The sequence below is a fragment of the Phaethon aethereus genome (genome assembly GCF_964289735.1).
Source record: "Phaethon aethereus genome assembly, chromosome: 23".
Lineage (NCBI taxonomy): Eukaryota > Metazoa > Chordata > Aves > Phaethontiformes > Phaethontidae > Phaethon > Phaethon aethereus.
Window position 1 is genome coordinate 2,259,447 of NC_138599.1, and position 139,145 is coordinate 2,398,591.

Here is a 139,145-nt window from a genome sequence, read left to right on the forward strand (position 1 = left end):
TTTGTTGCTGCCCTAGGCACCCAGATAGCTGAAGCTACCTGCACCCCCACTTCTTTCCACAGCACTCCTTTCCCTCTGCCCAGATGTTGGCCTTATATTGGAGTTTATTTGCATTTTCCCCTAATTCAGACTATTTGCTCTTGCTGCAGAAATTGGCCCCTGACTTCTTGCATGCTTCAGCACTGGCCTGCCCTGTGTGCTGTAAGTGGTGGGGTTTCAGTGTGTGGTAGAATGACACAGTTTTTGGATAACCATCACTATACAGTACTGATATATTTGGGGTTTTTAGGCTGCGTTTAAACTTTTCCCTGGGCACCACAGTCTCTGCCGTGCCCCGGGAATAGCCGGCTGAGGCAGAAAGCAGGCCAGGCTGTTAATAATCTACCAGCAGTTGTTTGACTATTGTTGCTGCTGAATCCTTTTTTTCTTTTCCTTTAAGTTGAACAAATACACTTGATTTCTGTGGGGAGTGGTCGCCACGGTGATGCCATTCCTTGCACTGAAATGTACCTCTGCAGCTCCTGGTAGGCCAAGCCTTGCTGAAGCAGCTCTGGTACGCTTCCCCCAGGCCTCTCTGGAGAGGAACCTTCTCCCTCCACCTGGGATGCAGGAAAAGGAGTGTGCTGTGCTGGGGGCGTTGCAGAGGGGGAGTTGCGGGCGGGGGGACGTGTCGCAGGGCTGTGTGTGCTAAGTGATTTGGGACCTGACGCCCTTGCACTGCTGGGTCTGCTTCCCACTGAAGCATGGGTGGTGGGTAGAATCCGGTGAGGCCACGGACACTGTGCAGGAGAGCCGGCACTCTCGGGAGGCGGGGTAATGTTTACCTCTGTAACCAGAGACCACAGAGCAGAGCATGCAAGCTGCTCAGCTTGAGTCCTGACTGAGCTCTGTGCGTCTTAAGGGAACATGAAGCACCCATGTTCAGGGTGTTCCTGCATGTCCTGGGTTTCAGCATTTCCAGGCTCACAGAGACCCAGCCTTGGTTAGGAGCTGAATGCCAGAGTGGGTCAAACACTTCCAAGACAGCTCAAAAAACCTTTTGTCCCTGCTCCTCCCTCAGAGCCTGACAGGAATGCAGCCAGACTGACCCCGGTGTCCCTGTCCATGCAAGGCCCTTGGAGAAGGTACAGCTAAGAAAGCTGACAATGATTGCTCTTGCCACTTTGTCAAACAGCAGCTAGGCACAGCAATTCAGCCTGGTGGTGTTGTCAGCTGTCGTGTGGAACAAGCCTGCGGGCTCGTGCAATCCTCAGGTTTGGGGGCACAGTGGCTAGGTGTGGGGCAAGGAGATCTGCACACACCCCGAGATGCTCTGGAGCTCCTTGCCTTGCCCTGGCTCGTGGCCAGGGGAGCAGCTCTGGCTGAGTGGGTGCTACCCCAGGATGCTCCACACCACAGCTGACAATGCCCACAGACCAAACGGGGAGGCAGCCGGGCTCACCTCGCCCTGCGCTTAGCACGGCGCCCTGGCTGCTGGCTCTTTCCCTGAGCGCAGCTTCCCATCTCTCCAGGGCCCGACTAGCAAAAGGAAGGGCGCAGCCGGTGGGGTGGGGCAGAGGCGAGATTTGAGGCACTGAGAGCCGCTGGAGTTGGCTTTTCCGAGCAGGTCTGAGCGAGGCTGGGGATCGGGAAGCCTCGGCAGGGACCCCAGCCCAGCCGGGGTCGGAGCTGGGTGCTCCCGGCCAGCCTCGAGCCTCCGCCCGAGCCAGGGCCCCGAACGCTCGGCCCCGGGAAAGCCGGGGCGCAGGCCAGCGGCTGGCCCGGGGGTCCGGGGCGGGGGGGCCGAGCGTCGCACGGCCGGGGCTGGCCGCGGCCGGGACGCGGAGACGGCTCCCGGCCGCTGCCCCGGGAGCGCAGCGACGCCTGCGGGCGGGCCCCTGGCCCCGCCGCCCGCTGCTGGGGCGCGCTGCGGGTCTAGGCCGCGGGCGCGCTGAGCTGCTGGAGACGTAAATGGGCCCGGCCGAGCACGTTGCACCAGAGCTGCTGGCGCTCCGGCTCTTGCAGCTGCTTCTCAGCTGTGCTGCGAGGGGTCAGCGTGAGAGACCTGTCCCCGGGCAGCCTGTGCAGAGCCTTCCCTTTCGGGGCAGCTGCCAAGATCCTTTGTTCCATCCTTTGATGCCAGAACATACCCTCATTGGTTTTGCAGGTGCCTGAACAGCCAGGGAGGTATTGTCTGCCAGGTGTGCACTGAGCAAGCGGCTTGTATGGTTGCTGTGTGTGCACTGAGGTGCGGGGACACTCCTGAGCTACATGATGAGGGTGCCAGGCATGGTGCCAGGTAGTATGCCTGTGAAAGGAAGGGCTTGGTGTAGAAGGACTGGCCTGGCCTGCTTGGCAGCTCTCTGCAGTGCTGCTTACAGGGGCTTGATATTGCTGCCTGTTTCTAGGTGCACTGCTGTGTCCCCAGTCTATGTTCCCCCACAGAGAGGTGCCTGCAGGCAGCACGGCATGAAGCGATGCTCTGGGCTAGATCCTGTGACTCTAGTGCCATTTATGATCCCTGGAGGGTGCTGAGAAGGCTCCAATCAGCCACAGGATAGCCACATCAGCCCCATCAGCCATAGCATTTGAGGCAAAAAGGCGAGGAGGGCCTTAAAGCATCTCATCACTACACACTCTCTGGCCTGTTCTTCCTCAGTGAGGCTTTTGTTGCTGTGTCTGTGAGTGCCAGGCTAGAGGACGAGATGGGGCAAAGTGGGTAGCCTCCACCGGGTATGGACGCAGCTGGCAGGACTGACTGCAGCAGTGAGCGTTGCACAGGTCTCCTCAGGGCTTGTGAGTGTTTGCGTGTGCAGAGCTACCTCTAGTGGCCATTGGGCCCGGCCTGGCACTGGGACTTAAATCAGCCTTGTTCCAAATTACAGCCCTAGGTGGATGCCGGTGGCAAGGGGCTGGGAGCAGTCTGCCTTATGCCCTCTGACACAAGGCTTCGGGTCACGTCACTTGTATTTATCTGGCGTAGGCAAGAGGGGAAACAGCTCTATGTTTTCTTCAGGGCAAGAGGAGAATTGGGAAGGATGTGTATTGTGCATTGCAGGTGCAAAGGATGGTGAGGCTTCCTCGTGCACAGATCAGTAGGCAGGACGGTGCCCCGTCAGTCCGTGCCAACACCCTAAGCTGTCTGCCAGGCCCTGGTGTTGCATGGTGAACTTTATTTGGTTGTAGCCCTCTGTACTGTAGGTTCAAATGTGCCGTGCCTTTGCTTCTCTTGCCATAACTGTTGCCCAAGACAATGCCATGTTTACAGCATGCTAGTGTTAGGAACGTGCATTGATCCTGCTAGGTAACCAGATGCCATTATACAGACCCTGTACTCTTAAGGAGGACTTCCCCCAGCCCCTGCCTTGCTCCTCAGGCTTCCCAAATCTCTTCTGGTAACATCACTCTGTAGATGTAGTTTCAGGGTCAGAGCAAGTTGTTTTCTCATCATCTGAAAAGAAGTACCCGAGATCCTTGTTTGTAGGAAAGGCTCATAGAGTGCAGATATTTTTCATGCTATGTATTTTACTTGTAGCACAGTGGAACCGTGAGCAATGACCTTCTTAAGGCGCTAGAAGGCACCACAGTAGGCTAAAAGTGGTATATCCAAGTGCTTGTATTGCTAAACAGAGCATGAAGCATTGCATGTTGCTAGTATCCTCTGTTTCAAGGACCAGCTTTAGGAAAAAGCATACAAGTAATTAATTTGCTTCAATAATGGTCCATTTTTCTTTTCCTCCAGCTCTTTATCTCTCATCAATAATTTCTCCGGCCTTCATAAGTCCCCCAGATGGGACTTCCATCCTCTTTTGCCCAGGCAGAGTTATCATGAAGGGGCAGCATCTCCGAGGACTGCTCTGGCGAGAGGTGGCTCATCCTGGAGGTAAGCTCGTTTGCCACAGTCATAAATGGTGAGAAGGAATAGGATGAGGTGGCAGCACAGCTAGGGGAGTAGTGGACATCTTCGAGAGGATGCAGAGGGCAGGGTTGGGCTCCAGGGATGGCTGGGGTCCAACCTGAGCTTCGGTATGGGGAAATGCCTCCAGACTCATGGGAGGAGAGGCAGCTGGCACTGGCAGGCAGTGCTTGCAGAGGGTCTGAGCACGCACTATCCGACTGGCTGAAACTGTCAGGTGAGGTCTGCTCCCAGGGCTCTCTCTGCATGGAAGTGGGGAGAGAAGGCAAGAAAGACCCTTAAGAATAAAAGCTTGTCCTGGCAGTAATGGCATATCTAGCTTGGCTTCACCAAGCCAAGCTGTCCGCAGAGCTTCGCTGGGAACACTCACAAGGGTTTCTGTTGCTCTGGAGCAGTATTTGGTGTTAAAAGTGCTGAAAGGAAACATCCATGCTGTCAATAGCGGGCAGGACCTGGAATAGGCTCCTGCAGGGCCCAGGAGCTCTGCCCTGGGGGTGTGAATGGAGCTGGCTCCTGGGAAGTGGCAGGAGTTGGGATAGGCAACTGTCTGGAGCTGACAAAGGATGTTTCTAGAAACTTAAGGAGCGTAATGGAGTTGCTGTTTTGGGGACCAGGGAAGGTTGTTAATTTAGGAGCTGATCTCTAACAGGAAGAGGGAATAATTAGACAGAGGACGGGAACAAAGAAAAAAACAGTTCGCACTCAGCCCAGCCCCATCTGCTGTGGCTGCCTCCTGTAACACCCACATCCTTCCTGCACAAGTCCCCCTGACTTAACCCCAGCTTTAAATAGGGTAATCTTTCATTGGATGACTGAGAACCATAGACTCACTCACTAGTAGAAAATGCGCTGTGTCATTAGGGAAGGATGGCAGGAGAGGGGGCACAGAAGAAGGACTGAAGAAGGAGCTGGTACCAGCTGTGAGGGAAGTAGCACGGTAATCCCCATATTGGTCAGTGAGATATGGGTCCAGAAGTGCCGGGTAGCCCTGAGTGGCAGAGGAGTCACACGAGAAGGGCCTGGACCCTAGAGGGGATGCGTAGACATCACTGACAAACTGCTTTGTGTTGTGGAAATCCAACTCAGTTGTGAAGGATCTCCTGATGCCGTAGTAACCAGCCGTGGTAGGTGAGCCTGTGGTGGTCAGAAAAAAAGGTTGGCTAAAGGGAAACTGTAACAGCAGCATCTCGGGATCCATGGAGCTGTGGACCTCTGCAGGTGCAAAGGAGAGCCCTTTTCTCTCTAGCATTGCCTTGGGCAGGAGTCAATCCTGTCTTGAAAGAGGTGTGTCAGCCCAAGTGCTTTCAGAACCACGGACTGCCCTGATCCAGCTGATGGCCTCCATCTGCAGCAAACCAAATGTGATTTGGGAAGCTTCGAGCATGAGGCCAGGGGGATGGAGGTTAGATTTGCCAGCCTTTGCATCTTCTTTGCTCTGCTGCAACCCCTGGGGAGGAGGATGGGGTTACAGCTGCAAAACCACCTGCCTCTCTTCCAGGCTCATTCCCCTTTCCCTGCCCAAGAGCTTAAGGGACAAAACTGGCCAGCTCCTGGTTTCATACTTTTTCTCTTCAGCTCCAGGGAAAACTGGAAGATGCAGAGCGAAAAGAAGGGGTTCTGTGTGGCATCTGTATCAAAAGAGGTGGGAACTGCTTTATATTACTTTTCTTTCCCCTCTTTGGGAATTTCATACAGGACTACAGGGGCCTTTCTTTCACTATTGCTGTTCCTGTTTTGACTCTCACAATTACTTTTCTCCTGGGCTCTCTCTGAGGGGTGGCTCTGCTCCTTTGCTCACTTCATGTCCTTTGGAGGAGAAGAGATAGGAGCAGTGTCAACTGTCCAACCTGCACAGAAGGTATTTATCAGTGGAGGAAAACTCACCTGGCATTTGGACAAATGGTGATTGCGGTGTGCTGGTGCTGCCCTGTAAAAGATAAAGACATGTTATAAAATGTCTTTTCAAAGCAAGGCAGCTCTCTAAGCATGTAGTTTGGGAAGGTGTTGGCATAATTCAGATGTGCTATTTGAGCCTTGGTGCTATCAGTATGAAGAGCTTAACTACAAGATTTCAAGCTGGGGCCTCTGAGGTATTAGCAGATGTAGGCTAAGAAGAGATTTTTGAAGGTCTTGTGTAGAGCTGATAACAGTAAAAATATCAAGATAACTGGCTGCTTTCTCAGGTGCTGCAGGGTCCCTTACTGAAGGCATAATGCTGAGCAGTCATTTTGGTGTTGGTGCAAAACAGACCTCAATAAGCTGGTGTCTAAGTACTTGGCTGGTCAAAACCGGCAGATTCTGCACTGCTCACGTTCTAGCACAGCTCTCCCGTGCTGCATCTTACCTGCCACAGTGCTGCTTTAGCTGGGCCCTCCTAGCAGAACAAGCAGACTATGCATAGAAGGCAGTTGTTTCTAGCTCCTATTTGGGTGCTACAGCAATACTGATAATAATAATAATCTCCTCTTGGTAGCCCTGAGTGACCTTGGTGTTCACAGTGGCTAATTCCTCACAAAGCACGGTGGCAAAGGCATCTGATCCTCTGGAGCAGAGCTCATACATGGAGTTTCACTGAGTTCTGTCTCCAGACCTCCAAACCCACAAAGCAGAAATACAGTGCCCACGGCTGCCTTTACCTCAGCTGTGCTGTTGCCCTGGCCAGTGATGGTGGCACGCTATTTACAGTTTGCATAGTGCAAACAGGAGGTTCCTGCCATAGCAAGCAACCAAATTTAGAGGTTTAGATTTGAATTAAATTTGCCAGTGCTAGGACTTCCTTTTACAGCTGAGGAAGGTTTGCAGCTGCTCCCTGCTCTGTCATGAAAATTAGCTGAGCCCACACAAGTCACACGGGCTTCAGGAGTGATAGGAGGTGTCAGGAAGGAGCCCTTTGGCTTGCGGGCAGATGAGAGTGTTCACACAGCAGGGTCAGGGCTGGGGCTTGCACCTGCCTCTAGCTGGGCAATATTTGGCTGCAGACCTCAGTGAGGGTCATAACTGATAATGCATGCTGCCCTGCAAAGCTAAAACCTCCACATGCAAACCTGGTCTCAGCAGACACCCTTCTCTCAGCACACATGTCACTTCAGTGGTACCTTCTCCTGCTGTAGGATTTTCCACCTCCTCTGCCTGCCAGTGGCCATTGTATCCTGCAGCCAGCTTGTTTCTGCATTCACTGAGGAGGAATCTCTTTGAAAGTAATGGTGTAGGCCTCTGCACTAGTTTTTAGACCCCAGTCTTAACACTCCTCTGGGAAATAGTCTAGTACTGTTGTCTGGCACCCCTAATAGTGTGTTTGAGGAAAAAGTTGAGTTAGGAGATGCAGGTAGCACAGATGCTGCCTACAGGTCAAAGGGCTGCAGTGATGAGAGCTGGGGTGCTTCACTGGAAGGACAGGAAGATCCCTGGGCTCAGCTGCCAGCCTCTAGTATGGAACACTTACAAATTACCCATGCATCTAAGTTCTTCTTTGATCCTGTCTGTTCCACAGCCACTGAAACTATCTGACTGTATGTCACAAGCAGCAGGTCCTCTTACACATACGCATGATGGATAGCCACAGAGCTGACATTAGCTGCAAGGGCTTTACCTGCCTTAATTACATTGCAAGAGCCTCTGCAGCAGCTCATCTTTGGCCTTCATCATAGCAGGCACCTGCATACTTGCAGAGAGATACGTTTCACTTGTGTCCTGGCTCCTTATCAGGTGATGAATGGCTTGGCTTAATTTAAGCCCATTAGTTCATTTCCTCCCTGCATTACTTCCTTTCAGTGCTGTGGGACTGGAGTAGCTGGATCTTCTGCAACACATCAGTGTGTCTGTTTAGCATCACCTGAGCCCACGGCACATTCAGCCGACAATAAGCTTGGTCTCAGCCTGCCTTGCACATGATTGGGCAGAGATACTGGCTAGGGGTGCTCCAGAGAGCTGTGTGGCTTCCCTGCCTTGGTAACCCAGGGGCTTGTTTAGTTACAAGGCTGCCTTAGGGGAGTAAATATAAGGATCCAGGTCAAAATAATGACTTGGCCCTGTAACAGGGACCTGTCATGTCCTTTGACCATCCTTTGGCTTCAGTGAAAGTCCTCTCTGGGCCCAATCTGTAGTACAGCAGCTGAAGTAATAAAAAATTAATAATAAAATCAAAGTTTAGTCTGCGCAGTGTACCTTACTGCTTTGCTGACAGCAAGTTTGCTGAATGAACTGTCCCTGGCCTCTGAGTGCTGCTGGGCATAGTGCTTCATCTGTGAACGTACCAGTTTCCTCACCTGAGAAAATACAGTAGTCCTTTTATCCTGTAGAAGGTAACTGCTGGTTCATGCCTATGCAGTGGATGAGCCAAAGGAAAAAATGTCAGACCCTCCCTAAAGCTCAGGACCAAGCCCTTCTGACCTGCAGTTGGTGGGAACTCAGAATCCCAAATTGTGTGGTTTTCATCATGATACACACTGGTTTCCTATCATTTGATGTGTGCAGGGCCTGGCTGTCATGAAATTTTTGCTGTTCTGCTGCCTCAATAAAGAGCCTAGCAGCTCACCTCTGATGGGCAATGACCTTTCCTTAGCAGCACAGATCTCCTCCATAGACCTCCCCTTGCACAACAAAGGCTTACTGTTTTTTGGAGCAAAGATCACGTTCAAACAAAAGATGCAGCTAAATTACACTGCATCATAAATATACAAAGGGGTGTTCAGTTATCTGCCGTTTGCTTTGATTCTGGATTATATTACGTCAGATAAACAGAGCTGCACTTACAGCTGTTCTTTTCATGATACGTTCAAGCAAATACGGATGTTTGCTCTGCACAATAATTTTTCATCTCTCATAGGGAACTAGCAACAGGGCTGATTTTACATTAGATAGACACAGAACTGCTAAGCTTTGGAATACAAAGCAAAGGGCAATAAAGCAAGCTGTTTAAAACACAACAGTGTTTTACAGTTCCTAGGGCTTTTGATTGCAGCCGTTGAAGCTGCCGCCTCCAGAAAGGGAGCAGGTAAAGCATGATAGCCATCAACCAGGATCTGTTTTCTCAGTAAATGCAAACACACCAGCTGCTTCCTGCTGCTCCCCAAAGTGATCTTCCAAAATGCCTGTCTGGTGGGAGCATGGGTTTCCCAGTGACTGTCCCTGGCTCCGGGGATCTTCTGCCTTTCTGCATTAGCTGAAGTCTGTGAAGAGATCTATGGCTAGAACTTCTTTTAGTAATGCCAATGCTGTTTTTCAGCCTGTTTTGTTACACAGAGTTAACATGTATGAAAGTAATAGTGAGAAAAATACTTGCAAGTCCCTTGCAGGTCTCTCTGTTTTGCTGCAGGCAGAAAGCCTGACGCAAATGGCTTGGGGGGAAAGAGCATCAAAACTCCTAATATGTGTCTTCTGCTGCCAGTAATTTGGGTCTCTGCTCCCACCCTTTCCTTCCAGGACACAGATTCAGCAGCTTGACTGCATCTCCTCATCTGTCAGTGGCCCCATTGCTCCCAATCAGCCTGGAAGTGAAGTGTGGCTGCTTGGTAAAGGTGAGTCTTGAGAGCACATAGGGAATGGCTTACTGTGCCACTGGATGCCACGTGCTGGCGCCTGCAATATTGTGTCCCTTCTGGGGACAGCATCGCTTCTCTGGCTAGTAACTGAGAAAAAACAATGTAGCGTACTATAATTTGACTTAGGTTTCCTGTTGCCATAGAACAACCTTAAAAAGAAATCATCTCTTACAAACTGATGCTTGGCCTCTTTCCAGACTATAACATCACTGCATCTCCCCTGGCGCTCTAGTATGCCAGAGAGGAGCTGGAAGGAGCATAACATTCAGGGAAGAACATCTATTTTTGTGGCACTGAGTTGTTCAAATATAGTTAGTGAAAAAGGAAGTTGACTTAGAAAGGTGTCATATGCAGGATGTGAAAGGAATGAGAAATTTAGCATTACTAATTTGCTAAAAAGAAAATAAATTACTTTAAGCCCTCAAAGGTTCCCTGATGTAAAAAATCAAGGAGCCATCTGTGATCTTTTGGGGCAAACACTAGTGTTGCAAATGTTTTTGCTATTCCCTGTCAATGTTGGCAGTGCCTTGAACTCAACATAAATGCTCTTTAAACCAGAGGATTACATGCCATGACTTTTCCAGTTTTATATTAAAAAAAAGGCAGAGGGGGTGACTTACACTGAAGCAGGAGCCACTGCTCTGCCTGGATCGTTTTTCAGCAAGAAGATCTTTGACTGTGTGTTTCACTCGCACTCCTTGGTACACCCGTTTGCCAAAATCTGTAGGGACTGAGGGAATGAAATGAGCGTTAGAGGACTTCACTGAAAGCATAGGGCAGCTGGAAGAGGTTGTTATGGAAGAAGCAAATTCATTGCCTCTGTACACCAAGTTAGGAAGGAAGCACATAAGACTGCTATTATTAATACAAAATCATCCCTTAGGAGCCCAACAGTGAGTGCTGCTCATTTGCAGAGAACAAAGACTGAGGTGCCCTACCCTATATTTCAGCACTGGGTGCTATATGGTTTCCTTGCAGCTCCCTCTGTACCAGATACGGCTGGCTGATGGTTTTGGGCCTTTGTTTTTCCAAAGAGATCTCTGGGGGATCCTGCATTTCCCCTCTGGGTCAGCAAAATTTGATTTAACCGTACGGCCCCTATTGCCTTCAGCAGAGGTGCTGTGGTTTAGCCCCTCCTTGCCCTCTGGAGTTGCTGGCTTTCAGCACATTGCTGGGAGCTTTGATCTCAGTGCAGAAAAGGTGCAGACAGTTGGAGTGACTCCTCTGAATGGTGATGTGAATCACAGTGCAGATCTTAGGAAAGGAAAAGGAGCTGGCCCCTCAGCCTGCTGCAAGTACAGACAGGTACCTGGGGACTCTTGCTTTATCAAGGTTAAAGAGGAAGGCACAAAGAGGGGTACAGCGTCTTGGCCATGTCACCCAAGAGGCTGATGGCAGGCCTGGCTCCGTTTTCTTGACCTTCCTGCAACACAGCATAACCTGTCCATAGGGTCTGTGTGACTTTTGGTGTGAGGTATCTGTCCTCTTCCTCTGCCTGGATAAAGCTTTGTGAGATCTGCCTTGTGTACAGGCGTTTCGGCACAAGTGAGGGCAGAGAGGTACAAGGTACAATACCAGGGATAGTTCTTTAATCTTGGCTAGCAGGCTGTGCCTGAACAGAGAGCTCGCACACGTGTAGCCAGGGAGGAGTGTCCATACGGGCTTTTACTGCAATCTTCCAGACAAGAACTTAACTTTGAAGCTAATCCCTTGGAAAACATGCAGCCATGTTCTCCTGAGGGAACACAAACAGCCATTCCACAGCTGATGTGTTTGATCTCTAAAACTGTGATTTATCATTTTGCCCTTCTGCTTTTCAGGATGTGTCATTTGGCTCCATTTGTCACTTTCATTCATGTGGCCTTGTGTCCCCAGGTGCACATACACATGGAGAGCTTAGAAAAAGGAGGAGTAAAGGGTTCAAACAACACAGAATCTCAGTGCTGGCTTGGGGTTACCCCAAATGTTTGCTGTTGGGCCATGACAGTTGCAATTTTGGGCAACTGCAACTTGATTTTGGTGTCTGAGTACTAACTGGAGAGACTTCAGCCAAGACTGGGCACAAGACAAAGACATTGCAGGAGACAACGCCCCAAAAAGCTTATGATCAAAATGGTCAAAATAGAGTTGAACACTGAGTCTGCATACTGACCAGCAAGTATCTGTGGACAAGCCAGGACACAGCCAGAAAGGGATATAAACTCTTGCAGCTGAGAGGAATCTATATACTATGGCTGGCTCTTCTCCATGGCCCACGGAAGACATCTCCCTCCTGTGGTCCCTTTTCAGGGCTGTTTTTACTGAGAGCAGTTGCAAGCACAGGTACCCAGTGTCCACATGTAGCTGCACTTCAAAAGCTGTGGAGAGCAGGTAGAACTGGCAGAAACAGCTATGCTTTCTGCATCAGAAACTTCATATCTTTGCATGAGAGTTCCTTTAGAGATAACAGCGTTGCAATTTGATGGAAAAGCCTGAGCTGTATAGCACAGTTCATTGAGCTCCATCATGGTTTGATACCTGTGATAATTCATGCAGCCTTTGCTAGCTGCATGCAGTTGAAGATAGAGGCCTTGATTCAGCACAGAACTTTTGGAGGAGGACCGAAGCCAAGGAGACGGTCTTATATTTAATTTTCAGAATGGGGATATTTCTAAAATAGCATCACTGGAAAAGCTGTGAGCAGCTTTTATTCTTTTATTCTGCAGTTTGATATTGCCAAATCTTACAACCTTAGGATTAACTGACCTTGCTTCTCTGTGATCATTTCTAGCAAGTGTCTGATGCTCTGTACTTCTGCAGTACTGTTTTCCCAACATCTTTACTATGGTCTAAAGACACTAGAAATACGCTTCCACACCTCCTTACTTTTACACTTGGGTGCTGTGCTATTGAAGTTACTTCAGTCATATACTCACAGTTATTCCTCTGCTCAAATTCTTATAAGCAAGCAATGTAATAGCTCTGTTCTCAAACCCTGTTTTTAATTTAGCAGTCCAGCCTCATATAACTAAACCTGTTGCTTTCACAGTTATTCAGCAGGATCTGATGCTGAGCTCTTAAAACTCCAGATAAAACTGCTATTGACAGCATCAGGGAAGGGAATGCTAATTTAGGCCTGAGTTTACACAATTTTCAAGCAAATTGAATTATATTTCACATCACTTTGATCTAACTGCCTTTTGGAAAAATATTGCATTGTGAAGGCATATAAATTCAGCCTAGAGAAGGCAGAACATGCTAACAGATAATACTACATTCTTGGGACGTTAAAGATGCCACACATTGATTTTAGAAAATTCCTCTTTCTGATTTTTTTTTTAATATGAGCCCAAGAACAGCAGGGTATGTTCTTTCCATGATATTTCCATGAAGATGCATCTTTAGGCTTGTGAAAAGTCAAGGTGCTGAAACTCACCTGTTTCCATTGTCGTCACTGCTGACAAGTCCCAGCTGTCAGATTCTGCAAGACTTTGGAAAAGAGCTGTCTCTCATGAGCTTCCCAGCACAGAGTGAAGTCAGTGCTCATACTCCACTGGTAAAGTTCCAACTGCGCCTGACAGAAATATGTTTTCTACAATTTAGTGGTGTCTCCATGATACCTTGTTTGGGATTTGCTTAAATGCAAATCTCTTGATGTGTGTTTCACTCCAATTTGCATGGTCAATGTGGATCATTCCTGGAGAATCTCTTTCCTGTCTGAGCTGATGTTTCACGGATGAAAACTGAGATGAGGTTTACTGATGGAAACATCTCGGGTTAAAGTGAAAGGCTGGTAAGTCTTGCAGTGATGAGCCATCTTACAGGTGAGGAACTTGGCTGAGGCTTGGGACAAGAGCATCTTCTCGTGTGTGAGATACCTGTGTGCTGTTGAAGATGCCCAAAGCAGGCCTTCCTCGGGGAGTAGTGCTGTCTCTCTGGGACCCCACAGGCTAGCTTGTGCATTACACAACTGAAACGATCTTTGGACACTGAACCCAGGAGGTTTTGCATGGCATTCACTAGCACCTGCAGGGAGAGGAGTAGCACGCAGACAGGGACAGCATGCTTGTGGACCGGCAGGAATAGCCTTTAGCAAAGCCATATGTTCCTGAGAGGGAAGCCAGGGTTTGGCTCTCTGTTATCAAACAAGGGGTCCCCTTTCTGAAGGTCTGAAGTTAGTCTCCAGTGAGGTGCCAGGAGGGGAAACAGCAGCCAGGAAAGGACCTGTTCTTACACTGCTGCTGGACCCAGATTAAAGGGACCTTTGGCCAGACCTGCTATAGCAGCCTCCAAATGGTAATAAATCTGTTTCTGCAATATCTGAGCCAAGAAGCAGAGTTAAGCTTTTAAATTCTTCTTTAAGCACTTTAGCTTATATCTTGGTTCTGAAACATACCTGCATTTGCTGTAAGAGAGACATTTCCTTGCAACATGGCTGGCACAACCTATCAATATGGTGAGGACAGGCTGTGGTGAGGCAGATGATCTCTGGGGCATTTTGTGTACAAGCAGAGTGGGCTGGTGGGCAGTATTGCTGTGCTCATCTTACATGACCAGGACAAGACTGGCGCCAATACGTTCCTCATAATTAAATATTTCTCCTCTTCTGGAGTCTGCTGCCAGCTTGTGAGTCTGTTAGGTAAGATCCATCCCTCTTAGTAATTCCATGCACTTTCCCCAGTGTTGGCCCGGAGGTGAATTTGGTCTGTCACGTGAACTGCCTTCCTGAGGAAGGCTATTGGTTTTTTAAGCGCAATTATTCTTTTCCTTCAGAAGAAAAATAAAATACAGAGACCAGCAGCTGGCAAAGGCTGCATCTGCTCAGGCCGTCAGGGCAATGGGGGAAGCCCAGAGCTGAAATAACATCCTGAATAATTCCCACTATTCTTGACTTGCAGAACGGCTCAGGTGTTCTGCCTGCTCAGACGCAGAGCTCAGGACCAAGAGGACATCACACAATCAAGTTCACGGAAGACTTGAGCTCCTGTATAAGGAGTCTTTCACCATGTATATATGCCCTCTTATATAAGACAAGTCTTATTTTGTCCTGTCCATTCCTGGCCACCCCCTCCTGGTACCCACAGGTGTCTGGGATTTGGCTGACAGGTAATAGAATGGGCAGAAAGCACCAGGTGGGGTGGGGAGGCCTGGGCAGATGTAAAGTTGCAAGAGAAGAGGGCTGTATTTGCTTTGTCGGCAATAGGCTTGGTCTGCCACCTGCCTCCTGGCAGGCTTTACAGATAGTTTTGCCTCCTATGCTGGATGTTTATATACTTTGGTTAGGATATACAAGTTAAATGCCAGCCCCATTCAAGCTAATAGCTTTGCACTGTCTAGCCAGTCCAGGTGTTTTCTGTGCTGATTACAAAATAATTACATTGAAAACAACAGATCCTGCAGAAAACAGTTAAACAGAGGTAAAATAAAAACTCAACCAGCCTTCTTTTACATGAGATCCATCTCTTACCTTACATTTTCATTTGAAAAAGCATCAGACACAGATTTTCTATATAGTGTCATGAATTTGGTCATGTACTTTCTGTTTACGTCAGAGGGGAGAGCTGGTGTGTATTACAGGAGTTACAGAAGCAATTGTGTAGGCAAGGTATGCTTCGTGGCACGTTTTATACAATCCCATTTGGTTTTAGCATGGAATTTACCTGTGCCAAAGCAAACTTTCTGAGAATTGTATCTGCATTTTGTGTTAACAAAAGCCTGGAACAGCAGATGTAATAGTCAACATGTGTTTAATTCAAACTGTAATTTCATTCTGTCCTCTCATTGCTGAGAAAAGACACTATGTAACATTATCTCACAGCAGGAACCACCATACTGGTGGGTTTTGTATTAGGCGCTTGGCCGGGATGCCCAGCTGTGTGCATTTTGACTGTGATCTTTGCGCTCGGAGGACTCTTGTTTACATGGGGAACAATTCTGGAGGCACCAGAAATTAACGTATGGGGCAGTAGCAAAGCCTGTGCTGGTCTTAGCGCTCCACCACTGCAAAGCCGGGTCCCGTGCCAAACTTTGTAGTAACAAAAGTGGTCCCGGCTCCCCTGGTGCGGGTTTCCCAAAACCAAACGCGAGTTAGTCCGGCGGGTGTGTGAAAGTATTTCGCTCGCGGGTCAGCGCCAAACGGCCTGGGAACCCTTATGAGCCGGCGCCGCTTCCCGGCGGGCCCGCTCGGCTGCTGCACACGCGGACCCGGCTCCTGCTCAGGGATTGGTCGGCGGCCCGGCGCGGGCGGCTGCTATTGGACAGACAGGCGAGCGCGGTCCATTGGGTTCCGGCGCCCCCCGGCGGGGGTAGGGGCGGGCGGAGGGGGAGTGGGGCGCTCTACTGCGCCCTGCTCTGTCCGGCGTCCCGGGGCTGCCTCCTGCCTCCTCCGCCTGTTCGGTGCTGCTGGACTCGGAGGCCCGCCGCGCTGGCTCAACCCCGGCTCCGGCCGCCGCTGCCCCCACCGAGGCCTGCCGGACAAGCGCCCGGGCCGGTTTCGGGCAGTGGGTGACTGCGACAGTGAGGGGAACCCTCGGCGTCTCTGCCCTGCCCTTCGGGGCCGACGGCCCCGGCCATGCCGCCCACCAAGGCCGGCGGCAAGGGGGCCTTGGTGCTGCAGTGCGAGTGGGACGTGTGCACCTACGTGGCCTCGAAGATGGAGGAGTTCTGCGAGCACCTGGCCCAGCACCTGCAGCAGCACCTTCCTGGGGAACACCGGGACGAGGTGGACCCTCTCGGTAAGGAGCTAGCAGCCTCGACTACTGCAGCTCACAAGCCCTCCCTCTTCTCTGAGATATTTCATTGTGAGAGAATCTTCCTCTCCCTGAGGAGAGCGGCACTGCCTGTTGCAGGACTGGAATCTCATGAAAAAAGCCATGGTGTTTCTTTGTCTGCAGGAACATGAGCTTTACTTGGTGAGTTTCCATCAGACCATGATGGCCTGTATATCTCCTGTTTGTGTTGCAGAGGAATACGCGTGTTTGTGGCAGGAATGTGGTTTCTGCTCCCCAGAGAGCTCAGCTGACCTCATTCGCCATGTCTATTTCCACTGCTACCACACTAAGCTGAAGCAGTGGGGGCTGCGGGCCCTGCAGAGCCAGTCAGATGTGAGCCATTGCCAGCTGGACTTCCAGAGCCGCAACATCATCCCTGAGATCCAGGAGAACTTTCTGTGTCTGTGGGAGTACTGTGAGGTGAGAACAGGGGACCCAGTTTCGCTTTCCTATGTGTTAGCTGTGATGTGGCAGCCAAGGGAAGGAGAGCTGGTTTTATGTTACAGGCTCGCCCGCATGCCTGACTGTTGGCTGTGTTTGTACCTGTGTGAAAGCTGTCTGTTGTGCTCTGGCTGAGGCCAGGTCATGCTGATCTCTTCACGCTGTTCTGTCTGCCCTTGTTCCCCATCAGAGATCATTTGATAATCCCGAATGGTTCTATAGGCATGTGGAGGATCACAGCTTCTGTTCCGAGTACAAGGCAGCAGGAAAGGAGAACCACGTGGTCCTCTGTGGCTGGAAAGGTTAGTGGGTGCATGCAAGGCCTCTCTAGAGAGCTTTGCACAGGGCTAGATTGCAAACGTTGTACAGGAGAACTCTGCACTCCTTCTCAGGGTTTCAGAGAGCCTCTTGAACTTCAGAAATATGTGTTCATGGTCCTAACAGTGAAATGTTCCTGCAGGGGATCCAGTTGAGTACTTCAATATTGAACTTTTCATTTCTATTTAATTAGTATCTAGAAGAAAAGGGTCCAATTTATTTTTTTCAATAATTTCTCTCTCCTGTGTTTGCAGTGGTGGGGGAGGGCATGCCAGTTGTACCACTAGTGATCTCATCCTGCTATGATCCTGCTCTTTGGGCTTTTTGGAGCAGGGAATTGATCCTTGCTAGTCAAAACAGAAGCAAGAAGCCTGCCATTCAGTCAGGTTGTGGATTGTGGTCCACATGTGAAGGATCTTAATGGCATTTGGTTGTTTCTCTTTAGACTGCGATTGCACCTTCAAGGGGCGCTGCAAACTGCGGGAGCATTTGCGCAGCCACACACAGGAGAAGGTGGTGGCCTGCCCTACCTGTGGGGGGATGTTTGCCAACAACACCAAGTTCTTTGACCATATCCGCCGACAGACTGCGCTGGACCGTAAGCTCCTGTGGGCAGGGGAGGAGTGAGTTGTGAGCAGTTCTCTGGCTGGGCCATTTGGTTTGCTAGAGCTGCCTGTTCTCTACGAGCAAAGGGCATGGGTGTGCTTGGAAACAGCCTCGCTTCTCTGCTGACTGGGAACTCGGACACTGATGAATCTCTGAGAAGCGTCTTCTTGCAGAGGCACGAGGGTTGGAGGCATCAGCCTTGTCAAAGGCTGCACAGGGCTCACACTGCTGCAGCCAGAGCTATTCCTCCTGTAGGGACTCAGGACTGAAGTCAAAGTCAGCAGCCAGGCACTTGCAGCAGCACTGGGATTTGCTTGTTGAGTTCCCTTGTACTGGTGATGTGTGTGATGGTTGCTCCCCAGGTCTTGCACTAGCAGCACGAGGAGGCTGTGTGAAGGGGAGGCAGATTGGTCTTTGCAAGTGTTTTTCTTTGGCTTTGTAGCCAGTGCTACCTCTGCCTGGAGAGGAGGGTTCCCACCTCCGCTGTAGTTACTTCTTTTTCTCACTTGCTGCTTTTTTGTGCTGTTCTCTCTGCTTTGATCTCTTTTCTTACCACCACCTCTCCTTTCTCCCTGGCCCTGATGTTGCAGAGCAGAGGTTTCAGTGTTCTCACTGCTCCAAGAGGTTTGCCACAGAGAGGCTGCTCCGTGACCACATGAGGAACCACGGTGAGTAAAGGCCCCCATCTCCCAACTGAGGCTCTTCAGGAGTGTGTGGTCTCACCTGCTTTGTGGTAATGTTTTCCACCCATTCTTTCACACAGTGAATCATTACAAGTGCCCTCTGTGTGACATGACCTGCCCACTGCCCTCCTCCCTGCGCAATCACATTCGTTTTCGGCACAGTGAGGAGCGGCCATTCAAGTGTGACTACTGTGACTACAGGTGAGAACCAGGGCTTTCTGTCTTCCCAGACTGGCGATGGAGAAGCACCCAGAGGCACGCGTGTGTGTGTGTGCTACACAGTGTTCAGCATTGTTCCCTTGTCATTTCCTTGTAGCTGCAAGAATCTCATTGACTTGAGGAAACATCTGGACACGCACAGCAAAGAGCCAGCCTATCGCTGCGAGTTTGAGGCTTGCAGCTTCACTGCACGTTCCCTGTGCTCCATCAAACTGCACTACCGGAAAGTCCATGAGGTGGGAAGTGAGCAGAGGGCTATTCTGCTGTGTACTCTCTCCCAGTGAGGCTGAGAACTACTAAGTGCAACATGCTGTACAGAAGCATGAGGAAAAAGGCTAAAGTCACGTAAAGTGCCCCAGGCTGACCAGGGCTATAGGAACGTGAGGTCAGGTTGCATTCCTCTCTTACTGCTGCAATGATACATCATGTCAGTCTTCTCAGAGAACCTGAATCCCCCTTCCATGCACGTGTGTGGGTACTAGGCCCTCTGATCAGGCTCCTGGCGTATTCACATCCCTCTCTCTGCCCTTCAGGGTGACTCAGAACCCCGGTACAAGTGCCATGTCTGTGACAAGTGCTTCACACGTGGAAACAACCTCACTGTCCACCTCAGGAAGAAACACCAGTTCAAATGGCCCTCAGGGCATCCTCGCTTCAGGTACTGTTTGTCCTTAGCTTCTCACTACCTCCTCTCTAGTGCAAGAAACAGCTGGAGCTGCATCCTGCATCTTGCTGGAGCAGAGACCTGGCAGTGCTTGGGCTCTACCATTTGCTTGTAATGTGCTCAAGACCCATTTCCCAGTGGCTGGGAGGCACTGGGCAGCAAATGTTTGGTGGGATCTGGCACAGCGACAGAGCAGTGCTGGGTGGTAGCTCCAGCAGTGGGTCAGAGATTAGGGGCAAGGGCAGCAGTGGTGCCATCACAGCTGCATGTAGTGGGACGCTTCTGAGCTTGGCAGGGTCTGGGTCCAGGTGTTCCACTCTAAAGAGAGCTGCTGCAGATCAGTCTCTTAACAGATGACTCTGCTGCATCCTCTGTAGGAAACTCCAGAGCCTAAAAGCTAGGAGGGGAAGAGGATGGACTTCAGATGCTCCCAGTGAAACAGAGTGGTGGAAGCAGATGGGCTTGGGAGATGATAGACGTCTGGCAGAAAGCTCAGAAGCTGTCCAATGGATGTGCTTTTAGGGGTACAGGCTGAAGAGTTTTTATCTTACTTGCCCCGTATCATCTGTGTAGCACTAGGCATTGGAACATAGAATATGGTACCCCTTGGCTGCTGCTTTGGGCTGCTGCCTGTCTCTTGGGAAGGGGTTGCAGTGTGACTGTCTCCATCACTTCTGCCTATCTCTGCTCAGGTACAAGGAACATGAGGATGGCTACATGAGGCTGCAGCTGGTGCGTTATGAGAGCGTGGAGCTGACAGAGCAGCTACTGAAGGACAGAGAGAAGCGAGGAGAGGCACTGGATGGCTCAGCTGAGTGTGTGGTGCTGTCTGAGGGTGAGGGCAACCTGCAGGGTATCATTCTGGAGGCCCAGGCAGAGGCTCCCCTGGTGGAGAAGAGTATTGCTGAGCTGCAAGGGGCCCCGCTGTGCCCAGCAGCTTGCTCTGCTGACAACCCTAAGCCAGCACGGCCGAGTGCCTTCCCAGGAGCAGCGCTGTCATCAGTGCAAGAACCTGGCACCCCAGCCAACCCCATCATTCGTGTGGTGAACCGGACCAACGAGCATGGGGAGAGTGAGACTGTGTATTATGTCATGGCCAGCACATCCTCAGAGGAGCAGGTGGCAGCACCTGGCGGGCTGGCTGTGGAGCTGGAGGAGAATGTCATGGACCGTCTGCAGAAGACGGCTGAGGAGCTGGGCATCCAGATCGTGTGAGGTGCTCATCTTTCCTCTCTGCATGAGGAAAACTTGGGCCTCTGTGGGATGTGCTGGTGGGGGAGGTTGGGAGGTGCTTGGGGGGAGAGGTCTGAGCTTGTCTTCTCCTAGCTGCAGCTGGCTAACTTCCCTCTCTGCTGCCCCAGCTTCACAGGCTGCCGGTTCTGGTCAGCCTGAGGAGAGGGGAAGGACAGGTCTCTCTTAGTTGTGGGTTAAGTGATCTGAGCTGGAAAGAGCAAAGAGCTGTCTCCTCCTTCTGGGAATTAGGGACTAGCGAGCCTCTCCCACCCTTCCAGGAGGTTTCGCCTTAGCCTGACACAGGCATTCCCCTCTTGGTCACTCACTGGTGATGTCCCTGCTGCTGTGCAGCAAAGTTGTCAGCCCTTGCTGAACCTGGTCCTCAGCTAGGCACTCCCCAGACAGGCTGGCATGCTGAGCAGACACTGTGGCTGAAGCCTCTTCCCTGGAGAGATGTGTGGCCCTTAGCAGGCCTGTTCTCCCCCATCGATACTTTGTTCTCCAAGGGATGGCATGGTCTACTTCTGCCTTTATCAGCACTTTTGTGCATGTCATCTTTCCTAGGTTCTTCAGCTGGTGCTGTTGATGGTGTTTGCACCACTGATCCCATTACACTGCACTGATCGCTGTGAGGAGAGGGCTGGAGGTGCTGTCCTTTGCAGGCCACTGCTACTCTGCAGCACTGGGGGATTGGGAGCTTCTTACTGCTTTTGTCCTTCCCTGGGTTTCCTCCCCAGTTGGGGTTTGGGCTTCTGGTTAGGCAAAGTGTACTTTGGCAAGACAAATAAAAGTCAGACTGCCAGGCCAACCAGTCTCTGGTGTCTGTTTGAGCCCCATCCCTGACAGCTGTGGCATGTTGTGGTGAGAGGATGAGACTGAGTTGCCTAGAGCCTGCAGTGTGGGAGGCGGGCACTGAAGAGCTCCTAGGATCTCTTGACATGTCCTACGTGCTGTGCTTGGTGCAGCAGGCGACTGCTTTGGGCAGTATTGTTCCATGTCCCCATAGGTAGCACTGGAAGGGCAGGTTTAGCTCTGGCGCTCTTGTTCCCTGCTGTCCTGATGTGGGTTTGAGTTTTTGCCACCTCCTTCAAGGTGTGCATGTCAGCTGCCTGCGATGTCATTTTTTGAATATAGGGAGTAGCCTGGGCTTGTGAGCAGAGCCAGCTTGCCCTTTGTTGAGTGATTTGGATGAGGAGAGTGTGAAGCTGGTGTCCCTGGGGTGATACTCAGGCCCTCACCAGCCTGTGTGTGGAGGTGATGTGCCCAGACGGAGGCAGGACACATCACCCTGCTGATGTCCTGGGCTGGACACTGACTTTTTCCCCCTCTCTTCCTTTCTCAAGTAGTTCAGCAAAAGCTGCTGGAATTCCAGGTTAATGGAGGAAATCACTTTATACTAAACTCTTGGCCATCTGCTCGCTCTCTTAATTACAAACACTGCGGGTGTGACTTGTGGCTGTGACCTTGGGATGGGGTGATAGGAGCAGCCCCTTTAGGCCTGCACCCTGGGTGAGGGACAGAATGCTCTGCAGTTGCCATATGCAGGGGCTGGGTGAGGAGCAGGGATAAAGTGGGCAGAGCTGCCTGCTGCAGGCTATGTGGGAAGGCTTCCTGGAGCTGGATCCGTGTGTGAAGGGCAGTGTGCATGCCTACACCCCAGTACTGCTCTCTCCAGGGGCATGCACACAAGAGTGCCTCCCATGGGCCAGTGAAATGCAGCTGGGGCCATGCGCTGGGTACCCTGTGCTCAGGGTGAGGCAGGTGGAGGCAGCTGGCTGTCCCAGCATCCTTGACAGCATGCACTGCAGGAGGATGCCACTGTCTCTGGGGAGAGCATCCCTGGGCTGCCAGCCTGCGATGTGGCCAGGCCTTGCCCAGCTTTCCCCACCCCTGCCTGGCCCTTGCTCCCTGGTATTTGGCAGAGCTGGGCCGAGGATACCTTCAAGAGAAGGGCCTCATGCCAGGTTTGCATTTGCAGCACTTCCAGCTTTGCCCTCTTTCCAACATGCAGGCCTTGGGGCTCTGCTGCCAAAGCCATGGCTGTGCCTGCATTATCTGGGACTACAGTGCTCCTGCACTAGATGAGTGCTAGGTGTTGGGAGTGGAGGTGAGGCTGTGGTGGCTGGGAGGAGTTGTCCCTTTAAACACTTGGGTACGGGGAGGGTAATCTGCCAGAGATTATCTGCTGAGGGGAGGATTGGCATTAAAGGGAATGTCTCCTCCCTTCCCCCACGTCCTGCAGCATCCCCTGTCCTGTATGGAAACCAAGTTCACTTTCTTCTGGGCAAGCAGAGAGAGGCCCTCCCCTTGATTTGAGGGGCAAGGGGAGGAGGGAAGAGTGTGCACTATGGGACTGGGCCTCCTCTTCCTCGCTGTGCTGGCTACGCTGGTCTCCTGTGAGGACCCAGAAGGTAACAGGGTGTTTGGGGGAAGAGGGGCTTACAGGGTGCCCCAGAGCTGCTGGCACCTGGCTGGATTGGTCTTTTCCAGCAGGGAGCAAGACCTTTGTCATGTCCCTGTGCCGAGGCTTGGCACAAGGGGAGCGGGAGCTGGCTTGCAGAAGAGCTGGGGGCTGCAAGTGGATCCGCTTCTCACCACAGCAGGGGTCGGGGGGTGGGCTGAGATGAGCCTTCACTGGCCTTGTACCACCTCCCTGCAGGTCTCTGAGGGCTGGGGAGCTGGTGGGAAGGGTGGTCCTCGGCCCCCTGCCCCAGCCCTGCTCTGTCTTGTTCCCTGCGGCACCAGGAGACCTGGATACTTACTGGTCTGGCACAGCGCCCATCTGCTTGGGGGGCTGCAAGGGGAAGCACAAGGAACTGAAGAGGAGCCAGTGTGGGAATGGCAGCTGCTGCTGGCTGGGCTACAAGTCCTTCTGCCGAGGTACAGCCAGATGGGGGAGACCGGGGGGGCCCTGGGGATAGCTGCAGGGCTTGGCACAGCCAGCCTGGGAAGGGCAGATTTTGTGCCGTGCACACATCCATGGAGTTTCTCCAGCAGCCAGGTCCTCGGGCCACAAGGGCACACAGCCTGGGGCAACTGCAGAGCCTTCTCAGCACCCTGGTCCTTGCCCAGGACCCACAACCGTCTCCAGGTGCATGTCTTGGGCTGCCATTCTGCCAAGCAGGCTGCACAGGGTGCTAGCCCTGTGCTGCCTGTGGAAACCTCCCTGTCCCCAGTGAACTGTGGGCGACCCGAAGCGGATTTCAACTCAGTGGTGTACGGCAACGACTGGTGGGTTGGCTCGGTGGTGCGGTACAGCTGCCGGCCTGGGTTCCTGCTGCTGGGTGACCCAGCCAGCGCCTGCCAGTCCAACGGCCGCTGGACCCCCAAGCCCACCTGCCTCCGTGAGTACCACTGGATGTCACACTGAGCCCAAGGGGGCACCCTGCTTGCGTGGGCAAAGGGCGGGAGGGCTGCAGGCATGCCTCCGATCCCTCTTTTCCCCTAGCCTGCTGGAGGAGGGCTGTAGGGCTGGTGGCTCCCAGTGACGTGCTCTGGCCCTGCTCTTGCAGGGATCTGCCTGCGAGGTCGGATTGAAATCAGTGAGCGGGACATTACCGGGAGGTGCTCCTCATCCTGCAACACCCAGGCCCATCTGGGAGCCTTCCTCAACCGTGGCTGCATCAAGATCTCAGCCTGTGTCACCAAGCACTCCAGCTGGGCCCGCTGGTTCCTGCGCTGTGACATCTGTGAGTGTGACTGCCACATCCCATGCGGTGAGTCCCGGTGGTGGCTGCCCACCTTTGTAAGGGCCTGTCTCACTGTTTTGTGGGAAGGGTTGGCCCTGAGAGCTGTGGGCTGCCAAACAGCTCAGAATCTGCTGCTCTTGCTCTCATTACAGCTTCCTCTGGATAGAGCTGGGCCGTCCAGGGCTGTGGCTGCTGGCCACATGCCAAGGGAGGCTTCAACCCTGGATGTCTGCTTCCCTTTGCCACGTCTCTCCATCGCTGTGCTCCTTCCCTAAGCTCTGTCAGTCCCAAGGCTGTCATCTGAGAGGAGAGGAGACATTCTGGACTCGCTGTCTCGCAGGGCTGCCTTCTTGCCTGGCCCCATCCTGTCGCTGTCCAGTGCCAGGGGATGCTCTGTGAGCAGCAGGTGCTGGGGAGCTGCATATGTTTCCTGCAGCTGGACTTGGGGACGTTGGTGTCTTGGCCTCTGTTTGCCTGGCTGCTTCCTAGAGGAGGCTCATATCCCCTTTTAGGGGATATGTGCCTGATAACAGGCACATGTGTGCCTGTGCCTGTTGCAGAAGTATCTCTGCTGCAGGTTGTGATTCCCCCCTGCCAGGTATTTCCTGTCCCAGGCCAGGCCCTGGACTGGGAGGTAGATCTGCCCTCTGAGTTCACTGCAGCCGTCAGACAGAGCTGGAGCGTGGCACCTGCCCACTATCCCCATGCCACCGGCAGAGCTCGCAGGGCAGAGCAGCCTGGCCAGGAGTTGCTGAGCAATTAAGTGTTACAGTGGGACAAACTGCCGGACAGCTAACTGTGTGTGGGAAGGTCTCAGCTCCCAGGTGCAAAGTCTTTTCTATCGCCTGGTCCACACACTGGTTGCAGGGACCTTCCAGGAGTCTACAGTCTTGCTCTAAGACCCCCTTTCCCCAGGGACTTCTCTCCCAGTAGCTTGGAGCCACAAGGAGTTGTGGTAGCCGATGCCCTGCCACCAAGATGGGTAAGGAAATATAAGGTGGGTGTCCTGACCACAGCAGGGCCCTCTTTGGTCCTGTAGCTGCAGAAAAACATGTGGGGAGTGGGCCCACAAGGACTCATTCCAGGCACTTGAGAAGGGAGCTGGGGCTGTGGGGTCCCACTGCCTACTGTGGGACCTGTTAGCCTGTGCACCACTGCTATTAATATGGCCCTTGGCAGGAGCAGCCATCATGGGCACTGCTGTAACCCTGTGCTATGCCACCTCTCTTCTCAGGAGTGCATTTCTGACCGAGCTCCCTTCCCTAAACTCTTTGTTCTCCCGACTGGCCCTTCACTTCTCACTGGTGCAATGCTCAGTGAGTTGCATTCATGCTGGTGCTGGCACATGGCTCCAGCCAGGAACAGCCTTGTGCTCCCTGGGGACCACCCTGGCTCCCTCTGAAGCAGCAATAGAAAAGCCAGAATTTTTATTCCCCCGGGGAAGGACAAGGTGGTCTGGAGCACATGTGATGGGATTGCCAGGGAAGCTAGAGGACCAGCAGCACTACCATGGGTAATTAAAAACATTTTTACAGGAAATCACACAGGTTTTCTAGTCATGCAAAGAGATTCTGCTGCCTGCTCTGGCCCTGGAGCCCTGGACCTCCATGACAGAGCCAGGACAGGCTCCTTCTGCCACTGATACTGTCCTGGACATGTGAGCCACCATAGGGACACAGCTGTGGTCAAGACCACTGTAAGAAGGTCCTAGCTAGGGACCAGCTGAATGCTGAATGTGCTTACGGCACTGGCCACCAAGACTTTCTGGGCACTAGACTACCATCTGGACTGGCCTTCCACCTTTGAAATGACTTCACAGCAGGATGCTGCAGCAGCTGCTGGTTGCTGTATGGCTACCAGCTTGGTCTCAGGAGCTCCCAACCCAGCCTTGAGCAGCTGAGAAGGAAGGGGCTTTAGCATCAAGGGCGTTTACCCCCAGGCCCTGCTTGGCTTGTGCTCAGCTGGAGGGAAGCAGGGCTGTTTTGTGCTTTGCAGAGCGGGCCTGGGCTGAGACCTGCTGACAGTGAGTGCCTTGGGGATGGGAGTCAGCATGCTGAACACAGAGCAAACTGGATGGGTCCAGTGTGCCTTTTGCTCCATGAGGAGATGACTTAAGACCTCCATATAGAGCTTGGTTCCACGACTACCTCCTTGTGCCTCCCCCTGCCCAGGGCTGCCTTGTTCCACAGTGTCTCCTCTGGCTGTATCCTGCTCCACCAAGAAGCCAAATCACTACCCTAAGCTCTGTCACAGCCCAAGGCTGGCTGTGGGAGGGGAAAGCTTTCCTTGCCTCAAAAGATGTTTTTTTAATTAATACTCTCGTTAGTGCCACTCATTTCCATATGTCTTTCATGTTTAAGTACTGTGATGGGTGAGAGGTGTGAGTAACAGGGAGGATGGAGCCAGGCATGGCGCTGCAGAGGGTGGAGGTGCAGGGGGATGGATGGCAGGTCCCCCATGATGAGCCACTGAGGGGAGTGTGTGCTGGGGGCAAAGTCCTGGGCAGGGGCACCCTCCTCTCAAGGCCCTTTTGTGCCAGCTGTAACCCCATCAGTCCTGGCTCTTGATGCCTGCTGTGGGCTTCCCAGGCTGTTTTCTGTGTGGCAGCCCGAGTTTCACCCAGCTTGTGCCTTCATTGGGGTGGCTACACAGAGGTGCTGCCCCTGTCCCAAGTCAGTGCAGGACTGAGCAGAGTCCAGGAGCATCCCGGGTGTGAGCAGACTTAGGGGTGTTGGGACCACGGGGTTTTGGGCTGAGGTGGGAGGGAGCTGCGGTGTGCTGTGCTCCATCTGTGAACAGCAGCGGGGAGCGGTGCTGTGGGGCTGCGGTGACAGGGCTGTCAAACCCCAGGCCTGTGCGCTGGGGATGCTCGGGGCCTTCTGGCTTGCGGGGAGAGGAAATAGGGCCGGTCCCTTTAAGCGGATTTTTCGCTGCCTGGCAGTGCTGCCCGCCTGGGCAGCCCATCCTGCCGCCCCGACAGGCGGCAGCGGCAGGGACGAAGCCGGCGGAGAGGAGCACTGCCGGGCGGCTGGGCCCGTGTGGCTGAGAGCCCCCTCCCCCGCCCTGCCCGTCTGCCGCCCAGCCCAGCCCTGCGGAGCGATGGGGAGCGGACCCCGGCTGGGGACCCGCGGAGACAGAGCCCAGCGCGGGTCCCGGCGTTGAGGACCGCCCGGCTGCCGCCGAGCCGCTCCCTGCCCGGCCGGGGCGCCCGGCGCCGTCCCGCAGCCCCCGCCGCGGGCATCGCCCCTTTGTCTGCGGAGGAGGGAGAGGCGGGGGCTCTGCGGCGGAGGCACGGCCGGGCGCTGGGCGCGGAGAGGCGGCGGGGCACAGCCACTGCCGGCGGGGAGAGGAGCCGCCGCGCCGGCAGCCTGCCAGGTGAGCCTGCGGGGAGAGCCTGCGGGCGCCCGTTCCTCGGAGGAGCCCCCACTCCAGCCCGGGGCGGGGGGCTGCGGGCGCCCGTGGCGGCCGGGGATGGCGGGGGCTGGCAGGGAGCCGGGATGAAGGGGGAATATCCTCGGCAAGGCTGCCTTCTCCCACCCCTCGCCTCGGGATGGGCTAAGCCGCGGAGAGCGGCTTGCGGGGTTTAGCGCTCGTTGTGACGCCCGGCCGAAGGAGTCAAGGTGAGCCCGAGGGCGCTTTGTGCCCGGAACCCCCCCGTTCCCGCTCGCCCGCACCCCGGGATGGAGCCACTGTGCCACGCGTGCCCCAGACCCCGCGGCTGCTGAGAGGAGGATCTGAGTGCTGGGGTCCCGCAGCCCTCGCTCCCACCTCTTCTTCCGCAGGTCTGGGGCTGGCTTGCTTCCAGTCCCGAAAGGGAGCTGTCTGCAACGGGGAGAGGGTTGGGAATATCTCGGCGCAGCTCTTTGTGAAGCCGGTGCCCCTTTGAGGCGATTGTGTGTGTGCATTGCAGCTGTAACAAGGAGCTGCCTGCAGCCTGCGCCTCGGCAAAATGTAGGTTAGCAAAGCATTAGGACCCTAGCCTTGGAGGCGAGATGGGTGCTGGGCCCAGCCCGCTCAGGCACAGCTCAGGCTCTTTTTGCCGGTGTCGTGGAGATCACCAACCCCCTCCCAGTCCGTGGTGCTGCAGTGGGACCTGGGGTTAGTGTGCTCCCCACCCTGCTTGGCTCAACATCCCCCAGCACCGCAGAGAGTCCTCAAGCCAAGCAGGGACACGGGGAGCTTGGCCGTGCCGCAGCTGGCTGTGGGGAGGACTGCAGGCAGAAGACACTGTCCAGCAGGAGAGCGTTTGGGCAGGTGTGTGCATCATGTAGTAGCCCGAGTTAAGGACTGGCCTGGTCTCTGAGGCTGTGCTGGTAAAAGCCAGGAAGGTGAAATGAGTTAAGGGAGGCAGAGAAGGACTGGCACAGTGGGGTCCTCTCCCTGTTCTATTAAGCCTCTCTCAGCAAGCCCATGGGGACCCCAGACACCAGCGGAGGATCTAATCTAGACAGGACTGCACTGCCCCGGGAGCCTGGGTGAGGCACAGTATGCTTTGTCTGAGGAACTGGCTAGAACAGTCTGCTTGCTTGGCACCCCATACCTGTGTTCCTCAAGCCCTGGCCAGGCCAGGCAGAGGTAATTCCTGGCAAGGCCTTTTGGACATCTAGGCACAGCTGCGTGTTCCCCATTGAGGTCAGAACATCAGCTCTCCCACCTCCCATCCTATGCCCACCATGGTGGACAGGAGCGGGGTAGGGAGCCCAGCAGCAATGGGGCTGGGGGAGCTGAACAGCCTGCCAGCACTGCTGCCAGAGCTGTATCCAGCCACAGGAGGTGCATGAATTACTGACTGTGGAGCTGATCAGCTGCCCTGGTCAGGTCCATCCTTCCATCTAGTTGTGGGTGCCAGATCACAGCTGGGCAGTGTATCACAGGACAGAGTGGGGCAGTGAGGCCTGGAGCTAGCAGGAAAGGATGGGAGAGGACTTGCTGTGGGCTGGTCCCTGGCCCTTGCAGTCCCTGGCCCTGTGAGAGGGGCCTGCTGTGAGTCAATCCCTGTATGTTTCCTACAGAGCGGCAGGATGGCAGAGAAGGGTATGGATCCTGCGTGTGTCTCCATTGCGCTGGAAGACACGGTGTGCCACACCAGCCCCCCAGATGCCCCGCTCCTCACCACTCACTTGAAAAAGGTAGAGAACCACATCACAGAGGCCCAGAGGTTTTCCCACCTCCCGAAGCGCTCGGCCGTCAACATTGAGTTCATTGACCTGTCCTACTCTGTGCGTGAAGGCTCTTGGTGGAGGAAGAGAGGTAGGAGCTGCTGGCTGGGGAAGGGCAAGGGAGGGGACCTGCAGGGCTGTTGCACCCTCTCCTGTTCTGTATCCCTTGATCTCACCCAGGCGCCCAGCATCTCCCTCTGTGCCAGACTCATCGCTTCTCTGTCCATGCCTGCTCCAGGCAGCCCCAGCCTCTGCAAACACAGAGTGCCTCAGCTCTCTGCCTGTCTGCAGGAGCTTGCCTCAGTACCCGGCAGTGGGGCTGCACACAGGGAGCCACAGCTGGAGATGCTGGAGCTGCTCACCCTGCACTCACCCTGCTGTCTCCTGCAGCAGTGGGGGGCCTGCTGGGTGGTCGGGCTGTCTGGCCCCGTGGTCTGAGTGTGAGGTGCTGTTTGCAGTCATGTAGTGGCTGGCTGTCCTTGCTGGGTGCCCATGGGCAGAGGGCAGGCTTGTGTCCCATAGCAGTTGCTGCATGCCTCTGCTGTGCAATGCTGGAGAAAAGCAAATCCCATCCCAGGGAAGCCTCTGGCCAGGGCTGCATGGGGGAGATGGGGCAGATTTCCTGGTTCAGGGGCAGCCAGGACGGAGTAATTTCCCCAGAACTGTTGTTTGGGGTATGATGGCTGTGTGTGACATGCCAACAGCAGGAGACCCCAAGGTGCCTCAGCTCAGAGCCTGGCAAGGACAGTATGTGTGATTTGCAGGGGATTTCCTCGCCAGCAGCTCCATGTGCAGCTGGAGCCATGGTCCTCTTTCCTGTGTGTGACTCTGGCCGAGAGCTCAGGGCGGAGAGAGGGGAGGCAGATGGCAGCTGGTGGGTGGTAGTCTGCTTTAATTAGCTCTTTCAGTTAATGGGATGCCAATCAGGCAGCCCCATGAGATGGAGGGGGACCTGATCTGCAGAAGCTGAAGGCAGGCAGGGATGAGCAGGGGCCTGGGGTGAGCAGACTGAGGGCACAGGGCTGCTCAGGAGGGTGCCCTGCCAGCCAGGAGCACCAGATGAGGCCTCTGACCCTGTCTCCAGCCAGGGTCTGCAGCTAGGGAAACTGAGGCACTGAAAGATAGTGGGACAAGCCCTGACATCCCCTAGGATGAGCTTTGCCTGTTTGGGATGCTGAGGAAGCATCCCAGGAGGAGTGTGCTGTAGCACCCAGGAGTCTTGGGGACTGGCTGCTTGCCGGTGGTCCAGCTGCCCTGCAGGGAGGGAGGGGGAAAGGGCAGCTGGACCCGAGAGGAGCATGCTGGGATCCCGGGTTAGCAGTGCAAGGGACTCTCCTCTCCCCCAGGCCAGGCACAGGTGGAAGAGCTGGCAGCGAGCTCCCGGTGCCTTTGGCCACAGCCCCCAGGATCCAGCCAGGCCACCCCGCTCTGCTGAAGCAGGAGGTTACTAGCAGTCAATGAACGGAAGTAACCGCTGCGCAAGCTGCAGTGGCGCCGACGTGAGCAGCATGCACGGTGCCGGAGCCGTGTGCGTGGTGCCGAGGTGCGCCGGGGGGCTGCTGGGCATGCTCGCTCTGCTGTCGTCATGCTCAGCCCCGGCCCTCGCTGCCCTCTGTCAGCAGGGCCCGCTCCTGGATGCAGGGCACCTGACTCTGAGGGATGCAAAGGAGGAACCGGGCCCCTGTGGTGCCGGACTCCCTGTCCTGGGGATGCACAGGCCAGAAGGGCTGCCCCCCTAGTGTGGTGTTAGGACTGTGAGCTGGTCTGGGCCAGAGGCTTGCCCCAGCCTGTGGACAGGGGAAGGACATGTTGCTCTCGCCCAATACCAGCTGCCACCACAGGGCACATGCGGGGCATATTTCCAGCAGGGAGGTGCACAGACCTGGTCCATGGTTCAGCTTGGTCCTAGCACCCTGTATACCATTGCTGTCCTGCCAGGGCTGTGTTTTGAGGGCAGCTCCTGAGAGCCTGAGGCTGTGCCTGTTCCGTAGTCCCAACACATCATGTTCCCTCTGCCAGAAAATGCTAATCAGCTGCGTTTAAAGCAGAGATAATTCCAGGTGTGATTAGCAGTGGCTGCTGCCAGGTATCACAGCATGAATGCCAATGAAGGCAACAGCCAGGCATCCAGCAGGCTTGAGGACTCCGCCTGCCCTGTGCTACCCTGCTTCTCGCTGCCCCTCTCTGTTGGCCCTAGGGACTGGGATCTGACAACATGCCCAGGACCAATGTCACAGCCTGGTAATCTTCCTCAGCAGCTACATGCCCTGACCCAGGGATTTCCATGGTCTTTGCCGTGATCCAGGACATGTGCCTTTTTGGCACTGGAAATAGGTGGGGCCAGCCAAGGACCAGGGTCAAGGATCATGCTGGTAATGACAGCTGCTGTGTCTATAGCCCTGGTGATGATGATGGATACAGTCTCCAGGCACATGCGGTCCTTGGCACGATGCATGGAGGTCCTGAGGTCCCCCAGGTACTGGGACAGCATCGTGGTCCCTGTAGTGCTGCTGTTCTTTGAAAGCCAAACCCATGCTACTCTCCCTCCAGGGTACAAGACTCTCCTCAAATGCCTGTCAGGGAAGTTCTGCCAGCAGGAGCTCATTGGGATCATGGGGCCCTCAGGTGCTGGGAAGTCCACACTCATGAACATCCTGGCTGGCTACAGGTGAGGCTGGGAGGAAGCCAGTGGGTCTAGGAGTGCAGGGCTGGGGGTCCTGTGCTACATCCCCCCATGCCTCTTTCCTGCAGGGAGACAGGCATGAAGGGCCAGATCCTGGTGAACGGCCGGCCACGGGACCTGCGTACCTTCCGCAAGATGTCCTGCTACATCATGCAGGACGACATGCTCCTGCCACACCTCACTGTGCTGGAGGCTATGATGGTGAGCAATGTGGGAGCCTGGCAGCCTTCATCTGCAGACTGTGTCCTCGGGCACTGAGCCCACACTGACATCAGGCATTTCCAAGGGCTCTGGGACACAGGAACAAAATCCTGCTGTTCTTGCTCCCTTCATGCTGAGCCACTGCTCCCAGCCCTCAGCCGGGCAGGGACGGGGCCACAGTGTAGCCGATTCTGTTCCCTACATCTGACATGTCTCCCTGCCCATCCTCTCCCTGCAGGTCTCTGCTAACCTGAAGCTGAGTGAGAAGCAGGAGGTGAAGAAGGAGTTGGTAAGTGCAGAGGAAGGTGGGCCCAGGCCCTCTCGTCTCTCTCCAAGATGGGGACAGTAGGGAAGAGAGGGCTCTGAGGGGACCAGGGAATGCGAGGGGCTCCCAGTGATGGACGTCTGAAAGGAGGTGGCAGGGAGGGGGTGAGGGTCCATGGGAGCCCATGGTGAATGAGGCTGTCTCACAGGTGAACGAGATCCTGACGGCCCTGGGGCTGCTGGAGTGCTCCTACACCCGCACCATCTCACTGTCGGGGGGCCAGCGCAAGCGCCTGGCCATCGCCCTGGAGCTGGTGAACAACCCTCCAGTCATGTTCTTCGATGAGCCCACAAGGTGAGGCTGCAGGGGCTGGTGCTCCCTTGCACTGCCTGCCCAGCTGGGCTTCCCCTGCCAGGGGACGCCAGGATGGCTGGCACCCTCTGGAGCACAGCAGGGCTCTGAGACCTGAGGGTGGGATGTGACTGCCTGCCAGGGCTCCAAGAGGGCTGGTGCATGGCAGGGCTGGGGCTGCAAAGGGATGCTCTCCTCTATCGACCTGGGAGGAGGGTGCCCACAAGGGGAGACAAGTGGGGGCATCTTTAGGATGTACTTCTCCCCCTCTCAGCTCTCCCCTTCTCTCTCTGCTGTCTCTTTCTCCTCCACCCCATCCTGCGTGGCCACAGCGGTCTGGACAGTGCCTCCTGCTTCCAGGTGGTTTCCCTGATGCGGTCCCTGGCTCAGGGTGGGCGCACCATCATCTGCACCATCCACCAGCCCAGCGCCAAGCTCTTTGAGATGTTCGACAAGGTTTGGGCTGGGCTAGGATGCAGGACTCCTCAGGGGTGTGGGGTCCCTCTGGCCCCAAGACCCAGGAGAGAGGCCATGGGAGGGATGGGCTGCAGACATTTGACCTGGGGCTTGTATGGCACACAGCCCTGATGGCTGGGGTCTGGCAAGGGTGCCCTGTGTCACCCTAGGACAGGGAAGTGGGTAGGAGCAGGTGACAGTGCCCTTGGCTACTCTGCATCTGCCATATCATGGCTTTTTCTTGCAGCTGTACATCCTGAGCCAGGGCCAGTGCATCTTCAAAGGCGTCGTCACCAACCTCATCCCCTACCTGAAGGGTCTTGGCCTCCACTGCCCCACATACCACAACCCTGCTGACTTCAGTGAGTGCCCCTGCCCCAGCTGGGGCCATGGTGAGGAGCAGAGGGTGGCAAGGTCCAAACCCAGTGCCTAAGCCCTAGGGGCTGCCTGGCATTCCCCTGGGTTGCCCAGAGAGCAGGGCTGCCCATGCCCTTCCTGTGAGGTGCTGGCTGGGCAGTGCTGCAGTGTGATGCTGCATCATGGAGTGGAGGTTGAGCTGGGCTCCCACTCCCCTGCCCCATGGGGTCATGGTCTGGGCAGGCCAAGCAAAGCAATAGCAAGGACTGTCTCAGCACCTCTCAGGGGTCCTGTCCTCCTCCACAGTTATCGAGGTGGCCTCAGGAGAGTATGGGGACCTCAACCCCGTCCTGTTCCGCGCCGTCCAGAATGGCATGTGCACCATGGCTGAGAAGAAGAGCAGCCCTGACAAGGCAGATCCATCATGCCCGGCACACTGTGTGACGGTGAGTGGGAATGAGAGGAGCTTCCCACGGTGATGGGGAGTGGCAGGTAATGGAGTGCCCACCCAGGGACACCTCAGTCCCCCCTGCCCACAGTGCACAGATATCCTGTGATGTCTGTAGAGCGCCTTGGACACGGGAGGTGTTCAGCCAGCAGCCACTTGTCTTGAGCAACAGCTCTGTGCTTGCAGCTGGCAGTGCCTGTTCTTACCAGGGGTGCTCACAAGAGGCACCCTGGGAGCTTTTGGGTGCCATCTTAGTAGGGGGCCCACGTTGTGAACTTGACCCATGTCCCTGACTTGCCTGTGGTCTTGCAGGACGTGGACCACATTGAGAGCCACACGTTTGCCACCAGCACTTCAACGCAGTTCTGCATCCTCTTCAAGAGAACCTTTATCTGCATCCTAAGGGACACGGTGAGGGCAGTGGAGACTGGGCCAGGGCTGAGGGGATGGGGCCTGTTGGTCACTGGGGGCAGGCAGAATGGGGGCTGGAGTGGGTCTCACCCTTGAGGAGCAGGCAGGTTGTCCTCTGCTCCCCTGGGGTGCTCATAGGATGCGGTCCTGCCTTGCTGAGTCCCTGTACCCTCTCTACCTGTAGGTGCTGACCCACCTGCGGTTCATGTCCCACATCTGCATTGGGGTGCTGATCGGGCTGCTCTACCTGCACATCGGCAATGACGCAGGCAAAGTCTTCAACAACACTGGCTTTCTCTTCTTCTCTATGCTCTTCCTCATGTTTGCTGCGCTAATGCCCACCATCCTCACCTGTAAGGAGCTCCTTCCCCCAACACCCATTCACTGCTCCCAATCCTTGCGGCAGAGGGGTGTGCTCCAGCTGTGTGGGAGTGTGTCTGCTGGGTGGTGTATGGTGAAGCCAGATGAATTGGACAAAAGAGGGGAAATATGAGAGGGAAAAAAATCAAAGAAAGAGGGGGAAAACTTCTGTTTGGGTATATTGCAGTTTTGCCCTTTATTTAATGTTTGACTATAATGTACTTGCTGGCTCAAAGCAGAATGCTGGATTTTTTTTTTTTTCTGAGAAAATATCCATAAAGCTGCATTTTCAGCTGCTTCACCCCCCTTTCACTTCCTTAAAAAGGTTTGCCTGAAAACCTCCAGCCAAGCTGACTTTTCCATGCAGAAAGTTCCTAAAGTCACTGGCTTTTTTCCCTGTTAAAGATTTGAGCACCTGCTCCTGGCACAAGCAGGAGCTGCCTGGTGCTCTGTGCTAGGGCAGCATCACATCTGCCTGCACCTGGGCAGGTGGGAGTAGGGGCTGGCGCAGCCCGGGCCAGGCACTGCTGGCTGCTAACTCCTTGTTTCCATGCAGTCCCCCAGGAGATGTCTGTATTCCTGCGAGAGCACTTGAACTACTGGTACAGCCTGAAAGCCTATTATCTGGCAAAGACCATGGCGGATGTGCCCTTCCAGGTGAGCTTGTGGCTGGACTAAAGTGTGGCCCCAATGCTGATGGGCCTTTTTTGGCACAGCCAATTGCCTGGCTACCCCAATATCCCAAGCTGGCCTTTGAGGGTTCCCTGTAGCCCTCCATCCCCCAGGGAGGGTCTGTGGGGTGAGGATGGCTATGAGTCCAGCAGAGTGGTCTCTTTGCTTGCCCCTCTCCAGGTGATCTGCCCCATCGCATACTGCAGCATCGTGTACTGGATGACGGGCCAGCCACCCGAAGCCACGCGCTTCCTCCTCTTCTCTGCCCTGGCCACCGCCACAGCGCTGGTGGCCCAGTCCCTTGGGCTTCTCATTGGAGCTGCTTCTACTTCCCTACAGGTCAGATGGGGCCCTGGCTTTGCCTGTTATGTGGAGGCAGGAGGACAGTTGCAGGGGGTCCCACGACAAGGAGGGGTGGAGGGAAGCGTTGCCCATAGGTGGGTGTGTGAGGGCCACAGGTGGTGCGCCCAGGGACAGGGACATGATGTCCAGTGGCCTCTGCTCCCCAGGTGGCCACCTTTGTGGGACCCGTCACTGCCATCCCTGTCCTGCTCTTCTCGGGCTTCTTCGTCAGCTTCAAGACCATCCCCACCTACCTGCAGTGGAGCTCCTACGTCTCCTATGTCAGGTGGGACTTCATACTCTGGCCAGAAGATCCCTGTCCTGGGCTCCCGTGGACTGGAGAGAGAATGGGGCTGCCTGGGGCACGCAATGACTTTCATGATGTCCTCTGCCCTAGGTATGGCTTCGAGGGTGTCATTCTCACCATCTATGCCATGGAGCGAGAGGACTTGGAGTGCCTTGAAGACTTCTGTCCTTTCCAAAAACCCATCAAGATCCTGCAGGAGCTGGATGTGGAGGAGGCCAAGCTCTACCTGGACTTCCTCATCCTGGGCATCTTCTTCATCATCCTGCGGCTTCTGGCTTACCTGGTCCTCAGGTACAAAGTCAAGTCAGAGAGATAAAGGGGCTGCAGGGCCCCAGTGCCGTTCCCGGGCCTGGCCTGCTGTGAGAGACGGTTCTGCAGATGGACACAGTGCTCCAGCAGGTCACAGACTGTGGTGGAGGTGTTGGTAGGTGCCAGCCAGGCCTGGCTCAGTCGAGAAGGGTTTTGAGATATCTCGGAACTGTTTTAACCTTTCCACACACTCTTCATTGCAAAAGTTTTGTACAGCCCTGGCATGTGCCGTCGTCTCCCCCAGGACTGCCAAACCCCACGGAACTTGGATTCCCTCTTGTCAGGCCTGCCCAACACTCCCCTTCTCTGCCAAACACATTGGGACATCGGGGACAGTGCCATAGAGGCAGCTGTCTGCCGAGCAAGGCCAAGAGGAGTGGTCTGCTCCGGGCAGGAGGGGAGCGGTGCCATGGGGCTGCCTGATCCTGGGGCTGAAGCCGGGAAGAGACACCTGCAGAGCATGGATCGGTAGCGCAGTACATAGCCCCGTTGCTTGCCCTGGCCAGCAGCATGTGTAAGTGCTAAGAAGAGCCCCAAGATGCAATAGACCAAATTGCACAAGGCTTTAGTGTTTCCTGTTGCTGTAGCCACAGAAATTGCTTCATCCCCTTTTTCTTTTTGCATAACCCCCTCCTTTTTTTCTTTTCTTTTTTTTTTTTTATAAACCCCACTGCTTCCCAGTCTTCATCGAGGAGAAGGGGAGCCAGCAGGCGCAGAAGGACCTGGGGCTCTGTCTCAGGCTACTGCTCAGATGCTATCCTCAGAGATGGGATCTTCAAACCTAGGGATGTGGCAGGGACTGTGGGAATGGAACAGTATTCTCAGACTTTAGGGAGTCTCACATTCAGTCCCTGTTGTCTTTGGGGTCTGAGCCAAGAGGATAAAATCAACCAACATGGAGAGAAGTGACTGGTCCCTTCAAGTGCCACATGGAGTGGGGAGGATTTAGGTTCCCATGCCCTGCCGGTGCCAGGCAGCTGAAAAGCAGGGTTGGGTTCAGCCATGCCATCGCTGGAGCCTCTACTGCAGGAGAAGAGCTGGCCCTGAGCCCTTGCCTTGCACTGTCTCGCTCCTCGCTCCTCTACCCCCGGCACAACTGTGGCTGTCTCAGCAGAACAGGGAGGATGAGCACCGCTCAGTGCTGGCTGTGCAAGGAGGGGTTGCCAGCCCCAGGGACGCCCGGCCTCATCACAGTGCAAACCTCCCAGGGTAACACTGTGCAGAAGCGGGTTCCAGAAGTGCCAGAGCTGGAAAGCAGGTGAGATCCTGGAGCAATTTGTTTGTATTGGGCAGCCCTGACACAGGGAAGGGCTTTGCACTTTGTGACTGGTATCAGGAAAAGGTCCCTTTTTGCAAGCGTCTCTGGTGGCTCCTCCAAAGTCACCTGCCTTTCCACACCCCTTGCAGAGGGAAGGCATTTTGGCACCTTGCTTGCATTCCATAGGAACAGAGCTGAGACCACAGCTGGTGGGGCATCTGCACACACTGCCATGCTGGGAGCACAGCACTGTGCTTAGCCACATAGCACAGGCCTGTTCTCTGTGGGTGTGCTGGCACTGGTGTTGCAGGGCTGCACTGGTTACCCACATGCAAGGGAACCCACTGCTTTTTAATGAGCACGGACATGGGGAAAGCAGCTTTGCCCCATCCTGGCATGCTGGGCCCTGGTTCAAATGCAGTCTGTGAGATGCTGCTGCTGGCACACTCTGAGCAGCAGGGGATTGCAGGGCAAATGCCAGACTTCAGCAAAATCCTTGAGAATATTCTTTGCTCTTACTGGCTCATGTTGGGACTGCTCCACGCAGCAGGGTCTGGCTGGCCTGCAGGTGGACAGCAGACGTATGGCAGCACTGATGCTGGGCACTCAGCAAGGTCAGGTTTCCCTTGCCTGGACAGCATCACTGAGGAACTTGTAGCCTTGGGGCTCTCCTGCACAGAGGGTCTGGAAGTAGGACATGCCCTGATGCCCTTTCTGTGCTGAGCATTGGAGTTTTCCCCAGGGACTCTTGTCTGACATATCACTGTCCCTCACAAAATTCCCTTCTGCTCCTGGATCTTCCTTCACTGACAGCCCTGTGCCATCCTCTGCAATGGAGCTGTGCCAGCTTGGGAGGCTGCAGTCCCCTGGGCATGACGCTGCCAATCACAGCTGCAGGAGCACAGTTGAGTGGGGAACAGTCCCCATGTCTGCTCTGTCATGAGGTGGATGGATGGGCAGGGAGCCAGGGGAATGGTGGAGCTGCGGGCTGTCACCTTTCTCCATCTTACTGTCCTTGGGGTTGATGGGACCGGTGCCCCACTTATGTCCTGCTCTTGGGTTGTGGCTAGTTAAGCCTTGCCCAGTGCAGAGCGTGTACTGCTGGGCTGAGGGTTTTTCCCTGTTTGGACACCAAGTCATCAGAAGTGCCAATGGTGCAGCTTTGCACAGCTCCTGCCTCCTGCTTGCTCCCTGGCATCGGGAACTCTTGTGATGGGTCCTGCTTCCTGCACGCTGGAGGCACTGCCATCCCCAGCACTGTGTCCTGCTGCTGTCTTCACCCAGGACACGGTGCCTCCTGGGACAGCCCGGTGCCATCGCAGCCAGCACCACCACTACTCCCAGAAGAACCAGGACAAGACAGATTAGCGATGGCCCATGTGTGGAGCAGACGGGGTTACCAGCAGGCACCTGTGACTGCCACTGCCCATGTCCCCCACGCACAAGGATGCTGCAACAGAAGCCTTCACTGGCTAGCCTCTGCTGCTTGCAGAGAAACCCCATGGGACAGGCTACCCAAGCTTAGCATGGATGAAGTGAGACTGCTGGGGCAGGTAGCTCCACAAGCGGCTGCTTGGACCAGCCTGTCTGGGATGGGGCAGTTGGCAGCATCCAGGACAGTTCAGCACAGCCTGGGCCTCCTGCACCAGTGAGTGTGTGGGTTGCAGAGTTCTGGCTGACCAGGTATGCAGCCACTGCGGAGCAGAGGGCCAGGGCAAACCCTGGAGATGGAGCATGGCTGTGTCCCCAGGCTGAGCAAGGGTGCTGGGGAGCAGGGGTCATGGGGCAGGTGCCCCTCGTCCCCAGGGCCCAGGCAGCGGGAAGCCTGGGGCGCCCCGGAGGAGGGCACCATCACTCTCAGTGGATCTGGCGAGTGAATGTGTTGGTACAGAGGGACTGCAAGGAGTAAGGGATCTGGGCACCCCGTGGCATGTCTGGCAGACCCTGCCCCCAGCAAAGGCACCCTTGGTGCTGCCCAAGGGGAAATGGTGCTGGAGGCATCAACTGAGACAAGGTGCCAGAACAATGGTGCCATCCATTGCTCCTTCCCTCTCAGTGAGGACAATCCCAGAGACAGTGGAAGGCACAGAGAAATGCAAAGGGCATTTCAAAAAGCCTGTTTGCACTGAGCCCTGCAGGCTAGCATGGCTGGGCTGAGCACCTGGGGTTTATTGCCCGTTTGCTAACTGAGTGGCCACCTGCCCCACAGGAGCAGGGCAAGAGGGTTTGTCTGCCCTGGCACAGCAGATGAAGGGGGTGCAGCCACCCCTTGCTCTAGGGGAGCAAGGCTGGGCTGCTCCAGCCCACGGGCTAGTGGTCACCTCTCTGATACAGTCTCTTCGGGGCAAGATAGGCACTGAGCTGAGCTGTGGTGGGACATGTTGGCAATAATACTGGTTGTTTTGTGGTATGGTGCCAGGGGTGCCCAGGCTGGGTCTTGCCTTGTCCTGAGTGGGTGGGTGGCACCCACGTTGCTGGTCTGGCACACAGCAGCGAGGATGCACTTTATGAGAGCAGGGGAGCAGGGCCGTGGGTGCTTCTGGCTGCAGAAATCCCACCAGGGAATGCATCTGGATAATCATGAGGAGTGTGATGGGGGAGAGCAGGCTTCTTCCCCCACACCTCCTCTCCCCTCCTGCCCCCTGCCTTCCCTTGCAATGCACTTTGAATGGATGAGGATGTGGTTCAGGCCATGGTTCCAGCTCCCTGGGAGCACTGATTGAACCTTCAGCCCATCTAAAACTGCTTCAGACCCTTAGCCTGGCTCCTTCAGCCCACAAGCACGGTTGTGTCAGGTATTGCCTCTCTCTCATGCGTGCTGTGAATGCAGGCAGGCAAGCAGGGGTATGGCCTCTCACTTCCACGCATGTCCAGGCCACCTTTGTCACATGCACAAGAAGAGCAAATGCATTATCACCGGGCTGGTGCTAGGGTTCGCTGGAGGGGAGACTTGGGCTAGCGCAGGGAGGGGATGGGGCTTCTCCCAGGGTTTCACCCCTCTCTCAAATCAGGCAATAAAACAGTGTTCCGTTCTCACTGTGTGTGGACACCATTTGTCCTGTCCCTCTGCCACAGGAGCTCCTGGTGCCACAGGCAGTCTGCAGCTGCCTGGGATCTCTGCGTGTGTCCCTGCCACACTGGACCCTGTGGTCTTCCAGCTTTTGCCTTGTCCACATGTGCAGAGGAGTTTGTACAGTGGGGTGCACATGTGATGCAGGGTGGGGGTGGACCATGTAGGGAGGTGCAGATGTTGAAACTTGCTGCCAGGTGACCGGAGGTGAGCTGTTTTTTTCCTGGGACCGTCTGCCAAAATAAAATGCAGATAACAGCTCAAAGGCTAAGGGAGTCTGCTCACACAGCCATAGCTCTGCTGCTGTAGCCACGTGTGGGTGGCATTTGCCTGGGTCCTTCTGCCTTGCTGGGGGAGGCTGCAAAGCAGGGCCAGGGCACCGCTGCCCACAGCTGCAGCCTGGCAGGAACCAGGCAGGGTGGAGGTGAGCCCCTGGGCTCTGTGGGGAGCATGGGGATGCTGACAGGGCCCTGCTGGCTCTCCAAGCTTTGCTGCACACGCAGGTAAGTGCCCCACAGGGACAGGGTGTCCAGGTCCCTGCTTGCTGCTCATACCCACCAGTGTCCAGAGGGCCCCAGGAGCTGATGAGCAGGTGGAGATGTTGCGGCTTATTTCAGTTTTTCCGAGATGCCAGCTGTACTTGTTGGATTTCACACATCAATAAAACTTATATTTATAGTGTACTGCTTGGATGCCTCTCCTCCCTGAGCGGCCAGAAGGCATGCATGTGAGGGTAGAGGTGCATGCCTGGGTACACTGATGGGCATCCCCCTGTCAGGGTGTGGAGGCAGGTGGCTGCAGACATTGCTGGGCACAGGTGCTGAGTGTGTGCAAAGGCATGCAGGGACATGCACGTCCATGTGAGCTCTGTGCAGGCCTTTGGGGTGCAAGTGTGGCCGGGGGTGAACCCTCGGCCCCAGCACCCCTGGCTCAGCACTGCCTGTGGGTGGCTGGAGTGGGCTGGTGCTTCGTGGGACAGGACACCAGCGACTCAGCAGGGTGCACGGGGCCCTGCACATACTGCTGGCTCTGGTCTCGGCACCGCCTTACTGGGTTGCCAGAGAAGATCTGCAAGCAGCGAGAAGGTAGGTATGTATGTATCTGTGTGTGTGTACATCCATGCATGTGTGTTACACAGCCAGGCAAAAGCAGGCGGTGCTGGGCTGCCCTGCCAGCACGGCTTCCTCCAGGCTCTTTTCACCGTGAGGCTGCTGCTGCCCTGCTCCCTGCACCACGCCCTGTGGGAGGCAGCCGCAGCTGAGCCCAGGGGGATTTCATACCAGAGCAGGACTTGTCCTTCGGGCTCTTGTTGCACAGCTGGCCACCAGCTGGGGATGCAGAGCCACCAGCTGTGTCTGGAGGAAACCTCCCTTTGCAGCATTGCTGGTAAGTCCCCAGGACCCCCCATACAGTGTGTGTCCCTGTGTGTGGGCGCACAGGTGTTTTTTGCTGCTGTTGTGCCTGCCGGCCCACGCTCCCCGCCCTGCTTGGCAGAGCTGGCAGCCGCTGCGCGCGGGGCGGGACGGGATGGCGTCGCAGGAAGTTACAGTTGCAAAACAGCCGCCTCCGGAGAGGAGCCTCTTCCTGGGACAGGGATGGAAGGAGGCAGCTGAGCAGCACCGGGCTCTCCTCCGTGGGCCCCACAGGCTCAGCGCCGGGCAGCATGAGCACAGGGAGCTGTTGGCTCAGCTTCCCTGGCAAGGAGTCCTGCTGGAGGTAACCCTTCCGCTTTTGTCGCGGCCATTGCTCTCGCCTTGTTTGGCGCCAGCCTCACCATTTCCCTGGGCTCCAGATCCCGACACCACCAGGGCCTCGGCCACTGTGTCCCTCCGGACACGGAAGCAGGGAGGCGGAGGCCTCGGTAACCAGAGAGCGAGAGCGTGTGGGCTGGGCGCGCACCAGGGATCCCCAAAGGGGGACTGCAGCAGGCGGGCGGCGTGGGGCCCTCCACTCGGCAGCGTGCCCTGGGTGGCAGAGGCTGCCAGGAAAGGGCCGAAAGCCAAGCATGGGACGCATTTGGGTTCACTTGCTGCAAAAGCCTCAAGGCCAGGACACCCAGGTTCAAGGTCAGCTCCACTGCTCCCACTCCCGTCCCTCAGTTGCTCCATCTGGATAACACGATGAGGGACTGCAAAAAGCCCAGGCTGTCAGAGCTGTGAGCAAGCCATTGCCCTGCTCATCGTCTCCTGAGAGAGACCTAATGCAGAGAGATTTGCACACTGCCCCTTCCTATCTGCTGGGGTTTGCTTACACCCTCCCCGCACGCCTCAGTTTCTCAGGATGTTGGCAGCTGTGAACACAATCTGCGCTCCTGAAGGATCACCCCGCTGAGCTGGAGCAGGAGCTTGAGTCAGTGCCGGCACAGCCGGTTCTGCCGGATCGGACCGTATCGGGGCAGGTAAGGCTGGGCAGTGCGCTGCTCCACCACATCCCCGGGGAGCAGAGCTGCTGACCCCGTCCTGCTGTGCCCCGCCGGGCCCAAGGGAGACAGGTGCCCGAGTACCCTGATCTGCTGGGCCCCGGGGACTTGGCCTGGGAACAATCACCCGGTGCAGCCTGGAGGGACCAGCTGAGCCCCCGCGGCCCCCGCCAGCCTGTGCGCCGGCTACTGCTGGCTGCAGGTCCAGCCTCCGGCTGCTTTAAACAGCAGGAGGCTGCGCTCCGCACCCCTGCACGCTGGCAGACCGAGCGAGAGGGTTCCGCGGCTGCCGAGGACGCGGCAAGGGCTGCCCGCCGGGGGACAGCATGGCTCGGCAGGGCCAGCTGCCACGGGCAGCCCCGGGGCACGCCAGTGCCGGGCAGGGGGAAGCCACTGTGCATTTGGATGTGGGATCACCTTTGTTTTCTGCCTTTCCTAAGTCCCTCCTTGCTGTCTTCTCCCAGCCCCAGCTCCTAGTTTTACAAGATTTCATGGCAGTTTGGGGAGGACGGTTGGTTTGTTCTAATATAAAGCCCTAAAATGTCAATGTTCTAATATAAAGCCCTAAAAAGTCCTGAGAGGAGGAGGAGAGCCTGCCCTTTCCGCAGCATTTTTGTTCTCTTGGTTATGGTAGTTACAGCTATACTGTTACAGCCGAGTCTAGGCTGGTGACTTTTGGCTGCTAACAGGGAGGAGATCGTCCCCTGCCCCTTGTGCCCCCAGTGAATTAGGTGGCTGGTCCCAACTGAGGCGCTGGGGCGTGGGTTTGGGGGGCAGACAGGGTTGCCTGACAGGGTGAATACCTCCTTGAGGTCCTGCTTTGCTGCTCTCTTGGCTGCAGCCCAGGTGAGGCAATGTCCAGGTAGGTCTCTGAAGGGTGCTGGAGGGGGAGTCCGAGGCAGGATGTGCTTCTGCCAGCTCAGCTCTGCTTCAGCCACCCTGCCGGCCAGCCCACCGCTGCTCCCCATGGCCACTGGGTTTGTGGGGTCAGATGTGGGAACGGGTCGTTCCTGATCCAGGCATCCCTGGGCTGGGGTAGGAGTAAGTACAGCCTCAGGCTGCAAAGCTGGGCTGGGGCAGGGAACCAGCAGGTCCAGGAACCCAGCCTGCCTCATGGGCTGTCCCCTTTCTTTCAGGCAGAGGATGTCACGAGCCATGCAGTGCCAGACCTGCTTGCCCTGGGGCAGCTGGACGCAGCTGCGTCAATCCCTGCCAGGAAGCAGGGGGACCCGGAGTGTGTATCTGTGTGCCTCTTCAGTGCCAGGTGAGCTGGGCTCTGTGCCTGTGGGAATGTGACCCTGAACCTGTCCTGCCCCCAGGGAAGCCCTGTCCCTGGTGGACATCCCTCCGCAGCTGCATAGTGGAGCCTGTGCACTCTGTGGGTCACCCCAGCAAGATGTGAAGCCAGTGAGCTTGACGGTGTTAGCTCTACTGGGCTGGAGAAGGCCATCCCTGACCATGTGCATTCTTCTTCCCCTCCAGGAGCTGCAGACAACTACTTGTGTGGAGGAAGGAAGATCCTTTGCACAAGTGGCATCTCCCTCCCCAGGTACAGTGCCACACAGCTGGGGCCTGGCCCATTCTGCCTTGTGGCTGTTTGCCATGGGACCTGGGTGGCTGAGCTGGCCGCCTTGGGACGCTCGGGGCTCTGTGGGCAGAGGCACTGCTTTGCGTCCATCTGGGAAACAACCCAGACCCAACTCCCTGCCTACTCCGAGTTCAGCCCAACTTCTCTGCCTTGCCACAGGTTTGCTGGGGATGCCCAGTGCATGGCCTGCTGACCTCTCTTCGTTTCCCAGCCATGCCCTTGCTCCAGCCCTGCACTCTCCCTTGGTGTGAGGGATGGAAGGGGTGAGCTGGCTCTACTCAGCACTTCCCACAGCACTCACATGTGATCTGCCCACCTTGTCCTCAGGCAGGGCTTGGAGCTGCTGGCCCCTGCCCTCATCATGACCCTCTCCCTCCTCTTATAGGGTCTGTGTTCGCTACCAGGGAGGGTTCCAGGAGCACTCTGTCCAGCCCAGGTCCTCTCGCCATGGCCTGTCCCAGCTGAGGAACGTGGCCTCTTCTGGTAAGCTTGCAGCCCTGCACTGAAGAGGATGGAGGGTCCTACAAGTTGGGGGCAGCTACTGTCCCAGGCAGTGTGAGGGCTAGCAAGAACTGGGTTCTGTCCTCCTCTCTGTAGCCACCTCACTACAGTGGCTTGGGGCAGGCAACTTTTCCAGTACCCTACCAGTGAGAAGTCCTTGTCTTGTCAAGCACCTTCTTCTTCCTAGATGCCATCAAGAAACACCAGAAGAGCCTGTCTGCATGGTTCAGCCACCAGCCCAATGAAGAGAGGCAGTTTGGCCCATCCTTCTCGCTGGGTGCAGTCCATGTGGACCCAGTGATCCGGGAAAGCTCCCTAGAGGAGATCCTGAAGCCCTCTCCTGACCTGACCATCCAGAACCAGCTCCAGCAGTCCTGCAGCCAGATTATCAGCCTCCAGAACCTTTTCGATGTGGATGCTTGTGGGCGGCAGGTGAAGAATGTGGTGCTGTACGGCACCGTGGGCACGGGGAAGAGCACCCTCATCAAGAAGATGGTGGTGGACTGGTGCCATGGTCGCCTACCCCGCTTTGAGCTGGTCATCCCCTTCTCCTGTGAGGACCTGTCCCATAGTCATGCCCCCATCTCCCTGCGGCGCCTCATAACCAAGAAGTACCAGCACCTCCGGGACGTGGTGCCAATGCTGGGCGCTTCCAACCTCAAGGTGCTTTTCATCCTCAACGGCCTGGAGCGCCTCAACTTGGACTTCCGACTGGCTGGCACGGAGCTATGCTGTGACCCCAATGAGCCTGTGCCTCCCTCTGCCATCGTGGTCAACCTGCTGCGAAAATACCTCCTGCCAGAGGTCAGTGTCTCCCTCCAGCTCCTTCATGCTGGAGAAAGGCTGGGGGTGAGCCCTGGGGCATTGCAGGCATGGCTATTGTGTTAATTGCTTGTAGTTCAGCTTGGCTGTGAGCAAACAGGCAGCCTACATTCCTGGAGGGACTCACCAAGGTGGCCTCATGTCACTGTTACTGGTTTGTCTCTGTGGAATCTTTGCGGAGGCCTGGTAAGGCAAAGAAGGCAGTCTGCTGGGCTGTGGTCTTTCAGACTTGATATATGTCCAGCAGGGGATGGGGAAAGCTCTTCTGTCTCCTCTGCCTGGGACAGATTTGAACCAACACCCTTTGGGCAGCGGCTTCTTGAACCCCAGTCCGTGGGTAGTGTGATCCTTGTGCACCTATATGTGGGTTGTGCACTTGGGACCCTGCTGAGCTTAGATCAAAGCCACAGAGGGAGCACCTCCAAACTCACCCAGCCCTCTGCTTCCAGGCCAGCATCATCATCACCACACGCCCATCAGCGGTACGCCGGATCCCTGGCAAGTATGTGGGCCGCTATGCTGAGATCTGTGGCTTCTCTGACACCAACCTGCAGAAGCTGTACTTCCAGATGCGCCTCAGCCAGCCTGGCTGCAGTGGAGAGGACAGTGTGGGTAGCAGCTCAGGTGACCAGGAAAACTTGGTGGAGATGTTGTCAAGGAACTTAGAGCGCCACAACCAAATAGCTGCTGCCTGCTTCTTGCCCTCTTACTGCTGGCTGGTGTGCACCACACTGCACTTCCTCTACTTCACTAGGACAGTGCCTCCCAGCCAGACCCTAACGGGCATCTACACCAGCTTCCTGAGGCTGAACTTCAGTGGGGAGGTGCTGGACAGCACCGACCCCACAAACATCTCCATGATGAAGTACGTGGCCAAGACAGTGGGCAAGCTGGCCTATGAAGGCGTGATGTCCCGCAAGACCTGCTTCTCAGAGGATGACCTGCAGCAGTGCTTTGAGGTGGCGATGAAGACTGAAAGTGAGCTCAACCTCCTGGAGGTCTTCCGCAGCGACGTCTTCCGCTTCTTCCTCACTCCGTGTGTGCAGCCAGGCAAAGAGCACACCTTTGTCTTCACCATCCCTGCTATGCAGGAGTACCTGGCAGCCCTGTATGTGGTGCTGGGTGAGAAGAAGACCCTGGCACAGAGAGTGGGGAAGGAGCTGTCAGAGGTCATTGGGAAGGTGAGTGAAGATGTCGCTGTTGTTCTGAATATCATCTCCAAGGTGCTGCCCTTGCGCTTCCTGCCAGTGCTCTTCAACCTGCTCAAAATCTTCCCTCGCTACTTCTCCCGACTGAGTGGTAAGGACCGGGATGCTATTGCCCACACTATGGCAGAGGAGCTGTTCAAAGAGGAGGACTACTACAATGATGATGTCTTGGACCAGATCAATTCCAGCATCCTGGGCGTGGAGGGCCCCATGCGCCACCCTGATGAGGCCCCTGATGATGAGGTCTTTGAGCTCTTCCCCATCTTCATGGGTGGGATACTGTCCCGCCGTAACCGCGCCATCCTTGAGCAGCTGGGTTGCTCCATCAAGAACCTGGCAGCTTTTGAGATTGCCAAAGCCATGAAGAAGACAGTCATCAGGAACAGCCGCAAGGGGCTGCCCCCCTCTGAGCTGATGGACTACCTCTTCTTCCTGCATGAGTTCCAGAACGAGCGCTTCACAGCTGAGGCCATCCGCTCCCTCCGGACTGTCAACCTCTCATCCGTCAAGATGACCCCTCTCAAGTGCTCTGTCCTGGCATCTGTCATGGGCACCACTTGCCACGAGGTGGAGGAGCTGAACCTGACCTCCTGCAACCTTGACACGAGCAGCTTGAGGATCCTCTTCCCTGTCCTTCTGCGATGCAAAACTCTCCAGTGAGTACCATTTTCAGTGCTCAAAACTTGGGCTCTCCCTCACCTCTGCCCATTACCAGGATACACCAGGAGCCCGAGCGTGGCAAAGGTAGGGAAGGACATGCATGCCCTTCTTTATCCCCGGCACAGACCTAGGGGACTACCTCTTCCAACATCCAACACTCCTTGAGCAGCCTTGCTAGGGCACTGCATGCTGGGATTTGCAGTCCCAGCACACCCTCCCGTGGAACTCTGGGCTGCTCTCTTTGTCTGGTACCACAGGCTGGGCAGCCAGGTCCCTCCCATTGCTTGGTACCACAGAGCCACCCAGCATGCCCATGTAGCTAGCTCTGCTACTACTAACTCTGGGCAGGAGATATGCAGCCCAAGGCTTCCTCAGTCTGGGCTGTGCAAAGGAATGGGTTCTGTTCCAGTCCATTTCTGGAACTGCAGTCTTCCTGTCGCCCAGGGGGTGGCGAGCCATGCTCAGCAGAGATGGACTCGGCTGTGCAGCGGGGCTGTGCAGCACTTCCTTCCTCCAGATGCTCAGGAGGGCTTGATGGGGTCCTGATCCTTCCTCAGACTTTCACCCAGCCCCTGAGGACCCTGCAACCTTTTCCCCTCCCTTGCATCTGCTGGCACTGGCTCTGTTGGCTGATGCTACCCCAGCTCTGGTGTGGTTTCAGTGTGCTTCCTTTTGGAGACGAAGCCTTGCATGGCCTTTTCTGGGGAGCCCGGGCAGGATGGTGATGGGGAGGGCCAGGGAAAATGGAGAGACCAGGGATGCCAGCCACACAAGTAGCAGCCATTTCAGTCCTGCCACCCCCATGTCTCACTCTGCATCAGTCTGCAGCTCAACAGCCTGGGCTCTGACGCCTGCAAGGATATCCGTGACCTGCTCTTGCATGACAAGTGTGTCGTGAGCAACCTGCGGTGAGTACTGCGTTTATCCTTGTGTGAAACTGTCTCTGCTGCCCACCATGTTCCCTGACCCTGGGCCCCCTGCCCAGCCTCAGCATTGCTCTGAGCTCCTGTGTCCACAGGCTGGCAAATAACCCTGTGGGCGAGCAGGGGGCACAATACCTGGCCGAGGCACTGGCAGGCAACCGCTCGCTGACCCATTTGTCCCTGCTACACACCGCACTGGGGGACCAGGGCGCCAAGGTCATTGCTCAGCATCTGGCCGAGAACCAGCACCTTCAGGAGCTCAACTTGGGCTACAATTCCCTGACAGACACAGCTGCCCTGCATGTGGTGGAGGTGGCCAAAAAGCATGCAACGCTGGACAAAGTGCAGTGAGTTCACTCTGCCCCAACTCTCCCCTCTTGCAGGCAATACCTCTGACCCGGTGTCCCTCCCCATGGCAGTGAGTGGGGAGTCCTTGTCTGCCTCTGTCCTGTCTCCCAGCCCTCACAGTGTCTCCCTCTCCTTTCCTCTCAACCCACAGTCTGTACTTCAACGACATCAGTGAGGATGGCAAGCGGGCACTTCACAGCCTGCGCATGGACCGGGATGGTGTCAGGGCACTGGTTTTCCTTACAGCAGGCACCGACGTCTCCGACTACTGGTCCAATATCCTGAATGTGGTGCAGAGGAACCTGCCTTTCTGGGATCGAGAGCGGGTTCGTCAGCACCTTGCCCTCATCCTGCAGGACCTGGAGAGCAGCCGGAGACAGACTGCCAACCCCTGGAGGAAAGCCAAGTTCCTACGAGTCGAGAGTGAGGTCAAGAAGATGCTGGGGAAACTGCAGCATGGGACCCTCTAACCTGCTGTCCATCCACCTGGCCAGGGAGGGAGCACTGCTGCTGGGGAGGAAACACTGGAGTGTGCCCCAGCAGCACATCCCCTGTGCCCTTACTCATATGGAGATGCCTAGTGGTCAGGTGCTACCAAGGCTGTCAAAGGTGCTGGGTGCGTGGGGCTCAGCCTTCATCTACGGGCAAGGCTGAAGTGTGAGAACTGGACAGAGACCAGGCCACGAGCAAATGGGACTTGTTCTTCTGGGCTTGTAGAGACCCAGCCCCTGCACCCCGGCCACTGCTGGCCTGGCCATGAGCCACAGCAGTGGCAGAGGGGCAGGACACAGGCTTGCTTGTGAAACCTTTGGTAGCATTAAAGTGCACCGCTTTGTTTCCACTGAAGCACACTAGTGCCAAGACTTGATCTCTTCTGCAAGCCCTTTGAGGGGGAGGAATGCGGAGACGCTGGTGCAGCTGTCCCTCCAGCAGTTGGAGTGGAGGGCTCTGGCCCTTCCCTGTCTCATGGGCTTAGGATGGGGCAGCCCACGCCAAACCAGTTGGTCTTCCCTGCCATGGGCTGCACTTGGGAGCAGCTGGAAGCTGGGACACCAGGATCTGTTCCTAAGCTGGGTGTCCTAGGGTGCTGGTCCCGGCTCTCAGCTCTCTCTTCTGGGTGAGGGCTGGCAGTGCCCTGGGGCTGGGAGGGCAGGGGAGACATCGCAGCTGTTTAACCATTAAACCTGGGGTGTCTTGGAAGAGGCGGGGACACTGGCTTCCTTGCCACTTCACCCTGTACCTTGCTCCCTCTCGCATTCCCTGCAACCATGAAGCAAACAAAAGGTATGTGCTGGGGCAGTGGGGCTTCGTGATTCGGAGGCCCTTCCCCACATGCATGTCTCCAGACCCTGCTTCTGCACGGAGCAAGGCAATATCAGAGCCCAGGCAGGCCATGGAAAGGAGCTAGAGGCATCCCAGAAAATGCAGATGGACATTGTGGGGGTGCTTAGCAGGAATCCCCTTTCCTTGGGTTTGGGGGTCGTTGTGCTAGAAGAGGTAGGGAGGGATTTTATGTGGAGGTGCACAGGGGAAGGCCTCTGTCTCCATCTCCTGGCTCCAGCCAGCTCTCTGGGGCCCTGGTGACCCTTCTCATCCCTCACTCAAAAGCCCTGTAAACTCCCAGGACTAACCTCCATCTGCATACTGCCGCCTGGCCCTACTTTGCCCATGGTGCTGCAGGACCCCACTGGGCTGGGCAGCGGTACCCAGTGGACCCAAGCAGCAGGTGTCCTGCTGCTTTGAAATGCAAGAGGACACTGGTGGCGGGGCCAAGAGCTGAGCTGTGCCCGGGCACAGGCTGTAGCTGGGGGGTAGAGGGGCTGGGGGTGCTGTGTGGACTTGACAAACCCACCTCACGTGGCATGGCATGCTCAGCCTGAGAGTGGACAAGCCCTGAGTGCTCGAGAGCGTGAGGTCTTCTCCCAGCCTGCCGCCTCCTGCACTGACCTCTCCTCTCCCTCTGCAGGGCTCGAGGGTGACAAGGAGTCCATCATGTAAGTGCTGAGCTCTCCCTGTCTGTGTGCTTTCTGGGGCTCATGGCTCCACAACCAGGTTGTGCTGGGGCACATCCTCAGCTGAGGTGGTGTGGGTCATGGCTGCCAATCCCAGCTGCCTGCCCCAGCAAGGTCTTCCCTGAGTTGTTGATGCAGAAGAGATGTGGGGTACAGTCCAAGAGGGAGATCTCTTCCTGGTTTTCCCCAGGGAATAGGAGGCACTGGAGCTGTGGCCCCAGCTGGCCCTTTCTGGGAGGAACAGTGCTCCCCATGGCAGGGCTGGGGAGGTTGGGTGGAAGGCCATGCTGCTGCACTAACGTGGCCTCTCCTGCCCTTTATCATTTCAGAAAATTTGAATTTAACCCAAAAGATGGGATCGACAACCCTGCCTTGTCACTGACTGAGGACATGGGTAAATACCCTTATCTCCCCAGGGCGCCTCTGTGTCAGCATGGGATTGTGGCAGCTGAGCGTCACTGGGGTCCTGGGTTGTCTTATGCTGGGGAGCTATGGGGAGGTGAACATGTAATGCAGTGGGGATGGGGAGACCCCCAGCCCAGGATGGGGCAGAGAACTTGTGTTAGGATCACTGCAGGGCCCTGTTCATGGGCTGTGCCCTCATGCAGATGGTGAGGGCATGGGGGAGCCTCGCTTCTATCTCCTGAGCAAGGGCAGTGCGGAGACCTTCGGCTTCTGCCTCCACGAGGAGCTGGGCTGCCGGGGCCATGTCATCCGGCAGGTGGAACTGGGGGGGCTGGCCCAGCGCAGGGGGCTGCAAGACGGGGACCGGCTCCTCCAGGTCAATGGCCACTTCGTGGACCATATGGACCACTGCAGGGTAAGCTGGGATTGTGAGAATGCCTGAGCCCTCCCCAGCCAGGGGCACAGAGGGTGCGGGTCCCTGCTGCCCCCAGAGCCCTGATCTCACAGGCTGTGGCTGGAGGGGCACCCTGCCCAGGGCTCACATCCTGGGTCCTTCCAGGTGGTGCAGAAGATCAAGGCCAGCGGGAACCAGGTCCTACTGGCAGTGCTGGATGGCGACTCCTACGAAGCAGCCAAAGCCCTGGGCAGGGACCTGTCCCAGATGCTGCCAGCTGACGTCCGCCCACGCCTCTGCCACATCACGCGGGACAAAAGCGGTTTTGGCTTCAGTGTGTCGGGTCCAGAAGGTAAAGTGAGCAGCGGGATGCCGGTGCCACGAGCCTCCCCAGTGCAGCACCCTGCTCACCCCAGACTGCCTCTTCTGCTTCCTGCAGGCATAAAAGGCACCTTCCAGCTGTCGGTGCGGCAGGATGGGCCAGCGGAGAGAGCAGGGGTGCCACAAGGCTCCTGGCTCCTGGAGCTGAACGGGGCCAGCGTGAAGAGCTACTCGCACGCACAGCTTGCCAGAAAGGTGAGTGCTCCTGGCACAGGTGGGTGGGGGACCAGGATCAGCAATGTCGCTGAGCACCCTGTGTTTCCCATCCAGCTTAAGCAGAGTGGCAGCAAGGTGACGCTGCTGGTGGCGTCCAGTGCCGTGGAGGAGTTTTACCGCCTGCAGGGCCTGCGGGTCACAGCTGCCTTGGCGGACACCTCCTGGCTCCCCTTCAAGGTCCGGGAGCTGCACATGGTGAAGGGTCCGGCTGGCTACGGGTTTCTGCTCAAGGAGGATGACTGTAGCTCAGGGGCCACCGGTGAGGGGGCTGAGGGGGGCAGCCCATACCTGAGCAAGGCATGTCTGAGGGTCCAGAATAGCTGCAAGCCCTATACCCACAGCAGGACCCTGTCCCCACCTGCACACAGGGGTCAGCGGTGCCAGTTCCCATCTGTCTGAATGCCTCTGTGAGCACCTCCCCTTCCTCCCTCTGTCCCGCTGCGGCAGGCCAGTTCCTGTGGGAAGTGGATGTGGGGCTGCCAGCTGAGCAGGCAGGGATGAAGGAAGGGGACCGTCTCCTGGCTGTGAATGGTGAGAGCATCGAGGGGCTGGACCACCAGCAGACAGTGCTCAGGATCCGTGCCCGTGATGACCAGGTGACGCTGCTGGTCATCGACCCTGCTGGCAATGAGTTCTACCAGTCGGTAGGTTTTGGGGACCCAGTGTGGTCCCGCCCTGGCTGGGGGGTCCTGGGGTGCTGTGAGGCTGGATGATGGAATGGGTATCTTGCCCCCAGCCCTGCACAGTGAGGTCCTCTCCAGGGGACCTGGCTGGCCGTGGCGCACCAGGAGCCGTACAGCTATCCCTCTTCTGCTCTTCCAGATCGGGCTGTCCCCTCTGCTGTTCCTTGAGGACAGTGACCCTGCCTCAGGCTCCCGCACGCCCTCCCTGCCCTCTCCTAGTGGCTCACCTGGACTCTGTCACATTGAGGTGGGACCAAAGGGACCTGGCTCCTTGCTGGTGGCTGCTGCCAACAGTATAGGGATCACACAGGTAACCTCTCTTGCCAGGCCCTTGTGAGCAGCTAGGCAGTGCTGCTCACAGCCCAGTACTGCTCTGAGTCCTGGCACCCTCCTGCCCTGCCTGACCTAATATTTCCCTGGCACCTGTGAGGCTGGCAGGAGGGGGTTGCATGGTTCCCTGGCCACAAGGACCAGGCAGAAAGACCCCTCCAACATGCCCATGGGGGAAGGGTGGAGTGTGGTGGGGTGGGTGGGTGTGTACTACCCACAATGCCCCCGCTGTGTCCCCACAGAGCCCACGCCAGGAGGAACAGAGGAGGCTGCACCATGCGTTCTAGTGGCCCAGGAGCACCTTGCCTCTGGCCATGCTCCCACACACAGCGCCTTGACCCAGGCCAGGTCCAGCCCATTGGTGCGCTCTGCCCGGCTATCCAGAGACCACAGCACTGCTCAGCATGGCTGTTCCACACAGAGCTGCTGTGTCTCCATGCCCTCGATGGGACTGACAGCATCACACCTCGCAGAGACTCATCTCCACTGACCAAGGCTGGCCCCTAGCTTTTATTAACCATGATGGTGTCTTCTTGTAACCTGAAGACAGACCTGTGCCTTTGCCTGCCCAGCTGCCTCCAGGGGTATCTAGAGACATGGCACTGAAGCCATTGCCCAGATCCAGGCTCTGGAAGCTCCCAGGAGAGCCAAGGCACTGCCCTCCACGCCATGACCCAGGGGATTGGGAAGCCTGGGGCTTGGCTCAGACCACGACTGGCCTTTGGGCCACTGTTCAGAGGGGAAAGGGATCAGCAGAGGCCAACCGGGCACTGGAGGAACCCCCATCTCTCAGCCTGTTGGCTCAGGTCTGCCCCTGCATGGACAACTCTCTTGTGCTCCTCCTCTCATCCTCCCTGTGAACCCGTGTACAGTGAGTGTCTGTCCCCCATCACAGCACTGTTCCTGCGTCACCCATTTGAGGTGTGATTAAAGGACAAATCCACCCTGCTGTTCATGTGGGTAATGTTATGGAGACAACTGTGAGTCAACAGTGCATCCCAGGGCTAGACAAGACCCTCTTACTTAGCTTGGGGCAGCTGGGGTGGTGGGCGGTGGATGTGGGAAGCTCTCCAAGTGTGCTGATAGGGAGGTAGGGGCTGATAGCCTGTCCTGTCCCGGGAGCCCCATGGCGCTATATCTCCAGGGGGTTGAGGCCGAACTTCTGTAGGTACTCCTTGTGCTCCGTGGCAGTGGTCATGCCTACCTCTTCCCAGTGCTGGCTGGCCTCTGCCATCTTGGCCAGCACAAGGTCCAGGCTACCCTGGCAGGAAAGAGGACTGTGAGGAAGGGGGACCTTGCTGCCAGGGGGAGCCACCCACAGCCACATCCCCACTCACGTGAAGGATCTTCTCATACTCCCTCTCCATGGCATCAAGCCTGCCCTGTAGTTGGGCGATGGCCATGTCCATCTCTACTAGTGCCTGGGTGGCAGTCTCCTGGGTCTGGTGGCCCTCCTGGAGCCTTGTGGCTGTGGGGTACAGGGACAGAGGCAGGAGACACTGAGCACTTGGGCACAGGAGCCTGGTACTGTGTGACCAGTGCACAGGAGGGTGTGGGCAGTGTGTGGCACAGCCCCTGACCAATCCTCCTCATTCCTCGGGTGGCAGAGGGCTCTGGGACAGGGGTGGAATCAAAGCATGCCCTTTGTGGTCAGCATCTCCCAAGACTGGGGATGCTCTGGGTCAGGCTTTGCCTTCAGCTGCTGCCGTGCTGACAGCACAGGGTGAATGACTCCCATCTCCCCTTGCTCCCCCCACGTACACTTTGCTGCCCTGGAGTGAACTCCATCCCCACCCCACTGGTGAGGGGCAGGCATGCCGGCGGGCCATACTGAGCTGCTCCTGCAGGCTCTTCACCTTCGCCTCCAAGCGCTGGCTGTGGGCTGCTGTCTGCTTCTGCAGCTCCTGATATTGCTGGGTCATTTCTGGAAGCCAAAGAGGGGACAAACATGGTGACTATAGGAGATACAGGCAGTCCCTGTGCTCAGATCTCAGCACCTGTGACCAGGCAGGGGCTCCAGCAAGTCTGGGCCTGAGGGCTCCCCTTGCAGGGTGACACATCAGAAGCAGCCGTCCGTGCACCCCCTCCCTGCCTGGCAAGGCTGGGACAGTGCTGGGGGGAGCGCTGGAGGGAAAATTTTACCTCTCTGTTGAGCGTGGGAGAGTGAAAATGAGCACAGAGTTTTGCATGTGGCAAAGACCACAAACCTCTGGCTGAGGTTTTACCTCTGCTAAAATGAGCCCCTTGTTGAGCACTAACGGAAATGGCAAGTCTATGACTTTTGCCAGCAGGGAAGTCTCTGCCTCTGTGGTCTCCTCTGCTGGTGCTGAGTACAGGCACCTGGGGTGCAACAAGTCCATGTCCAGAGCCTTTGCATGCTGACAGCATGGGAGGGAGCAGGGCTAGCCAAAAGCAGGGTGATTTGGGGCTGAGCGGTCAAGGCTGAAGAGAGAGGTGAGGTAAGCTCAGCAGCAGCAGTGTGGGGTCCTGCATCTGTCTCACTGCCCCCTCCCACCTCTGTGCTGACCTTCATGAATCTCTCGCTTGTCTTCCTGCGCCTGCTCCAGTGCCTTCTCCAGGTCCCACAGCCTCCGCTTGAGCCCTTCGTTGTCAGCTTTTGCTTGCCAGGTCATGACCCTCCAGGGAACTATGAGCCAGAGACATACAGGACTGCCATGGGGCCAACAAGCTTCCTGACAGGTAACCCACACCATGACCCTGGCCTGAGCACAGTCAGCCAAAGGGCACCAGCCAAACCATACTGGGTGGCTATTCCCTGCCCAGTACCTCCTTGGTACCTTGGCCCACCAGTGACTTTGTCAAGCCTTTGACAGTATCTCCCACAGCATTCTCCTGGAGAAACTGGCGTCTCGTGACTTAGACAGGCGTACTCTTCGCTGGGTAAAGAACTGGCTGGACGGCCGGGCCCAAAGAGTTGTGGTGAATGGCGTTAAATCCAGCTGGCAGCCAGTCACAAGCAGTGTTCCCAGGGTTCAGTACTGGGGCTGGTCTTGTTTAATATCTTTATTGATGATCTGGATGAGGGGATCGAGTGCTCCCTCAGTAAGTTTGCAGCCAACACCAACTTGGGTGTGAGTGTTGATCTGTTGGAGGGTAGGAGGGCTCTGCAGAGGGATCTGGACAGGCTGGATCGATGGGCTGAGGTCAATTGTATGAGGTTTAATAAGGCCAAATGCTGGGTCTTGCATTTGGGTCACAAAAACCCCATGCAACGCTACAGGCTTGGGGAAGAGTGGCTAGAAAGCTGCCTGGTGGAAAAGGACCTGGGGATGCTGGTCAACAGCCAGCTGAACATGGCCAAGAAGGCCAACAGCATCCTGGCCTGTATCAGCAATAGTGTGGCCAGCAGGAGCAGGGCAGGGATCGTGCCCCTGTACTCGGCACTGGTGAGGCTGCACCTCGAATCCTGTGTTCAGTGTTGGGCCCCTCACGACAAGAAGGACGTTGAGGTGCTCGAGCGCATCCAGAGAAGGGCAACGAAGCTGGTGAGGGATCTGGAAAACAAGTCTGATGAGGAGCGGCTGAGGGAACTGGGATTGTTCAATCTGGAGAAGAGGAGGCTGAGGGGAGACCTCATCACTCTCTACAGCTACCTGAAAGGGGGTTATGGTGAGGTGGGTGTTGGTCTCTTCTCCCAAGTAACTAGCGACAGAATGAGAGGAAATGGCCTCAAGTTGCGCCAGGGGAGGTTTAGACTGGATATTAAGAAAAATTTCTTTACGGAGATAGTGGTCAAACATTGGAACAAGCTGCCCAGGGAGGTGGTGGAGTCACCACCACTGGCAGCGTTCAAAAAACGTGTGGATGTGGCACTTCAGGGCATGGTTTAGTGGGCATGGTGGTGTTGGATTGATGGTTGGACTTGATGATCTTAAAGGTCTTTTCCAACCTTAATGATTCTGTCATTCAGTGGCTTATCCCTAGCCTGTCTCTGCTCCCAAAGCCAGGGTGATGTGGACACCTCCCCAGCCTATGCTTGTTCCCAAGCCCTGCCTGAACCAGAGTGAATGTCATAGCAAGAAACCCCCCGCTTTGCTTTAGCCCAGCAGTGTGCTGGGGAAGTATTTCCAGGGCAGTGCCCCACTGCAGCATCCCTACCACATCCCATCTGCTTTCTGTATCACTCCTCTTTTTCTCTGCCATCTCTGCAGCATTGCTGGCCTCTGTAAGCAGCTTCTGCGCTGCACACCTAGGACTCGCGGGACAGCACAGGCAGCCCCTGGGGCTGGACCCCACATGCAAGGGAGGCCATGTGCCATCCTCTGGCAGGACTTGCCGCTGGGACAGGCTAGTCCCTAGGAAGTACATGCAGGGCAGCAGGCATCCCTTGCTTGCCCCAGCTTCTGACTCCTCCTGACCTTACCCAGATGCTCTTTCGGCATGTCAACCTCCAGTGCTGCTTTCCTGTACTTCTCTTCAGCTTGACTTTCTGCAGCCAGAGGGAGGAAGGAAGGGACAGAGTCAAGAGCAGCTCTTTAATGAGGGCTGGCCCAGGGGAAGCCTGCCTTGGGATGTTCACCCCGGGAAATCTTGGCTGAGACACATCTGCAGCTCAAACACTGGCACCAGGGCAGTATTTATGCAGACACCTGTCAGACACAGAGTCAAGGTATAGCCGGTTTTACTTGAAGCATCTGCCCTGGAGAGATGCACACTCATTTGGGACTAAGGGCTGGGATTTTGCAGTGAAGATGGGGCAGTAACCACAGTGCACAGAGGCTTGGGGACCCCTTCAAAAACCCCATCCCAGACACTCCTCCAGCCTGGCCCACGCCTGCACTTTCAGAGGCATGTAGGAGAGGCTGGGGCCTGGCAGAGCCACTCTCTTTGACCTCCCCCCTGGATCCTGCTGGGCTACAGGTGCAGTGGGGTGCAGGGTGCTTCGGGGAGGGCCCTGGACCCCCCTGTCTCCTGTATCTCATCAGGTGTAACTGTGCTGCTGTCCTGGCGTGGGGTGAGCAGCGCCAAGAGAGATGCAAAAGCCGCAGCCAAGGCTGTCCCATGGGGCCCCGGTGTGATCGTTCAGCCTGGTGCTCCCAGCTCCCGCTTCCAGCAGCCCCCATGATATCTGCCCTCGCTGGGGCCAGGAAGCAGCAGGGAAGGGACAGGAGGGGCACATCGCTGCTGGCTGGAAGGAGACAAGACCCCAGACTCACCTGCTATGTTTCTCTTCTGCTGCTGCTTCACTCCTTTCCTCCCTTACCCTTTGCTCTTTGGAGGCATCCTCCTGCAAAGTGATACCAGTGCTCCCTCTTAGCAACGGTGATCATGCACTGGACTTTTGGACGGGAAAAGGGAGGCAGTGGGCCCCCCCAGCACATAGAGGAAAAGGCCTCTCCTTCCCCAGGAAGCAGGACCCACAGATGTGGAGCTGCAGTGCCTCCACCAGGTTGGCTGTCCTGCCAGCACCTGTCCCGGCTGCTAGCACGGACCGCAGTCCCTCAAGATGTCTTCAAGCTAATCCCTGCTGTTGTAGCAACTATCTGCAACGAAGGCATGTTGTTTTCTGGCCCAAAACCTGCCTCTGCCTTGCAGCAGCTGAGCATCTCATTCCTGTGACAGAGCCATGGATCGGATGCACCCCGTGTCCAGTGCAGCACCAGGGTGGTCTGGAGCCTGCCCCGCTCCCCAGCACTAAACTGGTCATGTTTGGCTGCAGGATTGTGGGACACAGCTCCCATCAGGTAGGCTGGACCTCGTCCCGCTCACATCCCAGAGCAGCAGTCCCAGAGCAGCCCTAGCACAGATCCAGCTGAGCTGTGGGGAAATGGGGACATGGCGGGGAGGGTTACTCTCCCAGGTCACAACCTGAAACGAGCCCGGCATCTTCCTCCCTTCCTGCCCTGGCTCTCCCCTCCGGCATACCTTCTGGCTCAGCACTACAAGTTTTGCCCAGGGGACTGCAGCTGGATTTGGATCTTCTTTATAAAACAGGAGAGGAAGGAAGGGAGAGGACTTTAAACTGCTCGGGACGCAATGAACCCCAAATACCTGGGGGCGAGCCGACGTTTCCTGGGTGCACTGCAATTCTTCAGCAGGACGCGGATGTTGCTGCGTTGCGTGGGCAGGGCAGCAGGAGCCAGGCAGGCAGCAGCAGCAGGAAGCTGCTGCATGGGGAGGCTGCAGGGCCATCGGCTGCCAGGGCAACCCAGGGATGCCGGGCAGGGACACGAGGTCCTGCCCCAGGAGCTGGCAGGGCGGCTGGCTGGGCGTGGAGAGGCAGTGGAGCTGGGCCTGGGCCAGGGACGACGGTGTGGACTGTTCCGCTGTGCAGATGTGCACCACAGGAGCTGGCGTGCACCTTGTGCACACCCGTGCACACGCAGCTGAAACCACTGCCCAGCCACGCAGAGCTGAGCAGGGGGGGAGGCGTCGTGTGTGCAGGGCTGGCGGCTGGCTGGCGGGCACACAGAAGGAAGGGGAGCACACGCTTATGCCAGCCTTGGCTGGCATGACCAGCAAGGAATCTAGACATGGCTCTCGCCCACAACCACATGAGACACACACGGGGCCAGAGGCACCCAGGCACCCAGACGTACTCTCGGCTGCCAGCTGCCAGGGTGGAGGGAAGCGATTTCAAAACAACCAGTGTGACGTGGCTTTCTGGTGCAGAGGAGGTGAGTGACCGCTGTGCTGAGCATGGCCCCAGCAGGGGCCCAAGCAACAGAAGCAAATGGAAGTCCTGCAAAGGGGTGCTGGACTCCTCTTTCCTGCAGGGAGGGAACAGTCCCAAGCAAAAGCAACCTTTGCTTGAAGTCTTACATGTAAATACAGCCACGACTTGGAGTGAATCACGCCCAGAGAAGCAGATAGTTCGGAATGTAATTGCTCAAGCATGTTCCCTGATCTCTTTGGATTAGGGCCATGGTTTTTATATTTGGCTCCACGAAGCTGGTGTAACTCTCCCCAGCCCTCTCTCCAGGTACTTGTGGTATCCCAGAGCTGGCCAGGGCACCCTCCGGTGGTCAATCCAGCTTGACTATTAGCCAGAATTCATTAGCATCTAATGGGAAAACCTCAGGAACATAGCCTCAATAAATGTTGACATATTTGAGGTCAATATAATCCTTAGGAAAATCTGCCCAGGTAATTAAATCCAGACAAGGAGCTGCCTGTCCCAGAAATATTTACCAAGCTTTACCAAAGGCAGTAAAATCAAGACAGTTTTATAACCGATCTATGCAGGGCTCCCTTGCTGTATCTAGTGCTGCATGCTGCTTCCTGCTGTCCTGCTCATCTGATGCCTCAGCAAGCCATGTGCTATGCAGGAACTCATTATGAGCCAACAGGCAGCCCTGGTCCTGTGCAGAGACTCATGGAAGAAACCAGCGCTGGAGCTGGGCTGGTGTGCAGCAAGTACAGTGCTTTGCCATGACAGAAACAGGCTGATGTACGATGTGCATGCGCAGACAGGGCAGGGATGGGAGGAGAGGGATGGCATGTACAAACCCCCTGTTTGCAGCACTGCAGCCTGAGCACAGAGCCCTGTGGCCATGCCCCAGGCTGGCAGGGCTGAGCAGCAGCAGCAGCACAAGGCACATCCCTCTTGCAGCAGATGGTGTGCCAAGGCAGTGACTTTTCCATGCTGTTGTGGGTTTGCACACCTGGCACCCCAGGGGTCCTGGATCCCATGCAAGAGTGGGTGCATGTGTGCCGCTGGGGAAGCAAAGGGGTGAGATCTGTCACGGGGTTCATCTCCAGTGTGGATCCCAGCTCCCTAGAGGCTGAGTCTGTGCTGTCCAGCCTGCAGGCCTAAGCCCAGTCTCTGGGCGCTCACACTTCCCAAAGTGAGGCTGGCCAAACTGCAGCATTTGTTGGTTTGTTTTGCCGCCTTTCCTCCTTGAAGCCTGTGCTGTGAGACTGATGCTGTGCTGTACCAGCCTCAGCTGTTTTTTTCACAAGGGAAGTGTTCTGCCTGGGAAAGGAGGCTGAAAAGAGGATCTGAAGGCAGCAAAGAAACAGAACTGAACTTACTTGCGAGCCCATGTTGTAATTTTTGAAGGTTTGGTGTTGTCAGCTCTGCCAAAAGATTGACCTACTCCCTGGTCTTCTTTTCTCTCCCTGTTGTTCTGTCTGCTCCCACCCCCAGAGACCTGTTGGAGCCGGGCTGCAACTGAGGGGGGGGATAGCAGCTCCAGAGGGCTTTTCCCACCTTTGCAGAGGGAGGTGCCTCAAAGACACCAACAGCAGCCAGGTGCCTTCCATCTGCACCAGAACGCTCCTACCATTTCCCATTCCCATCCATGCAAAGAGGATGTTGGTTCAGGTCCGCGGCTGACTTTGCTTCTGCCCGGTGTCGCCGCTGGCCGCAGCCCCAGCCGCGCAGGGAGCAGTGCCGCAGGAGGGCCGTGCCCCCGCAGCAGGGCCAGCGCCCGGGGTGCTGCTGCACCCTGCATCCTCCATCCTGCACCTTTCATCCTCCGCCTTGCATCCTGCACCCTCCTTCCTGCGCCCTGCATCCCCCGCAGCACCCCCTGGTGCGGTCCCGGTCGCTCCGGGGTAGGTTGGGGTCGGTTCCTCTGCAGCGGCGGCCGGCAGCCCTGCTGCCGAGGGCTCATGTTTGGGGCGCAGCCCCCTTCCCGACGCGCGGTGGCCGAGCAGGCTGAGGGCCGGCTTCTCGTTCCCGCGGCCGGGGCAATGAAGCCTGCAGGGCGAGGGCGTTTTGCCAGCCCGGTGCGGAGGGCGGCGGGGCCCGCCAGCGCCAGCTGCCGCAAGGGACGGGCGGGGCAGAGGCCGCCCGGTCGGGGAGCAGCGCCGTTCCCGCGGCCGCTTCCCCCTTTCCAGGCTGGACATCGGCCATTCGGAGAAAAGGGAACCCGGCTGCTGGAAAGGGGAAACGATGCCGTTTTGCAACCTCCGAAACCGGTGCAGCGGGCCGGGGAAGGGAACCGCGGGCGAGCGGCCGCCGGGCCCGGGTCTATCCCCGCCGCGCTACCGCACCCTGGGGGCGGTGGGACCGGGGCGGCGCGCTCCGAATGCCGGGCGCTGCCCTCGCCGTTCCCATGGCGGCCCCGCCCCGGCCCGCGCCCCGGCCCGCGCCCCGCCCCGGCCCGCGCCCCGCCCCGGCCCGCACCAAACATGGCTGCTGCACCGCCCTCGCGTCCGCCGTGCGCCTGCCCCATGGCTGCGGGGCGGGGCCTCGCGGCCGGGCCGCGGCTCGCCCCTCTCCCCCTGCTCCGGGCGCGGGCGTCGGCCAATCGGCGCCGGCTCCTCCCCGGCGGAGGGGGAGGTCACGGGCGCGTGGAGGGGCGGTCCGCCAATCGGCGCGCGGCGTGGCCGGGGCGGAGGGCGGAGCGGCGCAGGAACCGGGCGCCCCCGCCGCTGCCGACGCCACCGCCCGCGGCTCCCGCTGCCGTCGCCTACCCTGCCCTGCTTTACCCGGCCCGGCCCGCGGGAGCGCCTCCACGCCAGGTTGCCCTGCAGGGCCGCGGCCCGGTGCCGGACGGGGGCGACGGGCCGGGCGCGGGTGTGGGCGCGCTCGCGTCCGCCCCCGCGCCGCCCTCATGTCGGCGCCGCTGAAGAAGGGCCCCGGGGGGCTGATCGGGCTCATGAAGGACGCTTTCCAGCCGCATCATCACCACCTCGGCCCGCACCAGCCTGGCGCCGTGGACAAGAAGATGGTGGAGAAGTGCTGGAAGCTCATGGACAAGGTGGGCCCGGCGGGGGTTTCGGGCCGCCCTGGGCAGGCGGGGAGGGCTGTGGGGCGGCCTTGGGGGGTCGGGCTGGAGGGGAAGTGGCCGCTGTGTGTGGAGGTAGGGTTGAGGCAAAAGGCTGCGGGCTGGGTCTGAGTAGAGGAGCTGGGGTCGGGGGGTGCGCTGGGCTGAAGCGCTTGGGGAGTGGGTGGGAATAGGGTTGGGCTGAAGAGTTTGGGGCGATGGGGTGGCTCTGGGGGCAGAGGGGGCCCTGTGGGGTGGGTTGAGCCTGGAACTGTAGGGTTTTGCAGGGTTGGCTGGGGTGGGGCTGGGGTGAAATGGTGGGGACGAGAGCTGTATGGGCGCCGGATAGAGGGCAGCTTTGGTGGGGGGGAGATGTGGGAGCTGGTGGAGGGGTGTGCGGTGGAGGAGAGGCCTGAGGCAGCATGGGAGTGGGATGTGAAGGTTGGAAGGTGTGGAGGGAGAACAGCGGCTCTGCAAGGGATAAACTGCGTGCAGGGCTGCGGGTGGAACAGGTTGGAGAAACGGGGAGATTTGGGGGGGAGGATGCAGACCTGCTCAAGAGAATCTGCGATTTGTACCGTTGTTTTCTTGTAGGCGCTGGGGTGGGCACTGGTGGTGCTGGAGGGGGAAAAGGCTGGGTATGGGTAGGGCCTGGTGGGGAGCTGCAGGTGCATCGTGGTGGTGCCAGAAGTAGGTCCTACCTGTGTATAACTCCACGAGGGAGGAATCTCAGATGTACTTGTGTGAAAAGTGAGCCTGTGATAGAGCCTGGTGTGTGGGTACTGGATGGTGAGGCTGAGCATCTGCTTTGTGGCAGTTCAGATTATTCTTTTCTGAATGAACAGGGACGTGTTACTGAGCTCAGCACAAAGCCTTTTCCTTAAAACTGGAAGCCTGGTAAAAACCGTAAATGTCTGAATAAAACCCTCTGCAATAAATGCATGTAGTTACACAAAGATAAGGAGTGTGAAATCTAATGTTAAACAACAAAACCTGTGGTGTGGGAATTGGAAAGATCATCTTCCAGTCCCACGCCTTTATGCAGGGCACTGCACTCAGGGGTCATTAAGACTCTCCCCTCCTCCACCTTTTAAAATGCCAGGAAATGGCTATTGCCGAGGGCAGGACACCAGTCCTTTTGGTCTGATGGTGCGATGTGGTATGGCGATTGATTTACTAGCCGGCTAGGTGCGTTGGTAAGTCCAATGTTTTAAGAAATTCTGGTGAGTTGTTAGTGGATGCTAGCGTTATTTATAGAATGACCCAGTAAGTGAGCATAGGCATCCAGAAGTGGGCATAAAATAAAAATCTTCTAACATATTTCATGGGATTTTGGTTCATCTTCTGATGTTATCGCTGTTCAGCTCTGAGGATTGAGGCTAGGCTTGACACGTTTGAGTCTAAAATATGCAGTGCATTTTATAATGCTGGGTTCAGGGCCCTAATAGTAGTGCAGAGTAAGAGCATCACCAAAGTTGCCTGCAGTCCTTGAGGAGTGTCACCTCGCCACCTTCTTCCCCTCTGGGAGCAGAGCAGGCAGGGTGGATGGGCATACCTCATGCAGTTGCCCCGCAGGCTGATGCATTTCAACTTTTTCTCTTTTTCCCTGCATTGTTTATGCATGCAGTGTCTGAACCTCCTGCAATAAATGCTAAAGCAGGCAGAGTGGATGACTTTTTTAAAAGACATATTAAATTATGTTCATGCCAAGAAATCACTTTGTGTTGGCTGGCTCAACAAAAGACATGGTTTAGAGTTGTGCCTTGCTGTGCTTGTGATGAGCTTTGATCACCTTCTACAGAGAGAGATTGGAATAGAGAAAAAAGTCTTTTGAGAAGTGCCAGTGGCTCTCTTACAAACACTGAGGGCAAGCTTAAATGTTAATGTGGGAAAGGTAGTTTGAGCATGAAAAAGTCATCCTCTTAAAAATAAGTTTAACTTGTAGATACAACTTTTAAGCGTGCACATCTTCATTCTTGTACGTGTGATATAGATGTGAATGTCAACCCATGTTTGACCTCATAACCTGGGCTGTTCAAAGCAGAAGGTTGGCCTGAAAAGAAACCTTTGATTACCTTGGCCTTTTGAATTGCAGGGGGATGTTGTCTGGGGAGGTGGGGATACTTTCACAGCTTCGGATCTGCATATCCAGTCTTTGGTCTCCACCATGATATCACTGACAGAAAAGCCAAGGCTGCTGTATTTGTCACAAGTTAAAATAACCTCTTTTAAATGTGCGCTGACTTCCCAGTTTTGCTTGTAGGCAGCATCTGAAAGCTTTTAGGTGTACGATTAACTTTTAAAGTCTTAAAGAGTTAGTTGTTTGGTCTGATTTGTATGGGAGGAAAGATTTGGCTGTGAAAAGCCTTTCAGATTTCAGTTAGACTTTAATTGTATTTATGCACACTTATGAGAACACATATGAATTAAAAATCTTTTTAGTACTGTAGCAAACTGCTAGGCAAACATAGTGTTTGAAACTAGTGAGAATGGCTAAATGAATGGAAGGTGTTGAAAACGGGTTAGTTTTTCTGGGCCAAGTAAATGAAATTACAGGTGCAAATAAAAAAATATTTGTGTGCATGTTTAATAGATTATGTGTTTGCCTTTCAGAAATGTGTGCTCTATCTATGTGCTACAGTACATTCATGACCTGATTTGTTAGTCTGCATAATTAGCTGTTGTCAAAGTATTTGTGCATCTCTGTTTTCAGATGTGACTGATGAATATCCTATGCAAGTTGATTCTTGTCCAAATATTTTCCCTGTAATGTTCTCCATAAGCTGCCTGATGTATTCCTGTCTTTCAGATTCTTTCACTTGAAGTTCTCATTTTTGTCAGTACTAACCATTCCTCCTATGTGGTCACATATAGTATGGACATAAAATAGCCCTCTTCATCTGAATTAGGTGACATTTATGCATTTTTCTATGGAATAGAGGTTAAACGTGTCTTTTGAAGCTGAATGTGTAGCCATACGTCCTGTGAGCCTGCAAACTTGCAGTGACGAATAGCACAGTAAGCAACATGGCAATTTCCTTGCAGTGTCTTCAACCTAGTAAAGTGTATAGATTGGTTCCAGTGGGAGGAACTGCTGTTCATTTGTTTTTATCATGCTTACTCATCTTATCAGTGCCTTTAGCACATAAGAAAACATATGATGTATTGGCTGGTGAAAAAAATTTGTATGTTTTACACAAAAGAATGAGATTACAAATCAGTTCTTGCAAATGTGATCTGGGTAGCAGATAATGCAGACCATTTGAGTTCATTGCTGTGGGTGGTATTTGAAGAATAGGTGGTGTAGTCATGAACCTCTCATGATAAGAGGGATGTAGCAGAAGAATGGCAGAGTATATGTAGTAAGACATGGGGGAGGAAAATGAGCTCTGAGATAAAACTTCTCTAAACAGTGTACTGATGCCATTCAGTTTCTAAAACTGATATAGAGAAATGCCGCTGTAGGTCACCTTCACTGTAAGTAGAAGAGAGGCCAAATACAAATTCATCAGGAGATAAGAGAAGTTTGAGTAGGTTTTCTTTTGCTGTTGGCTTAAGAGTAAGTGAGATGTGATTTCAATAAAAAAGTTAGCTGTTTAGCTCTTAAAGGAAGCAAAGAACTATGGCTTTTCAGAACTGTGCTGAAGGTGTCTGAGCTGGAAGGGAAAAACTGTTATCTGGTGCCTGGGGCCATGTCAGGCCTGGAACTCCGTGACACTGTCCCATCTGAGGCAAGCAGGTAGATGAAGTCTGTGCCGGGGACTTTCTGCCAGAACAAGAAATGGGCTGCTGTATCAATGGCTGCAGCAAAAAGGCTGGCGCTAGCTTTTTCGTGGATAGGGCTGGGAATGAGCAAAATAGGGAAAGTAATGAACCAAGAGGATGGGACAGGTAGATGGGAAGCTGAGAGGGGGGCATTCAGGGTATGTTGGAAGAAACAGCCTGCTAGTGGGGCAGGTGGTGAGTCCACCTTGAGGGGCTACAAGTTGTACAGGCTTGTGTCCTCTGTTGAGCAGCACTCTCTGCCCTTCTTAACAAGTACTGTATGTTGTTAAATGCGTGCATTTGCTTAGGTATCTAATTTTTCATGAGTGCTTCTATAAAATGACCAAGTTTAATCAAGAAGCAGCAGTTCATAGTTAATGTAGCTTTGTTTAAATGCTTATCTTAGCTAATTTTGGTCAACTTGGTAAATAAAGAAGTTCATTTGATAATAAAATCACAGCAGTTTTGGCCTTTCTGTTAACTATTTGAGGTATCTTTGTAAGTCAGTTCTTGAAAAACGTTTTACAGAGGCTATGAGAATGAGTGGTTTGCAGAACTTGCTTCTGCTGTGAGGAAATTTTTCTGATTGCTATTGAAGTTTGTTACATTACTGACACACAGTGGGTCATCGTCTTCTATATCTGGATATTTTCAAGGGGTAACAGCCAAATTGTTTTCCATTACAGATGACTGAGAGAAGTGCATACTCTGACTTGTATGCTTGCTTAATGTGGGTTCCTCATAAGAGCTGACTGTGTTTTTATTAAGGTTTTAAACCCACCATGTAATAAACAATTTCTGTTGAAGAAAGGATTTTGCTATCCATAGCATAATTCAGCTGTGTCTGAGGAACATATTTAGAACCTATTCATGTTGCACAGTGAAACTATTTTTATTCAGAGGACAAATGTGTTGACTCAATTCATTGATATGGTTCATTGTGCAATATTCAAGGGCTCCAAGGAAGCAGCAGTTGAGGCATCAGAATCAGTTGGATAAGTCAGTTGTCTGACCATCCATCTCCTTATTTAGACCTCCTAATCCGTGGCAAACTCTTCAAAATGGAGGGAAAAATTTGGTAGGTTTTTTTCCCATGTGTTCTTGGACAGGCTTTTTTACGCATGTAATTCTTTTAATGGCAGTCAGATTTTTCTGTTTCAGTTTTGATACACTGGGTGCCTTTCTCTTCACTGAAATTGAGTCTTTCTCAGTCAGTTCTTATTAGAGACACTACTGTAAGTCAGGTATAGTTTGGGATGTCACTTAACTCTACGAGGTTGCTTTGCTTGGCAAAGTTAAATGCTAAAGCACTGTTTCAGAATAGATTACTTTGTTTACCATCAGCATTTAAGTGTTTAAGGGAAGTAGGTGCGTTGTAGGGAACTAGTCAATTCCTCTTGAAGGTTTCACAAGGTTTTGTGGAAATGATGTACTGCAAAAGAACGTTAGATTGTTCTTTTATCTTTTCCTATCCACTTCACTTAAGCTTTGCATTCTGCAGCACTACATTGTTTGATACCTGTAATACTCTTGTACCTGGCAGTGTCATTAGTTTGGACCTCATTTATGCACTTGGTATAAAGCAGTCAGATAACATTCATTGTAGTGAAGAACTTCAGGAAACTAAAGTATCTACATTTTGTACCGGCCTTTCTGTCATGTTTGATGCAAGTCGCAGAAGCTAGAAGCTGTTATCCATGAAGACGGCAGTAAGACTATACCAGCTGCTGGTTCTTAGCTTGTAAACTTCATCTGATACTGGCCTTGCAACTCTAAGAGTTTCAGCACTTTTTATGACTGAAAATGCATCACTACTTTTTCAAACTGCTGCTTTGCCTATCATCCTCTCAGGCTAGATAATGGAAAATTTTGGCTATGATGGATGATGAAGTGGCTTCCTTTATCCTCGCCTATCACATAAACTTATTATCATAAGCTTTTGGCATGTAAGCTCTGCTCTATGTTAAAGACCTATATTAAGTTCAGCTTGCATCCTGATTTGTTTGTGTGCAGGTGTAACCGTTGCATTGCTTTTGAGTTCTGAACAGGAATATTCTACTTGTTACTTCTACTGCATTTTTAGGCACTTTTGCATTATTTTATTGATGATCCAATAAATTCACTGTAGATGGAAAAAATTGGGTTGATAGATTCAAGTTCTTAACTTTGGGAATATGTGATCTCGCTGCTAAAAAAGTAAATTGAGAACATGTGGCTTGGAAGGAATAAAATGAGATGTTTAGTTGTATGCCAAGTGGAAGACAGGTTGAGGTCATCTGATAATCCTTTAATCTAATTACTAGTATCACCATGGATGTGTTGTTTTGTTTTGTGGTTTTTTAATAAAAAAACAAGCAACAAACACACAAATTATTGTGAAGAATCTAGTTTGCTATGAGATTCATCTAACGGAAGTTAGAAGCAAGGTTCATGCATAACTGGGGACACAAGTTCCTGCAAGCTAAACTTTTCCCCTGACTTTTCTTACCAGATATTATGCTACAACTTATTTCTCATTCTTGCACAGAAAAATTCCTTTGCATTCATTCTTTGTTGACGGTCATCTTCCATGAAAGCTGTTGTTCCTCTTAGTCCTTGTATGTATTGAAGGAGGAAGAAGATGAGATTCTTCTAGTACTGTTGTCTTCAAAAGACTTTCAGCCTGGAAAGAATTCCTGGCATCAGTGATACCTGTAGCAGTGGAACTTCCTGTGTGGGCATATTTGTCCCGAATATATGGGTTGGTGTGAAAAGCCACTTTTGCAGCCAAAATCAGGGCAGCTAGACAGGTAAAGTTCTGCCTATGGGCATATTTAGAGCCTGAAATTTCTCAGGAACTACTAGACACATCTGTGGTAAGTTATGTCCTTACCATTTACAAACTCCATATTGAATTTCCTTGAATTTCATATTTGAAAATGCACTTGCAGTGAAATGCAGCCTCATGAAATATAATCGTATGTATGTTGGGAGTTTCGTCAGTCCACGTGCACTTCAGTCCATTAGACTTGATTCTTTTAGGGTGACTGGGCTCCCTATCTGCACTTGAGCAACAAATGAGGTTTGAGAGTGAACGTTTCGGTGTATTGTGTCTGTAAGTAACACTGAATTGTGTTTATGTAACTGATTGCTACTTGCTATTTTTACATTTTCAAAATGGTATTTTCTTCATTAACCATAGGTGGTGCGTTTGTGTCAGAACCCAAAACTGGCATTGAAGAACAGCCCACCCTATATCCTAGATCTGCTGCCTGATACCTACCAGCATCTACGAACCATCCTATCACGCTATGAGGGGAAGATGGAAACCCTAGGAGAAAACGAGTATTTCCGTGTTTTCATGGAGAACTTGATGAAGAAAACCAAGCAGACCATCAGCCTTTTCAAGGAAGGGAAGGAGCGGATGTATGAGGAGAACTCTCAGCCTAGGTAATGGGAAGAAATGTTTTCAAGTATTTATGATACAAATTTGCTTTAGTGAACAAGAGCTTCAACAAATGTCTGCTGGTTGATATGTTGTCTTTACATGAAAACAGACTTTGATGAGATTTGAGTCTAAGCATAGAGTTTTAAGTAAACTATACTTGGGTCTATTGAAATCTTAGAGCAGAGTAAGTGTTTAGAACCTGTATAACCTTAGTTGTTGTGTACTTCAGGTATGCTAGGTTAATAAAAACAATAAAGGCTGGTGTGAAAATGTTTTGCAATCCTTTGCATTGACATAGAGAATGCCTTGTGAGAGAGGATGATAAGGTTCAGAATGACGTTTCTGGCAGTTTTAGGAAACAGTAGAATGTTTTATGTATGTAGCAAAACAGTCATCCACACTGAAACTTGTAATTGGTCTTCAGGCTTTACAGCACTTTTAGTTTTTCTGGAAACAGAAATTGTACAGTATTTCTGGGGTGTGGGGAGTAACCTTGTTTTGTGGGAATAAAACATCTTACTAAAACCCTGTAACTTTCATACATTGGAAACTTCATATTTAACGTAGATCAGGGTGCCACGCTTGTGAACTCTTTCATTTTGTTCAGAAGGCATAGCTGAGATCAAGGGACATCTTCAAGGTAAACAGCACTTACTAAAAAGGGTAGGTGGGGGTAGAAACTGCAGCTGTATCTGAATATAAGGCTCTCGAGCAAAATAGCATGACTTTGATAAGCACTGTACTGTACCTGAAAAGGTGCTTCTTTCCTTCATCTAGCTTTAAGGAAAGGAGAGCCAGGGTGATATGAGTAGAATAAAGCTATGGAAAAGGTTAATCTTACATATTTGTCTAACTGTTGGCAGCAGATCTAATGGACAGAGATATACAAAATATACATTTGTAACTTTAAACTCGTTTCAGGACTTTGGAGTAGATGCTGATTAAAAAAAGAACAAACTGTGGAAAAAAGTGAAAACCACCCAGTGGCTGAACATAGTTGCTCTGGGGAGAATATGTGGTTAACACCCTGGCAACTACTTGCTTGAATTACTGGGGGGAGGTAGAGAAGTGCTGGCACGTGTTTCTGGTATGATATTAAACGGTGTGTAGCATATTCTGTAATATTGAACTCCAGCAAGAGATTATGATAGTGGCTCCAGAAGGCATTGTTAATGCTGTTTTATTTTTCATTGACAGTGTTGAAGAATGAATTAAGAAATGGAAATTTCTTTTGGGATTGTTGTTTAGCATCATTTCTTTGTGAGATGATAAGACTTACTGTTAGAGTTTGTTTGACACAGGGTTTGGGGGGTGTAGATATGGCATCTTCAAGTGGTACATTTGCTTCTTTTAAAAATTTAGTTATCTGTATAAGGCCTTCAAGGATTCAATTCAATGTAATGTGTAAACTCAAAAGATAGATGTGATGATATATCCACCCCAATGGCCTTGGGAGAATGTGGTTACTATAGTCACAATTGGCTTGTTGCAGGTGAGAAGTGGGTTTTGGGAGGTGCTGCTAGCTGGAATTTTCAGAAAGTGTAATAGAAGATAAAGGATGTAACAAGTGTGGGGACAAAAGAATTCATTCACCTGGTATGTTTTGCAGATGAGGTGATACTTAATGGAAAAATGAGCCACAGTACATAAAGCACTTTTTACTGCAAATCATAGAATAGTTTGAGTTGGAAGGGACCTTTTAAAGGTCATCTAGTCCAACCCCCTTGCAATAAGCAGGAACATCTTCAACAAGATCAGATTGCTTAGAGCCCTCAGAATAACTTGATTAAACTGATTAAAATTAATCTCTGGGTCTTCTAGAACTGGTCATTTTCTTGTATCATCCTTTGAGATATTAACAACAGAGATTATCATTCAAGACTGATTTTTACAGTGCAGCGAGTCACTCTTAAAATATTTTAAGTAACTTTTATCTTGAAAATGGTTTTGTGTCTTGCTCCCATGTAATAGTGCTCTAGAAAATAATATCTTATAAAATAAGATATAATAAGACAAAATAACTCTTACTGTTGCCTCCAGAAGTAGGCTAAAATGCTATATGAAACCCTTTAGAATTTATCTGTGGTATTTTGTGATCTGTCCATTGTAACTATGGAACATCTGATGAGTAAATGATAGCTATGTCAATCGTAAGTCCAACATCTCACCTCCAGTCCCTTGTTTTTTCAGAGAGAAGCAAAAAGAAATAATTCCGGAGAGTTAATCATCCTAGTTAGTTTGTAGTCAAACTAATTGACAAAAGTGGGTGAGGGAAATCCAAATCGATAGATGTCAACTTCAGAAAGAGTTTCCAGTAGAGGTTTGCTTTTTCACAGCAGTGATGGGGAATTGCTAATTGTACCATTTATGAATAAACAGCTTACCAGGGAAGCAGCTGTGGTGACACTTGTAAACATAAATATAAAAACAGAATCACATCCTGGCTAGCCTCATTACATCTTCCTTTGCTTTTCACTTAGCCCAGAAAGCAGCAGTTACTGTTTTGTCATAAAGGGGAAGTATCAGGCACCCTTTTCCTGGTGCTGGTAATGAGCATGTTAACGTTCTCAATTCTCTAATCTATCACAGAAAAGAAAAAGGTTAGAGTAATCAGTGCTTATGGTTCATATACCAGTTCAAGAGATATCTGCACAAAGAATGGCACTTTTGGTTCGGCTAGGGATTCTGCTAAATGCCGCACTTCCAGCGTCAGGCTTCATGGCTGTGTGAGCTTTTGGAACCTGCTCACTTTAAGTGCTATTTGTTTCATCTGAAATTTAGTTAAATGAATTTTTGCTATAAATGCACCTTTACATTTAAAATGTATGTAATTATTTCAGGTGAATAAACTTAAGACATTTTCTCACCTTATGAGGAGTTGAAGAAAAATACTAATTTTTTCTTTTATAAAAATTAATGAATTCAAATATTCAAAGTGTGGGAGAAGCTTTCTGGAAGATTGTCAGCAGCCTATAAAGCAAACAAATATAACCCAAATCTGGTATTCGCTGGAAATGTACTCATGGCAGTGTGTGTGTATGTATATATTAAAAAATCTGTTTTGCTCTTGATCTCATGCAGGTTTGTGGCTAATGTTAGTCTGCAGTGTTTTGAAAACATGGCTTTAAAAATCTAATCCAGTGTACTGAATCATCATTTTGTCTTGACTTTTTCTGACTTTTTTTCTTCTTGTTGTCCTTGAAGCTTCTTTCTTCCTGTCTTCCAGATTTAGCATTCGTTTTGTTTCCTGTTTTGTATGCTCTAACTTTCCTCCCCCAAATGTCTTTTGATGTAGAGCAAATGCATTATTTTGGTATTTGCATAACTCGTGTGAAAGCTGTGCAGGTGTTTGCTACTAGCAAACAGACCAGTAGTTAGAAATGACTGAAGTCTCCCTTAGATTGTAGGATCAGAATTGTCTTGATCACTTAAGCATCAACCTTCTATTTTTGTTATTTCTAAATTGCACTTTGTGTATTTCCTCTCAAACTTTTAGAGATTCTCCAGTGCGTTCATCCAAGTTGGACTAAGGCAGAATTGGAGCACCGCTGTGGAGAGCACCATGTCTGGTAGCTGCTTGTGCTGCTTTGAGAGTTTGTAATAGCTGCAAGATGTGTGTCATCTAGCATTGACGGGTTTGGTACAGTGTTGTGTATGTGTTTAGAGTAGACTGTGTGGGAGTATAATATGGATGCTAGTTGGTGTTTGCTGTAAGGTAGGCAGTTTGAAGTCCACTAGTACAAAATAAGATTGCAGTTGCGTATTGAACGCTTAAAGGTGTTTTTGTGAAGAGAACACACACCTTGATGTATTCTCTGACTTTCAAACTACAGTAGAGGAGCAGAAGTGCTTCAAACAGGGTTAGGAAAGGCTTGTGTGAACCCTTGCTGTGCTTACGGATGTGGGTGAGTGTTTGTTCCTTCAGTTTTAAACTAGTTGCAGTCATAGAGTTCTTAAAAGTGAATGCAGCTCTCCTGCGTCATACCTTAACCATCAGCATGCTGAAAGCATCCTCCTGTTGTGGCGAACACCACAGTTACTGTTTTCATCCAATGCTATGAAAACTCAATGGCTTCCTTTCTTTTCTTAGGACTGTAATAGCTATTTTGTCTCAACACTGTGATTTTGATGTATAGTCGTTCAGATGAAATTGTTACTCTCTTGCATAAACGGATACTGTGATTTTCGTGAAGACAACGCGCTTATTTTATTAGGAGAGCTTTAAAGATGCTATTTAAACTCTGCTTTAGCTCACTTCCATATCTGTTTAAAAATTAATGCTGTTGAGAGTGCTTTTAAAGCTAGTATACACTTCCTGCCTAGTAAGTATATGCAGTAACTTCTAGTTACTCTGTAAAGACTGAGTTTTAGAAAGTAAGCTGGATTCAGCTTGGTGACTTCTGAGAAGGTGTGGGTTTTTTAGTGGAGATACTATGTTGCTCCTCTGAGTTTTGACAGTTTAAGAGCTTATTTGGATTGTCCTTGCTAATAGGTACGTTGGTCTCTAAAAAGAAATTATATATTTGGGGTTCTGGTAAAATAAAATTGTAACATCTGCAGGCTTTGATATTGGATAGTATTTCAAGAGTTAATCATTCTGGATGTTTTGTCATATGCTTGCAGTAAGCTAAAGGTAAGTCATTCAATAATTGGTTGGTTGTGCTGTAGTAATTAACAGGTATTCTTGAGGCTATACACATTTCCAAAGCTGTTTGGTTCCTGTTCTTATAGATCCACAGTGCTTTCTAATGCAAAAGGCATTTTAAGACTTGTCACTTGAAGCTTAAAAAACAAAACAAAAACATACTCAAAGGTGAAGTTTGTAGCCTATATAGCTGAAACAATGCAATAAAAGAAATTCTGTAGAGTGTACTTAGCAGGCCTATATACAAAGGAGAACGGTTTACCTGTTCAGCACTGAGTAGATTGCTATGCTGCCTACAGTGGTAAACAGGTGACTTCTCTGACCCTGTAAATATTGTAAATTTCTTGAGTTTATTTTTTAACTAGTGATAACAAAAAAATGGTTAAACATACATATTTTTTCCTGCAATGTGATGATTCCATTGATTCATAGTGCCATTAATGCTAATGCCACAACTGCTCTGAACATGATGGACTTGCCTAAGCTCTTGATTACAGTTTCATTTAGAAGCTCAGTGGTTATGTTGGAATGTTTTCTTTGTTTTTATTGCAGAAAGGTTTTATTTCTCCAGACCTCTTACTTGCATAGAGGAGCTGTCATTTGTCAGCTTTCCCCACCACATAAATTACTTATTGCAGCAGCTTTTTTGCAGTTGTGTAAATAGATTATACTTCACATGGCAGGGCAGAAAAATAGCTTGCTGATCAGTAGACAGGGAGAGGAATTGTCTGTTACTTGGGAAAGAATGAATTAGGATGAAGAGTCTGTTTTTCACCAAGGAATTGAATTTACTGATTATGTTAAAACAGTCTATTATGAGGGAGAATTCAGGAAATTTCTTTTCTAAATAAAATCAGACCACTGCAAATGTTTCCACATTAGAATCCAGTTATGTAAGCTGGAGGGTGGGGGGTTAGGTGAAAGGCTGAGGAGAAGTAATCACTCAGGATGTGGACTGGATGTTTAAGAAGTAGCACAAGTTATTTTACTAGTTCAGCTTGCATGCTCGGGAAAGCAAACTTTTTACAAAAATAACATGTCTGTAGAGGAAAAAATGGACTTAGACAGGGAATATTGTAAACCCTCTTCATATAACACGGAGTTGCAAAAAAGGTTTGGGAAGCTAGTCCGTGCTTAACTGTCATCTTTCTGACAGTAGCCTTATGGGATGCTGGCTCAGCAGGATTTCACATTCTTCTCTAGCTCCAAAGTGAAGACTTATTAATTTACACAGGAAAAAGCTACCAATATTTAATGTCTACTGGAAATGACCATGCATATCTCTAACGGGGAAGGAAATGCATGAAGAAGAACTGGGGCGGGGGGGGGGGGCGGTTGGATTTTAAAGAGGAAAATGTTGGAAAAAAACTTGTCCTAAGCCATGAACCAGAAAAGCCTTCTGGAGGGAGGGGGTGGTTAGTGCTCTAATCTCATATTTTAGAGTGCTTGCACACACTCCTGTCCACTGAAAAAGAAATAGTATAAAATGCAGGACTCAAATGGTGCATGGTGTGTGTGAGTCCTCTTTCTGTCACTTCCTTCTAATACAGCTAAGACTTTTTTCTTTTTTTAACAAAACCAACTAGTGTGAAGTCTACATCTGCATTTAAATTAGAACATCTTAAAGAAAAGAACAGGCTCCAAAGCTGCCCACAAGAAAGGGTTCCTTGCCAGTCTCCAGCATATGAACACTAACTGCTTATTACCCAAGAAGAAATTAATTATCATTTAAATGTTTTTGGAGAGGAATGTGAATTATTTCTTTTTAGTTTGGCTTTAAATTGCTAGCTTAGGTGATAGTTGTGGAACTTAAGTAACACTTAGCATAACTGGCGTAAGCTTGCATGTATTTTAGTGTTCTTTCCGTCAAAAATTGGACCACTGTCTTGAAAATCAAATTATGGATAAATGTAGGATTTCAGATTATTGGATAATGAGGAAGTAAGATTTTTATTATTCTTTGCTCTCAGCCTATACAATTGTAGGGTTTTATGGAAGGCTAACTCTGCAGACTTGACATTGTGGATGGAAGTGCAAGTGTGTTATTTAGTTGGCAGTAATTATCATTTGAAATGTGGATATATTTCTCGATGCTGGCAAAAATGTGTTACTGCTACTTGGCACCAATGTATCGTTTCTTGGGTGCTTGGCTTGTGTATTAAGGGCCAAGATGCCATGTTTTGGATTTCTGTTGATTTGAAGAAGTCTGCAGTCATGGCCCTTTCAGACAGAAAACAGATTGTGTTTTGGTGTGTGAAAGCTTTTCTGAACTATAAGATAGTGTTGAAAAAAGACCCTTCTTGTTAGAAGGTACTGAATAAAATTAGGCCAGCTGCTTCACAACACTTTGAAGCAACACCTTCTGTGGTGTTAGTGTCTGAACTTGCTGGCTTTGCCTGGTTTCCATCTCCGGAAGGTGGAGCAGCTGGCTTCGAGTTACGTGCCACCCACAGCTGGCTCAGTTAATGTGACTTGCTGTCTGCTACCCACCTGTAGAAAGGACTATAAAATTACTGTAGAGGATGAGTTGGTCATGGTAAGTGAGTATGGTGTGAGGGGGGGAAAAATGGAGATCTGTAGCCAAACTCCTCAGCCGGTCAGCTGCAGGCTCGGCAAGTACTACCATTAGTTGCAATCCTGGAGTCTGAAGCTTGAAAAACAAACATATGCTGGAGCTTTATGTTGTACTGGAGTGTGTATGTTGTAAAATATCTTGGGTTTAGTATTTTGAAAGGATGGGAGCTGGGAATTAAATGATAGTGCTTACAGATCCTTCTGTTAAGGAATCCCCCAGTGGTGTTGTGATACCCAAGTCAGTTTTGAGGTGGCTGAAGATCAAGGGTGAAATATGGAGTCTTCCTTGACTTGGAAGGAGGGCTTTTGTACTTTGTTTTTCCCCTTATCTGTAGCAAGTAGCCCCTGAAATATAAATTTTCACTCCAGTTCAGAGAGCCCAAATATAAGTATAATGAGCAGTGTTCTTCTGAGCAGTAAGTTTGGCTGACTAGTCCCTTGAATGTGGTAAAAGAATTAGTCTGTTACCTAGATGAGAGGTTATCCTTTATCTTGTCAGTCCTCCGAATATATGGTGAGCTTTTTGAAGACAATTAATCATATCAAATGAATTATTCTCTTTAAAGTGCTTTCTATAATGTTTAAATCCAGAAAAATAAGTGGATTTTTAGCCTCTTGCATTGAAGGAAATCTAGCTTGTTAAAAATATAACATTAGCATTTGTGCCTAGAATAATAAGCCCAGATCCTTTAAAGGTCAGTAGGCTGGTACTTCTGGTCAGTATGCTGGACTGTGGTGTCCTTTTCTGTTTCAGATTGGTCACATCCATTTGCATAATGATAGGAGTATGCCAAAGTTTTCTGGTCATTTGTGGCCTGCAATATGTTTTGCATGACACTTTGATTGGCATGCTCTATTCACAGAACTCAAGGTATTTAAGTATATATATAAAGTTAGTCAAAAAGTGCTGGGATTCAGAAGACTCTAAGGAAACATGTATGTTTTGTGTAATATTTCTGTCCTATGATATCTGAAGCACTGATAAAGGAATTAGCTTGTAGAATTTCTTGCTTCTTTAAAGCTACAACTGGTACCATTTAAAAAATTTATAAGGGAAAGAAGTACTGCATGCAGAGAATGCTTTTTGCTAGTTAACTGTTGCATTTTTGGCTGTAGACATAATTGGTAAAAAAGGGGGAGGGAGGGAGTAAAGGGAAGCTTCACAGCAGTCACAATTGTTCTACATAGATTTGTTGCAGTTATTGAACAGGATAATCACCTAATGCAGTGGTTGCAGTGATTTCTGATTTGGCTTTGTGGGGGCCAGCTCAGATGCAATGTCTTATAAACATGGCAGTTTAGCTTCCAGATGCAGTTAGATGTGTGTTCTGTGCAGGAGCTGGCACGCTGGTGTGTGCGGCATCCCCCAGTGCAGACCAGCTGCTCCACAGAGGAGGCGATAGTGCCACCCTGCATTCGGGTTATTTAAGACTGCTGTTGAGAGTATGTAATGGAAGTGGGATTAGACCTAGAATGGACCTAGTCCTGTGGTTTATGTGTTCCCATTCCCATTTTGCTGTTTTGGTAAGTGAAGTCTTGAAGCTGCAGAATTAACCGGCCTGTTTTATAGTGAAACAGTGAAGTGTGTAGCTCTTTAAATGGAAGAGTGTGAGCCGAACATCCTGTAAACAAGAGGTGATAAACATGTTATGTGTTTGTTTCCTTTTTCTCAAAGGTTGCTGGGGTGAGCTAGTCTACAAAATCAATGTAGTATTAGCTGATGCTGTAAAATTCTATAGTACAAGCAATTAATTTGCTGACTCTAAAATGTCTGGTTTGCTGTCAGTGTGCTATATTAGTTGTCCTACGTACGTACTGTAAAAGTTTCACAGCAGTGGCCCAGCATAACTTTGTAAGGTGACTCCTGTTGAGGCAGTAATAGTTAAATGGAATTTCATTCACTTCCTGTATTGCAAGTTTTGTTGAAAGTAGTTCCGCTGTTTCTATTTTTAAAACTCATTACTGCATGTAGAGGACTCTGAAACTGTCTCAGAGTTATAAAAGACATCTTGGGATCACCTCAAGCATTTCAACTTACTGCTTGTATACATAGGCTGGAGTTTTATGTTAATACAAAGAGCATGCAGAAAATGTCTTGCTGGTGTGGTAGCAGGATGTAAGATACAGTTGTTCTTTCTGCAACCAGGTGCAGCTGCCTGTCTGCTGAAATGGGGTCTAACTGCTCATGTCTGGTGCATAATTTGTAACATCTGAAAAGCATGTGTAGTATGATAACCTCACACCTTTGTGGTTTCTGAAAGGTGCATTTGACTTGTGGCAGACTCATTAAAAGAGCTGGGGGGTTTTTTGTTTGTTTTTTTCTCTTAAATCTTCAAAATATCAAATTGTAAAACATAAAGTAGTTACAGGAAAAAATAAAGTTTGGCTGTTTGCAGGACCTGAGACCTGTGGTTTTGAGTTTGGTTTGGTTTTTTGTTTGGGTTTTTTTTCCCTTAAGTACTGGAGCTTGCATTTACCTGTAGTGGATGCTAACCCTGTCAACTAAACATCATCTGGTGGCAAGTGTGCAATTCCAAAGTAATCCTAGAGTGAGATGGCAGGAAACTTGAATTTCCTTAGTTATGATTTTTTGCAGTAGTACTTAGTAAGTAGATAGTATTCTGCAATAATGAGCACACAATAAGGAATTAGAAATTCCCTACCTGTAATTCTAGCTTCCACCACTTTCTCCTTCTGTCCTTCAGCTGCCTCACCTGTAAAACAAGGTAAAAAAATTAATATTTTTTCCCTCAGAAATTGTAATATGATTTCGTATTCAGGAGAATGTTGAATTCCTGAAGGAAGCCTTATCCATTAGTAGGGTTGAGGTGTGATTTACAGAAAAGCAAGCATTAATTGCTCAACTACTGAAATAATTATAGTGTGCTTGCAGCTCTGCATGTCATAAACTTACATGGTGAGCCACTGGAGACATAAGACTGCAATACCACAGAAGCCATTTTGGACTGAATTCTTTAAAAAAAAAAAAAAAAAAACAACAAAAAAAACCACAACAACCAAACAAGTTTTCAGCAGTAGCAGTGAATAACAATACAGCGATTAGAGTGTGTTTTTTCCCCTCAGTTTAACTGAGCAATTGTCTTATTTCCAAACCACCAATTTGTCATTCTCTCACCAAATAGATGCAGAATTTCTGAAGAAATTAAGTGGTGCATCTGACTTGTCCTGGGTGAACAAGTTAATTCTGCAATTCTGAGAGGACAGAAGCAATTAGAAACTGTATCTGTTCCTAGGAGCCTCTGACTTTCAGTCAATGGGTTTAGTGCTAAGGTGTCAGATACTCCCACAACCTCTGCAATGCTCTTTCCCTTAATTTTCCATTAGAATAAATAGGTATACTTTTTAAAAAATGCTCTGTGGTCATTCCTCCAGTGTATTGAGATTCCATTTCTTCTTGTGAGCTGCGTTTTTGGGTCATGCTCCTTTAAACAGGCAAGTTGACATGTAGAGAGGGGCGTCTGTTGAGTTTTGAATAAGACAGCTTTAGAGTAACTTAGGTCCTCTGATTTGAATTCTCTTAAATTCAAATTGAATCTTCATTGTTGATGTGTAACTTTAGCCAGTTTGGTGCCAATTTTATGAAATAAAGTATTTTCTTGAAAGCATCTTGTAATGAATACAGTTGAGTCATATTCAGCTCAATGTTGTTTTGGGGCTAAGGTGGAGGTGTGGCTGTGTTTGTCTTAGCTTCCTGTGAAGAATCTTTGTTAAATGCAGCCTATTCTTAGAGAGGCTGAACATTATTTGTTAAAAACCAGTGTTTACAAGTGTAACTGAAGTCAGTGGGAGTGCAAATACAAAAATCCCTTTGAAAATTCAGTCATGTATAAGAAATATGTACCCTAACTTCCCGTAAGTGAAGCATTTTGTAGTTGGTTGTCTTGTGTTACAGCTCTTAATTCCTCTGTGCAACGGTGTTTGTAGCATGCTTTCAACAGAACTAGCTTTACAGACGTGACAGTATGTGCATGTCAAATTATGGCATGTGAGCACAATATTGTGACTAAATTATCCAGTGGGTCAGTCTCCTTGTTATGTGTGAGGAACAAAATTATACTGTGTCAGTTGGTTAGCTGGGAAGTAGTTGAGAAATATTGAAAGAAAATTAAAACATTTTAGCTGGCAGTGGCAGAAATGGTAGTATTACATTAACATTGCCTTGAGGTAAGAAAGGTATTTTAGTTATGAAGTGCATTAGGTGCTGTATGACTTTGTAACTTGAATTAATTTAAGTAATCATGTCAACGTAGCTGAAAGAGGCAACACTCTGATTAAAACCATCCTGTTATTAATGTTTTTTCAAGACTGAGCCTATATGGTAGAAAAACACTTTTGTCCAGCAAACAGGAAACTGGAAAAGAAAAATCTGCTATAGGTCTGGGGGAGGCAACAGCACCAGAAAACCCAGCTGGGGCCCGGCCCGTGGAGGGGCTGCAGCAGAGAACTGTGGTGCAAATGGAAGTGCCTGCTCGACCTTTTGACTTCCGCTAAGATGCGTGGAGCAAAAACAGTCATGAAGCAGGAAGGAAGTAGCGTAACCACAGCGGAGGGGGCACAGAGGAGGGAGGACGAAGGAACATGCTTGTTCAGCTTGCAGAGCTGCCGGCGGGCCTGGCCCAGCCTTGGGGAGCCAGCTGATTAATGAGCACTGGGCAACTGAAGAAACAGTTTTGCTTCATCCTGGTTTTTCTTCCCCAAAACGGTTGCTTGAGAGCTGCATTTTAAAGCCCTGTCAGTGTCAAGGTAGCGCAATTTTACAGGCAAGTGTAATTGGAGGTTCTGGTGATGTTTCTGGCTTGTTAAAGAAATGGTTCTCTGTTAATAACATTGTGTGTGTGGAAGGAGTAATGCCTTCACGCTGGAACTGCAGATGTTTCTGAGTAAAGTATTTGGTTACCATATAGAGTGGAAAAATACTTGGCTGTCTAAGCTTTCACTTTTTACGTATGTCATTGATTCACTAACAATAATAAGCTGAATACTTCGCATATATGTGTGAAAGCACTCGCAGAACGTGAAATCCTACCTAAACCTAGCTGTTGCTCTGGATCTGGACCTAACCGCTGAACCAAAACATGCTGTAGATTTTCGTTTGAAGCTGGTACAGGTGTTGCCTTCATCTCAGTTGCTAACAGTAAGGAGAGCCAACTGATGTGGCCTGTGGTCCCTGAATAACGTTTTCGAAAGTGCCTGTATGATGTGTTTAAATTCCATCGTCTGTCAATGGAATTTAGGTGCTTAAGTCAGTGGTTCCCGAACTGTGGTTTGCATACCTCTGGTGCAACTTTTGGTAACTGTATTTGCCTTCATTACTGTGTTTAGTTAAAGTTTGCAAGAGGGCCATCATAATTTTTAAGAAACATGGAAGATTACTAGAGGTCTGTTGCCAGAAATGTTTGGGAATCTCTGGTCTAAGTCACTTAAGTGTTCTTTGAAAATATTACCCTTTTTCTGGGAGAACTCTTGTTTCTGTTTAGTTGAGGCAATGGAGATGAGGACAGTTGCTGATGGTACTGAAAATAAAATACAATCATAATGACTAAACTTTGATATACCAATAAAAACATTTGTTATAATGGCAAACATTTATTTGGTCTGTATTAATTTACAAATGTGTAACTTGGCTTGTTAAAATAAAGGAGTGCACTCTTGAAAGAAAATGTCCTTTTAGCACAGGATTGGTAACTAGTTGCTGAATGTAAAAGCTGGTTACTAACATAAAATATTCTGCAATTTGCTGCTCTTTGTTCACTTCCTGTGTTTTTCCTGTTATTTACCTAAAGTACAGCTGGATATTTGTAAAAAAAATGATGTTGATCTTAAGAATTGAACATTTTCAGGTATTAGAAACTTTTTTGGAAACGGAGTCCCTGAATGTATGTGTGCGTAAAATCATTTGTTTATCCATCCTTAAGCCTGCGGAAGTTCTTCTCTCGCTGAAATTATGTGCTCAGCTGGGTGCAAGCACTTTGTGAAACAGCTAAGGGAGAAGACTGTTAGGCAGAAGTGATAAGCAACTGGACACAGGAATGTACCTTTGTCATCTTGCAGTGTTAACTGTTGCTTTGTTTAAACCACTTGTTCACTTAGCTTCTTGTTTGAGGGTCAGAAGTGCATTAGTGCACTTGCCTCCTCATACACAAATTCTCACACTGTGCTGGGCAGCAGTAGGTGAGTATATGCCTGAAATGAATTTCCTTCTGTCTACCAACTATTGTATACATTCATTTCAAGCATACTTGGAACTCTTTCACCAATAGGACATGATTTTTCAAATTGTAAGAGTGCTAGCAAGTCAGTGCTAGCTTGTACCATGTACCTGAACACCTTTAGCATTGCTAACTTTGTGGAAGTCACCTGGCATTAATACATTGCTGTGAGATGCCACTTTACCTGCTAAGATGGCACACAAATATTGCACACTAACCCTTCAAGGAAATAATTCAGAATTTAATTCTTGCCAATTACTTCCATGTTAGTAAAATAAAATTAGCAGTTTTAGCTCAAGCCTCCATTTTTATAAACTTAGTAAAAACAAATGCTATGTCTTTTTTGCGTGAGTTGTAGGTGGTAAATGATTTGTAATAGCATGGTGTTTGCTTTTTTACCTTGCACAGCCATAAACTGTCATCTTTTTCTGTCACTTTATGGAAGTGAGAACTTTCAGAAGGCAGCTTGGGGAATAAGCTCCATAGCTAGAACCTTTGATTTGCAGTTTTTCTAGAGTTTGTCAGCCAAAGGCATTGCAGGGACAAGGTGGGAACCTACCCTCTGGAAGGAGGAAGGGAGCTGGAGTGTGACTTTAGTTACATCATTTTCTCTGTAGGATTAGCCAGTGCCTGTGCCTCAGAATCTGAGCCTTCACCTGGTAAATGCAAAGTTGCTTATCTCCTGCTGGAAAGAGGAATACACAACTTTGAATTACTTAACGTTACACTAGGATGGGGAGATGCACAAACAGATACTACTGATACAGTAACACCATGGTTTTGTACTGCTGCAGCTTCTTTATGTATTCATAGATCTAGGTCCTCAGCCACTGATCTTCATAAATATCATTATGATCACTTTGCTGTTATGATACAACTTAGTTTTTCCTCACACAGGATCCTGTATAGGTTTTTTTAAGACATGCTGAATAAACCTTCCTAAGTGTGGAAAGTGAGGAATTACAGTAGCATTCTAAAGGTATTACAAAACTGCAAAAGCAAGATGATTGGAAATCATGATACACTGATAAGACAAGGAGACTTTGACAGCCCCTCTCTCTGGAGGCTGGTTAACTGGCAAAGAGTGGTGAACAGCAAAGCTTTTCAGTCTGTGTTTATAGAATCAAACCACCAAATTGTATAGCTGTTTTAACTGTGTAACGCACCCAGTAGAGAGCTGCTGAATAGAGCAGACTACAGAAGAGCATCTGGGTGGTTTTACATAAGTAATGTTTTAGAACACCTATTGTTATCGGACATGTATGAAATGACAAAAAACAGAATCCCTTGGTGTATAGCTGGCACCTTGTCTAAACAGTTTTAGCAGCTTTCATTGCTGAGACACAAATTAAAATGTAGTTGAATAAATAAGGGTAAGAGAGGAGGTCTGCCATCAAAGAAGATTTATAGTTTTGAGTCCTGTATACTTTCTCGTCTACCCAGACTGTACCATAGCATGAAGAAAGGGCTCATGTGCAGCTCAGTAAATGGTAGAATATGTGTCATGCAAAGTAGGTAATTTCCAATTGATTTTAAACTCTGTGAAAGTATAACATGGAGCTAGAAGACCTAAGCCCAAATGTATAGGGAAATTTTTGCAGAAAGGCTGGAGGCAATTCTGTAACCAGGCAGATTGACAGGATAGGTACTTCAACTAGGAACAGCATGTCTGAAGCAAGTGGTATCTGAAAAATGTCCAAGATTAAGTAAATTGGAATCAATACAACTAGAGTACTAGAAATTGGTGAAAGACTGAAACTGGGGGGAGATTAGTTTGATGTCAAACACAGCTGTCTTCAGGGAGATGACACACTACAATATAGCATATGAGAGAGCTTGGAAAACAAGGCATTAAGAAAATACTATGTGACTGGGGATGCTTCTACCCACTCTCTAAATGGTTCAGTATTTTGCAGTCTGCAAAATCCATGTTGTTCAGTGTCATAACTGAGTCTGTACAATGCCTAGGTGATAACCTCAGTGGTTGATGCAGCCTTCTGATGAGCTCTGGTCTGTTGACATAACTTAGAAGTTGTCCTTTCCCACATGATACTACTTCCTCCTTTTACCTTCAAGCATGTGATGTGGGGGTGAAAAAAAACCTCTGTCTCTTTTCAGAAACTCCCGTTTTCCTAGCATCTAGAGAATGTAATGGAGTGGAGGAGAAGAGAGTCATCCTTTCTGTGGCTAAAGGAATGAGGTGCCACTAGTGAATAGATTTCCCGCCCCCCCCATCTACGAGTAGAAGACAACCTCTCTAGTGTGTAATAATGCTATTGTTTGACTCCTAAGTAGGAAGACTTATTTTGGTATTCCTCTACTGCTACAGGCATTGATGTTTTGAAGTACCCAAGCTAGCTCTATTTCTGCATAGCACAGTTACAACATGGAGCTTACCTCCTTAACATAGTCGCAGGGAAGAAGCAGTCCTGGGCTGCAGTATGTACTGCTAGAATTTGATGCCAATCCAATGCTAGTTTCTTGTGAAGCATGTAACCAAAAATGCTGCCATGTCCTCTCTGCTAGGCAGTAGTCCTCCTGTCTTCTATTTCTGGAAATCTTTTGCACGTTGACGAAATCTGAAGCAGACAGTATTTCTTACCTTCTCCCACTTTCCCTTTCCAGTTTAGAAAAGAGCATACCCTGATGCGCTAGATCACTCCTGATATATGAATGTCATCAGGCAGAGAAGGGATTTGGGGTACCAACTTGTAATTCAAATTGAATAATTACTAAACGCAATATGGTTGAGCACCCTGACCATCAAGCTTCTGTATGTGTAAGTTACTACCATTTTAGAAAAAAAACCTGCAGGTGTTTTGACCTTCCCTTGGGAGCTGGACCTGTTATTGGTTAAGACGTTCTCTGAGCAAATCTACTCTGTTGGGACCCTCTGGAGACTTGGAAAGACATGCAGCTTACATGACCCAAGGCAGTAGTAGTTTTATGTGCTTTCATAAGGAGTTTTGAGACGCAAGAGCAAAGGAATCGGTCAGAAAACGATCAATCAAAGGAGTCGAGCAAAGGAGTCGAGCAAAACCATCAGGTTTTGGCTCTGATTATGCTGTTACTTAATATGTCAGGTCTCAATATTGGTTTTGGACATATTCTGTGAATGTATTCCTTGGAGGGGGTGCCTTGGAAATAACCTGCCCACCTCAAAGAGGTTATGCAAGTTAGTCATTGTGGAAAATGTCTTGACAAACGCAGACCTTGTTGATAAGTACCATGTGATGGATGTGTTCTGAATGCTGGGTAAATACTTGAAAGGCTGTCCCAAATAAGAGGAGTTTTCTAGGCTGGGATGCTTCTTGAATTGCAATAGGTACTACTTCTGTTTTGTTCAGAGTGCTACACCACGTCAGTCTTTTCTAAAAGAAACGCTTGTTTTTGTGGTCCTCTGTAGGCGTAACCTGACAAAGTTATCGCTGATATTCAGCCATATGCTGGCAGAACTCAAAGGCATTTTCCCAAGTGGACTTTTCCAGGGAGACACGTTCCGGATCACCAAGGCAGATGCTGCAGAATTTTGGAGAAAGGCTTTTGGTGAAAAGTAAGTTTCTAACTGTGCTTAAAAATGGACATATGGGAATAAATGGCATACAGCACTGTGTATTTTTAAAAATTCTGTTTTGCGGTTCCGAAAGGACTTTGTCTGGTTAATCACACAATGGGAGAGACCTACTAGTCATTTAGTCCACTCTCTGGGGTGGGATACAGGATTATTCCTAAGTTATATTGCCCAGGTCTTTATCCTGCCTTGTTTTAAATGTGTCAAGTGATGGGTCTTTCCCCACTTTCCCTAGGAGACTCTTGTACTGTCGCAGTTTCCCTCGATTATTCAGCTTAAATTTTCCTCTCCTTAGTTTAATTCCTTAACTTGTAAGTAAGCTCCACAAACTATGCAAAATAATCTCCTTTCTTCTTCCAAAGGTTACCATGCCCCTGTATTAGTTGTCCTTTAGCAAAGTCATTATGTTAAATTCTTTTTCATCTTCCCTCCAATTAGTCTTTCCAATCACTTTGTCACCTATCTTCTGGCTTCTCTGAACTTTTGTCACTTTGCGTAATGGCTTTGTTAAGGTAGAATGAAGGAGAAAGTGAAGTGCAATGTATAGTTGCGTGGAAACTGTTGAAACGTCAGTTTTAATTTTTGTATCTAATGAAATGCTGACTAAATGAACTGTAGAGGTGTCCACAGCAATGTTTGATGCTTAAAGTTAATAGAATTGGGTACTGCTTTCTAACTAAGGTAACGAAGATACTTCACATAAAGAGTTTAATTAGCAACTGTCAGAACAACAAACAATGATACATTTACTCATGAATAACACGGTTGTCTGAAACGAGGCATGTTCTTTCTATGTTTCTATTCCACTTGATATTTTAAAAGAAGGAAAATATTCCTTTAAACAGGAACCTCTGTTTTGGCTTCTGATTATCTTACTTCTCCATTTAATACCTCTTTAGAGTATTGTTTGCAGCCTTTTAATTTTTTTGTTTTAACTGGCTAGACCTCTACTAAAAGACTCACACTGTTAACTGCTTTTTTACCAGCTGCAACATTACAAAATTCGTATCAAATGATGGTGTTGTATACAGCCTGGGGTACATACAAGCGTTGTTACGATAGGACTGCAGAAAAAGAGAAAGGAGAGGGCACAACTGGACTTCAGATTCCAAAATTTTGCATATGTAGAGAAAATTGTCTAAAGTTCATTTCACTGATAATTTCCTGCAGTACCAAGAAACCTTGTGCTTGCATAACATGAATAAATCTCTTGTGGCTACTTTTGATTTTCCTCTCTTCTTTTATCATGACGTGCATACTCACCAAAAAAATGTATAATGTGTGGTCTTCAGACATATCACATTTACAGATGGCTTGGTTTTCCCCAGGACTATTGTACCTTGGAAAAGCTTCCGTCAGGCCTTGCATGAAGTACATCCAATCAGTTCAGGGCTGGAAGCCATGGCCTTGAAGTCAACGATTGACTTGACGTGCAATGACTACATTTCAGTATTTGAATTTGATATCTTCACACGACTTTTTCAGGTAAGAACTGAGGAATGTGAATCACTTGAAATGTGTCTCAGTGCTTCAGGTTAGACTCTCTTCCCAGGACAAACTGTATTTTACACACTAAAATTACATTATTTATGCTGTAAGGGATTTGGTCATCTTGCCCTTCATCCCTAAACAGCTCTAGTAATATTTAGGACCCTATATTGCAGTAACAGTGTGTGATACTTGTGGTTGTAGAAGAAAAAATTGTCTAAATACAAACTGCAAATGTAAGACACATTCAGTATCCTCCCATGAATCAGTTTTTCCTTTTCAAAAGCCACTTTCAGACTGAAGTTCTGACACAACTTCTGTAAGCCAGGAAATGTGAAGCTTAGTTTATCAGTCTGTCTTTTCTTGTCCTTTCTTGTCAGATTTATTTTCCATGGGGTTTTTTCAGGATGTAGCACAAACATGGAAATTTGGGCTTCCTGCCTTTTGAACTGACACAGCCAGGATGTTGTGGACATGTCTGTGTTCTGAGCATGAGAAATATCTATATTACTGAAATGATGTTAATAGTAGGTCATATTCTAACCCACAGTCTTTAATAGTGCTAAACTCAAAAACACAGCTTCTGATGGTGCAACTGGGTATTTAAAAGAACACTTACTTCTTTGGCTCTGACTTGCCTTTTCCCGTGTGATAGGGTGGGTTGTAATTAAGATATGTCTAGATGAACAATTCCAATGTTCGGTGTTGCAATGTAGCTGATCTCATTCAGTACTTTTTCCCACTATAGTACATAAACAGCAAGTTAAGAATTGCTTCAATTTCCAAGAGATGAAAAGTTCTTAGGGAGAGTTACTATCTTCTTTTAGACAAGTTGAGAAATTTGGAAAAATGGGATGAGACTTAGACACCCAAGCCGTTCTCAGGATTGAGAGCTTTCAGACTCTTACGACTTTTTGTACATCATTTTAAGGAATATTTAACATGTATATGCTGGTTTATTTATTCAAATCTTAGACTAGCCAGTAATCCTTGCCACACCCAAGTGAGGTTAGGTGGTTAATAGTCAAGCATCTTACACACGGTGAAACTGAGACAGAGAAGGGGAAGTCACTTTCCTGAGGCTATATAAGAAGTCGGTGTTAGCGATCAGACTAGTCATGGTTTCTGGTCCTGTGCATAATCTTATTAAACTCCTGTCTTTATCCCTGTTTCAGGAATGAGTCATTTTTGCGGCAGAAGCAGCACAAATTGGTAGCCACTCTTGAGCTGTCGTTTTTGTGACCTCAGTGACTTCTCCCTTGGCATTTATTAAAGGAGTTTTGATTAAGGTCTATCTTAGGTGATGTTTTTATCACCGACAAGAGAGAAACTCAAGTGCTAAGGCTGGTGCATGAGAATGTAGGGTTTAGTTCCTCTGCTGGATTTATGGTGGGATAAGAAGCCTGCTGCTTTAACTGAAGAACTGATACCTTTGATTGAGGAATATTGTATGTGTTGATACCTCTTAGAAGTGCATGGTTAATATATTTCTTTGTTGTTTCTATAGCCATGGTCCTCTTTGCTCAGGAACTGGAACAGCCTAGCGGTGACTCATCCTGGTTATATGGCATTCCTAACGTATGATGAGGTGAAAGCCCGGCTTCAGAAATTCATTCACAAACCTGGCAGGTTAGTGCTTGGCAGCAGCGGCTTTTTTGATTGTTCTTGCTAACATTGCTGACTACTGCACTGACTGAGGAGATTGGGTTTATTTTGTCTTCGTCGTCCTTCCTCAGAAATTTAAACTGTGAAAAAACCCTAGCTCACCCTGTATTTGGAAATTATCCTTCATGTGGTGACTTGCCTCCTGCCCATCCCCACAGTTGTCACAACAGCTCCCTCAGGCATAAGCAGAACGCAGAGACAGACGCTGACAGTGAGCCTAAACAGCGGGCTGTTTAGGACCGTGAATAAGAGAATGTATCTATAGGCCCCATAATGTTCTGGTAAAAACTGCATAAAACCAGTAGAGCTGAGCGGATTGCAGCCCCCAGAAGCAGTGTGTATGTTTGAAGCAAACTTCAGACAGACAAGGCAGCTGACCAGTGTTTGTACTGGCAGAAAGCAGCCATAGGAGGCAGAGTAGGCTGCGAGGTAATGCTGCAGGCTGGGTGGACTTCAGAGAGCGTGGGGGGCAACACATGCTTCTGCAGGGGCTGTGGACCTGAGCAGTTTCGGACTACCTAATGTCCTGGGTAGAACTTGGCCCAATACAACAGGGCTAACAGATTTTTCTTTACGCAGGAATGGCCAAGCGTTCATTTCTGGAAGTTGTTACTATACTGTTAATTCTGTACTGGTTTTAAAAATGGAAAACTTGTGTAGTCTTTTTGTTGGGGGTTTTTTTAAAGTTAGCTTGAAACAAATTATTTTAAGGATGCTAACTTTTCTTGCTCTGGATTCTGGGTTTTTTTTCACCTGGAGGCCAGTGCTTGGATGCTTTTCTCACTTCGTATCAGATTGCAAGGTTCTCTTTTGATCTGCCTGGGGGTAAATTGAGGAAACCTGGTATAAATCATCAAGTTTTTCCTACTAGTTTTTATTTGCTGTCTTGAGATAGCCAGAGAAAGGCTGCCTACTTGACATTTAATCTTTTCTGTCTGTTCCAGAGCAAACTGAAGTTTCTTTTCCTTTGTGTGTTTTTAGTTATATTTTCCGATTGAGTTGTACACGACTCGGTCAGTGGGCCATTGGCTATGTCACTGCAGATGGGAACATTCTTCAGACAATCCCGCACAACAAACCTCTTTTTCAAGCACTGATTGATGGCTTCAGGGAAGGCTTGTAAGTAGCTTTATCAAAATAAAGTTTTTTGCCCCTTTTCACTGTGAGTTTGTTTTGTAAATCTTAATCCTGCAGTGAGGTCTTAAAGTCAGTTGAATAGTAAAACGTACCCTCTGGGTTCATCACACGTTATCTGCTTCACAGGAGAGGCAGCATGTTGCAGAAGTCAAGCAATCACTATTGACATCACTGAGCCCCTTTTGGACATCCCTCAGCTCTTCCTTTATATTTAGACCTTGATTCAGCAAAACAGTGTATCATGTGAATAGTCCCCTTGATGTCAGTAGAATAATTCATATACTTAACTTGAGAATACTGTCGGCTATCTTTTGCACCAGAGAGCTGTACTGCACTTCACAATAGCAGATGATAGATGTGCACCTGTGTTTCCTTTGTCATAGATTCTTTTCCATTTGAGTCCTTAATTTGAGCCACTGCAACTGATACTATGATATCCATTTTCTTACTCTGAATATTAGAGGTTCACTATAGGATGATTTAAGCGTAGTCTGGGACCATAACATCCTGTTTAAAATAAAAATTGCTGCCAGGAAGGAAGACAAGTTTCTTTTTATTTTTAAGAGTGGCATGTTTGGTTTTTGTCCAATAGTAAAATTCTTCCAAAACTTATTTTGAATTCAGAATACCTTAAATTCCCACTCCTTGCTTCTCACCCTCATTCTTTCTTTCTTCCACTATCCCGCAAAGAAACCTTATATGTGTGTTCATGTGTGCGTGTATGTATGGATGTGTGTATATGCACATATAGAGAGTGAGTTGTTTGGTTTTTTTTTTTCCCCCCAACTGCTTACAGTTATTTATTTCCCGATGGCCGGAATCAGAATCCTGACTTGACTGGCTTGTGTGAGCCCACACCTCAGGACCACATTAAAGTTACACAGGTGAGCAAAGTATTCTATCCCATCAAACTTGCTTGCCTTCTTTCTAATTTCTAGCCTCCTTAGCTGTTTATACAATTCTGTCATACTTGGTATCCCCAGGGCTTGTTTTTAAGGCTGATGTATTGTATTTTACAGGAGTTGCAGAAATCTTTGAATGGTAGGAATGGGCAGAGGAGATTGCAAAGGTTAGGTAAAGCTTTAAGCAGGGCTCCCAGATTTTAAGATTTTTTTTTTTTTAAAAAATGTTCTGCCAGATATTCATTCTTCTGTGCCATCCAGCATGTCTTGAGCCCTGCTTTCCTAAGCTGTTCTTGGGACACCTAAAAGAAAATCTGGAATAACTTCAAGCCAACTTTTTTCAGCACTTGACAGATGTATTTAATACATAAAATTATAGTGAAATCTTTGCAGACTTCTGTGGTTCTTTGCACTGTGTTGTTGTGTGTGGAATTTGTTTTTTCCTGCAAATCTTATGTTGCGTTTCTTGTAGCTGTGACTAATCATGCTTGTTATTTTACAGTATCAACCATGTCTGTCTGTCTTTCCCCAAGGAACAATATGAATTGTATTGTGAGATGGGCTCCACATTTCAACTGTGTAAAATATGTGCTGAAAATGACAAGGATGTGAAGATTGAACCATGTGGCCATCTGATGTGCACGTCCTGTCTCACTGCGTGGCAGGTGAGGCATTGCCTCTTGTTAATCTCTCTCAGTGAAGCTAGTTGCTTTTTTACAGAAGCTGTATATTCTCTTCTCAAAACCATCCAGTTTCCTTCAGGTATGGAGGTAAGATAGTGTAAGCTCTGCATCAGTGCCATCTTCACCAGCATAAGGAGAAGCTGGTTAGATGCCTGATCTCTTAATCCAGGAATACGCAAGAAGTGCGAGGACTTGCTAAAAAGCTTTTTTTTCTACTTCAGGGGGAAAATACTCCCCATAATTGTAGTACAATTTGCCTCTATCTTCCTCGCAGTTGAAAGGTACCTGCCAAAAAGCAGGTTTAAACTTCTTTCTATATTAACTATGTGTTTATAATTTCTGCATCATAGTGGCTGTTGTAACAGAACTCTTCTCTTCCCTGAAGGAATCGGAAGGCCAGGGTTGTCCTTTTTGCCGCTGTGAAATCAAAGGCACAGAGCCAATTGTAGTAGACCCATTCGACCCCAGAGGAGGAGGAGGATTATCACGGCAAGGGGCAGAAGGAACTCCCTCACCCAATTATGACGATGATGATGATGACAGAGCTGATGATTCCCTCTTCATGATGAAAGAACTCGCTTGTACAAAAGTAAGGTCACCAGAGCATGTGCTAGTAGATGTGGCAGTATGTACAAAGACTGCATATTCTCCATCAGTTTTCTGTGGTCTGAGTGATTTGTGCATGTGAGGGTTGTCAGACCTCGTAAGAGGAAAGATTTTAATCAGTATGGAAAATGGGGATTTAGGTTCAGTTTTGTCAGTTCAGTTTACACTGTCAGTTCTGTTAAGCAACGGTGATCACATTTTGAAATCTTTGATCTTCCATGGGTTGTCTTGAAAGAATCCTTAGAAGGTTGAAAAGGCTGGCTTGACCTATTGGAATGTAAGATCTAGGTTTATAACACTTTTCTGCATGCTTAGCAATGCTGCATTTGATTTATTAGCCATAGTTCACCCATATCAGCAAAAATTAATCCATTTTCCCAGTGATGAATACAGCCAACCAGATACAGTCTTCGCAAGGTCCTGATGACTAACTGGGTAGAGGGCAGGCTATTTTGCTGAGGGAGTCAGTTTGACTGTCATTTTTTTATATCATGTCTGATAAATTTGTATAATAAAGGTATGATAACTCTCTGCCATTAGTGCTGTTGCCTGCCAGGAGATGTGTACAAGACAGGCATTCTTTCTGGATCCCTGCATGGTTGTTTTTTTTTTTCTAAAAGCTCATTGCTGCTCTTGCATATCTGCATTTAGCATTGTTTTACTGCACAGGGAAGTGCGTTTGAATTTGGCTTGTATTTCGTAGTTGAATTCACTAAGTGAAAGGCATCCTCTACACTGGTTTACCTATGGTCATATTTCTCTTTAGCTTCCACCCCGTGAAATAGTGGTAATAAGTAAAGTAATAAGTAAAACTTATTCCTGGAGGTAGTTTTTAATATACATAGCTTGGGGAAGCAAAGCAATTTCCTCAGTGTGACATCCTGTCATGGTTTGCAATAGGCTAGTACTCTGTAATTGTTGGCATTAGTGAGTTCAAACCTGTGTAAAGCTTTTCAAAGTTAGAAAGCAGTAGCCTTGCTTGTAAAAAAAACTTTATGAAAAAGAGAAGAACAGGCACTGTTCTGATTTCTTAAGTGGAAAAACAGCTTTCCAGGGACAAAAATGGAGGTTTTGGTGCATGCCAGTGATTGCTGCAACAGCCATGACACTGTAGTCAAGGTAGTTTGCACAGCACTGCCTGTAGTGGTAAAGAGGTTTTGCAGCATATCATGCCCTCTTGTGTCGAAAAGAAAAGCAGCGTGCTTCTGCTCAGGGCCCAGTAAGGCAGGTTTGTTACTCCAGGAAAACAGCTTGTCTTTTATTGTGCTATTGCTAAGTGTGCATTTTCAGTTGTGTGCTACAGCTAAGCCCATCGGTGATCTTCAAAGCTTGCTGTAAGTCAAATGCTGTTGTGCTGGAAGCTGCCTCCGGTTACTGTTGTATGGTTGTTGCTAATATAGTAATTTGTTACCAATAGTGATATTGAAGCCAGTACAAGCCACAGAGCTTGAAAACCTCTGCAGAGAAAAGATGTTCTGCTGGATTTTGTCACTTATTGATCACAGAATCACAAAATCATCAAGGTTGGAAAAGACCTTTAAGATCATCAAGTCCAACCATCAACCCAACACCACCAGGCCCACTAAACCATGTCCTGAAGTGCCACGTCCACATGTTGATGTTCCCTTTCTTTTCAGGTCGAGCGTCCTCCTTCTCCATTCTCGGTAGCTCCACAGGCCATCCTGCCTCCCGTGCCACCACGACTGGATCTTTTGCAACAGCGAGTGTCCAATCCACCTGGGGCTTCCAGTCCTGGGACCACTTCAAAGGTCAGACACACTATTTGCCCTTTCAGCTATGATTTTGGTGAGGCAGGCAGGAAGAAGAGCATTCTGGTGAACTGTAAATGTGATATCTCTAAGTACTTTCACAACAGACTTTTTCTTCTTCCTTTCCTGTTAGGCCACTTTCTGTCCATTCCCCACAAAGGCCTAGTCTGTCCTGAAAGCAAATGCTTCCTTCCGGAATCCATGGTAGGAGAGTCCCTTTTTGCTGTTTAAAGGGCCTGTCTTTTTTTTTTTCTTCACATTCATCCATGCAGTTGCTAGAAAGAAGCTGGTCCTCAGCTGAAGTACTTGCTCACTTAGGGTGACTGGTGTCCTTCAACAACCAAGTTATTGATATTACCAGTAACTTCACTGTTTTTCAGTCTCAGCCACTACTGCCTATGCCCTTTGGAGCTGCGTTTATGGGCTTGTGTTTTGTTCTAGCTAGCAGGCAATATGTGGGAAGGTGTCATGTTCCTGACACAAATTTTCTTTTCTTCACAAATTTTTCCATCAAGCTTTTTTTTGGATAGAAAACTAAGGAAGGAATTAAATGTGTGTGACTGGAAGACATAAGCTGGTTTTCTAGCAGAAGGCAGTAGTGTGATCTTGGTGGCATTTGGTCGTTGGCTGTTGAGATAGGCAGCGGTTCTTCAGCTGGTTTGGATGGAGTAATGAAATTATGCTTGAAAGTTCAGGCAGAAGGAAATACCAATTTCTATGAATATTCATTGCTGACTGAATGTTAATTTTTATAAATAACCCACAATTGAATCATTTTTTTAAATGACCTTTGTTTGGAGTCCAATCTAATGCTACTGTGTAAGCTCTTTTTTCTTCTTCAAGAAGAAGCAGCTCTTTTTGTCTTCTGGTGTGTTTAGTGCCTAGCTGTAGCTGCATGTAGTTACTGTGTTACCTCTTCAATCCTTTAGAGAAGGTGTCTCTGGAGGGTTAACTTGTGGAGATGTGGAGAGTTATCTCCACATCCTTTGAGATAATTTCTTGTAAAAATAGATAAAAGGAAAACCAATACTCTCCCTTCTGCCACTGTTCTCCTTCCTTTTTATGTTTTGTGGCTAGACTGCCTTTGTTAATCAATATTTTATGTTCTTCCACCTTCCAGGCTGCACCTGGTACTCTTCACAAGGATAAACCTTTGCCGATCCCACCCACACTCAGAGATCTCCCACCGCCACCACCTCCAGACAGGCCACATTCCATTGGGACCGAAGGTCGACCTCAGAGACGTCCTCTGCCCTGCACGCCAGGAGACTGTACTTCGAGAGACAAACCACCCCCTGTGCCCTCCAACCGGCAGGCGGATCTGTGGCCATCCAGGCCGATTCCAAAAGCCCCATCTGTAGCTCTCAGCCCTGGTGACCCTTGGGCTGGGAGAGAACTGTCCAACAGGCACTCACTTCCCTTTTCCTTGCCCTCTCAGATGGACTCCAGGGCTGACAGCCATCGGCTTGGGAGCACACTCAGCCTGGACAACCCAGCGGTGGGTAGGCCTATTGGAGGTGACGGTCATATGTGAGGAATTAAGTCTTCCAAGGTGCCCTCTTCTCATAGTTTTACATCTGAATAGGGTGATCTTGTGCCAAGGGAAAGACGGAAGGGAACAGGTGAATGCCCAGTAAGGGAGAATAATGGGGGGACTTCTTAGGGAAGTGCTTTTGTGCCTCTTGGGAGCAAGGCTGACATCCCAGTTTGAGCAATCCTGAGCCACAATTTCATAATGATTGTTCACCTTTCAATTTTGAAAAACTGAGAATGTTTTGTATTGGGACCTGGTATACTGAAAAAGTGTAATTTACTCTTTTCAATTTTCAGTCCTCAAAAACATACACACAGTAGCTATAATTTAACACAGTAAAATCTGTGTTAAATTTGGGTCTTGTTACTATTACCAATGTCATGATGTGTAACTTAGCAGGCCAACATATTTTTCTCTAAAAGAAATCCCAGACAGTTTTGCTTTCTTTGATTCCATTGCCCTAATTTTTCCTTTTAGAACCTCCAGCTTTTTAAAAATTGAAAGCAAGTACATTTTTAGCCAGACTGTCTAAGAAAATGGCACTTGCACCGTTGTCATTCTGTCTCTGTATGTGTGTGCTTGTCTGCATCCTTTTCCTCTTGTCCCCCATTTTGTCCTTTTGGCCTATTTCAGCTGGATTTGCAAAGCCATTGGAGTCTCAAAAGACATAAAGTTCCTACAGGTTTTGTGTAAGCAAGCAGTTGGCTACAGGAGAAAAACGCTGCTTGTGCCCTCACTGAGGGAAAACTGTCACAGAATTACTGGATTTCTAAGGTGGCAGTAAATGCTTTGAAATGAATGAAGATGCATCATTCCTGCAGAGGATATGTTGAATGATTGACTGACAGCTTTGCAACTGCACTGATATATGTGGTATTTTTGATTCCTGGTTTGGAATTTTTTCTTTCAGAGCTTGAACAGTGGTCCAACAACGACCTCAGAGTGTGAACACCCCAAAATTAAACCCTCTTCATCTGCCAATGCGATCTACTCCTTAGCTGCCAGGTCTGTTGTTCTCTAGCAAAAGTAGTCTTTTATAACTTACAGAATGGTAATCATAGGGCTCTCTCTACATGCTGATACCAGGGACAGAATTTAACACAACTCTGTCAGCCTTAGTTTCAATCTCTGACAGATTCAAAATACACAATCTAGAGAAAGTGGATGAAATCAACATCCTAAAGATCTGTGGATAGTAGTGGTAGTTACCCTTGGCTATGGCAATAGGAAGCAGGCTACAGTTGCCGTTAGCTCTTCTATGAATTCACTTCTGAGTTGGTCTTTATGTGAAGTAGGTGATGTATAATGTGTGTGATACTGTCAACTTCCTTTTGCATAAAGACCTTGTGCCAGTGTGACCTTACAGCTGGGCTGCTGAGAACCCTGAAAGCCAGGTTATTTCTTTATACAGAGTCAGTATAAGATTACTGCTTGCTACTTCCGCTGTGTATTTTAAAGGCCACTTTGACATTAATTAGATTTGGTGTAAATGTTTTTCTGATGTTTGTTATCTTGTTTCTTCTGCCTCCAGACCGCTGCCTGTACCAAAACTGCCTCCTGGGGAACAGTCTGAAAGTGACGAAGACACGGAATACATGTCACCATCCTCTCTGCCTGTGGTGCTTCCAGGTCCTGCTGTACAAAAAACAGAGATCAAAATGCCTTTGGAAATGACTCAGAGTTTACGGTGAGATTCTGTTTGTATGTAGTGTGCTTCCTCCTTGCAGCTCTGGGAAAGAATGTTTGTTTACTAGGGTGGAGATGTTGCTTGCTCTGTTTGCTGAATTCCCCCAGTGATATTCACCAGATCTAGACTAACATAGCTAACTGTAAATGAAATGTTATTACTGCTTTTCTGCAGAATCCTTATACAGTATTAAAGGAGTCAGATAAGAGCTCCCCTCTCTTTCTGCCAGTAACCTTTTGAGAGCAGCAGCAACTGAAATTCAAAATTCTATTAAAAGGTTGTGTGCTGGTCATATCAATTAAGCTCTTCTAAGTTGATATGCTGTATTGCAATAGACATTACTAGAGCATTTTCTGGAGCAAATATTCTTTCACAGAACAGTGGTGATTTCACATTGAAGCAGGGATCTGTGCATAATCTCAGAGAGACTAGGTGGTGATGGTTGACCACTGTCCCTTGTCTGAAGGGAAATATGTGTTCTCTCCCTCAGAGTTTTAGACTGCGACCAGCAGACGGATGGCTGTATGTATGAAGCAATGTACAACATTCACTCCCAAGCAGCATCCTCTGCTTTCGAGACTGTCAACACTTCTGGTGAGTGGGTCTGCTAAAAAAACAACTGAGAAACTGGAGTACAGTGAATTTGTCCCAGTCAGAACAGCGTTTTAGGCTAAATTAAATGTTACTTGCTATCACTGTTAAAATAGCTAGGATGTATGTGGAAACATCTGGGTCTATGTACTGCAGACTGCATGTGGGGATGTTGTGGAGAAGTCCAGTTGAGAAGCCTATGGCACAGAATGCACTGTAAAAATACTCAATGGTTGTTAAAAAAAATCACTGTTTAGAAGATTTTTTTTTTTTTCTGAGTAGCAGTTGTCAGCCCACATCTATCATTAGTATTTTTAATCTAATACTACCTTCTGGAAAGAGCTTCCATTGAATGCGGGGTTTTGGCAGCAAAACCTTAGTTCTGTGTCCTGTCAATGTTTGTGGACTACAGGGGAACAGAGTCTGCCTTGAGAGACCGAGGCTCTGTTCAGTCCCAGAGCTCAGAATGTGCCTCTTGTTCTAGATGAAGGAGATCTGGCAGCAGCCACTGCCAGCAATGGCCCTGAAGACTCAGAAAATGAAGATGATGGCTATGATATCCCCAAACCACCGCTACCAGTTGCTATTGCTCGTCGCACACTGTCTGATATCTCCAATGCCACACCTGCCTTCAGCCGAATGTCTCTGGAAAATGACCCTGTAACAGGTTAGAGAACACTTGTACTCTTCACATTGTAGTGGGTACTGATGGCTTGCTAGGCATGTTTGAAACTTCTGCAACTGACTCAAGGTTTTGTGTGTACGCTGTAAAATCAGGTTTACAAGGCAGAATAACACTGGTTCTTAGGTGTTCAGTTTGATTTACAACTTGGAATGCACTGCCTTGGTCATTTAATCATTGAGCTAGCAAATTACATTTAAATCACAGTTAGGAAAACCTTTCCTCAGCTTGAAGGATATTCCTTAAACCACTGTCTCCTACAGGACATGACATAGCTTTTGTACCGGGGCATGAAACAGAACTTCAGAACGTACTGCTTGTGACTGTTCTAAGTAAAAGGTGACATGGCTGGCCTTGCACGGCTTGTCTGGTTCAGTCTGGCTGCGGTTGTTGCCAGCAGATGGCACGAGTGTACTGTTTGATGCTGTCAGTTCCTTTGAGCCAGGACCTAGTGGCTCAGCAAGGTCAGCTTTTTGTCCCTGGGGAGTGAGGACATCCTGTCCTGGCTGCAAGGCACATTCTCCGAGGGAAAAACCAAAGCCTCATGTCTCCAAGAGCTTTTCTGAATGATGCCCAGCAGCTCTAAAGGAAGCTCTGGAACTCTTCCTGTAAGGGGGCTTTCAGCATGTCTGACCACCCTGGCCATGTGCCAAGTAAGAGGAGTGAGTTTCTTGGTCCTTCTGGAGGCAAATGGGAGGCAGAACCTCCTGGGCCCAGGACTGCTTGCCCCAGTGAGTCTTCTGTTCACCTGCTTCACCACTTCCCCTTCCCTGAGCTTGCTCTTCTTCAGCGCAGAGAAGAGTTTACTAGTGCAGAGCAGTTTATTAGCTTTGCCACTCCTCCCTGCTCCCTGCCTCACTTCTTAAGTCTGTCACTGTGTCTGTAGAATGTGGCTGACAGGGGTAAGAAGGGGCAGAAAGAGCTCACATCATGCTCTCCCAGATGAAGTACTGAGCTTAATCATTGACGCTTCTTTGTTTCTACAGCCTTGAAATAACAGTCCTATTGTCCTGCTTTGTAATGTTAGGAGATCTGCTAATGATGAACACTGTAGAAATGCTGATTGTTGCTGCTCTGGGAACCATATGCATTTTTCTGAAACACTGAGTATTGGCTACTGCTGAAGCCTGGTGTTAAGCAAGCCTGACTAGTATGGGATACACTCTGGCAGATTTACATTCTCATGCATTGTGCCCTGCTGTGTAGTTTCTTAATAATTTACCAAAAAAGCGGTGCAAGAAGTTGCCCTTTCAAACTGACCCATGGTCGCTGAAATTTGATCCAGTTCAAGCTGAAACGGCTATTTCAAAAGACATTCTGGGGGAGAAAAGTGGCTAGTCCTTTCTCTCAAATGTACAAAAAGCTTTTTATGTGTAAAAAGCTTGTACTTAGAAGATTAGGGAGTTGAACTGCATTGTGGTTGGTGAGGAAGCTTCAATGAATTTGTTTCCTGGAGAGCCTTCTCTATCTTAGTGCTTTTGGTACAAGTTTTTCAGAAAGGCATCACAATGACTGCTGCTTTTCTGACCAGTGCTGCAGTGCCCACTCTGGAAAAGGGATTGTTTGGACCTTCTTAGTCTTACGGATTTGTCTGTTTCTACTGCTAGAAAACTCTATCTTGAGTGCCTTGAATTGTTTCTCCAGAAGACAAATAAAACTTTCTTTAAGGTGATATCAAATATTCATGCAGAAAAATTTCTTGTGATTTACAAAGTAGGAAAAATGCTTTCTGCAGTGATGCAGGAGGTTAGAACTCAAAAATTATCAGATGTTGTATCAGATTAACACATTAAGCAATGTGTTGGAGTGTTTGGTGTTGTGTTTGGTTTATTGGATATTCTTTTTTCATCCCAGGAGTAGTGCATGATGTGGCTACTGGCAGGTAACACATCTGAATGACTAAGAGGAAAGGCAGAACAGGATGAGCTTACTGATCAGCCATAGCTGCCAGCCATTAGGTAGGGTGAGCTTCAGCAGGAGCTCCTGTAGATGGCTCTGGTCTGCTGATGGGCTGGCAGAGGAAGAGGAGCAGACCCTTCAGAGAACACAGTTCGATTGCTGGAATGATTGTGGTGGATGAATTGTAACCAATAGATCTGGATTTGTGCGTACACTTGCTCAGCATGCTGCAATGTGGCCAGCAGTTCTGTGGGAATAGATCAGCATCTGGACAGTTAAACTGGGGGTTGCTGTCTGATTCTAGAAGGAAATGGGATGTTTGGTAAAGTTGCATATTCTCTCTGTCGTTCTTTCCCAGCATTTCTCTGCTGCTTATTCTAAGGCTGATATCTGAGCTCTGCTCACACACATACATATACATCCCTTGTCAATTTTTTCTGTTTACGTAGTCGTTTCGTAATAAATGAGCCTGATGGGGCCTCCTAATTAAAAAAAACCTCCATAGACATTTTTGCACATGAGAGGGGAAGCTGACCTAATCCGTACCGTTGTGCGGGAGGATAGGCTGGTTGAAGAAAGTGGCATAGATCTTGGTGGCGTGTTTTTGAAGGGCCATTTATGAGTCTAATGTCATAAGCAAGAATCGCATGTCTTTTTTTGAAGTGATGCATTTGTTTCCCCTTCCAGGTTTTTCAGATGGCTCTCAAGTTCCAGAAAGGCCACCGAAGCCACTACCACGGAGAATAAATTCTGAGCGGAAAGCAGGGAGCTGCCAAACAGGCGGAGCCAGCAGTGGGACCAGTGTGTCACTGCAACTCTCCAGTGAGATCGAGAATCTAATGAGCCAAGGCTACTCATATCAGGACATTCAGAAAGCACTGGTCATTGCACATAACAATATTGAAATGGCCAAGAATATTCTCCGGGAGTTTGTTTCCATTTCCTCCCCTGCACATGTGGCCACATAGCACATTACCTCCACACTTACAACTTCTGTGGACCAACTGCCTGGGCAGCCGTAGCCCAGCTACGCACCAAAGGGAAAGGGGGTTCCTTTAGAGACTTCGTGCTGAGGTCAGTCCTGCCTCTTAAGAGAATCAGTTATCAGGTTTCTGTGGTTCCAGATTTCAAAGCAGTGGAATGAAATGGAGCAGAATGGTGTTTTATACAGTGTATGTCTTGGAGTCCTTTACCCCTACCTCTTGTTTGAGAGAACAGTTTTATTTCCAGGGTGTTGGTAGAGAAAGGTATTGCAACAGGGGATCCCTGAGCTGATGCCCTGGAGGCTAGGGGGAGTGTTTTGTGCTGTGAATTCTAAGTGAATGCTCTGAGAGACAAAGTCTCAAGGTCGGTGTGGTGTGTCCTGTGGTTCATGGTACTAGGTTTGGATCTGTTCGCTGCTGTGTGTCTGGCTCAGGCTTTTTAGAGCAGCTGGGAGGTCACTTTCTGCTGGGAGTAAATAGGAGACCTTGGAAGAATCTTCTGATTGCTTCCTGTTTGCCATGGTGTTTCCCTCTTGCCTGTAATAATAGCATTTATTGATTGTGATTCAAGTCCTCCCTTTTTGCCTGGAGATAGTGTGACTAGCTTCTGTTAGGCATTTTGATCTTGATAGTGCTGGGAGTTGTATTTCTCTCATATGCGTCGTCTAGCCCAGCAGCACTGGCAGCACCAGATTCCAGGCAGCTACGTGCTGAAAGCTTTGCGTGTTTTTGAGGGGTGGGAGAGGGTGGGAAGAATTTGAGTGAGAGCAAGGAACTGGCTGCTGCTTCTTATTTTTTAGCCTTGAGCATTTTGTGCTTCAATGCTCAAACTTGATTGTGGCCCTGCTGGGCTTGAACAGCTATCACTGGACACTCCCACACACTCTTTCTCTAGGAATGTTGCACCTGGTAAATATGATGTTTTATTTATCTTAATTGCATGGTGGCTGTTGCAGACTAGTGGCCTTCACGCACATTCCATCATCTCTTTCAGAGAGCTTTCACAGGAGCCAGCTGTCTTTGTGCCAGGCTGTTTTGTGGAATTGGTAGGTGCTGCTGATATATTCATTGGTATCTTACCTGCTTTGCAGTAAAAGAAATGCAGCAGTTCTCTGCATGGCTATCAAAACAGCATGGGAGCCCCTCTTTCCATTTCCATTACTCTAAGGTATTGCCAGAGCTCGTGTTAAAACAGATCTGGGAAACTTCTGTATTTGTAAAACAGTCACACTGCTTTAAAAGTCAGTACTCAGCTGCTACTTTGAAAAAACCTGGCTTGCATACTCAGCTACTTAACTCTGTTCATATATGCTTGATGTGCGAGAAGTGTATGGTTGCTTTTGAGAGGATTTAAATCAAGTAGGGATACAGATCGCAGCCTGACAGCTGAACAAGTGCTCTGTGTACACTGAGAGGCTGTTAGCCTTCTGAAGCATGTCTAGCATTATTTACATCTCTCTAAGGACAGCAGTAGTCACTAGGCAAAGGGTTGCAACTTGAAATATTTTTGGAGTGATTATGGCAGTTGGATGCAGTTTAGCCTTTAAAAAGAATCTAGTAGCTGGGCCCAGATCTCAGAGAAATGGCTTGCAACTGGCGGAGAGGACTTAACAAGTATTAGCAAAGGGAACTAAGCATAAAATGTTTGTTTTATGTAGAGCTTTATAAAGGGATGCATTCAGTTCCAGGCAGTTTAAAAGCATGAACTGTCTCTCTTTACTCCCCTCCTTTCTGTAGTAAAGAAAATGTTCTCTGAAACTCTTAAGGAGATATCCTGCAACACTTACGGGCTATCACCACCATTGCTAGGGTCAGGGCTGAAACTTGCACATGCAGCACACTGATGCGATTCATTTCAGTGGGCATGGTGCTCTATAGTGGTGCAGAGAGAGGTCAGGCGCAGCCAAGAGCAGGGTCTGGCCTTGGTGAAGGTGCTGAGTTGCAGAGAAGGTGATGTCAATGCATATTGCACTCGGGGACGAAGAGCTGTTCTTTTTCCTCTGCCGACACGTGCAACAGTCAGCAGTATCGTGAACTAGCTCTGCTCTTTCTGTGTGAAGTGCTCTGCCAGTTATGCATGGCAGCCTTGGTCAGTGTGTCTGTGGGAGTTTCTAGAGAAGCAAGCCCAGCGCTGGTGTTGCTGAGGCAGGAACATGGGGCAGCTCTGGCTGTTCTCTCAGTAGATCTGTGTGTTACACTTGTAAACCCAAGCAACCAGTCCTAGCATAGAGGGTTATTCCCTGGCTTTGTCCTGGAGAACCAGGTAAAAATCCTTTCTTGAGGGAGCACTACGGTTTTATTTCCCTCTTTTTCATATTCTCTCCAGCACTGACACTAGCTCCATGTTGGGTTTGGAGCCACTTCATTTCTGACTTGCTGTGTAAAATCAGTGCAAGTGTGTTCAAGTGTGGCGTGTGACTCTTGCCACTGCCAAGGCTGCGTAAGAGCCAAGTCCAGCCAGCTAGAAAGCCTTAACTCTTGTCTTGCATAGTGTGTGTGATCAGAGTAATGATGCCTTGTCCCATACAAGCCCTTCATTACAGGCTTGTTGTAATGTTAAATTAAATCATGCCTAGCAGAGCTAGTACAGGCCTGTCTTTGGGGTTTATGTGCTGAGAGATGTTCCTGTGGGTATTGTTTCAGGTATTAGAGACAGCAATCTTTGTGGCATGTATCACTAATTTTTCTGCATGTGTCCTTTCTGTGCACTGTTTGTGTTTCAAACTGATTTAAGAAACTTAAGACTTAGCTTTTCTTCCTTAGACATGTAAGCCTTTGCTAGTACCACTGAAGTGCAGCAGAGTCCTGACTATGTCTTATGGCTGTACTCTGTGAAGTCAATCCAAGCACTATGCAGTGTCTCTTTCTTGTTTTTTCAGAAAGGTAAGCCTAAGATTGATTTGTCTTTTTTCCCTTCACCTGCTTGATCTTTACTCTTAAGAAGTTAACTTTATGATGCTACTTTAAAAAGAAAAAAAAAAACCCAAATGCCTAGTGCCTTTCTTAAGGGAATGCTGCATCGCTAGGCTGGATCGAGTATCCACCCCTCTGCGAAACTGAAGAGCCCAAATTAGACAAGCTGTAAAAATGCCTTTGAGTGTGAGACTGCTTTGAAAGGGGTGAAAAGAAGGGGCAAGAAAGATGGGCAATTGTCACTTCAACTATGACACCTGTGTTTTGTAGCATTTCAACTGTGGAGGTTTCCTACTTTACCTAACAGTGACTTGTCTGGACTGGTGCTGTACTAAGCTTGGTGTGAAGACAGTAGAATTGTAGGACGGGATGGCTTTGCTTGTAAGAAAATACAAGTTCTGCTCATAAAAAATGCTGGTTTTCCCCCTACCTGTCAACCCTGGACACAAAGCAAGCAGAAAACACTTTGTACAGTAAAAGCTGGGCATAAAATGTGTGGGACCAGTATGCGTCTCTGCACAGCGAGCAGGTAGCCGTGGAAAGCGGGCAAGTATTGTCTGTTCTGAACAGGGATTCCGGCTGACTTAGTATCTTCAGTGCCACCGTGGCTGAACAGGAATCTGAAATGAGACATACCCTGCCAGGGGCGTGCTAAATCTTGCCTGCTGCACTGCCCTTGTGTGTCTGTCTCTGCAAGTGCTGCAACTTGAGGCATGGAGTGTCTCTGCTGGGAACCAGCGGACTTGCTTTCGCTACAAACAGCTTTTCTGCATGCCCTTCACCTAGCCCTTACCTTGGGGGAGCCAGAGAGGCTCGGAGTACAGCGTGTTGCTTCCTGCACTAGACTGATTACATTACTGTAGCTAATCCTGAGGCAGAGTCATTACTGTAAATGTTGTTTTCAGTTGAGCAAGAAAAAAATGCAACTCCCAGGGCACTTTCTTAAAGGTGCCACTTTAAAAATTCGTGGGGAATAAGGACACTTTAAAGTTCCTAATAAAAACTTTTTTGAAATTCCCAGTAGGGGAGGAACAGTTGTTCTTTCTGTTGAATGACAAATACCAATTTGTATAATATCAGTGTTAAAACTGTTGAGATTTTCACAAAATATTTTAAAAAAGTATAATAGTGTCATTAATATAAAAATATAATAGCAGTATTTAATCCTTTCAGATCTGTAAAGAATAAGGAAAAACAGAAGGTAAATATTCTTACAGAGAGTAGCTGAGCTTTAAGGTTCACTTGGTTTAAAGTCCTCATTTTGTTTGCAAATGCATTGTTAATGTTTAGAGGTTATACTAATGTTATTTATTAATTGTTTCCATTCTTGTATGCTGCCCACTAAGAGCTTCTTTGGGATTTCATTCACCTGTGTCAGTAAAAAAACAAAACAAAGTTTTATTTTTAAATAAAATTTCCTTTGTTGTAGCATATCGTCTGTGTTGTGTTGGTTCTGTGAATCCTGGAAAAAGAATATCCTGCTCAAGCCTGTCTCAGTCATCTTATTCAGGGTGCCCAAGTCTGAGATGTTGACTTAGTGTGCTGGATCTCTTGCAGGCTGTGACTGACTTTGTAGCTATTTTAACTATTATCACCACAGCTATCTATCTGTTGAATTTAACGGGGGCAAGAAAGGTTGATACTAATAAGCCTATTGACAGAGTTAACGTAGTCTAATAGAATTGATGAACAGAGTTTGTAATCCATCAGGACCTATCAGAGTCTGGGAATGACATTAGCAGGTTTGTTACCACCCATGAACAGAGTCTAAGGGAGTCCACAGGAATCTGAGTCCAACAGGTTCTGCAGTGTCTGTTGGGGTCTGGTAGATCCTGAAACATCAGCCCCACTCTGCTAGGGTTTGTTAGGCTCCATTTGCCTCTCACAGATGCTGTTAGTGCATTACTTCAGACTCTAAATGACTTTCATAATTATTGCATAGCATTTATAGAATTCTCTGTATTACATGATTATAGGATATATATGAAATATAAAGGATATATAATAAATCCAAAATTATATATACATAGATAATATTACCCATTCCTAATACTGTGTGGTCTAATGGATGCTACACAGGCTGTTAGATGCTGTTGGAGTCCAACATATCCTGCCAGAGTTTGTGAGAGGGGGAGCCTGTGCGAGTGCTTTGCAGAGGGCAAGACCCTGTGGGGCTCTGACAGACTCGGTCAGCCTGGACTCAGCTCCCTTTCTTAGATGCTGGTGGAGTTGGGTGAGCCTGGAGCAGCCAGCAGAGTTTGTCAGGGGCTGGACTCCTTTCCACTCCCATAAGCTGGAGCCTGGAGGTTCTGTTCATTAGATGAAAGTGATGGTGGTGGGGACACTTGGGGGGATCAACTGATGCTACTTGTGGCCAAATAAGGACATGGGGTTGAGGAAACCCCTGCAAACCAGTCACATTGGGTCAAATAATGAGGGCATGGGGGGGGGTCAAATGAACCCATCAAAGAACTTACCTTGGGGTCAAATGAAGATGTGGGGGCCAAATGAGACCACAGGGTTTACCTGAGGTCATGTGAAGCCTTCAAAGAACTCACTGTGCAGTTAAATGAGGACACAGGGGTCAAATTGGGACATGCGGAGTTACCTAAGGCAATGTGAAGCCCTCAAAGAACTCATTGTGGGGTCAATAAGGAACACAGGGGTCAAATAAGGACATGGGGGTGCACTATGGTTGCATGAACTGCTGAAACAATTCACCGAGGGGCCAAATGAGTTGAATTGAGGTCAAATGAGGACACTGGGGTCAAAGGAGGACACGGGGTCAACTAAGGTCGCATGAACCCCTTGTGGAACTCGCTAAGGGGTCAAATGAGGTGAATTGGGGGTCAAAAAAGGACATGGGGTCAAACGAGGACACGGGGTCAACTAAGGTTGCGTGAACCCCTCGCTGGAACTCGCTAAGGGGTCAAATGAGGTGAATTGGGGGTCAAACGAGGACACGGGGGTCAAACGAAGACACTGGGGTCAACTAAGGTTGCGCGAATTCCTCGTGGAACTTGCTAAGGGGGTCAAATGAGGTGAATTGGGGTCAAACGAGGACATGGGGGTCAACGAGGACACTGGGGTCACCTAAGGTCACATAAACCCCTCGTGGAATTTGCTAAGGGGTCAAACAAGGTGAGTTGGGGTCAAACGAGGACACGGGTCAAACGAGGACACTGGGGTCAACTAAGGTTGCATAAACCCCTCGCTGGAACTCGCTAAGGGGTCAAATGAGGTGAATTGGGGTCAAACGAGGACATGAGCGGGTCAACGAGGACACGGGGTCAACTAAGGTCACATAAGCCCCTCGCAGAACTCGCTAAAGGATCAAACGCGGTGAATTGGGGTCAAAGGAGGACATGGGGGTCAAACGAGGACACTGGGGTCAACTAAGGTCACGTGAACACCTTGCGGAACTCGCTAAGGGGTCAAACAAGGACACAGGGGTCAAACGAGGACACTGGGGTCAACTAAGGTCGCATGAACCCCTCGCCAGAACTTGATAAGGGGTCAAAAGAGGTGAATTGGGGGTCAAAGGAGGACACGGGGTCAAACGAGGACACGGGGGTCAACTAAGGTCGCATGAACCCCTCACCGGAACTCGCTAAGGGGTCAAACGAGGTGAATTGGGGGGTCAACCGAGGACACGGGGGTCAACCGAGGACACGGGGTCAACTAAGGTCGCATGAACCCCTCGCTGGAACTCGCTAAGGGGTCAAACAAGGACACAGGGGTCAAACGAGGACACTGGGGTCAACTAAGGTCGCATGAACCCCTCGCCAGAACTTGGTAAGAGGTCAAACGAGGTGAATTGGGGTCAAAGGAGGGCACGGGGGTCAAACGAGGACACTGAGGGTCAACTAAGGTCGCGTGAACCCCTCGTGGAACTCACCGTGGGGCCCAGTGAGGACATAGAGGGGATAGCTGAATCCATGTGACCCCCTCAAAGAACTCATTGTGGTGTCAAATGATGTGAACTGGGGGCAAATGGGGACACAGTGGTTAAATAATATGAACCGAGGTCAAATGAGGGGCACATGGGTTTAATTGCATCAAGCACCATCAATCTAATTAAATGGAGTCAAAGGCATCAGGTGGGTCACAGAGGGCCTTGTGCTGTCATCCATAACTTGAACTACGTTTAAGAAAGAGCACTGCGTGGTTGTTATTGCCTCTTGGAGGCGTTAGGGCAGTTAGCAAGTGCAACCCAACGCATTCCAACAAGCCAGTGTATTGACAGAGTTAGCTGTTAGTATTTATTACTGTCTATCCTAGCTGGTAGCACAGCCATATCATAGAATCAGATACAGCCCAACCACAGAACTGATAACTGGATTTATTAGTGGTTATTAGTACCTGTCATAGTAAAACAATTTTCTTTTAGATCTTGATTGATTTTAATACTGCAGTTATAAATGAGTAATCTCCATCACATCTACAATCTACATTTGTATCTACAGAAGCTACTAATAGAGTTATTTGTTAAGGTTATCGGTATGCACTGGAATCCACTAACAGAGTTGGTTTTAACATTATTAGTATTTACAGTAGCTATTGGTAACAGATAATTCTGTTTATCGGCTGTATTAGACTGTAGACACTAACAGTTGCTACTAGTAACTAAATTTTTATAATTGATTCTATAAAAACAATAGTCTATTAGTAATTATTAGCATCTACAGCAGCAAGTAGTGAAGTTTTCTTACAGATTCTAATAATAGAACTAGTATTAGTATCCATAGTAGAGAGTAAGACAAATAGCTATTTCAACCTACTATCTATTAGAATCTAACATCTACGAGTAGTTGTTACAGTAGCCAGTCCTAAAATTATCTATCAGAATTTAGCTGAATGTATTTGTAGATTTGTAGTTTTCTTCGTATCTACAATAGCTGGTAATAAGATTCTTTTGTGTAATCTACCAGAAAATATTATTATTGTTATTGTTATTATTAACAACAATAATAGTAACAATAATAATAGTAACAATAATACTACAAGTCGTTATTAGTGTCTCTATTAGTTAGAAATACAATAGTCTAGTAGAATCTATAACAAAATCTAATTATGGAATTATTAATAGTAGTTATCAATGCAATTTATTAGAATTAATGACTGGAATTTCTTATTAGTATACTTAGTAGCCAAACATACAATTTTGTCTCATAATCTACAAGAATCTTTTCACAAAATTATTTACATCTGTATTAGTATTATTGCAATTAGCTATTAATAGCTATTACTATTAGCATCTAATAAATCAACTACCTATTTGTATTTAGTACCTATAGTAGCTATAAATACAATTACCAATTTAAAGGTATTAGAGTATGTGAATGAGAATTATCTATTAGGATCTATCATAGCTAGTATATGAATAAAAGTTACAATCTATTAAAATTCTTTAAGGGAAAAATCCATTAATATCTATAGTGCCTATAGTAGCTATCAATACAACTATCTACTGTCTCAATATCTATTAGAATCTAGTGGTAGACTTATCTCTGAATAGTTATTAGTATCTACAGTAGCCATTAATACAACTATCTAATAGATTCTACTGTTGGGATCTCTAAATTCTACCTACCATCACCAGTAACATAATTATGTATCACAATCTAATACAATGATCATCTATTAGAATACATTAGTAGCCTTATTAGTATTGGTAGTTATTAGTGTCTATATTAGCTATTAATGCAACTACCTATTAGAATCTAAAGAATTATCAGCTACAGGGGATATAAACGTGTCATCTGTTAGAACCTCAACAGGATTATCAACTAATAGCTATCTGTACCTTGTTAGCCATTACCTACTGCTACCTCTTAGTATTTGGTAGCAGACTTGGCCACCACCTCTTCATAGCACCCTCATTACCAGTGAACAGAACACATTTTCCTGCCTCGGCCGCGGCGCAAAGGCGGCTTAAGCCAACACTTCTGATGGCTTCATCCAGGAAGCAGCGTGCGCCGCTGCAGATGCCTCACCGAGAGCAGCCAGGCTGAGACACCGGGGCAGCAGCCACCAGCCCACCGCCACCTTCAGCCGTGTCCCAGTGCCAGGGCCCGGGCGAGGAGCGGCTCGAGCCAACAACAGGTAGCTGCTTTCCTAGGTGAAAGTGCTGCTGTTGTGGAGGCAAATCTAAAGGTGGGAGTGCCCACCGTGCCACCTGGCCTCGGTAACTGCTCCTGGGGAAGGGAGCCTTGAAGTCGAGCAGGGACGGGGGAGACACGCTGCCCTTACCTACTGGCGGGAACAAACTCAGAACCCAGCTTTGAACTTTGTCGTTTATTTTCACATATATAAAAAAAACCTTGCAAGTATCAGACAAAACTTCTGGAAATTTACACACAATCCAACAAAAATATATATAAACCAAAGCTTTTGCTTTGACGACACTTGTAGCTCACGAATATAGCTCACCGCTTGTTAGGGTGCTGGCGTCAGGCTGCTGCCCGGCTCCCTGCTACCGGCAGAGGATGCTGGGGGTGCACGAGGGGACAGTGAGGGGACACCTCCTGTCGCCCAGGGCTGGCCACAGCCCCTCACCGAAGGGCTGGGGGAGATAGGCTTGCGGACAGCGTAGGGCTGAGAGTATGTGACTCAGTGGGGCTGCAGGGGCTGGATCTCTCTAGGAGGAGGCAGGAGAGCGCACCATGTTTGCGGGCGGAGGGCTGGGAGAGGCCACAACAGTGGAAGCTAAAGGCAGGCCGCTTGCCCATCTCCCCTCTCCACCACTCAGCTGCTGTAGCACTGGCCTGGCTGTGGGGACAGAGGTGCCACCAAGCACAGAAATAAACCACTTTCACCTGGGGTTGGTAATGGTTCAGCACAAAAAAAACCCTGAGACATCGCCGACTGGCCCTGGCCTAATATTCTTTGAATTGGGGTGGGGAGGGGGTGGGTGGGGTGTGTCTGGGACCTGCTGTTGCCAACTGCTGTGCAGTCCCCCTAAAAGCAATCCAATTCCATGGGGAGTGGGGAAGAGAGAAGTCCTTCCACACGTCAGCAAGGCTACGCTACAAACCAGAGAACATAAGCCCTTGGTCTGGCATGTGCCTGAGAGATGGGCTCCCTAGTCCTGGCTCTGCCAGGTACTCACCTCCCGTAGGATCACAGCTACCTGTCGTGGAGCTCCCTACCTGCACAGCACCATCGGGACACGCTGGGCTAAATCAACAAGACAAGAACAGTTCAAAAGGAAAAGCAAAGCACTAACACCTCCCCAGCAGCTGGCAAACGCTGCTCTAACACACCACTTCCATTCTTCACTCGTCTAACCTGCACACCACTACATCTAAGGTGCCTGGGACATCCCCAAGTAAAATCTCACCAGGTTTCTGAGCAAGTTTGGGGTAAAATGCACATGTACAGGACAGATTTCCTGAAAAAGCCTCAAATCCTTCCACCAGGTAGCTTAATACGATATTTCTTTCTAATATTGCTGTTGGCTTCTCTGTAGTAGTAAGCAAGTCCAGCTTTGCTACTGCTAAGTGGACAGCCTGCAAGCCCACGGTTGAGGTAACAGACAGGTGAGTTGGGGTGTCCCCTGCGCATTGGGTCGCAGCACTGTGACACAGTAATCGTCTCTGGCTGTGCTCCCCAGGTACTGGAGCAGGGGTGGGACAAGGCAGTCCAAGAGCAGGAAAGGTTTGAAGGAAGAAAGCACTTAGTAGATTTCCTCTAGTTTCTCAGATCGATGTATTTCTCGCTCTTCAGTCCGCCAAAACAGAAAGAGGGGAGAAAAACAAGCAGTTAGGGGTGAACATAAAACCAGGGCCTCCACTGCAGGAGTGTGTGGCAGACAGCGATTCAAAGGGGAAGAGCCACCAGCCTGGGACCACCCACCCCGTGGTGGCTGAGCATCTGCCCCAGAGCCAGGGTGGTGAGAGCAAACTGCTCCCGGGACCAGGGTGAGGTTATCCATTTGTTCGGCCTAAGGCAAGTAAAACCACAGTGGGCTCAGGCGCTGCATCCTGTGGTTTCACAGGACACACAAGTGTGGCAAGCCCTGCCTTAGCACGGCGACAGTCTGTGAATAGTCGCTCAAGCCTACGGTGGCTCTCGACCCCAGGTGAGAGGTAAGCACATGGCCTGAGAGACTCATCTCATCCTGCCCTGAGAGTTTTGGCTCAGAGATGCTAGAGCAGGGCCCATTCCTGCAGCCCCCGCTCCGACTCCTGGCCAGAGATGTTTATGCAGTTCCTCCTCCAAGAGCCCCCCGGGGAGCACAGCTCCTGCTCCAGAGAGCACAGACGGAGGCAGAGCCAAGCAGGGTGAGCAGTGGACAGCGTGCTCCCAGGAGCTGCCAGGGGCTGGCACGGAGCAGAGTTGCACGTGCACGGTGGAGGGCTGCTCCTACGTCCTGCGAGCAGAGCGCCGTGGCTTTGTCACCTCCCCTCCCTCCCATGGCCCCTCTCAAGTGCTGATGATGGATGATGGAGGCCCATGCAGGGGGGGCAGTGCTGGGAAAAGAGCAAAGCATTACCTCGATGCACCCCATACACTCCTCACCTCCACTCCCAGCCCTGGGAGCAGCCCTGGCCCTGGGGAAGGGCAGTGCACGACGCTCTGTCCTACCTGGTCAGCGGCAGGTCTCTTCTCACCGTTGGCACCCTGCAGGAGCCCCGCCTCTTCGGAAAGTTTATCTGACTTAACTTCAACTACAATCTTGTCTTTACGTGCCTCTGGCTTTGTGCTAGGGGAGGGAGGTGACAATTTTGAGACATGTTTGCAATACTGAAGAGGGCACATGGCCGGTTGAGCGAGGCCAAGCCCTGGGGCTCCATCTCAGGGGATGCTCTGGAGTGGGGCTGGGGCAGAAGACCAGGAGAGAAAGAGACTCTGGCTCAGAGTAAGCTTTGGGCTGCCCAGCCCCTCCCTGGGGAGGAGTCCCTTGGCTGCCCTACCACTCTGCTGTCCTCCTCATCGCCTCCTTGTGTGGACGGGGCAAGCAATGCAGACCCCAGGCTGTGGGAAGCTGGAAGCGCTGCCGAGACCCCAGCGTGGTGCCCCCAAGGCTGCGCTATTGCCTCCCCCCGCACTGGACAGGGAGCGGCTGGTGCAATGAGATGGGAAGCATGAATGATGGCAAGCACCTCTGGCCCCAAGGGCTCCCTGGGAGGGTGGGCGGCAGTGCTTACATGTCCTGTTTCCCAGCGCGGCCACACGGGATCTTGCCTTTCTTGTGCAGGAAGTAGATGACAGACCCCAGCACAGCCACCACCAGAACGCAGACGATGATCGCCACAATGATCACCCCTTTGCTCTCTGGTGTCTTTTGATCTAAACACAATGGGAGAGGAAAAAGTCAATGCCCATCCCACCCTGATGCTCTCCACCTTCTGCATTACTGCACCCTTTGGGGGCAAGGAAAGGACCCCTTCCCCCAAGAAAGCACTATGGGGACTCCAGCTCCTGGTGCTTCTCCAGCTCCCTGCAGGATGCAGATGTCAGTACAAAAATGCTCTATTAGTGCAGTTTCTGTATGAATACACTTTGCATTCTGCTCCTGGCTGCCATGCCCCTGCATGCTGTATGAGGATGGCTAACAGGGCTTCCTGCAAGACATCAGGCCATCCCTTTGCTTCCTTGCCCAGCAGCCCTGGGCTGCAGGAAGCTGCACTTGATGGCCTTGCTGGGCTACAGGCGAAGGACAAGCAGGCAGCTTTCACGCCACGGCAGAAACAGGTGGAGACAGAGCCTCCATTTCCCTTGCAGCTTGGCAGGGGGAGAGGAACAGTGAGAGATGCAGTGCAAGAGCCAGCAGCCAAGCCTCCGTCCCCAGGCCAGAGGTGAGCGTGACTCCCGCCGGTGGCACGCTCCCACCAGAGCCTGAGCTGATGGACACACACGCCCAGCACGGTGTGGAGACTGACCTTTTCTGATGGACTCCACTGGTAGAGTAGGAAGGGAGGGAAAGAGACAGAGCTCAGCCACACTCATGAGGGGCACTAATACTTCTCTGGGTTCCCGAGCCAGAGGTCAGTGCCCAAGACTCACCCAGCAGCTGGATGTGCTTCTCACTGACACCCAGTGCGTTGGAGACCCTGCACATGGCTCCCGCCCGCAGGAGGTCGTGGTTCACGCGCACTGTCAAGTTGCTGGCGATGTGCTGATCTTCAACGTACTCATGAGCCTGAGAGGGAGGAAGGCAGCGAAGGATTCAGCACCTGAGGCAATGCACAGCACCTCTGAGAGACCACAGCCTGGACCCAGCACCCTTCCCAGCTCTCACCGTCCCGTTGATATTCCAGTGGACAGAGGGCCTGGGGAAGGCAATGGCCTTGCACGTCAGGTTCACCACCTCGTCCTGCCGCACGTACAGCGGGGAGCTGATGGCAACTATCCGCGGCTTCCCTGTGGGGAGGGCACATCAAGCACGTGTAGCTCTCAGGGCGAACAGGGACAATGCTGGGCAGGATGGGGCTCACTCCGACAGGGCAGCATGCCCACACACACGCTGGTTCTTACCCTGAACAGCCACGGCCACCTGCTTGCTCTGCTCCAGCCCCGGCACACTTCGTGCAATCACCTTGCAGCTGAAGTTGCTGGAGGTTTCGAAGGTAAGGTTGCTCAGGACAAGCTGGTTCCCTTCTGCGACCTTCCTGCCCTGTTGGGAAGGGACATCCCCTGGCAATGAGCCCTGAACACCAGGCCCTTCTGCACCCAGCTCCCCAGGCTCTGCAGCTGTCCCAAAGCTGCTCAACCCGCCCTCCTACACACAGTGATGGAGCCTGCAAGCACACGGTCTCCCTGCAATACTGGCCAGGAGGTAAAGAGGTAGAGATGGACAATGCAGGTCCATAGAAGGGGGAATGGCCCCCTGGCCTCTCTCAGGAGAGAGAGAGCAAGCTCTGGCTCTGCCCAATTTGCCACAAAGCCCAGGCTCGCCGAGCCTGACCGCAACAGTACCCAAATGCCTGCTCACCTTCTCATCCCTCCACTGGTAGTCCAGGGCCACGGGGCTGTGCGCATCACAGCTCAGCCTCACACTATCCCCTTCCTGAAGGGGTGAGGACGGCTCCATCTTCACACGGACCCCTTCAATGTCTAGGGGAGGGATGGAGACCAGGGCAGGGTGAGCAGGAGGGATGAGGTACCCACCATGAAGTCCACAGGGTCCTGTCCCCCCGCCTTACAGTTCACAACAAGCTCCACATCCTTCTCTAGCTGTCTCATATCATCCAAGTCCAGGGTCTGGCATCTGTATAGACCACTGCTGCTCTTATTCACATCGTGCAGGTTCAGCACCCCACTGTTGGTGTCTGCCAGTGATGACAGGTCCTGCCAGCTGTCCTCCAACTGCAGGCAGTGGGGAGAAAGCAGAGCCCTTAGCCCCACACAGGCACCCTCCCATCACAGCTGCAGCATCACACTCCCCAGAGCCCTCTGGGCAGAGGACAAGAAGCAGCCAGGACACGAGATGTCTGCCAAGGGAGAGGTGCCCGGGTCCTCTCTGGCCCCACCTCTCTCTTATAGAAGCTGAAGACGGGTGCTGGGTTCCCATCGGCCTCGCAGACCAGCTTCACATCATCCCCTTCCTTCACCAGCGCCGAGGACGGCATGACCTGCAGCTTCACGTGCTGTGCGGGGTCTGGGGGAGGAGGGAGCAGGAAGGGTCGGTGTGGAGCCCTGCTACGTGGCACCAGGCAGCGGGCAGGGCCCCCAGCCCCTGACTCACAGAAGACTGTGACATTGACTCGCCGTGACTCCACGGCACGCCTCTGTCCCCGCAGCCAGTAGTGCACGGTGCAGTGGTAGAAGGAGTTGCGGTCCTCCCGGGTGACGTGGGCGAAGAGGGTGCTGCTCACCGTGTACAGCCCACTCGACTCGCGGGTCAGCGTGGCCAGGATCTTCACCACTACAGGGGACACAGCTGCTATTACAAGTCCACGGGGAGGCCAAGGGAGAAAGGAGGGCTCCCTTGGGAGCACAGGGCTCCTTTGGGTGACCACGGGCTGCCAGTCCCCAGCTGATGAGGCCCTGGATAGCACAAGTGCCCCAGCCCCTCTCCCAGGCAGGCAGGTGCAGTTCCCCATCCCCATCCAACTCACTCTTCTCCTCCGACTGCAGCTGCTCCCCATTCTTGTGCCACGTGATGTTGGGGGGTGGGAAGCTGTTCCTGCTCACACACTGAGCAATCTGCGGTGGCAGAGAGAGCCTTGAGCACGGAGTACCCCCATGGGGAGAGGGGAGCCTGGCATAGCTGTGAACCTCCCCCTCCCCTGTGTGGGGCCTCTCCTCACCTGCGGGATGTCACTGCTCTGCACGGAGATGCCTCCTGGGTTGGCCGTGATCTCAGGGGCCTCGGGGACCTCTGGAAAGAGAAGCCACCCCACACGTATTAGGATGGTCAGGACGGGATCCCCCACCACCCCCATGGAGCAGATGCATGGCCGTGATGCCCTCCTGCCCCATCACTCACTGTAGATGTGGAGCTCAGTGCGGTTCTCGCCCACGCCATGGCTGCCTGCCCCGACCTGGCACACAAAGGTCCTGGTGTCCTGCACCGTCACCCTGCTGATGGAGAGGGCCTTGTCCTCCCCCACTGACAGCCGCCCCTTGTAGTCTGTATTCTCCTCCAGGACCTCGCTGCCTGTGATGTGGCACAGCTTCACCCAGTTGTTGCGGTCGATCTGCAAGGTGAGGGGCTGAGGCCGGGCTGACGTGGAGCCCAGGAGAAAGCCCTGGACTAGCTGCCACCCCAGCCCACCACCCACCGCTCCTCTCCCAGCCAGCACTCACATAGAACCAGTTGATGTAGGTGTAGGAACCGTTGCCAGGGATGTAGAAGTTGCACTCGATCCTGGCCATACCCCCGCTCTCCACTTCGACCACCGCTGGCATGGAGACGTCCAGCTTGCTGGCTGTAGCTGCAGGACAGAGTCTGTCAGGCGCAGGAAGCATAGGGAAGCCTTGGTGTCTGAGCCAGCAAGGGAGCTGAGCCCAGGCCTGTCCCCATCTCCATCCCCTGAAGGTCATGGGGCAGAGCCATGTCCTGCACTGGCATCCCCCAGGCACCATATCCCAGCCCAGTGGGAGTGCCAGCCAGGAGCATGGCCCTGCTCCTGCCACCACGCTGCCTTCTGTGTCCACAGAGATCCCGCAGGCTCAAGTCACCACCCATGTTCCCAGAGAGGGGATGAGGCACGCCATGCTCCCACCACCAGTCTCCCCAGGATACCTGGACACAACCACCCACTCCACTGCTGTCGCAGTCCCCTTCAGACCTGCCCTGCCCACAGCATCCCAGGCTCACTGAAATAGGCAGCAGGCCCTCTAAGCCTCCAAATCCCCCACACACACCACAGAGGCAGAGAGCAGCAGCACCCTGCCCAGGGATGGGTTTGGGAAGGGGCTACATCTCCACAGCCCACGAGCGAGCAGATCGCCTTGCCAGCTGCCTTAATCTGAGCCCGGGGCAGTGCCGATCCTCCTCACACCATGGAGCACACATCTACCCGCCCCAGTCCGAGCCAGCATCTCAGACCTGCACCCACCGAGCCCTACCAGCCCTAAGGGCCTGGCAAGGAGGTGTCAGGAGGATAGCAGAGGCAAGGGAAGGGGCCAGGCGCTAGAGACTAAAGCTGGTGGCACAAAGGCTGCACCTTCCTGTGGTCAGGGACCGGAGCCCTGACGTCAGCCTGCGCGGCCCCCGCAGCAGCCCTGGGAGCTGGGGCATGAATGAGGCGCTGTGTTCCTCCACAGCGGGATGGGGCACACAGGGCAGCCGCTCAGGAGTGGTGCCCTAGCCAGCTCCAGCTGCCTGCTGCTCCCTTTCCCCCTCCAAGGCAACAGGGCCATCAGGGAGACAGCATGCCCCGGCCACCATGGCCGTGGCACAGCTGGGACTCCTGGGTCCTTCCCCAAGCTCCAATCCTGCCTCCCAGGCAGGAACCCAGAACCCAGCGGTTGGAGCATCCACCCCTGCAGCATACCCAAGGAGAGTCCCTCGCTGCTCCGCTGCTCCCTGCCTATAAAGCAAACCCAGTGCTGCCCGCCCATAGCACGGGTGGCACCAGGAATCTGTATCCCCAGTGAGCAGAGCCTGCCCACCCTGGCACCCCACCTTAGCTCCCAGCCTAGCTATCCGCTCTCCTGCAGCGGTAATGGAGCTCCTGGCCACGCTCCAGCATGGCAGGGGAAGGTAATGGCTATCGATCCAGGACAGGGAACAGAGCAGCTTCCCAAGGGGCTGCTCAGCCGGGCACAGCAGAGACAAGAGCTGCGTCACAGCAAGGCAGTGTGCCATTGCTGCTGGCCCTGCGGGTGCCAAAGCAAGGGGGGTCTGCATGCCCTGGCCTGGCACGCAGCATTGCAGGGGAGGATGGCAGTCTGTCCCCCAGCAAGAGGGCCAGGCAGCTCAGCATCCACGGCCCAGCCCAGGTATGGGAGCTGCCGACAAGAGGCTGGAGGAAGCCAGCTGTGTCAACAGCTCCCTTGATAGTGCCGCTCAGTAACAGCCACAGAGCCTTGCAAGTAAGGCAACTTCAAAGGGCAATGCCGTGCCCACAAAATACTCTTTGTCTGGAGTAGGTATGCAGTGGCACAGCTCCAAAATGCACCCAGGAGCCTTTCTGCAACAGTGGGCCCTGGCTCACACAACTAGCCACCTCAGGACACCCTAAAAGCCAGCTTCTGGCCCTCACCCATCCCATCAGCACAGTCGGCACCAAGCAAGGAGGTATGAGCAAAGCACTGCACAGGAAAGGAGGTACTAGAAAAACAGGTGAAAGCCCCAGGGATAAGCATACACTGGGGCCAGGAAACTGGACTGAGCATACATAGGAAAAGATAACTTCGCACCGGAGGCACCTGCCCACCTGTATGGCCATGACTTGGCTGCCTAATGCAGCCAGCCACCACAGACTTGGGCAAGCCTAGGGCTGGGGTGCACCCCAGCCACCCTCCACTGAGCCCTGACACTTCTGGGCTACAAGCAGCCAGGCCAGTCTTTGCCACCCCATCCTTTTTAGACCTTCAGCATGGGCAATGGGCAGAGCCAGCCTCTGAGAGAGGGAGAGCTGCTGGCCCACCCCGCTGACCCGCTCGGCATGAGAGCCCTCATCCAGCCGAAACCATGAGCTCAGAGCTGGAGAATGGCTGGCATCTGGGGCTGGCACAAGGCACACATCCCTCCCACCCATCCACTGCCCTTGAGGAGGTGGACATGGACACTGCAGTCCTCACTGCAGCCCCCACCCTGCCTGAACCAAGGGCTCACTGCTCCCAACCTCCTCTGGGACAGGCTGAGATATTAGCCCTCCCTCGGACTCGAAGAAGCACCCAGTGACACCACAAGTGCAGCTAGCTGGGGGACACAAGGCCCCCCCACAACCCTGGGGACACAAGGCTTCCTCCCGCAAGCTCCAAGATCTCACAGCCCCCCACCTGTGTGTGGGCAGGCTAGAGAGTCACTGGGCACAGGCACCCTGGCATAGCAGGCTCTGGGGACATAGCGATCCTCCCTTGCACCCAGCATGGCTGCAGACACCAGTTTGCTGAGGGAACCTGGGCAGGGCTGGAGACCCATCAGCTTTGCATGGAACAGCCCAGCTGCAGAGCTCAGCTCCAGCCTGCACCGTACAACCCAAGTGCCTGGCACAGCTCCAGCGGGAGACCTAGAGATCTGGAGAGGATGTGTGCAGCAAGCAAGCAGGGAAGGGAGGAGAGCCCCTGTGCCTTTCCATCTGGCTGGCGGACAGCCGGCCGGCAGCCAGAGCTCCACAAGAACAAAGATTTGCTTTTAGAGCCGGGGAAGGGGGTGGGGAGTAGCACAGCCCCCCCGCCAGCCTCCTTGCAGAGCCGAGGTGTGTGGGGAGCTGGCGAGGAGCGTGGCTGGGTTGGCAGTGTGGAGCCCCCAGTGCAGAACCCCTGTGCAGAGCCCCCCGGCACACAGCAGCGAGAGGAGGGGCACCACAGGGGTCTGGGGCCACACATGGGATGCCTGAGGTTTCCGCGGGTTTCTGCTCCCCTCTCGGGGAAACCAGCTGCGGCCAGACCCCTCCTGCTCCCAGCACATGCACACATGCTGCCCTCCTCTGCCTTGGCAAGGCTGCCCTTCCTGCACAGATCCCTGAGCCAGGGGAGCAGGATCACCTGCACCCCTTCATCCTCATCCTCACAGAGAGGATAAACAGGGCACAGAGCCCTGGCCCTGCAGCAAGCAGCACCAACCACCAGCACCCAACAGCCTCCGCCCCAGCCCAGGCCCCACTGTGCTGGAGACGGGGACAGAGCCAAGGTTCTGCCGCAGGAGGGACTGGAACTTTGCACCCCCAAACAAACCCGACCACCCCATCAGGACCCAGCCATGTGCACCAGGAGAGGAAAGGCTCACAACCCCAGCCCTGCAGCCAGGTGATAACATGCAGAGAAACCTCTCTAGCAGTTGGAGATTGCAGTGCAGAAGGAGCCCAGGGTGGCACCGGCAGCTCCAGCGTGGGCTCAGCCCTCCGGCCCGCCTGGGAATGGCTTGGCCGTGGCCCCTCATGCTTCTGGGAAGCATCAAACCTTTCGCAAACACACCAATGCCATCAACTAACAAATGCCTCGCTCGGTACATGTGCTGTGAGGAAGGGGATCCCAGCAGGGGCCGGGGGTGGGAGCAGCCTGTCTTTGGCTCCGGTGTTTAGCCCTCCCGCAGCACCAATGCCTTAGCCAGAGCAGGCTTCCCCAGCGCCTGGGGCCACCTCCGCAGCATCGCTGGGCAGGGGCAAGGCGAGAAGGCGGCCAGGGAGCAGCCAGCGCACCGGGACCGCTCCCTGGCCGCCGGCGAGGTGAGGGCGTGCTGCGGGGAGCAGGGCAGGGCAGGAAATGCAGCCCCCCCCGAGGGTGAAAATGGACTGGAAAGAGGATAAAAAAAGAAAGCATGAAAAAAGCCAAGAGAAACAAAGTGCTCGGGGAAAAACTCCTTAGAAGGAAAGGGGTGGATGCTTCCCTAATAACTCGACCAGTTCACCCTGCCGCACACTGAACACACGTGGGGGCACCCCAACACCCTGCCCCTCACGCCTTTGCCTCTAACCCACGAAGCACGACCCCAGGAACCTGCCTTGCCCCGGCCACCTTCCCTGGCCACGGGGCACCCCTCGCACTGCCCTGCCTTGGCCGAGGCGGGGGGGGTGTGGGGGGTGTGTGCAAAATGGCCCCCAGAGCGGAACGGGGCACTCCCGGCTCCCCGCACCCAGACCCACCCCCGCCGCGGAGCCCAGAGACGTGCAGGCGCGGACACACGCCCGAGGGAGTTGCTCCCACCCAGGCTCCCCCGCACCACCATTTCAGCGTTCCTGGCCCAACGCCAGGCAGCGCCCGAAGGGCGGCAGCTCTGCCGCCTGCCTGGGCTGGTCCCGCAGCGGCTCTGCGGGGAGCACCCCGCCGGCTGCCGCCCCTCGCCGCCTCGCTGCGCGCAGCCCGGCGCTGGGAGGGTGCCGGGTGTGGCAGGGGCCGGGCCGCGGGCAGAGGCCGGCAGACCCCCGCAGCACGCGCCCCCCCGGCCGGAGCGGTGTCCCGCTACGGCCCGGCTCCCCACCGGGCAGCGGCGAGAACGGGGCCGGCAGCGTCACTGGGCGAAGGGGCGTCCCTGCCCGGGGACGGCGGGGCCCCGCCGGCGGCTGCACCGCGGCCCCCGCCTGGCCGCCCCGGAGCGCCCCGCAGGTGCGCACCCCGCCCGCCCCACGGCGCGGCCCCGCACCGACCGGCCGGGCCCGGCAGTGCCGCGCCCGGCAGCGCCGCGCTCAGAGCCACTCACCGCAGCAGAGCAGGAGGCAGCAGCCCCAGCCCAGGGCAAGCCCGGCCGCCCGTCGCCCCCCAGCCATGCCCGCCGCCGGCCGCCCGCGACTGAGCGGGGCTGCGGGCTGACGTCAGGCGGAGGAGGAGGAGGAGGAGGAGGAGGAAGGCACGGTGCCTGCCCACCGCCCGCGGCACTTATCACCCCCCAGCGGCAGCCGGTCGGGCGCCGCCGCGCCAAGCCCCGCAGCGCCCAGCACGGCTGCCGGCCCGGCGGGGTGCGGAGCCCCGGCCCGCCTCGGCCTCCACGCCCGGCCGCAGGCAGCGGGCATGGCGCGTCGCTCGGGCGGGCGCGGGGCGTCGGCCGGCGCCCCGGCCCTCCCAGACGGCCCCCTAACTCTGAGCCCCGAGCAGGTGCCCCCCCGTCTCGGCGCGGGTCGTTTTCAGGCATTTCTGGCTCTGCGGGAGGGGCTGGTTCCAGCTTTGCTCGCAGACCTGCAGTCTGCCAGGTCCTGCCTGTCCGGGCTTGCACAGGCAGGTTGGAGCAGACTGCCCGGCGCTGGTGATGGCAATCGCTAGGCCGACCCGGCGGAGGGGCAGAGGCATGGGGTCGGGCCGGTGTCCACAGGGGCTTAGGGAATGCCGGAAAGGGCGACAGTCCCTAAGAGTCCCATTTCCGGGCATCAGTGGGTCTGGCTGGCCCTGCTTCAGGGCAGAACTGACCCGCTCCCCTGCTCAGCACTGCCCTGCCGCAAAGCCCAGCCACAGCTTCTGGGTTGCCTTTGAACCCACACGGGTCGACTCAAAGAGAGGAGAACCAAATGACTCTTCGTCATTGCCTGGGCTCTGAGAGACACCTGGGGGAGCAGCAGAGACACGAGGGTGGTGCTGTCCCAGGCAGGCCACCAAGGTGTGCAGGGTTTGCACCCCAGGCCCTGCTCCGCCTTAGTCTCCCTGCACGCGGTGTCCCCAGCGCTATGGGAACGCTCTCTGCAAAGCCCCGTCCCTGTCCCCGAGGCAGGGCCCCAGGGCACAGCCCCGCTCTGTGGTGCACAGTGAGCTGTGGCCCGAGCCCCCGCGCAGCTGTTGAATAGGGCAGCTGTGGAAAAGCTGTTAGCTGTGGTGGCAGGGACAGCACGCCTGGCCGGAGGGCCGGCCTGGGTGTGGAGAGGCTCTCAGGGCTGCACAAGGCTGCTATTATTCAGGGGATAATCTGGGCCCAAACACAGCCCAGCCCCTCCTGCAGCCCCGAGACAGGCCCCTGCATAGGCCTGGACGAGCACAACAAACCTCCCCAGGTGCTGCCAGTCACCCACAGTCAACCATGCAGAACACCCAGGTCCAGTCCCCTGCCCCATCGCAGCCTGGCTCTGTGCCTCAGTTTGCCCCCAGGTCAATCAGAGCCACAGGGGCTGTGTTGGAGGACAAAGCACAGGGATTTTCTTCTCCTTCAAAGCCCTTCTGCCTCCCACACTCTCACTCCCCATTCACACAGGACTCCTGAAGCTCTCTGACCCACGTTCACTCCACCTGAGGGCAGGCCCAGGGCTGCTCCAGCATCTCCCAGGAGCAGCAAGAACCCTCTCCTCCAGCTCTTGGCCCAGGGGCTCTGCACCTTGGCATATCCTCTTCTCTCCTCGGCTTGCTTTTCTTGCAGCATGAGCTGTGCTCCAGGCCCTGGGCAGCATGGGCTGCATCTCTTTGACCTTGCTGAGCCATTCTGGCGCCGGGCTGCAGGTTGCCCTGGGCCATAGCATCCCTCCTGGGCATCCCCAGGCACCTCTCACACCATCAGCCCCTCCAGCCCCGGCAACCCTGTGCTGGCCCCTAGCTGCAGCCCCACTCCCCCACCGGTGCCATGCAGTGGCCCTTCCCATGCTCTCCTCCTGCCTCATCTGCATGCCTGGCCAGCCCCCCCCCAACACTTTCCCAGCCAAACAGACTTGATGATTCATCGGAAATGATTAGATTTTTTCCCCACAAGATTAGTTGCTTAAAATGGCAATGCTGGGCTGTGATACGGCTCTTAGCCCTCGTGTTGCCTTGCAGAGAGGAGGCCTCCTCCAAGGCAGTCCTCCCAGTTGGAAGGATCAAGTGCAAGGGAGCTGTGCCACCATGCCCAGGCTGCTCACGAGCTGCTCTCCAGCCCCACAGCTGCAGTGTGGGGATGCTCTCGCAGCTGATGGTGGCAGGAGCTCCCTGTCTGAGGTGAGAACAGCCACCCCCTGAGCCACTCCCACCCCCAGGCCTTGGGGACCCCCTGACAACATGCTCGCACTTTCCTTTCCCTCCAAAGGGCAGGATGCAGCACCAGAAAAGCCTCAGGCTCTGCTCCCCTTGGAGGAGGGAAAGGGATGTTCCATTTTGCACAAAATACCACGATTTAAATGCCGCAAATGCCACACTGCAAGGGAAGAGGGCCCGAGGGGTCCCACTTTCCCGCAGGAAAGCATCCACCAAGTCAAACAAACAAGCAGGAGAACCCAGATGACACACTGCTGGTGCATTTTGTTCTGGTGCTAACTTTTATTCTGTGTTAAAAATAAAGCAAAATGTTGCTAATAAAACCTCTGCAGGAAATTCCCAGCAGTTGGAAAGGGTAATGCCCCTCCCTGGAGAAAACAGGCTGGCCAACCACTGTGGTGGGGAGCGTGCCACCATGAAAGCCTCCCACTGTTACTGCAACAGCCGTGCCTCCAGTTGGTCAGGCTTCTGCTTTGCAGACCATTTAACTTTGAAGAAAACTTATCGTTTTTCCCTGTTGAACTAATGGTTTGGGGGAAGATGGGCAGGATTTGAAAGCAAGGCTCCACTGCCCTCACCACTGGCATGAAATCGCCCCGGCACGCTGTGTGCGGTACCCAGTGGGCTCGGGGTCTGCGTGGGGAGCGCAGCAGACTGGACACCTTCATCTTCCCTCTCTGCTGCCTTATCTCACGCCTTCTTATTTATTTGCCTGCTTAATGGATTTGGCTTCGGCCCCCATTCACTGCTGTGCAAACAAACTGTGCATTAGGCTCCCATGTCGCGGTCCCACGCACATAGCCAGGGTGGGAAGGTCAGGGCACACAGGTCTGGCCCCAGCCAAGGCACGGAGCTGCTCTCTGCTCCCTGGCAGCTGAGCGAACCCAAGTGTCTGGGCCCCCACGGCCCTCAGCGCTCTCTTCCTCCAACTCTACCTTCTCAGGTGAGAGTCTGTGCGCAGGCAGGCATCTCTGCCCCTGGAGCAGTGGGGCTTGCCGGACCCTGGCAGAGCTGCTGGGCAGCCGTTCCTCTCTGCTGGAAACCTGGGGACCGTGGGGCAGCTTGTAGGTGCAGCCTGCCCAGGGCAGGGCTGATTACCCATGCACTATCTGAACATTGCAAGTGGCAGGCACAATCTGGAAGTGTGTAATCGCATTGCTCCTGGCTCCTGCTGAGCCTGGTTCTCTGCAGCCGGAGGGGAGCAACGGCCAGCGTGCAGAGCCATGCATGGGGCCTGGGGCTGAGCACAGGCTGCACTACAGCACACACCTCAGCTCCTTCCACCATTCCTTGCCCTCCCAGCAAAGGCCCCTGGGGCTTGGCGAGGTCCTGCTGATGCTCTCCCACTGTGCATGCCCTGACATGCTGCTTGGCATGCCCCAGGTGGGGATGGGGGGCCCCATGCCTTCCCCAGCCCGTGCAGCCCCCGACCATGCTGATGGGGCCCAGAGCAGCCCGGGAGGCTCAGGAGGGTTCTGCGGGATGCCCAGGGTGCTCTGTGTGCTGGCTGCCTCCCAACGAGCCCCCCAGCAGTGCTGGTGAGCGATGAGCTGTCGGCTGGTGCTGGCTTCCTGCGCAGCTCCAGGGTGGATGAAAGGCAGACATGCAGGGCGGAAGCCGGCTGCCGCGTCCACCCAGGCCTGCACCTCTTCACACAACACCGTCAGGGCCGAGAAGGGCCCCGCTCCCCAGGGCCGGGGATGGGATGCAGGCCAGCACCGTGCTTTCCCACACCGCCTGGGAACAGCCCTCCACTTCCCTGCTGCTGGGGCAGAGCAATGCTGAAGCTCGCTACCTCTGGGTAGAAACCCCCAGGGCACCTTCTCAGCAGCCCCCGGTGCTGCATTGTGGGGTGCTTTAGGGCTCATGCAATGCATTGTGGTCTGGGGTAAGTACAGGGACCTGCCTGGGCTGTCCAACCTGTGGCTCTTCATCCCTGGGGGGAAGACCATGAGGAACAGGGTATCAGATGTGCCATGAGGGCAGAGCTGCCTTGGGGTACGTCCACCCTGTCTCTGTCCACCTCTGGGAGCCCTCTGATGCCCCTGTCCTACAGCTCAGGAAAATGCATGCTTCCACCCCCCCTTCCTTGTCTGGGCTCCCAGCAGCTTCTTTGTGTCTCCCCTCTCCTTCCTCTCCTCTTCTGCAGAGCCTTTATGTAGGGATTATTAACCATGGCTACAGGGCCTTTGTTTTGGAGGGGCCGGGAGTGGGAGCCGGGCAAGGGGCTGGGCAGGCAGAGGAAGGAAAGACGTGAGCGGAAGGGGGGAAGGAAGGTGACATCTGGATTTCTGTGCCGGTGGAGCACGATCTCTGCGGCCAGCCATGTGGAGATGGCTGGGGGCTCAGCAGATGCAGAGCAGTGGCAAAGTCCCAAAGAGGAGCAAAGCTGGCGAGGGTCACTCAGCCCCACGCCATCCAACGTGCAGCCCCCAGCATCCACCCCGGCAATGGTGCTGTTTTCAGAAGCAAGAGCCCCAGGGCTCCAGCTCCCCACAAGCAAGGGCTGGCTTTGGCATGCAAGTATCGTGGGCTTGGCCGTGATCCGCAAGGAGCAGCACGGGGGCGGTGGGGAAGGCTGTGGAGCCGTGCAGCCCTCCCCTCACGCCCTGCCCTAGGAGCCTGACCCTCGCTGAGAGCGGGGCGGATGGACAAGGACAGCCGGGGGAGCGAGCGCTCCTGGGGAAACCTTAGCCAGCTGACGGCCACTGCCAAGGCACAGGGGGAAGGAGCCCTCCGCCCAGGGCTGGCCCGTCACTTGGCATCCCGGGGGTACAGGCTCCCCATGGCCCTGAGCAGGTGCAGCCCTGCGACAGCGTGCAAACTGCCACGTCCTGTCCCCTCGCTCGCATGTGCATAGCTGGGCCAGGCCAGTCATGTATGTGTCCCAGGCTCTTCTCCCAGCCCCAGTGCAGTGCTGCCCAGGTGCAAGGGGGAGGCTTTGGGGCTGGGTGAGACGGGGGCTGACGGGGCGGCAGGGGGAAGCTGGGAGCCTGGGGACAGCTATTTATAAACAGGCCTTTTCCTTCAGAAGACTTCCGAGTTCATCTCCCCCCAGCGCTGGCCGGAAAAAGGCCCCATTATCTCGGCGCCAGATGGGCCAGGGCCAGGCACTTGCCCGCACAATGGGGCGGATTATGCACCCAGCCGGCGGGGGTCCGGCAGCAGGACGCCCAGGAGGAGCAGCTGCCTCCAGCGCCCATGTGGCAACCCCATGGCACGGGCTGCTGGGCCGAGAGAGAGGCAGGCAGGGGTCCCGGCCACGCTCATTCGTCACCCCTGCTAACACCACAGCTTTCGCGCCACAGCTCCCCAGAGGAACAGGCAGGAGGAACGCCCCTGCCCTGCGCTCCATGTCACCAGGCTTTCCCAGCTCACTGCGGTGTCGCTGAGCGGCATGCTCCCCGCTGCCAAGGCAGGAAGGAGAAACCAGCATGGGGGCCCAGCATCACCCCCTGTACTTGCCTGCAGCCCCAGGCAGTGAAATCTTCATCCTGGCTTTGTCTGCAGGCCTTGGGGCTCCCCCAGGACAGCTCATTAGGAGTGACTGCAAGAAAGCATAATGAGAGATTAGCCCCAGGCAGGTGATGCGGCCAGCCCCAGCTTTGGGGGAGTCCGTCTTGCACCCCTGGGCTGTGGAGGATCCCTTTCGAGCGCTTTGGGGAAGGGACATGGTTGTAGGGGTGAGGGCTGATGAGTGCTGCCTGGGGAAAGGCAGCAAGCAGGGTGTGCTCCCCATGCCACCTCCCTGGACCACTGGCCTTGCACCTTGCTCGGCCCCCCAGCACCAGGGACATGCCAGAGCACCAAGGCCCAGGGGAACTGTGGGGCTGGCTGGGCTGAGTAGGGATTTCTTCTTGCAGGACTTTCCCATGGAAGAAGACTTGCTTTTCCCAGGGCTGTCTGGCCATGCTCCAGGAGGAGAGAGATATCCCAGCTCCCTTCGTGGGGAGCCACACAGCCCTCCAGAAACACAGCGGGCAGCCCTCGTGCTCCCCCCCTTCCACCAGTCTGCAGGGCAAACAAATGCAGGGAAGGTGCCCGCTGCTGGGGACACAGGGGGAGACGGGCACCCGGCAGCTCCCAAGCCATCCTGCGGCTCTCCTCGGCAGCCTCGGCTGTGCGGCACACAGGGCGGATGCCGGCTGTCTTTCCCTGCCAGCAGGGATGCGTGCGGTGGGCCATACCACCATCTGTGTCCCCAAGGCTAGGCGAAGGCCAGAGGAAGAGCAAGCCACGCCATCCTGGAGCTGATCCTGAGTGGGGACGGGGGACTTCCCTGGAGTGGATGCACCGGAATGAGCTATTGTTCCAGCCTGGCCTGGGCTGCAGGCACCCCCCCGCCATGCTGAGGCATCTGCCCAGCCCTCAGCAAGGGCATCTTGAGGGGACCTGAGGTAAGGCTGCTGGCAGCGCCCAGGAGGATCATGCTGGCTGGCTTCTCTCAGGCACTGGGGCTGCCACATGGCCAGGGATCTGCGGGTGAGAGCAACCTGGGGGGGGAGTCCCAGCTGCCCAGCCAGCCACGAACGTGCTGGGAATGCTGGTGTGATGCTGGCAGGACCCACACCCCAGAAATGCATTTCCTGCCTCAGAGCAGCAGCAGGGCAGGACACACCCATGCAGCAAGGGCCTAGGAAAGCAGTGGAAGATGCTGGGGCTGGGGAAGTTGCATATCCCCCTGCAGAGGCAGGCCTGGAGGGGGTCGTGGTGATTCCCAGCACCATCTCCCAACTCCACGGCTGCAGGCTGTGCTGCCAGCCCTTTGTCTGCCACATTTTCCCCATTCCTCTGCCGCCCACAGCCTGCTCCCAGCCAGCCTGCTGGCACCTGCCTGGGATGCGATGCGAGGCACAGCTTGGGCCCCAGACCACAGGGTCCTAATCCACCCCTCAAGCATGTTGGGCTCCAGAGAGCTCCTCCAGCACCGTGACACCCAGCCCTGGGGTTGCTCCCTCCCTCCCTCTGCTTGCAGCTAAAAGCTGCAAAGGCACAGCAGCTATGAGGGCCAAGGCAGCCCTATAGCTGGCTTCCTCTGGCTGCTCTGTTTCCCCGAAGTGTGGGGCAGCTGCCCGGCTGCAGTGAGCTCAGCACCGGGAAGGCAGTTCAGAGGCGTAATGCAGCAGCAGTCCCGTGGCCAGGCTCAGTGCCAACGCAGCGGGTGCACCGCACAGCCCCTGGCTGGCAGTGGGTCTCCAGGCAGGGCTGCCTGCAGGGCAGGGCAGTCAGGAAGGGGTGCACACGCATCCCAGGCTCCTGCACCCTCAGGGTGGGCTGTGGTGGCCCCGGTTAGCACCAGCACAGCCCGGTTTACAGCAGAGCCCCGTCTACTCGATGCTAAACAGGCACGAAGAAGCTGATGAGGTGAGGGGGCTCACAAGCGGGGCCCATCCTGTCTTGCTGCTAGCACCTGCCACAGGCACAGCTTGGGAGCGCAGTGGCATCGCGCCTGGACCTCCAGCAAGTGCAGGGACAGCTGGGGGGACACTCCTCGCAAAGAGGGGTCCTGGCCACAACCCAGCTGTCAGGCACCCTGGCAGGGACCTCCGTCCGACCCACAGGGCCCCAGGGAGGCGTTTCTCCATTACTGCACCCCAGCCTCGCAGCCCCTCCACAGGAAGCTCCACTCCACTTTGCTCCAGCCAAATGGGTGTTCCAGCCTGAACCGATCCCCCAGGTGCTCCCAGCACCCTGCACCCCTCCTCACCCCGTGCCAGGGTGCCTGAGCCCTATGCCTCTCTCCAGCAGGTCTGGATGCTGTGGAGCCTGACACCACACAGCAGAGAAGAGCAGGCACATGCTCCCCTCTGCCCCCCGGAGCACGGAGCAACGACAGAGAAGCCGCGCTACAGAGCCATGACCTCTAAACCCTGCAGCCCCTGTCCCTCTCCGGCCCCTCAGTGGGAAGCCCGCTGGTGCCCTGGGCACAGCAGGGGCCTGGGCAGGCACTGGGAGCAGGGAGGGGGAGGCAGGTGCACGGCTGGAGGCAGGGAATGTGGAACACGCCCAACCTTGGCTCGGCTCTTTTTTTTCTTCTCCTGTTTGGTAAAGCAGTGAGAAATCCAAACATTACCATATATGCTGAAAGCATCCTGGCTTTGTCACGTGGGCATGGGCACATATGCTGCTGGGTGGGGTCCAGGCACCCGCTGTGAGGGAGCTCACAGCCGAAACCAGCCAGGCAGGGAGGGGATGGAGCTGGCAGACAGACCCCAGGTGGGGACAGACAGACAGACACACACACACAGATCTGCCGTCCTGGCAGCCCAGCCAGTGCCGTGGCTCGAGATGAGTTGAGTGGCACCAAGCAGCATCAGCCCACGCAGAGTGTGCCAGGATGTGCCCCTTGCCCTGGTGCCTACCCCAGCACAGGGTGCTATGGAGGGAACATATAGGGGAAGAAGCAGGCGGCTGCAGGAAGGGGACCCCAGCATCCTGCTCCCTTGGGGCTCCTCCCTTGCTGCCCAGGGGTTCAGTGCTTCCCTCCTTTGCTCTGTGACGGCTGGTGCCTCCTGGGGCTGCAGATGTCTTTCCCATGGGTCATCCGTTCTGCTCGCTCCCCTTCCTTAAAAAGCCTTGAGCTCCAGGGCTGGATTTTCCTGAGCTTGTCATCACCATCAGGGCGGCAGGGCTGGGCCATCTCCTGGGGCACAGCAGAGCGAAGGCCAGAGATGCTGGCAGCCCCACACCCTGCCCAGGAGCTGGCAGGGAGGGCAGGAGCTGCTCTGGGGCTGTAACCTTGGGCCAGGCCACAGCCGTGTGTTTATTCTAGGACCTCCTGCAGGAAACTGCTTGGTGCGGTGAGAACAGTACTGCCCTGGGCTCACCCTGTCCCAAACACTCCCACCCCAGGGACCCCGCTAACGCAAATGCAAACCCTCCCTGTGCTAGGGCTGAGGCTGTCACAAATTCATCACATGTATGGGCCCAGGGATCCTGTGGATGGTGGGTGTCTCCTGTGCTGGGAGAGTGAGGGACTAGAGCGAGGGGACTGATTCTCATGCCCCGGCCGTCCCGTGCGACGTGCGTGCCGTGTCCCGGCCGCCCCCGTCCGGATCCCCCTGCCCGGCTAGGCGCGGGCCAGGCTGCCCTGAGCGCCGCCGCGCCGCCACGGTTAAACGACTGCCGCTGGCCCTTTAACTGCGCACCAGTGGGCGTGGCCCACCCCGGCGGCGACAGCCAGCCGGAGGCGCCCCGTCCGGCCGCGCCCCCGCCGCGTTCTCCGAACTGCCCAATGGGCGACGGGGAGAGGCGCAGCCCTCGCTGCCGATTGGCCCGGCGTCGCGCGGCAGCCCTAGCGAAGATGGCGGCGCCCAGCGCTGGGGGGCCCCGAGCGGACCGGCGGCTGACGGCGCCGTAGGGGCCCCGGCGGGGCGGCCGGCCGCAGCCCGGGCCCGCTTGGCCGCCGCCCGCAGTCCGGGCGGCCGCCATGGACCTGCTGTTCGTGCTGCTCCGCGGACTGCGGATGGCCCTGGACCTTCTGGTCCTGGTGCTGGACGTGAACTTCTTCCTGGTATCCTCGCTGGTGTCGGCACTGCTCTGGCTGCTCGCCGCGGCCTGCAGCCTCCCCGCCGCCGCTGCCGCCGGGGCGCTGGCCTGCTGGGACGGGCTGCTCCTTTCGCTGACCTCCCTGGTCCGGGCGGCCTGCTGCCTGGCGCTGGGTGCCCTGCAGGGGCTGGGCGGCCTGCTGCGCAGCTGCTGCGGCGGCCTGGAGGGGCTCAAGGTGGTGGGGCACCTCCTCTCGCACCTGGCGCTGCGGGGCAAAGAGCTGCTGCACCGAGGGCTCTGCAGCCTGCTGGGCTGCGGCCAGGCCCTGGCTAGGCAGGTCTGCGAGGGCCTGGCCATCGGCACCAGTCTGCTGGCCTACCTTGTCAACAGCCTCATCAACGTGTGCCTCATCGGCACGCAGAACCTCTTTACCCTGGTCGCAGCCCTGTGGGACTCCGTTGCTGGCCCCTTCCTCAGAGTCACAGACCTGCTGGCTGCTTTCCTCGCGCATGTCTCCAGCGGTGCCATCGCTGTGTCCATCCTGCTTTGGTCGCCCTGCCGGCTAGCCTTTGAGCTCCTGGCCTCTGTCGCTGAGCTCTTCATTAACATCTTCTTTGTGAATATTTATGGCCTGGGCTTGCTCCTCCTCATTATTGTTGTCAGCACCTTTGTCTTCAACCCTGGGCTGCTGTGGACACTGACAGACTATGTGCTGGGCTACTTCAACATGCTGCCTTCCTACCGCCGCCTGCAGCGGGATGTGTGGAGGCTCTATCAGGTGGTAGTCCTGACAGTGGGTATGGCCATGACCTCCCAGGCCTGGCGCAGGTTGGTGGACTGGAGTCTGCAAGTGACCAACTGGAGCCGAGGAGGCAGAACAATGAACCAGGAAAGCCACCAGCGAGGGGCAGCTGCACCCACCCCAAGACCAGTGGCCCCTGGCAGGCTGATGCTGGCAGGAGTGGGCCAGCTGCCAGCTGAGCACGAGGACCAGGCAGATGCAGAGCAGGTACCACAAGCGCGTCCAGCTCTGAGTCGAATTGCTGTGGCAGGACAGCGTGTCCAGCTGCCCAGGGAGGAACCGAGCACCTCCTGGGGGAAAGCTCTGAGGAGGCAGCAGCTGAATGAAGCAGCTGTGGATGGTGAGGGTGCACTGGATAATGATCCCTGGGTGCTCCTGAAAGAACAAGAGGAACGTAAGAAATGTGTCATCTGTCAAGACCAAACCAAGACAGTCCTGCTTCTGCCCTGCAGGCACCTATGCCTGTGTCAGGAGTGCACGGAAGTCCTCCTGCAGCAGGCCATCTACCAGCGCAACTGCCCGCTGTGCCGTCAGATGATTCTCCAGACACTCAATGTGTACTTGTGAACCCAAGGTGCAGGTGGCTTGGGTCATTTTCCCAGGAGGCCAAGGGCACCCCTGTGTCTGCATTTTGCTGGGAAGCAAAACTTCCCAGGGCTGCGTCAAGCAGCTTCCAAAGAACTATGGATGGTGCTGAAAGGGAAAAAGGCTGTTGGGAGTGTCTGCTAGCCACGTTTGCTATGTAACTACATTGTAGCTCTTGCTAGCAAGCACAATAACTGATCTCTGCAGCAGGCCGAGTTACTTTTTTTCATTGACAACTTTTGCCATTTCGGGGTCCATTGCCTGAAGCCCGCAGCAGTCTGAGATCCAAAGCAGAGCGCAGAAAGATGCTCTGATCCCTCCTAGCCAAAGGCTGTGCCCTCCTGGGAATCACAGGGACTAGCACAAGGCAAGGAAGGGTTTTTCCCCAATGTCTGACCAGAAGACTACCTGGCAGACTGCATTCACACCTCTGTTTCCTCCTCCCTCCCATCTAAGCGGGGCAGCTCCCTGGGAAGGGAGAAGTGTGCCCCCTTTGCAAGGCCCTAGGAGAGCGATGAGCACACTCAAGCTTATTAAGCTTTGCTACCAAAGGGCTGAGCCTGGCTCTCAGCTGGAGAAGAGCAGGGTTTCTGGGGTACTTCAGTATCCCAGCCACCATGGCTTTGGTTTTTGAGTTTCTTATTCCCCTTGCTGGGACATTGAGGAGTTGTGATGAACATGGGCTGGCTGACTGCAAAGCTCATTGTTGCTGCCACTTCCACGCATCAGCTATGCAAGACTAGCAAGCACACATCAGGTTACTCACCTGAGGAGGCTGGAGGGAGTCACTCTTTCTGCGAGGGTGGTGGTGTTGCTTGGGGAACCTGTGGGGTTGCTGGCCGGTCGGTGCTCATAGCCCTGGCAGCAGCACACGTCTGAGCCAATACTGGAGAATCCTCTCTAGATAATACACATTTTCTTTGGGCTCAGAGTGACATGGAACTGGGTGGTTCACACCAGTGCATGCTTGCTGCTTCCCAGGCTGGGGTGGCTAGAGGGAGAAACTCTTTGGGAGGAGATGGGACACCCCAAAGCTCCTGGGAGCCCATTGAGACATTCCAGCTCCAGGCACAAGTTCTGCATATCTGTGCTGCTGATCAGGTGCGTGCATGGAGCAATACCAGGACCATGGCTATCTGATTAGGGCTACACTGCTGTTCTGTCTTACTGTCTGTCAGAAATGTAGCTAGTTTTATTTAAAAGTGTTCCCTGAAGTCTGTAAGGGGGGCATACAATCCTGGCTGGGAAGGCCTGAGATGGCTCATCCCAACTTGATCAACCAGCACCGTTCCAAGAAATTGCTGGGCTGCAAGAGGGCCTATCACTAAGAAGCTTTTCCTTTTCCAGCTGCTTGCCTGATGTCAGCCAATTTTGGCTGGAGCCAGACTGGAAACAGTCTTGACTCCTGGACTGCAAGCCAAGAGCCTGAGGGCGGCTGGCATGGTGTTCCTTCTCTATTTTCCTTCTTGATTAGTGATTTAAGCCAAAACAGAGGCAGTAGAGAGGCCAGGCCTTGCTGGGAGGTGCCTCAGTGCTGTACACCTGAGCTGTGGCAAGATACTATCTTGGAGAGTGGCTTTGCTCTGGGAGGCACTGTACAGACTGGTTGCTCCCAAGTTTGCTGGGGGCTTGGAGGGACTCCCTGGGCCAAGCTGGACTCCTGAGCACTAATGTGTGTTACAAGGGCCTGGCCCCAGGTCTGTCAGACACTTCTACCTTGCTTTGCGGAGATGCAAAGCTCCCTGCCAAAGCCCTGTTGCTCAGCCTCTTGTACTTGTGCCTCCCCAGACACACACTGCTCATGTTAATGTTTGCTCTCCCCAGCCACCTCTCCTGTGGCTGCAGACAGTTGAGTAGCCAAGCCCTTGCCAGAGCAGCGAGTGCAGCCCCACAGACTGTGTTCTCCAAAGTCCAGCTTGTCCCAGGCACCTGCAGAAGTCCTACTGCAACAGGATGCAGGGAGCTGCACCCTTCCCTGGGGATGCCTCTGGAGCCACCTGGGAGTGGGAGTGTGGCCATACTCCTGGCTGCAGGCGGTGGTGTTTGGTCAGGACCAGCTCATGGATCTTGGGGTGCAACATTCCCTACATGAATTACAGGGGGGAAGGACACCTCCACAGGACTGCAGTTTCTCCCCTCAAACCCTTTTCCTATTATAGCAGTCATGCTTATTGTTTTAGGGCCTGTTGGTTTGCTGTCTATTTATAAAAAAAAATTAAAAAAATAAAGCTTTGCCTTAAGTTTAACTATTTGCACTATGAACTAGATACTGAGCAGATTAAAGTCTCCTTTACCAAAAGCTGCCTGCTGCCTCATTCTTGGGAAGGGTTTTCTCTGCAGGGATGGGGTCTCCTCCCTGCTCTCCCCTGGGCTCCAGAGGAAGTCTGTCACTCCTCCCCAAGGGTCAGAGCTGGAGGGCTGACACCACCAGCAAGCTCAGGGGTACTTCTCTGGGAGTGCTTGCACCCAGAAAGGCAGTGCTGTGGGACACCCCAGAGCCAGGCTGCTGCACCGGAAAAGCCTGGCACCCAGGAGATGAATCCACACCCAACACACAGTTAGTGGGCTTTGCAGGGCTGGCATCCCCCAGCCCCTGCTTTGCTAACCCACACCAAGAGGAAGTGGTTGTGGTTATGCCTGTGCAAGGCAGCAGAGTGTGCCGCTTGCAAGGCGCCAGTGCTCATGTCTGCATCTTGCCTAGAGATGTGTTTGGTGCTGCAGCCTCTTCTGGGCCCAGGAGCAGGCAGAGAAGCTGGGGTAGCTCTTGCTGGCCAGGACCCAGGACTGGTGGGCATCTTCACTCCTAATTCAAGTCACTTGGAGCTGTTTAGTGAGGAGAGAAGCAATGGCTGCTTTGCAGAGGGTCTTGTACACACAGCTTTGTCTCTTTTTCAAGAGCAGTTCCTCTCTGTTGAAGCAAAGGGATTTGTGCTCAGGTTCTCCAGAACTGGAGGTCCCCAGGGCCTGAGCGGCCCAAAGCAGGGGGGCTGGGGTTTCTCAGGCTGGCAGGCATGTGCACAGGGACACGTAATCCCTGCTCCCACAACAACCTTGGCACCTCGATGTCCTGCTGCTTGCAATGGAGTGTGTTGGCAAGCCTGACTCTCCCAGGGATGGAGGCAGCACCCAAAGCACTAGGAGTGTTGGAGCAGCAGGCAGCACAGAGCTTGGTCTTGCCTCACAGAAAGGCTGTGACAGGCTCAGCTATGCTGAGCTACTGGTGAGCAGATGCATTCACTGCACAATGAGTTACTCCCTGGCCACGATCTGAGCTCTTGGCAGGTTGCTGTGTGCTTTTAAGCACCCTCTGCTTCTCCAGCATTCTTGTAAATTGTTTGGAAAAATGTTTCGGGACCCTGATGGGCAGCAACCCCGGGAGTTCTGGCTCACCCTGCCCTGAACTCACCTGCCTTGGCAGGACCATACTAGCAAGCTAGCCAATTTTAACCATGATTCTCTCACATGCTAGCTGAAAACCACGGGGGGGGGGGGGCTGCTGGAGGGCCAGCAAGAGACAGACACGGGCAGCAGGAGCACAGCTCTGCCAGGCAGAGTGCAGGCACGCAAAGGAGGGCCACACCAGCAGCCCACCTGAGCGCTGCAGATGCATGACAAGTGGGGAAATGAAGGCACTGCTCAGCCTTCCGCTTTTGCTCTCAGGGTGTCTGAACAGAGGCAGGCTGTGCACCCAGGGAGGCTGCAGAGCTGCCCCAGGGCAGGAGGACCTGGCCAGCAGGGGAACATCTGCTCCCAGCCCAGCACCCCCTCAGCCAGCCCTGGCAGGGGACAGAGAGGGTGTTCAGCCACCTCAGCCCACTGCGGCCGAGCCTGCCAAGTGAGGACAGGATGTGAAGGACACAGCCTTCGGGGAGCCATTCTGCACACACTTGGCTCACTCCCTGGCCAAGCAGCAAGCAATTACTGGCAGAAAATGTAACCACCTCCCAGCTGATGGGCAGCAAATAAGGTCCCTGAAACTGATGGTCAGCCATGCCAGACCTGCCTGCTCTGGCCCTGCGGCTTTTGGTGCAGGGCTGCACTGCCTCGGAAGGGTAGCCAGCAGCTGCAATGCTCACAGACCAGTCCAGGGCATGAAGTCTGGAGTCCCCAGGGGTAGTCCCTGCTCCAGAGCTTGCTTGGGAGCCTCACATGTGAGTCGAGTGGGCTGGTCTCAGGCCATCACAATGCCAAGACCCTTCTCCCTTCCCCAAGGGGAGAGGAGCATGGCGCTACTAGGTTACTCCAGTTTAGCAGCACTGGTGTGGTGGGGGCTGGCAGCCTGC

The 139,145-nt window shown here is 52.1% G+C and overlaps 9 protein-coding genes across 9 annotated transcripts; 6 read left to right on the forward strand and 3 right to left on the reverse strand.

Annotated features, from left to right (window-relative positions):
* Window positions 1–3,735: 3,735 nt before the first annotated feature.
* On the reverse strand, window positions 3,736–12,860 carry POU2AF2 (POU class 2 homeobox associating factor 2; the record flags this gene model as incomplete). The annotated part of the gene is made up of 5 exons (XM_082009942.1): window positions 3,736–4,137; window positions 4,731–5,029; window positions 5,780–5,822; window positions 10,056–10,165; window positions 12,851–12,860. The coding sequence occupies 5 exons, from the start codon at window positions 12,858–12,860 to the stop codon at window positions 3,736–3,738; spliced, it is 864 nt and encodes a 287-aa protein (XP_081866068.1).
* Window positions 12,861–15,985: 3,125 nt separating this feature from the next.
* HINFP (histone H4 transcription factor) lies at window positions 15,986–20,934 on the forward strand (the record flags this gene model as incomplete). Its single annotated transcript, XM_082010033.1, has 10 exons — window positions 15,986–16,148; window positions 16,378–16,604; window positions 16,816–16,927; window positions 17,389–17,541; window positions 18,140–18,217; window positions 18,313–18,433; window positions 18,549–18,687; window positions 18,985–19,109; window positions 19,808–20,326; window positions 20,913–20,934. 10 exons carry the CDS (start codon window positions 15,986–15,988, stop codon window positions 20,932–20,934), a joined length of 1,659 nt encoding a protein of 552 aa, XP_081866159.1.
* Window positions 20,935–29,058: 8,124 nt separating this feature from the next.
* ABCG4 (ATP binding cassette subfamily G member 4) lies at window positions 29,059–36,365 on the forward strand (the record flags this gene model as incomplete). The annotated part of the gene is made up of 14 exons (XM_082009854.1): window positions 29,059–29,287; window positions 31,747–31,864; window positions 31,948–32,080; window positions 32,319–32,369; window positions 32,554–32,699; window positions 33,029–33,152; window positions 33,400–33,514; window positions 33,816–33,955; window positions 34,270–34,368; window positions 34,553–34,721; window positions 35,285–35,385; window positions 35,581–35,739; window positions 35,910–36,028; window positions 36,140–36,365. The coding sequence occupies 14 exons, from the start codon at window positions 29,059–29,061 to the stop codon at window positions 36,363–36,365; spliced, it is 1,929 nt and encodes a 642-aa protein (XP_081865980.1).
* Window positions 36,366–44,096: 7,731 nt separating this feature from the next.
* On the forward strand, window positions 44,097–49,625 carry NLRX1 (NLR family member X1; the record flags this gene model as incomplete). Its single annotated transcript, XM_082010011.1, has 9 exons — window positions 44,097–44,140; window positions 44,242–44,369; window positions 44,588–44,654; window positions 45,079–45,176; window positions 45,382–45,998; window positions 46,466–47,880; window positions 48,706–48,792; window positions 48,903–49,154; window positions 49,307–49,625. 9 exons carry the CDS (start codon window positions 44,097–44,099, stop codon window positions 49,623–49,625), a joined length of 3,027 nt encoding a protein of 1,008 aa, XP_081866137.1.
* Window positions 49,626–49,728: 103 nt separating this feature from the next.
* Window positions 49,729–53,863, forward strand: NHERF4 (NHERF family PDZ scaffold protein 4; the record flags this gene model as incomplete). Its single annotated transcript, XM_082010012.1, has 10 exons — window positions 49,729–49,771; window positions 51,122–51,149; window positions 51,497–51,561; window positions 51,776–51,987; window positions 52,132–52,318; window positions 52,406–52,542; window positions 52,618–52,822; window positions 53,011–53,207; window positions 53,386–53,556; window positions 53,819–53,863. 10 exons carry the CDS (start codon window positions 49,729–49,731, stop codon window positions 53,861–53,863), a joined length of 1,290 nt encoding a protein of 429 aa, XP_081866138.1.
* An 845-nt stretch (window positions 53,864–54,708) lies between these two features.
* Window positions 54,709–56,209, reverse strand: DRC12 (dynein regulatory complex subunit 12 homolog; the record flags this gene model as incomplete). The annotated part of the gene is made up of 4 exons (XM_082009943.1): window positions 54,709–54,837; window positions 54,914–55,044; window positions 55,408–55,500; window positions 56,104–56,209. 4 exons carry the CDS (start codon window positions 56,207–56,209, stop codon window positions 54,709–54,711), a joined length of 459 nt encoding a protein of 152 aa, XP_081866069.1.
* A 6,891-nt stretch (window positions 56,210–63,100) lies between these two features.
* Window positions 63,101–103,076, forward strand: CBL (Cbl proto-oncogene; the record flags this gene model as incomplete). The annotated part of the gene is made up of 16 exons (XM_082009965.1): window positions 63,101–63,247; window positions 70,200–70,447; window positions 87,301–87,447; window positions 88,794–88,950; window positions 90,461–90,582; window positions 91,600–91,737; window positions 92,552–92,639; window positions 93,191–93,322; window positions 93,726–93,929; window positions 95,584–95,715; window positions 96,836–97,213; window positions 98,160–98,254; window positions 98,781–98,936; window positions 99,427–99,530; window positions 100,012–100,194; window positions 102,796–103,076. The coding sequence occupies 16 exons, from the start codon at window positions 63,101–63,103 to the stop codon at window positions 103,074–103,076; spliced, it is 2,712 nt and encodes a 903-aa protein (XP_081866091.1).
* A 10,620-nt stretch (window positions 103,077–113,696) lies between these two features.
* Window positions 113,697–123,832, reverse strand: MCAM (melanoma cell adhesion molecule; the record flags this gene model as incomplete). The annotated part of the gene is made up of 15 exons (XM_082009855.1): window positions 113,697–113,726; window positions 114,594–114,711; window positions 115,157–115,298; window positions 116,016–116,151; window positions 116,251–116,372; window positions 116,487–116,625; window positions 116,944–117,065; window positions 117,155–117,317; window positions 117,482–117,609; window positions 117,697–117,876; window positions 118,070–118,157; window positions 118,262–118,332; window positions 118,441–118,651; window positions 118,761–118,888; window positions 123,766–123,832. The coding sequence occupies 15 exons, from the start codon at window positions 123,830–123,832 to the stop codon at window positions 113,697–113,699; spliced, it is 1,845 nt and encodes a 614-aa protein (XP_081865981.1).
* Window positions 123,833–133,416: 9,584 nt separating this feature from the next.
* On the forward strand, window positions 133,417–134,844 carry RNF26 (ring finger protein 26; the record flags this gene model as incomplete). Its single annotated transcript, XM_082010013.1, has 1 exon — window positions 133,417–134,844. The coding sequence occupies one exon, from the start codon at window positions 133,417–133,419 to the stop codon at window positions 134,842–134,844; it is 1,428 nt and encodes a 475-aa protein (XP_081866139.1).
* Between the last annotated feature and the right edge of the window lie 4,301 nt (window positions 134,845–139,145).